Source organism: Nelumbo nucifera, chromosome 2, assembly GCF_055504915.1.
Source record: "Nelumbo nucifera cultivar China Antique chromosome 2, China Antique-T2T, whole genome shotgun sequence".
Taxonomy (NCBI): domain Eukaryota; kingdom Viridiplantae; phylum Streptophyta; class Magnoliopsida; order Proteales; family Nelumbonaceae; genus Nelumbo; species Nelumbo nucifera.
The window spans coordinates 44,918,259-45,042,700 of NC_142650.1; the positions used below are offsets into that span (position 1 = coordinate 44,918,259).

The 124,442-nt window shown below is 38.4% G+C and overlaps 4 protein-coding genes, 1 long non-coding RNA gene and 2 pseudogenes across 8 annotated transcripts; 5 read left to right on the forward strand and 2 right to left on the reverse strand.

The window, feature by feature from the left end:
* The first annotated feature begins 12,402 nt into the window (after positions 1–12,402).
* On the forward strand, positions 12,403–14,600 carry LOC148802158 (GDSL esterase/lipase At4g10955-like; annotated as a pseudogene).
* A 578-nt stretch (positions 14,601–15,178) lies between these two features.
* Positions 15,179–39,277, reverse strand: LOC104602706 (protein ACTIVITY OF BC1 COMPLEX KINASE 3, chloroplastic-like; annotated as a pseudogene).
* A 1,803-nt stretch (positions 39,278–41,080) lies between these two features.
* On the forward strand, positions 41,081–42,545 carry LOC104602638 (chlorophyll a-b binding protein 6A, chloroplastic-like). The gene is made up of 4 exons (XM_010266404.3): positions 41,081–41,388; positions 41,498–41,600; positions 41,897–42,185; positions 42,312–42,545. Exons 1-4 carry the CDS (start codon positions 41,195–41,197, stop codon positions 42,461–42,463), a joined length of 738 nt encoding a protein of 245 aa, XP_010264706.1. The 5' UTR covers positions 41,081–41,194; the 3' UTR covers positions 42,464–42,545.
* A 10,948-nt stretch (positions 42,546–53,493) lies between these two features.
* Positions 53,494–56,123, forward strand: LOC104602637 (Galactose oxidase/kelch repeat superfamily protein). Of its 4 annotated transcripts, none has more exons than XM_010266402.3 (2): positions 53,494–53,649; positions 53,790–56,123. In XM_010266402.3, exon 2 carries the CDS (start codon positions 54,598–54,600, stop codon positions 55,708–55,710), a length of 1,113 nt encoding a protein of 370 aa, XP_010264704.1. In that variant the 5' UTR covers positions 53,494–53,649; positions 53,790–54,597; the 3' UTR covers positions 55,711–56,123. The 4 variants fall into 4 exon arrangements, with proteins under 4 accessions (XP_010264704.1, XP_010264703.1, XP_010264705.1 ...); XM_010266401.3 differs by having other exon boundaries at positions 53,513–53,649; positions 53,767–56,123; XM_010266403.3 differs by lacking the exon at positions 53,494–53,649 and having other exon boundaries at positions 53,656–55,741; positions 55,887–56,123.
* Positions 56,124–71,386: 15,263 nt separating this feature from the next.
* On the forward strand, positions 71,387–73,553 carry LOC104602636 (uncharacterized). Its single transcript, XR_736105.2, has 2 exons — positions 71,387–72,716; positions 72,974–73,553. It is a non-coding gene; the product is annotated as an uncharacterized LOC104602636 (long non-coding RNA).
* Positions 73,554–82,646: 9,093 nt separating this feature from the next.
* Positions 82,647–85,992, reverse strand: LOC104602635 (putative serine/threonine-protein kinase). The gene is made up of 6 exons (XM_010266399.3): positions 85,653–85,992; positions 85,231–85,340; positions 84,879–85,089; positions 84,355–84,592; positions 84,099–84,249; positions 82,647–83,277 (listed from the first exon to the last, which is right to left on the reverse strand). The coding sequence occupies exons 1-6, from the start codon at positions 85,729–85,731 to the stop codon at positions 82,951–82,953; spliced, it is 1,116 nt and encodes a 371-aa protein (XP_010264701.1). The 5' UTR covers positions 85,732–85,992; the 3' UTR covers positions 82,647–82,950.
* Positions 85,993–111,670: 25,678 nt separating this feature from the next.
* Positions 111,671–119,941, forward strand: LOC104602634 (putative E3 ubiquitin-protein ligase LUL2). The gene is made up of 3 exons (XM_010266398.3): positions 111,671–112,940; positions 117,984–118,482; positions 119,549–119,941. Exons 1-3 carry the CDS (start codon positions 112,438–112,440, stop codon positions 119,684–119,686), a joined length of 1,140 nt encoding a protein of 379 aa, XP_010264700.1. The 5' UTR covers positions 111,671–112,437; the 3' UTR covers positions 119,687–119,941.
* The last annotated feature ends 4,501 nt before the right edge of the window (positions 119,942–124,442 follow it).

Below are 124,442 nucleotides of genomic sequence, written 5' to 3' on the forward strand. Positions count from 1 at the left end.
ATTCACAAGTAAATCCCGTAATACGCCAGGTTTGTTAGGAAATGCATAACTTGAAGAAATAAATACTCCTTATGCATGCTATTTTGCTTCATTAGTCTAAAGTTGTTCATGGACTTCCTTGTTGCACGCTTCATTGACTGCTGATTTAATGATTTTGCAGCAGTTAAGGTTTTTGTTTTTTGACATGAAGTGCAAGTTGAAGCTGCCATCATCTTAAGGTACCCTTTGTTTATTCTTTTGCAAGTTGGTTTAACTGCTGGAATAATTGCTTCACTAATACCCACTTCTCATAGAGCTCTGGGTATTGAATTCAACACACAGCTGAATGCTTTGCTTGGGGTAGGGTGCTTTTTAAGCATGACACAGTTTTATTTTAGACTTGAGATCTATAATTTCTAGCCTTCTTTAGCCTGAAGTTATGGGATGTATAGATAAACTAAGTTCCTCTAATATGATTAAACTTGCCAACCCAAAACATAGTTTCTGGGCAACCCATTGAACCCACAGACAAAACAAAATCACATCCTTATAGTGAATCTGTGCAAGCAAAAGGTGGCTAGTGATTCTCACATCTATTTTAGACACAACGTTATGGATAATATCTTCTAATTTATAAGATTATTAATTGTAAGAGATTCCTTTTGTGTTGCAATTTGAATGAAGAATGCTCCTTTTGAAGTTATTGAATATTATTAATTACTTTAGAGATCAGCAGGGAACCAGCCGTTGCTGTGAAGAATGTAAATACTGAAAAAGATCTTTTAGCTATCACGGGTTTCCTGTGTACACATCTATGACGCTTTCTATGAAGAGTGCAAATCCATTACCTGAACACTTATTATTCTCACAAGCTATCGTTTTGGTATTTTATAGGTACTAGTTGACGGAGCATATATGGCGAAATTTTGCAGGAAAAAAAGCTTCTTGCTAACATCAAGAAGCTTGATAGTCTATGGTCAATATGCATGATTCTGCTTGAATAACTCAACTTCTAAAATTGTAAATTGTAACTATTTGACAGGCAAAGTATCTCCACCTGTAGTTATGAAAATCTATGTTTAGATCCTTGATATATTCATTTGTATTAAAACAAGTTACAGTTACAAGGTTGTTGATGTGTAGAAACTAGAAAGAATGGATTTAAGGAAACATTTTTTGAAGAAGTTTTGATTCCAAGGTTTCAGAGTTTCTTCATTTTAATTATTTTTGTGAAGTTTTTAATACTTTTGTAAATTTTTATATTTTCTGGGGTTTTATATAAATTTTGATATTTCATTCAGTTGGGATTGGATTGGATCCAACCCTGTCCATTTACATTTAAATGGATTGGATTTGTATTGTATCGGATCCAATTGGCAGCCCTAGGCCCAAGGCCAAAGCAGTGTATAAAATGCTAATTGGACAAACCCGAGTTGCACCCCTACCTAATTTAATAGAATAAAAAATTTTCTTTACATAACAAAGCATTGGTCATGATGTCATTGTAACCAGAGACTTTTCACTAAAATTAATTCCAATCGTGCCTATCAGGATTGACGGAAATAAATAGAGTCAAAAAAGTTCTGAGTTGAATGAATTAGTCTAAGCGCTTTCAGAGAGATAAAGAGAATCAAAAGCTGCAAGAAAACGGAATCTTAAAATTACTTGAGGAAAAGCAAACTTGTTATTGGACAAAGTATGTTGGAGCAAAACAAAACCAGCTAGTTTGAAAACAACTTGATTATTAAAGCAAAACATTTGTTCTTAGTTGTATGTGTTTTATGCTTCCAAAGCTAAAAAAAAAAAAATGTATTATTGAATTTCTAATTTAGATAGCATGTTTTATATTTGGCTATTTAATATCATATTTCATAAATTATATATACCATAAAATTTGCTTTTGTTTTAAAACCACTATTTTGATAGTTTCAAACACATGTACTGTTCTTTGAAACAAAGCCATCTTGTTTTTGCTTTGAAAAGCAAAAACACCATTCAAAAGAATGTTTTCGTTTTCTTACATACTGATGTGATAATTTCAAGAACAAATGAAGACAAAAGCAATCATACTGTAGAACATCCACCCCTAAATAATTATATAATATAATATTTCAAGATATTAACATATATAGCAATCAACCCAATTTCAGCTTGTGTAAGTGCTTACAACCGCCTTAATAACTTATTCATTAAAAAAACAATAAGTCAATAAGTCATGTTTTGTTTGGGCCCCATAGTTTTCGATCCGGAGATATATTTAGGGAATCAGGATCAGTATAAAATGGGTCTAATTTAACCTAAAACCAGAAAGAGGCAGATATTTCTTTTTTCTTTTTTTTTTTCTTCTTACTTCTCAGTTTGAACATCTACCAGGGATCATCAGTGTCTTTTGTTTTCAAAAAAGAATCAATTCATATATTTGAAATCATCAAAATGATGGTTTTTAAAATGAAAACAAATTTTTGAGTACAGATATTAAATGATTTATGAAAGGTGATGAGAGATCATTATATGGAAAGATGATTCTTAAACCAGAAATTCTAGATTACATTTTTATCTCAGTTTTGGTACCAATTTGTCATCAAAATAGATGGTTTAATTTGTTTTTGTAACCGCAACGAGAAAAACAATTCACATGGAAGAACACCCCCTTGATTTTTTAAAATTTTGGTAGGTGTCAAACTATGCCTTGAAAATGATGTACCATTATTTACTATTTATTTTTTAAAATGCAATGTCTTACCCATTTATAAAAATGAAAAAGGGATGAATCGTCAACACACCCTGATTTTCGATTTTCAGGATTACCCTTTTAAAACACCCCTAATTCCTTTTTAACATGTCCTCATTATTTCTCTGTTCCTTTTAAACAGACATTCCAGCAAAGAAAAGATCTGAACTGCATAAACATGTTAGCACTTTTTTGACACTTGGCAAAGATGAAATGCAAAATGTTCTTGAATTCGATTGTAGTGAGCATGGGAGAGGGCAAGCCATGAAAAGAGGAGTCGAACAATTTTGGTTTTTTACATCTTAGTCTTGTTTTGTACTCCATTGGTGGTCGATTAACACAAATCAATAGCCATTAACATTGTCACAACACACTTCAACAATTGTTGGTTGGGTAGGACGAATCAAACCCATTGGCTTCAAGCATTACCTGGTAAATTCATGTTTTATTTATCATGTATGTTCTTGTAAAGCTTCTCAAACATTGCTACAAATCTATTATAAGAGTATCATCCAATGATTTATTTGATCAAATGCAGGGCCCAATCAACCAATACAGGCAATATATATGTAAAATACAGAAAGGAACAAGCATGATATGTTTATCGATCTTGAACTTCTATTGTTGCAATACATGCACTAGGTGGAAAGTCTGAAAAATCAGCAAACCAACCTACTTGGAAAAGCTTAGCTCTTCAGAGAAATTGAACCCTTTCTCTCATCCCCCAATAACTAAAATTCATTGATGATATGACAGAATAAAACTGTTGAATCCCCAAGACATATTGAACCTAAACAGCCCAATTATGTATTTACCTAAATCTAATACAAAACCCACAGATCTAAGATATTAAGTATGGTACAAATATACAATATGAAGATAAATCCTAAAATGTTAAGGACTTGTTATTTGACAGAAAACATGGCTCTTGATGGAGCACGATGGCATGATAGGATTTGTGTAGCTAACCCCCAATAGTTGTGATTAAGATTGAGTCAAGTTGTCTGCGTGACCTAGGAATCTTGAACCAGTTAAAGTTCTGGACAAAGTTGTGAAACATAATTTTCTTGAAAAGATTATAACGAGGTCACATGACTTGAACTCAATTAGAGTTATCAAACCTTGTTCCTATAAATCACTAAACCATTTCTTAGTCATGGAATTTAGCCTAAAAGTTGAGTTGAAGTGCCCAATTTCTCATTCTTCTTCTTTTTCTTCTTTATTTTTTGGTAGTAGCCCGAAATGGATATGGAGTAAATATAAGGTATACATGATTAACCAAGGTTGTGCTTTTCAAGTTACAACCATTGGATTGAAACTTATGACTTCGGGGATTGATACAAGACAATAAGTTGAATATTTATAATATAGAAAAAAATCTTCTATTGAACCTTGTATCTTGGTTTAGCATGGGATTAAAGATCCTTTCTCTGAAGGCTCCGTTTGCTTTTCAGTAAGTTACTCGAGTAAATGTATTTACCCAAGTGTTTTCTAGGAAAGACTTACCCGAGTAAGTGCATTTACCCATATTCTTTTATTTCCCATGTAAATAAAGCAATGACCATTTTAGTCATAAAAATCCTATATTAAAAAGGGTAATTTTGTCCCATTCAAGTTTTGGCAACTTTTCCCCCAAGTGGGAAAGTTATTTATTCACCTAGGAGATGGGTGTCAATTACCCGGGTAAGTGATACCTAGGAAAATAAACTTTCTCTAGCCCCCACATAAATCTGAAAAAAGAACATGGGTTTTTTGGTCAATAGGAATCAAAATCCCATTGACCAATTTTCTCCCCACTCAAATCCAGAAAAAGAAGTATCATCCAATGGTATGGTTTTAAGCTAAAAGGTAAGCATAGAATGTGTTCCATTCCCAGAGAGAATGCTATAATGCCCCTAGAGACGTTTTTCCATGTTAACATCAAAAGTGTTGAACTTGTTCAAAATATTAGATAACACCAAAGATGCTCTATTTATCTAATCAAGACCTCGGGTATCATGAAGATATTATCTTTTTACTCTTTGTTCATTTCGGTTGGCATCACAATTAATTACACTTTTCTTCTATTTATCTTTTCAATACCTAAACTACATAGTTCCATTTATCAAATCTTCCGTTATGTTGATAATTTTACTTCCATTCCTTGGATTTTTTTCCTTTTTTTTTTCTAATGTCATGGTCCAATCCCTGGCTTCCATTTTGTATGGCATCTTATAATTCTTTTCAACCTTTAGGTACATAATTATATCTTTATGATTTTTATGACACATCTTCATTTTAATGGTAAGCATCTTCTGATTATTTTATGGTATTTGTGGGACAACATTGTTTTCTGTGTACAGATTGGTTTTCAAGACATAGTAGAAACTCTTGGATTGGCAGCTGCTAAGGCAATTATTGTTATCATTGCCATAATTGATAGTGGGCGCTTCTTAATTTTTTGCATTAAGATATTACCTCTGCATGAGTAAGGTTCATGGTTTTTTTTTCTTATTTTGTACTTTTTTCGTTATAACATGTTAGAACTGTTGTTTGTATCCTTTCAATTTGAACGAACTAAAATATCATAAAAACTGAATTTTGAAAGTTAAGCTTAGAACTGTGCCAAATGCTTTGAATAAACATACACATGGTTCATTTTCTTTTTCTTTTGCATATACAATCTGAACATTCACATGGTTCACAAAAGTTCTTCTACAAGGATTTTGCTTATTGGAATTACCTACAAATATAGCAGCCTTGGTCCTTTCATGCACATGGTAGTTTGTTGAGATTTTCTTAATTTATTTGAGTCTGGGTTCAAATATCCGGTGCATCGCACGGGCCATTCTACTAGTGCTTGATAAACAAGATTTGAATTGCATAAATCAGGCCAATTGGTCAACAAGGAGAAATCATGCTTCATTGTTATAGTAAAATACCCACCACCAAAATTAACATGATAAAAAATGTTACAGGGTTTTCTCATAAACAGTTGCCATTCACTCATCTTCGTGTGCCTATGGGAAGGAAAAACTTGAGGATTGTTGCTTTGAGCCTATCATTCAAAAGATCAAAGCTAGAATTGAAGGTTTGAAAGCTAAACTTTGAGTTTTGACAATTGGAGATTTGGAGGTAAGGTTACTCTAATCAAGCATGTCCTTTAGAGCTTAGTTATTCATAATTGTATATGTTGAGTGTGACTGCTCCTTAAGTGGGTTAGCTGGCAAAAAATTTGCAATCCCACTTAAGGAGGCTCACATAAGATCTCTTTTTCTATATCAAGAGAGCTTTCAGATTTAAAGCCTGTTAAAGTTGATCAATTCAAAGACTTTTCAAACAAAAGTGATGTTGCTCGATCTGAGGTAGTGTAGGAACCGAGGTTACAGTCAAATAGTCATTGCCAATTGGACAGAGTCTGGGTGGAAGGACGGAACCGCGCAATGAGATCTAAAACCAAGAAAATGTCAGAGGCCCGAAGAGTTGTCCCCGGGTGGACACTTTGATGCTCAAGTTAGTAAAGGGCAATAGAGAATCAGGCCAAGCAATTGGAGAACAATGTTGGCCCGAGCAATAAAACAATATGAGGGCTAGAAGTTGGAATCATCTACCTTGAGTGGGAGGTACCCTTTTATAGCCAAAGATCCGTGTCCTTACTGGATGAGGCTTTCGGGGTCATCGGGGTGAGGTTAGCCACCGAGGTTTTCGGGATAAGTTTGGATCCCCAACGGGGTTGTTCCCATCCGCTCTCCTATCTTGGTCATGCTTATTTGCATGACGTGAAGTCGTCGTGACTAGAGGGATAAAGTGGGGGCCACGGAGGTAGCACGGCGCTGACATGGTCGTGAATCGAGATAGGCCGCAGAGGCGGTGTGGTGCTAACGTGGCCAAGGTGATTGGGCAACCACATGGCGTTTGGAGCCAACTCGACCATGACCCGAACAAAAAACATTTGGGACAAGTTGATGAACTCAAAGTATATTAGATCCACTTTGGACAAACCTAAATCTAGTTTTAGATTATGGAAAAATTACTTGAGGAAAAGCAAATTTCTATATGTAGTATTTGTTTTCAGGTTTGGAATTTCAGTTAATAGAAAAAAACTGAATTAACCAAACTTTATTATTTATATAGTATAGTACATATATTAAAATATATAATTTATTATATATGTATGTATTGATATATTAATGAAACTCGATTTTAACCTAGAAATTCAGTGAGAGTAGTCCCTTAATGGAAAGCATAAGGTTGAAGTTGTATTTATTTAGAGTAGGAATATGATACGCTCAAGTTGTCTAACAAGAGGGAGAAGGATCTAGAATAAGGAGAAGAGAGAGAGAGAGAGAGAGAGTTTGTTTGTAGAAAAGCCAATGCCAACTCCATTCATTCAGGCTATATTTATAGCCTTATGGTGCTACAAACTGGGAGTAGAAATAGGAACTACTGCGCCTTAATCTTAGGAGCTTATCAACAAAAAAAACAGAATGCACTTATCTAGGAAACAGAATGCACTTATCTAGGAACATAATTGAAGACTTATCTAATGCACTTATCTAGGAAACAGAATGCACTTATCTAGGAACAGAATTGAAGACTTATCTATTCTAACAGAATTAAAACTGAATGGATAAGGCTTATCCCAACTGAGCTAACATGACCGGGTCTTCTGCTGCTATCCACTTTGACTGGGTCTTCGGCTGCTGCATGCATGCACGTATCATTTTCCTCCCCCCCTGAAGGACCCTTGTCCGCAAGGAAGTCGGGATAAGATTTTCTGAAGAGCCATTCATTCTCCCAGGTTGCATCCTCAGCTGGCGCCCCAATCCATTTGACCAAGACTTCGGATTTTGGGCGGTATTTGCCCTTGTGAATAATACGACGATCCAGGATTGCTTCCGGTTGGGGTAGGATGGTCGAAGTATCCGAGATTGGAGGAAGCTGAGTGGAAGTAGGGGTGATGGGTCCCAAGTGTTTCCGCAGCAAACTGACATGAAACACATTGTGGATTTGAGAGCCGGGGGGCAAGGCTAAGCGGTAGGCTACTGGACCAATCTTCTCAATGATTGGGTACGGCCCAAAATAACGTGGGGCGAGCTTCATGGAACGCCGAAACGCCACCGAGGTATGCCGGTAAGGCTGTAGCTTCACATACACGAAGTCACCTGCTACGAACGAGACTTCTCGTCGGTGCTGGTCCGCTTGACATTTCATCCGGTTCCGGGCTACCTGGAGGTTATGTTGTAGCTTGCGTAGGATGATGTCCCGGTCACACAAGTACTCGTCAACTGCCCCTACTCGAGCTGTACCCGGTACATAGGTCAGGAGACTAGGGGGTGGGATTCCGTAGGCTGCTTCGAAGGGTGTCATCTTGGTGGAAGAGTGAGTGGAGGTGTTGTAGCTGTATTCTGCCCAAGGAACCCACTCTAACCATTTTCGCGGCTGGTCACCTGCAAAGCACTGTAGATATTGCTCCAACGTCCGGTTAACAACTTCGGTTTGCCCATCGGTTTGGGGGTGGTAACTTGAGCTCATACACAATTTCGTCCCATGCATCTGAAAAAGTGTATGCCAGAATGAGCTGATGAATACCTTGTCACGGTCGCTAACAATGGATGTTGGTACTCCGTGTAGGCGGACAACGTTGGCAACAAATGCCTTCGCGACTGTAGTGGTAGTGAATGGGTGTTTTAAGGGAATGAAGTGGGCATATTTTGTCAACTGATCCACAATTACCATGATAATCGTGTACCCATTGGAGGGAGGCAATCCTTCGATGAAGTCCATGGAGATGTCTGTCCACATTTGAGTAGGAATTGGTAATGGCTGAAGCAATCCCGTTGGTCTCATGCAATCTGTTTTGAAGCGCTGACATACGTCACATTGTTGCAAGAACTCCTTTACCGTCCGACGCATGTGGGGCCAAAGGAAGCTGTGCTTGATGCGAGAGAGGGTCTTATGAAACCCAAAGTGTCCCCCTACAGGGGATGAGTGGCAGTCCGCCACCACCTTTGAAATCAAGGTGGAGGCGGGGCTCAAATAAATCTTGTCCCCCTTGAACCATACCCCATCCCATTGAAGCAACTTGTGGGAGGGTCGCCTTTTCATCAATTCCCCATAAAAGGTGTCTTGTTTGACCTCTTCTTGTAGCGTCGGCCACCAGTCTGCGTGTGGTATAGAGATGGAAAGAAACTGAAATTCAGCCATACGTGACAAGGAATCCGCACCTTGGTTCTCAGCCCCTTTTTTATACTCGATCTCATAGTTGTAGCTCAGTATCTTTGGCAGCCACCGCGTTTGTGCCGGTGTGGTTATCCTCTGCTCGAGTAAATATTTAAGACTTTTTTGGTCGGTGCGGACTGTGAATGGTTTCCCAAGCAGATATGGGTGCCATTTCTTAACGGCTTTGACAATAGCTAACATCTCCTTCTCATAGGTGGATAATGCCAAGGCTGAACCTTTCAATGCTTCACTGAAGTAGGCCACCGATTGGTTTTGCTGGATGAGGATGGTGCCAATCCCGGTTTCACTCGCATCGCATTCAATCACAAACCGTTGGGAGAAATCTGGTAGACGTAGGATTGGCGGTGAAGTGAGTGCCTTCTTCAATTGCTGAAAGGCCAGCTCTGCTGCCTCGTTCCATTGAAATCCCCCTTTGGTCAACAATTGGGTTAAGGGAGCTGCAATGCTTCCGAAGTCGCGGATGAACTTCCGGTAATATCCTGCTAACCCGAGGAAGCCATGGACCCCCTTTGCTGATGTCGGTGTAGGCCATGCGAGAACAGCTTGTATTTTGGTTGGATCAACGGACACACCTTGTTCTGAAATCACATGACCCAAGTACTCAACCTGCGAAACCCCAAATTGACATTTTGACATTTTTGCAAATAATTTGTTAGAGGATAATACAGTTAGAACAACTCTCAAATGAGATAGGTGGTCTTCCCATGATTTAGAATAAACTAGAATGTCGTCGAAGAAGACCAAAATAAATTTCCGGAGGTATGGGCGGAAGAGGTCGTTCATGAGGCTTTGAAAAGTTGCAGGTGCATTCGTCAAGCCGAACGGCATCACTAAGAACTCGTAATGCCCTTCATGTGTTCGGAAAGCCGTTTTAGGAACGTCTTCTTCTTGCACTCGAATCTGATGGTATCTCGACCGTAGATCTAGTTTGGAGTAAAATTTGGTGCCGTAGAGCTCATCTAATAATTCATCAATCACGAGAATGAGATACTTGTTTTTAATAGTGATTTCGTTCAGTGCTCGGTAATCCACGCAAAACCGCCAAGCTCCATCAGCCTTCTTCACTAGCAAAACCGGCGATGAGAATGGGCTATTGCTTGGTCTTATCAGCCCTGTCTGCAAAAGCTCATTCACCATCTTCTCTATTTCGGTCTTCTGGTAATACGGGTATCGATATGGCCTCACACTCACCGGTCCTTTGTCGGGAAGCAGTGCAATTCGGTGGTCATGTGGTCGTTTAGGAGGCAGGCTTGTGGGCGGCTCAAACACATGGGAAAATTCGGTGAGAAGGTGGTCCATCTCGGGTGGAAGAAAACCTGGTTGGCCGCTACTATGTGAAGGAACTATTTGAAAAAAAAATCCCGTACCTTGTAACCCATTGCATTCCTTGTTGGTTAAGGCTTCGATGCTGGCTCGTCCCAATCCTTGGAAGGTGCAAGAGAGTCCCTCCTTTTTGAACGTCAAGGTTAGTTGTTTGTAATCCATCTCGACGGGTCCAAGCGTCTCTAGCCACTGTACTCCCAACACCAACTGGCATGCTGCGACGGGAAGAACATAATAGTCAGCGGTAACGGGGTGTCCTTGAATGGCAAGGGTGAGAGATCGGCACTGCCCCATGCACTCGATCTTTTCACGGTTGGCCACCATAACTTGAAATTTCTTGTCTCGGTTCACTGGCAACCCGAGCTTGGAGACGATGGCTTGGTCAATGAAGTTGTGGGTGCTGCCGTCGTCAATTAATACGGTCACGTTCTTGTTTTTCAGTTTTCCAAGAACACGTATGGTTTGCGGGTGCTCAGCTCCTGCAATAGCGTGGAAGGAGATTTCAGGGATGGCTTCTTGGTTTTCCTCCTCTAATTCGACAGTCTCCGCGTCCGCCGGTTCCGGATCCTCAATCATGAACAGTTGTGGACGTGCACAACGGTGGCTGGAGGTGAACTTCTCATCATAGTAGTAACACAGCCCCTTCTCACGATGTTCTCGCGCCTCCTGGTTGGTGAGTCGCCGGAATGTTGGGGAAGGAGCACTAGAAACCTGGTTCGTGTGCGAGCTTGGTGGAGGCCCAAGTACACCAGCCATGGGGTTGGGCAACGCCTTCTGGGTTGTCATGGCTGATGGGGATCGAATCGGTTGGTTAGCTCTCCGCTGTAAGTGATTTCGTTCCTCAATTAACCAGGCCACTCCAATCGCCTCTATCAAAGTTCGAGGTTGCTTGATCTTCACATCTAAACGAACGTCATCACGAAGTCCTGCAATGAAATAGCCAATGAGAAAGCTCTCGGGCAGGCCGTCAACTTGGTGAGAGAGCCTCTCGAAGGCTTCTTGATAAGCCGTCACAGTGGTGGTTTGCTTTAGGCGGGTTAATGCCTCTGATGGGTCCTCGTAGTCAGTGGGGCCAAACCGTTGTAACACTGCTTTGGAGAGTTCTTCCCATGTGAGCGGTTTGCGATGCTTGGTCAACCACCTGTGCCACTGTAAGGCGATGCCTTCCAAGTGGAAGGAAGCTAGCTGCACCTGTTGGTCCGGAATAATATTTTGAAATTCAAAATACTGCTCTGCCTTGTAAATCCAACCGCTCGGATCATCCCCATTAAATTTTGGGAATGACAGCTTGACGTGTTGATGAGGGTGGTCATGGGTGGAGCTTGAACGGGAAGTATGGGGGTGTGAGGATTCTTCATGGGCGAAGGGGTTGGTCTCGGGAGTGGTATTGGGAGTGGTTCGTGAGGCTCGAAGGGCTTGGAGTTCAGTTAACACTGCTTGTAAGACAGTGTTCATTTGGTCGAAGCTCGACTCATGTCGTGCTAAGGTTTCATTGACCTCATTGCGGAACTCCGCGTTAGTCTTTCCACGGGTGTCCATGGTCGAACCTGGTTCTGATACCAATGATACGCTCAAGTTGTCTAACAAGAAGGAGAAGGATCTAGAATAAGGAGAAGAGAGAGAGAGAGAGAGTTTGTTTGTAGAAAAGCCAATGCCAACTCCATTCATTCAGGCTATATTTATAGCCTTATGGTGCTACAAACTGGGAGTAGAAATAGGAACTACTGCCCCTTAATCTTAGGAGCTTATCAACAAAAAAAACAGAATGCACTTATCTAGGAACAGAATTGAAGACTTATCTAATGCACTTATCTAGGAAACAGAATGCACTTATCTAGGAACAGAATTGAAGACTTATCTATTCTAACAGAATTAAAACTGAATGGATAAGGCTTATCCCAACTAAGAGCTAACATGACCGGGTCTTCTGTTGCTATCCACTTTGACCGAGTCTTCGGCTGCTGCATACATGCACGTATCAGAATAAAGCACAAGAGGCATCAAATGCCTTTCACAACAAATTGGTCATTGAGTCCGTGTCTAATTCTGTTTTCATACTTGCAATTAATGTTAATAGAAATTTGTATGCTCATTTTCTTGATGTTATTCAAGATTTATTAAAGGTGATATCCAGATGCATAACTAAAATGTTGGATGTTATAACTATTGGAGATTTGGAGCCTACGGATGATCTCTGTATTGACATTATTAATTCTGGGTTGATAGTTGCAAATATAACTAATGACTGTACTGCTGGTGATGGGTCAACAACAACATCAGTTCTTGCATGTGGAACTATCAGGCTGATTGAGTGTTACTTTGGTGCAAACCCTATGTCAATCAAGAGATGGATTGATAAGACAGTCCAAGGCTTGGTGGATGAGTTGGAGAAGAAAGCTAGGCCTGTTAAGGGGCCTGATGATATTAAAGGTAATGGCTATTTTTATTTCTTCAAGTTATTTTACATTTTCTAATGTTATCTGGTACATTCTTATACCAAATATTTATTTTTATTTCTTTAGTTGTTGCTTCCATCTCTGCTGGCAATGATGATATCCATTGAATCTTCATCATCCTTTGAGACAATTGTAGTAGGGGTGAGCATTATTCGGTTCGGTTAAAACCGAATAATCAAACCGAAATTTTTAGGTTAAATCGGTTTGGTTTTTTTAGTTTTTATTATTTTGGTTTTCGATTTCGATTTTTGGATTTAAAATTTCGGTTAATCGAATTAACCAAATTTTTTATTATTATATATAATATATAAATATAATATGTAAGATATAATATATAATATGTAATATATAATATATTATATATTTATATATTAATATATAATATATTGAAATTTGATTTCATAATATATATTATATATTATATTATATAATAGAGTATATATTATTAAAATTCAGTTTTAACTGAAATAACCGAAAATCAAATCTGTTTCGGTTCGATTTTTAAAATTTTAATTTATTCAATTCGGTTTTTAACCGAATAAACCGAATGGTCACCCCTGTAGAGGTCGAAGGAATGGAGGTTCCAAGCTCCATTTGTCTCTGTTAATTAAATGATGTATGTGGGGTTTTCCGTTGATGTTGCTTGTTAGACTTGTCTGCACATTGACCTTGGTTACATTTCACCACAGTTTGTCTCAAAGCCTGAGAAAAATGATTATTGGATTTGATTATGCAAAGGTCTTGGTAATTGATCCGAAGATTTCAATAATAAAGGACATAAATTCCTCTGTTGGAGAAGACCACACAGCTAAAAGCTCCTCTACTCATTATAGCTGAAGATGTCACATAATTCCTCTATTTTTTGTCTTGGTTCTTGGGAGAGGAACAAGAGGTCTAAATATTCACCGACTGTTTTTATGGCCTGGATTTTTAATTGGGAAGAGGCCACACTGTTGATTTTTCTTGGAGCACAAACCCTCATGGCTTGCAACTAACTATACATAAAAAAAAAACAAGAGAGAGAGAGAGGGAGAGAGTGAAACATTCCTAGTAATAACCACAATTAACCAAGTCTTGCATTGATGTGAACAAGATTTGCATGCATGCTTGAGAATGTAGTGCTTTGACAGGTACAAAATTACATATGGTAAATTTGTTAAAAACTGATTCAGTTGAAGCTCTTGCCTTTCATTTCCAGTTGATTTGTCCACTTGTGGACAATGTAGATTTCTGCATCTTTTGCGTTATATATGAATTCAAACCCCAGTTCTGCTACTATGGCCACTCAACCCAGGGTTCTCCAAGATATGTTGTTGCTTTCCGTGATACCATTAGCAAGCCTGAATCCTTCCTACAGGATCTCAGTTTGGACCTCCACTTCATCCAGAATGAACTTCACTCTACCTCTCGATTTTAGATTGCAATGAAAGCAGTCCAAGACACAGTTACTGTCGTCGGCACTTTTCTTAAATCATTTCTAATCAATCCACTATTCTTCAAAAAAGTGAAGCATGGGATCCCCATCGCAAGCAGCTTGATCACTGCAGGACTTTCTAGGGCTGTGAGCCTGTGAAGGGTTACAACCAAAAATCTCCATCAGAAGATCCATTTCTTGCCTTGTCTGCATTGAGAAACTGGTCACTCAAAACTCTATTGGGGGCCTATTCATGCATGTAATTGGGAAGTAAGCAGAGCCACTGTACCTTCTTCCATCAGCCAATCCGACCATTAACTGGAGTCCATCATCAGATTTTAAACGTGCTCAAGGGATTCACTAATGGTGGAGGCCGAATTTGCATTTGAAATGTAAAACTGTGGCACATGCTTTATTCCAGAATTGGGTTATTTATGAAACAGAAATCAGGAGAAACCATCAAAACCACCACTAGCTTATTTCATGAAGATGGGAAACGTGCCTCTCATATAAGATACCAATTTAGAGCACGGGCAATTAAAAACAACATTCTCCAATTTGTTTGGCATTTTTTTAACTAATCGGCATTGTTTACAAGAAAACGTGCATTGTTGACATGTAACAAAGCGTGTCCAGAGGATTGAGGACGTAATTAAGCATAAAACAAGTAGGAGGTAGATGTACCCGTGGAAAAATACTTCTGATGAACCTCATGAGCTCGATACTTAGGCTGCATTTGGCATTCCTTATTTTAAGGACTTATCTCGTGTTAAAATGTCCCTATAAACATTGAGTTTTTAACTGCAAAAAGGAGATTAATCCTTAAAATAAGGAATGCCAAATGCAGTCTTAATTATTTTGTAATGTCCAAACAGATGGAGCAAGTATCAATTCATGGAAATATGTTCAAGTAAAAGTGTAAAACCATGTTACGAAGACCGTTCTTCACTGGCATAGACTCACTCTGACCTTCGTTACTTCAAATACTTACTTTACAGAAGAAGCAAGCAGCCAAAGATTTCGTGCAACATGTACGTACTAGAGGCTCTAACACTACCTGCTCATGGCTAATTGCCTTGGAGTGAATGACACGGATTCCATTAAGGTTTCCAACCAGGAAACTAAAATCCGATGACAAGACAAGACTGAAGCCGATATAATATCACAAAAGAATCCCAGCAGAGCCTGAGCATAACATGGCATCAGTTCTTACAGACTGGAGTTGTTTGTAAAAGATCACTTTCAGCCGACAATCTCTGATTAAAGATTGATAATCGCAGATAGGCATGGATAGTACAGAAGATTCCCCAACTTGTCTGTGGGGTCCACCTGATGATCTAACGCAAGACCCATATTTGCTTCGGAGTTCATCTTGTCCAAGAGCTTTAACCATCCATTGATAGAGAAGATCTGCAAGAGCCCTACTGACCTGCTGGCGGAAGAAAACTGCCTCCTTGGAAACCATAACTCGGACTAATGAACCTCCATCCTGGTTTTTGATAGGATAGTTAGAAAGTTTTAAGCATCCACTGTGGCAATGTATGGAAATTTATATGGTTGTTCTAGAGGAGAAGCAACATCAATAGATTTCATTCATGCTCACCCACCCTCGCTACATAGTATAAAGGAGACAGCCCAGACCATGCAAATGGTTGGCTCATCCGAGAAATCCAATGAGCCCCAGATATCCCAAATTGAAATAAATTTATTAGGAAAAGAAAAAGGAAAAAAAAAAAAAAACAAAGAGACGAACCACAGTCATCAGAAGTCTTCTCAAAACAACTCCATCTTTAGAAGGTAAAAGCTTCAGAACTACGTTTACAACATCAAACACACCATTGTGTCCATTTGGGGCATATGCAAGGGAATTAGTAGCATTTGATGCTGTGACCCTATGCAGGCATCTCCTGGACCCATACAGCAAAGAGAAGTTTAGAAAGGAAAAATGCAAAAACTTACCTATTGGAAGAACACGATCAAAAGTATCACATTCAATAGTTAATAATACAAACAAATCAGCCACTAATTTGTCAGGACATTTTGATAGCAAATTATGCCTAATATATAGTTCCCTCTTGTTTTATTGAAGGAAACACGGGAGCTCTTTATCTAACCAAAGTCTTATTTGTCCACCAATACAGTGATGTTTCAATAGATGGAGAGCATCATTATTGGAACCTTTGAGAGGAAGACATGAAATTACCTCCATACAATAATTTTATTAAGCAATATAAAGGCACAATTCACTAGAAATATAGCATTAGTAATAATCAAGAAAAAAAAAATCATGGGACCAAACAGGAACTTTAAGCAATTAAAATGCATGTTCTTCTTTATGCAATGGTAATGGCTACAGAAAGAGAACCACAAAATATTGAGACATACCATTTTCTGGAAAGGAAGTAGGACAGTGGTGTAATATGCAAAATTGATTAATGTTTATCTCCTTGATCAAATTATACTCAGTAAATACATCAGTTCTTCAGTTTCAAATTCAAATGAACTGACTATAAATAAATTAGCCCTATTAAGTTGTTTTTTGTCTAACACAGCAATCTTTTTGAAAATAAGTTGTCCTTGTTAGTTGTTACAAGACATACAAATGGACATTACAGAAACACCACCAAACCAAAAAAGGTAGGTGAGGAAAAGTATTGCAAGAAAAAATCTCAAGTAGAAGGATTTCTTTTTCTTCTTTCCTCTTCTTTTATTTTTGATACATACTCCACTAGAAGGAAACACCAACAAATACAACCACATAAACTTCAGGATGAATATAGAAATATGGGTAGCATCCCTACTGAAAAATGATAATCAGTAGATAGCTTACCTAGTCGAACCCACTCTTAAGAAAAGTGCCAGCTTTTTCCATTGGAATTCCTTCCTTAAAGTTAAAGAAATCTATTGATTTAAGAACAACCGTAACTGGCCCAGTATTTTACAAATATATTAAATCTATCATCATTAGTGAATGATAAACATGTAAATATAATGCAAATTCAGGGTTCAAGTCTCATCTGATAGGCTGAGACTAAAGCCACATGACATAGATACCTTATTCATCATTCAGAAAATGATTTCATCCAGCCCTAAAGAACATGATACATCAGACACTTAAAGTTGTCCCAAAAAAAATTGTACTGAAATAGATCTCCTGGGTGAGAGCCATAACATGCTCAGTCCTCTCTCTACAGAGTTCAGATCTCCTGCCCATGATAACTCTGTGACGCAGCGGCGTGGGAGCACTAAACCGGGCTGACAATGCATGCACCGGACGAATATGAGGCTTCGTTTGTGAAGCCTGACGTGAGACTAGGCGTAAGCCTTGGAAGAAAGAGAAAAGGTGGCGAAAATAATATTCTTGAGTGTATTCTCTATGAATTCAGAACAGCAATATTTATAATACATCTGGTAGACTTGTAGAATAACTAGGAAAGTTAAAATTGTAAAAGAACTAAAACATCTGGTCTTCTAGCCACTGTCGAAATCCTCAATCCTTCTTAGGCTGCCATTGATATTCACCGTCCGATAGCCACCATCTTCCAGTGTTATCCAATGCATGGAGTTGTCATCATTATCCTGTGCATGATTTTTGCTAGATAATGCATGATCCTCCCTAGCTGTGAGTTGTCGCTGGTTGGTGAGCCGACCCTGTCGCTACGTGGTGAGCTGGCCCTCTATCATTCTCCCCCACTTGAAAAGAAATCGATCTCAAGCCATGACTGGGATATGCAAGTGTTGTCTCCGGTAAGTAACGATGAAGATCAGCAACATTAAAAGTTTTGGAGATACCCATGTGATCTGGCAAGTCCACTATGTAAGTATTGTCGTTGATCTTCTTAATGATCTTGTATGGACTGTACTTCCGAGGCTGTAGCTTGTTATGCTTTCCCACTGGTATGCGTTCCTTCCTTAAGAACACCATGACTTCATCACCGACATCAAACACTTAGTGTCTGCGATGCCTATCAGCTGCAGTCTTATACTTTGCATTGGTCCTTTCTAGTCTCTGCTGCACTTCTTCCTGTACTGATTGGAAGGCGAATTCTACCTGTGCTATGGAAAAATCCCACTGCTTCGGTCTCTCCCTACAGATACTGCGGATCAAGTTACCTAGAGTTCGATTCACCACCTCTGTTTGTCCATCTGTCTGTGGATGAGCTGTACTACTGAAATTCAATGATGAGTCAAATAGTCTCCACAAGGTCATCCAGAAGTGACTTAAGAACCTCGTATCTCGGTCCGACGTGATGGTCTTAGGTACCCCATGTAAACAGACAATCTCTCTGAAAAATAGCTTGGCTGTCGCTGTTGCATCTGCGGTCTTCTTGCATGGGAAGAAGTGAGCAATCTTGGAAAACCGGTCAACCACTACAAAGACGGAGTCCATATTTCTTGGAGCCTTCGGTAAGCCTAACACGAAATCCATGGACAAGTCTTCCCAAATCATAGTAGGAACAGGTAGAGGCATGTAGAGGCCAGTATTCAGGGTTTGTCCCTTAGCTGTCTGACATATATAGAACCTACTCACAATAGTGCTCACATGTCTCCTTAATTTAGGCCAGTAGTAACGCCCCTTGACAGCCCCAGTCGTCTTCTCCCTCCCGAGGTGTCCTGCTAAGCCACCCCCATGTAGATCCCTGATGATCTTCTTGCGTAAGGAGATGCAAGGAATGCACAGTTGGTCCCCCTTCATAAGGAACCCATCATGTATGTAGAAATCACCTGCTGGCTGTCGATTCATGCACTTTTCCCAGACCTGTTTGAAGTCCTCATCCTGGGCGTACAGATCTTTCAAGTATTCAAAACCCACAATTTCAATACTGAGAGTCTTGATAGGGCTACATGCCTACTTAAAGCATCGGCCATTGTGTTCTGTTGTCCAGCCTTATACACAATTTTGTATGGGAATTTATCAACAAAAGCAGACCACCTTGCATGCAGATCGCTCATCAACTGCTTTTTGCTTGCTTAAATACTTAAAAGCTTGATGGTCGGTGTAAATGACAAATTCTTTAGCAATTAAATAATGTTCACAGGTTTTTAATGCTCTAACAATAGCATAGAATTCTTTATCATAAGTGGACCACTTCTTCCTGGCTTCGCACAACTTTTCACTAAAGAAGGCAATTGGTCTCTTCTCTTGGGACAACACGGCCCCTATGCCGACTCCACTGGCATCACACTCAACCTCAAATAGTTTGTCAAAACTTGGTAGTGCTAGGATAGGAGCGGTACATAAATTTTCTTTTATGAGGGCGAAACTTTGCTCTTGTTCCTCTCCCCATTGAAACTTTCCCTTTTTCAAACACTCGGTGATAGGTACTACAATACTACTAAAGTGTTTGATAAATCGCCTGTAGAAAGTTGTTAACTCATGGAAACGTCTTATGTTCGTGACCTTTGTTGGGGTCAGCCACTCCCTAATGGATCTCACCTTTTCCTCATCCACTTTAACTCCGTCTTTACTTATAATGAACCCCAAGAACAACAAATTGTCGCTCATAAAAGTGCAATTCCTTAAATTAGCATATAGTTTGTTATCCCTTAATGCACTCAATACCTCTCTGATATGTCCTATGTGCTCAATGGTAGATTTGCTGTAAATCAAGATATCATCAAAATATACCACAACAAATTTACCAATAAAAGGGCGTAGTACCTGATTCATTAGCCTCATGAAAGTGCTGGGTGCGTTAGTTAGCCCAAAAGGCATGACTAACCATTCGAACAGTCCATCTTTGGTCTTGAAAGTTATTTTCCATTCGTCTCCGTGATGGATCCTGATCTGATGGTAACCACTCCTGAGATCGATTTTGGAAAAAACCACAGCCCCGTCAAGTTGATCAAGCATGTCATCCAACCTGGGAATGAGAAACTTGTAGCCAATAGTGATCTTGTTAATTGCTCTGCTGTCGACACACATCCTCCAACTCCCATATTTCTTGAGTGTTAGTAATGTTGGCACTGCACAAGGACTCATGCTGACTTGGATATGCCCTTTCTCAATAATTCTTCTACCTTCTCCCGTAAGATCTCGTTCTCTTTAGGACTCATCCTGTAGTGTGTTAGATTAGGTAGGCTAGCATCAGGGACAAAATCAATATGATGCTGGATATCTCGCATGGGTGGGAACTCGTTAGGTAACTCATCAGGAACTACATCATGAAACTCATCGAGTAGACCCTGCACTTCCACTGGAATTTTGTTCTCCTCCAGTGACTCATTCAGGCTCTCTCCCTTTACCACTAGCAAGTGGACCTCGTGGGTATCCTTACATTCTTTTACAAACTCAGAATGGTGATGCATTATGGTAAGAAAATTTCTCTCTTCTGCCTTTGGAGCCTTGTGTTGGTTCTTTTCTGCCATGGGTAATAAGGTATAGCATACACCCTCTTTCTCGAGCCTGTATGTATTCTTCCTACCCAGGTGTTTAGCATCTGCATCAAACTGTCAAGGCCTACCAAGCAAAATATGGCAAGCATCCATGTCCACAATATCACAATATACCTCATCAGTGTACTTACCAATTGAAAATGGAACCTTGCAGCGTTCCTCCACACGTACGCCCCTGACTTCCTTGATCCACCCAATTGTGTACGGGTTCAGGTGTTTCTCAGGAAGTAGTTGCAGTTTCTGTACCACATCCCTGTAGATAATATTTTCCTGACTGCCGCTATCAATAATTAAATCAAATAATTTACCCTGTATAGTACACCTAGTGCGAAACAGCCGGTGTCGTTGTGTGGTATCTTCGCTTCTCTGAGATAGCATTAGCTTCCTCACAACGCACGTGTACCCTTCATGATCATAGGTACCTTCTTCGTCTTCTACACAGGGTTCACAATATACTCCATCGTGACCCTCTTCTTCCTCCTCTCTCTCCACCATGTTAACTGTCTTTCTTCCGGGACAGTCACTAGACCTATGCCCAACTTCATTGCACTTGAAGCATTTAAAAGGAGCAGGTTTTGCATAGGGATTACTGGCTTTAGGAGGGTTTGAAGTGTTACCTCGAGTGTTTCCTCCCGTGGTGGCCTTACTGGCGTTAGCTGTACTTGGCGGGTGGGAGGGTTGTACTCCTGGGGCTGGCTTGCCCTTGTCGACTACTGCCGGCTTGTTGTCGTTCCCACTGTACCGTCGATAGTTATCGGCTCGGGTCCTTTCTTGGAACATTAACTCAGCCTTCAAAGCTAAGTTCCTTGCTTCCTGCACACTCAAAACCATCTGGACACCAATCTTGTCTCTGATAGCAGGTCTCAACCCACTCAGGTAATGAGCTGCCTGCTGGTTGTCACTTTCAGATAGCTGGTTCCGTTCAGCCAATCTCAGAAACTCTGATGTTCGTTGACACTTCTCGTTCCCTGCGCACACCGTTGATACGATTCAAACATATACTGCTCGTAGTCAGAGGGTAAAAACCTACTTCTGATTAACTACTTCATACGCCTCCATGTTCGAACCAGACCTCTTCCTTCTCTGATCCGAGTCTCCCTTATTCGTTCCCACCAGACAGATGCTCCTCCCTTCAATCGAAAAGCTACTAATTTCACCCTCCTTTCTTTTGGGATCTCCATGTACTCGAAGAAACGGTCGACCTCAGTGATCTAATCCAGAAGGCCCTCTATATCCAAATCCCGACTAAAAGCAGGAATATCTACCTTGAGTTTAAACTCATCATTGTTCCGACGATGATTCTCGGGGTTGCGCCAATTCCTATCGTTTCTGTCATCATCGGGAATGACTGGAGCAACACTGAGTTCCAGTTCGTCGTCGCTATCATCATCAAGAATAGGGTACCTGGGTATAGGATCGATGATTGGTCTACCGTGGTCGTCTCCTCCAGCTTGGTACAATGTGTTATCCCTATTCCTTGGAACATCCTCCCGTAACAAAGTCTATAGTTGTCCAGCGATCTCTGCCAACTACTGCTCAATGTTATGCGTGGCTGTGCGCTGCTCTTCGATTGCTCTCCAAACAGCTTGTAACCCCTGATCTCCGTCACGGGGTTGGTTGTGACTGCTACCATCTTGGTTGGCCATCTGACTGGGCGAACTCCCGCTCTGATACCACCTGACGCAACGTGGAAGAAAGAGACTAGGCGTAAGCCTTGGAAGAAAGGGAAAAAGTGGTGAAAATAATATTCTTGAGTGTATTCTCTATGAACTCAGAACAACAATATTTATAATACATCTAGTAGACTTGTAGAATAACTAGGAAAGTTAAAATTGTAAAAGAACTAAAACATCTGGTCTTCTAGCCACTGTCGAAATCCTCAATCCTTCTTAGGCTGCCTTTGATATTCACCGTCCGATAGCCACCATCTTCCAGTGTTATCCAATGCATGGAGTTGTCATCGTTATCCTGTGTATGATTTTCGCTAGATAATGCATGATCCTCCCTAGCTATGAGCTGTCGCTGGTTGGTGAGCCGACCCTGTCGCTGGGTGGTGAGCTGGCCCTCCATCACTCTGCCCACATTTATCGCTATCACACATGGAGAACATCTTATCCTCTGCATAGTATTATGCAGGGGGAGATGTTCTTAATTCATGGGGGTAATGTACTGTGGGTAGGCGTGGACAGAGTTCTCGTGGGCAGGAGATCTGGAGTCCTCTCTACATGTCAACCACCTGAACTGATATTCAGTTCACAGATTGGCAATTACCATTTAAAATATCAAGACCGCACAATCACCCTTATCAATGTTACTAAAAGTAAGGACTATATCTCTGAAAATGTGCGAGAGAAAACATCATCCAATAATTATTAGCAAAACATTAATTAATATATGATCTGCACTCGGCCAATACCGAAAGTAATATTTTCCTCATTTCAGCTGAATTATCAGTGAGAAGCTTGTGGACAACATAGGGGTATGCAGCTTCAAATGTCTTGAAATCTTTGTCTGCAGTTACAGCCAATCCTGAAGAGAGAGCATTAACTGAAGGGTTTAGTGATTGGAAAGCCAAATACAAGAACAAGAGTGGCATCAAATTAAACTAAGTAAAAAAAGTATATCAGAGAAAATTACGCAAACGTATTGAACAAAAAGTGTACTGATGAAACTAATTATCCAACCTACCTACCAGGACATTGTATGTTTGCCCTGTAGGTATGAATCTAACCACCTATACAATCCTGCAGTGCCTACTAAACTCACAAGAAATATGGATTCGATATCTTATTTCCTTACCATCTTATAGACCTTTTATTTGTTTAGTATGGTACCGAACCTTCTTTATAATCTACACAGTCAAAAGTTCACACTACAACAGACTGCAAAACATATATGTTCTATTTTTACAAGACTAAAATAGATGAATTCCTAAAAAATGAATTCTTGCAAACTAAACAGGCTATGAAACAAACAGGAGAATTCCAGAAAAATATGATATTCAGCACCATACCTTCAAAGGATGCTAAAGAGCGCAGAACAAGTCTATAATATGGTGGCATACGAAAATGATATTTGAGTGCTATTGACCAGATTTTACTGAGAACCTTCAAAAGTAATTTTAAGCAAATTAGGTTAAGGAACGAGAGGAAGCACATACATAAGACTAGAACAAATAAACAGAAGTTGAGGAATGGTGCATGAAAAATAAATCACAAGAAAACGAAGAATGAAGTACAAATCCTACAGTCAGTAAGACTGTTCTTTGTATTTAAATTATAAATATGGTATACTTCAAGTGGTCTTCAGAATACATAAATTCCTACCTTCTACTACATATGTGGTTAACAAACACACATGCATGAGGACTGGAAGCGAACATTCAATTGGTACAAGATCTTCTAGGTCAAAACTTCATCCAGCAAGATGATAACAACCTCCGACATAATTATCTTGACATGTTTCCAATTTCTTTTGCACCACCCAAAGAAACACAACTGACATCAAGAGCATTTGATCAGAGACCCCAGCTCTCCAGAATTGGTGCCAGATGTACATACAGGTAAAAAACAGTAAAAGAGGAAGTACGATAATGACTTCCAATACACTTCTGCTTTGATCACAAATATTATCACTTAGGGGAAAAGGAACACAGTTTTCTTAATGTAACATTCAGTGGATATGAACTCCTAATAAAAATGTTAAGCAGTTTGGACCTCCCAGAAAAAAAAAAAAGGAAACACAAAAACTATGGCATTGAAGCATTGGTAAAAGACAGAAAAATGCGTGCTAAAAGTGTTGTGAAGATACAATACTCACTCTGCTGAATTTGACATCAGGAATTCCATCTTTAAATTCTACTTCTCCCAAGGCATCTTGTAGATCCTGAATCATAATTTTATCTCAGAATTTTCAGTCACAGCTGACAACCTCATGAAAAGAAAATTCCACAAATGGAAATTAGTAAGAAGACACTACATTCTAAACCATCAGAAGCAGATAAAGATAATACTCTACACATCATAGTTTCCTTTTAACCAGCTATTGAATATCTACATCAGGCTAGAAAGGAATTATTAACGAAGTAGTAGAAGAGAAACTAAATGCCGTAGAAAAAGTACCATGGCAACACGTCGTAGATTAGTCCCTGACCTTGTAACATCCATCTTTGTCAGATCATTGACAAGTTCAGACCAGTCCCCATTTACAATGTGTACAATAGATGCAAGCATGGCAAACTGGTGTTTCTTTTTCACCCGACAAAGGAAACCAAAATCCAAAAACCTATCAGAGAAATAACACCAAAAAAATAACACTAAGTAAAAAGTAAAACTTCTGGTTTTGTACAAGAACTGTTACCTAGCGCTATCAAAATCAAAAACAACTCAAAAAAAAAAAAAAGTTAAGGTTTTATCTTTCTGATAGAAAGATAGGTGGCGAGCATACGCAGTTTTCCCTGTAGCCATGTAGCGCAAGTTCCCAGGATGTGGATCAGCATGCAATAAGCCTGTTTCAAGAAGTTGAACAAGTGTCGCTTCCACTGCTTTGTCAACCTTGAATCATGAAAATGGTGTAGTTTGCTTGTTAAATTTTGCAACTATAAAAAGAATCTAAGAATGTTTGAGGTTTGGCCAGGCCAGATCAAACCACTGGACACTTACAAGACTAGAGTCAATCAATTTGAAATACTCTTCTTAGCCAAAATATCCCAATTTCAACCAAAACAAATTGCTTTCGTTATAAATTAACAACACAACATCTTTAAACATGCAACTTTTCCCTTAAATAACCAGAGCATTAGAGAAGAAATTGAAAATGTCCCTATCTAGTTTAGGTCCCTTTCTTTCTTGTTGGCTACAGTTGCAATATTCTAGGAAAGAAAAGAGCCTCAAAAATAAGAACGAACAGAATTTTTCTATGGAATGTCCCAACAAAGAAAAGAATTTTCCCTTTAAACTTTGAAGGAAAAGGTAGGAAAGCCTATACATTTCCCTTCCTTTCCTTACCTTTTCCTTCAAATCAAAAACAGCCACAGTAAAACAAGGTCAGGTTTGCTCTTTTTGTAAAGGGCCTCTCTACTCGACCTTTCTTTTTTTTTTTTTTTTTTTTATCTTTTTACTTTATCATGCAAGAAAGGGAAAAAATAAAACTTTTCACAATGTCAAATCACAACCTGGTGTTCTTGACTCTCATCTAGCCTACCACAGTACCACCCACCCTATCTACTTAAAATGTGTTCATTAATTAGTATTGTTTTTGGTTTTCTATGTCAATTAATAACATTTGTGGGTTTAGATTTGTGAATTTGTAACTTAATTGGGATTGTCGAGAAGTAGTTTAATTTGGATTATTCCAACACTTAACTAGGTTCTGTTTACATTGATAATTGAGAGAGAGAGAGAGAAAGACTATATGAGTCTCCTTAATTAATTACTGATGTTAATTCTTGATGTTTCAACAAGTAACACTTTTTGGTAATTAAATATAATTTTTGATTATTTATAGCTTAAATTATAATTACTATTAATTATGTTTTAGAAATAATTATTGTTAATTATATTACTGATGAGGGCGGATTTGGCCCTCCAGTGAAATTGTGACACCTGGTACCTCATGCAAACCAAGTGCAGCCTCTTGACAACTGGGCAGCTCGGCATAACTCGGGGAGCTCGGTATAGCTAGGGGCAGCTCGGTATAGGAAGCTCGCCACATGCAACTGGCCACTCCGCAGGTAGCCTGGTGTCTTACGAAGAGCTCACCACTTAGGGGCAGCTCGGCACTTACAGGTAGCTCGGCATAGGTAGCTCGCCAGTTAGGGGCAGCTCGGCGTATCGCAGGAAGATCTCCTGCCTAACAACCGTACCTGATAGATCCGGAGACCTGCACCCACGTCTCTCGCCAGGCAGTGCCGTGCCTGCCAGCCCTGAGAGCTATCCCTTGATTGGCAGAGCCGTACTCTGCAACAGCCGCCTGCACCTGCCACCTCAACTCTGGCAGTAACGACTGCAGCAGAGAGACAGAAGCGGTTACGCCTGACTTGACAGAGGCTGCTACGCCTGATTTGACAGGACACCACTATATAAGGACTCCAACCCCCAAAGAGGAGGGGGGGGGGGAGAGAATGAAAAAATGGGGGTAATCCCTGCTCTCGAGCTCTCTCATTTCTCTCCAAGCTCCCTACAATCAGAATGCTGACTTAGGCATCGGAGAGTCCCCGCCGAAAAAATACCCCCGGGTCCTATGGTTCAGTTCTCGCAGGTTCCTCAGCTCCCGCCGCCTACAAAGAGGAGGAAAAGATGGAATTCTCGCAGGTCCCTCAGCTCCCGCCGCCTACAAAGGAGAGGAGATCACCTCATGCAGAGGGCAGTCGGGTTGCGCTACACCAGGGAACTCCACCATCCCCTGAGTTACAAGCCGCCTAGGAGCAGGTCAAATGACGAGTCCACCAAGGTAGCTCACCACCAGGGAACTCATCACCAGGTAGCTCCCCGCTAGGGAGATCGTCACCAAGTAGCTCACCACCAGGGAGCTCGTCACCAGGTAGCTCACTGCCAGGGAGCTCGTCACCAAGTAGCTCACCCCCAGGGAGCTCGTCACCAAGTAGCTCACCGCCAAGGAGCTCGTCACCAAGTAGCTCACCACCAGGGAGCTTGTCACCAAGTAGCTCACCACCAGGGAGCTCGTCACCAAGTAGCTCACCATCAGGGAGCTCGTCACCAGGTAGCTCACTGCTAGGGAGTTTGCCACCAAGTAGCTCACCCCTAGGGAGCTCGTCACCAAGTAGCTCACCACCAGGGAGCTCATCACCAGGTAGCTCACTGCTAGGGAGCTCGTCACCAGGTAGCTCACTGCCAAGGAGCTCGTCACCAAGTAGCTCACCACTAGGGAGCTCCACCATCCTCTCTTGGGAGCAAGTCAAATGGCGAGGCACTTAGCAAAAAAGAAAAAAAAATTGATACATCCGATAAAATTGGTACGTGACCAGAAATGGTTACATCAATTGGCGCCGTCTGTGGGAACACGCTACAAAAAGCTAATTCTCATCCTACGAAAGCTAAGTCCTCTTCTCCTAGAAAGCTAAGTCCTCACTTTTTAGAAATTGAAGCTCTCGCTTTATAGTTTACATTTTTTATGAACTCAAAGACTACGTAGGGAGCTAACAGACTAAGTTTACTTTCAATGCAGATAAAGCCTCATCAGTCCTCTTCGCAAGGTCCCCCCTACAAAGATGAGCTCTTCGTGGCTTCCGCGGGAGTTGGGCAAAGTCAAAGAAGAGTGGACTACGAGTCGCTCCCAAAGCCTACGGGCCACATTACTGCTTAAGATCCAGTCGCCTCTTTGGCATGGGCAAAGTCAAAAAAGAGTGGACTACGAGTCACTTCCAAAAGGCTACGAGCCACATTACTACTTAAGACCCAGTCGCCTCTTCGGCACGGGCAAAGTCAAAGAAGAGTGGACTACGAGTCGCTCCCAAAGCCTACGGGCCACATTACTGCTTAAGACCCAGTCGCCTTTTCGACATTGGCAAAGTCAAGAAAAGTGAACTATAAGTTGCCCCTAGAGCCTAAGGGCTACACTACTGAACTGGCGGAGACCTCCTCACCTTACAGGCAGCTCGCCACATACAGGCAACTCCCGAAGCCTAAGGAATTGGATCAGCACTTACTAGCTCGTCGACTTACAGGCTAAAAGAAGAAATCTACTCCCTTCGCTGAGTTACTCTCAGCTCGGGAGTGGGGGGGGGCAAATGATGAGGGCGGATTTGGCCCTCCAATGAAATTGTGACACCTGGCACCTCATGCAAACCAAGTGCAGCCTCTTGACAACTGGGCAGCTCGGACAGTTCGGGTAGCTCGGCATAGCTCGGGGAGCTCGGTATAGCTAAGGGCAGCTCGACATAGGCAGCTCGCCACAGGCAACTGGCCACTCCGCAGGTAGCCTGGCGTCTTACGAAGAGCTCGCCACTTAGGGGCAGCTCGGCACTTACAGGTAGCTCGCCAGTTAGGGGCAGTTCGGCGTATCGCAGGAAGATCTCCTGCCTGACAACCGTACCTGACAGATCCGGAGACCTGCGCCCACGTCTCTTGCCAGGCGGCGCCGTGCCTGCCAGCCCTGAGAGCTGTCCCTTGACTGGCAGAGCCGTACTCTACAACAGCCGCCTGCACCCGCCACCTCAGCTCTGGCAGTAACGGCTGCGGCAGAGAGACAGAGGCAGTTACATCTGACTTGACAGAGGCTGCTACGTCTGATTTGACAGGACACCACTATATAAGGACTCCAACCCCCAAAGAGGAGGGGGGGAGAGAATGAAAAAATGGGGGTAATCCATGCTCTCTAGCTCTCTCATTTCTCTCCAAGCTCCCTACAATCAGAATGCTAACTTAGGCATCAGAGAGTCCCCGCCGGGAAAATACCCCCGGGTCCTCTGATTTAGTTCTCGCAGGTTCCTCACCTCCCGCCGCCTACAAAGAGGAGGAAAAGATGGAGTTCTCGCAGGTCCCTCAGCTCCCGCCGCCTACAAAGGAGAGGAGATCACCTCATGTAGAGGGCAGTCGGGTTGCGCTACACCAGGGAGCTCCACCATCCCCTGAGTTACAGGCCGCCTAGGAGCAGGTCAAATGACGAGTCCACCAAGGTAGCTCACCACCAGGGAGCTCATCACCAGGTAGTTCACTACCAGGGAGCTCGTCACCAAGTAGTTCACCGCTAGGGAGCTCGTCACCAGGTAGCTCACTGCCAGGGAGCTCGTCACTAGGTAGCTCACTGCCAGGGAGCTCGTCACCAAGTAGCTCACCCCCAGGGAGCTCGTCACCAAGTAGCTCACCGCCAGGGATCTCGTCACCAAGTAGCTCACCACCATGGAGCTTGTCACCAAGTAGCTCACCACCAGGTAGCTCACTGCCAGGGAGCTCGTCACCAAGTAGCTCACCCCCAGGGAGCTCGTCACTAAGTAGCTCACCACCAAGGAGCTCGTCACCAAGTAGCTCACTTCTAGGGATCTTGTCACCAGGTAGCTCACCGCTAGGGAGCTCGTCACCAAGTAGCTCACCGCCAGGGTGCTCGTCACCAAGTAGCTCACTGCCAGGGAGCTCGTCACCAAGTTGCTCACCGCCAGGGAGCTCGTCACCAAGTTGCTCACCGCCAGGGAGCTCGTCACCAAGTAGCTCACCACCAAAGAGCTCGTTACCAAGTAGCTCACCACTAGGGAGCTCGTCACCAAGTAGCTCACCACTAGGGAGCTCCACCATCTTCTCCTGGGAGCAGGTCAAATGGCGAGGCACTTAGCCAAAATAAATTGATACATCCGATAAAATTGGTACGTGACTAGAAACGGTTACATCAATTACTATCAATAATTAAAATATATTATTATTTTCATTATTATTCAGTATTTGTTGCAATAAAATATAATTAATTTAATTTTTTTAAATATTTTTAGTATTTTAATTAAGCTTTAGATTTTTCAGAATTTTCGAATTTTTAATTAATTTTTGGTGTTTTTTCATTATTATTAATTAATTATTGCATATGAGTATTTTTCAATAATTTTCAGTATTTTCATCATTTAAATTACTAAATAAATACCATAATTAATAAAAATATAGCTAATTTTCATCATTTTTCAATAATTTATGGCTTGGGTATTTTTTTAATAAGTTTTGGTACTTTTTAATAATAAATAATATTAATTGTAATTTTTAATTATTTTCAATAAATACCCTTATTAATATACAATGTCGTTATTTTTCAATAGTTTTTAATTATTTTTAGTATTTTAATTATGTTTAGATTTTCAGTTTTTTTTTTAATTAATTGTTGGTATTTTAAACTACCAATTAATATTTTTATTAGCATTTATTAAAACTATCAATTAATATTTTTATATTTAAAATTCTTATTTTTATTATCGTTTTTTAAGTTGGATTTTTAAGTGAAATTGAAACACATTTTTAATATTTACTAAGTTTTGTTAATATTTATTTTTAGTGAAAGTTTAGTGGGTTTTTAAATTAATAATTTTTTGATTGTTTAACCTCAACCTATTTATATTATTTGTTTATATCATGGTTTTCAAAACCAGACCGGACTAGAAAAAGCTAGGAACCAGTTAGGTGACCGGTTTCATTTTACCCTAGAACCATTGTTTCACCAAAAACTGTTGATTTGGACACCAAACCACTGACTCGAGCGGTCAAACCGTTTGAACCGTCCAATGGTTTTGGCCATTTTTTTTTGTTAGAAGAAATCGGGGCAATATATCTGGAACCAGAGTGAACTCATTGGTTCCGATTCCTAGAACCATAACCAACCTAATCAGTTCATGAACATTGGGTTCGTTGGGTCGAACTTGACCCATTGAATGTCCTATTTCTATGTAATATAAAATAACATATATATTATCTATAATATACCTATAGTTAAATATATGTGGCTCAAGTTAAGCCCAAGGCGGGTTTAAAGTATTAGGCCTATGCCCAACCCTAAAATTTGGGGCTCTAATGAGGGCTCGAGCGGGCTCGAGCCTCGGCCAGGGCTTAAACACAAAATCTAGGTCCAAGAGCGAAATTTTCCAACTCGCTAAAATGATCACCCTTGTTTTATGGAAAAAATATCAAGGTAAGGTGCCTTCAATACTTTAAAACACATAGGTAGCAAAAAAGATACCCAAGACCAATTCATTGGTTCTTGGGTTAGATCAGTTTGGTGGATGGTTTTGACTTCTTTTTTTTTTTGAGTAAATAGGGCTAGGTGTATGGTCAAATTGGTTAAGGGTTGGGTCATGGTTTAACAATGATCTGACTAGCTAGTCTCATCAAACTTTCTAAACATTGGTTACTGTTCTATGTTTTATTATATATAGAATAAATAATGTATATATATTATTTTAGTTGTTCATCTTTCATAAATAAAAAAGTTAAAAATTACACTTTAAGGCAAAAAAAATTGGTAAAGTCGTTGAAATAATTTATTAAATAAATTATTAGTTATTATTTAATTAATAAATTAATAATTAATAATTATTTGTCTATATTTTATAAATATTACTTTAATAATAATTTATTTATGAATTTAAATAATTTAGTTTAATTGTCAATATTATTTTCATTTATAGGTAATTAATTAATTTACTATTAGTGGTTTTCATATTTAGTTTATTATTTTCTATTAATTATTAACTTACTTAAATAATTAAATTAATTTGTGATGATTAGTTTTAATTAATAAAATAATAATTACTACTTTTATTTCTATTTTAGAAATTATTTTCCTTTTATTAATGTACTTATGAAATTATTAATAATTTATTTTCTAGTTTAATTATTATTAAATAGAAATCATTAATTATTATTGTTATGGAATAGTAATGAGCTAATAATTTGTTAATTATTAGTTATTAATTATATTAATTTACTTTAATAAATTCTTAATTATTAATTTACTATAAAAAAGTAATTAATAAGTAATAAATATTTTAAATGATTATTATTTATGATCTAAGAATAAAATGATTGTAGCTAAAGATGATTACCGTAATTATAGCCACCGAATTTCAGTTATCCATGGCTATAGTGTAAATAGCTCTTTAGCCACGGATTGAATAACTTTTTAACCACGGACAAATTTTCCGTAGCTAAATATCAACTTCTGCTTTTGTAACTTATAACCACGGATAAATTATAACCGTGGCTATAAATATCTTTTAGCTACGGACAGAATAACTTTTAACCACGGACAAATTGTTCGTTCAATTTCTGCTTTTGTAACTTGTAATCACGGATACATTATAACTGTGGTTATAAATACCTTTTAGGTACGGATAGAATAACTTTTAACCACGGACAAATAGTCCGTAGCTAAAGCTCAACTTCTGCTTTTGTAACATATAGCCACGCATACATTATAACCGTGATTATAAATATCTTTTAGCTACGGACAGAATAGCTTTTAACCACGGACAAATTGTTCGTAGCTTAAACTCGACATTTTGCCACGGACAGAATAGTCGTCTATTCAAGCATCTCTGTTGCAAATGGTTTAGGGAACCGTTTGGGGCGGGAGTTTAACTTCAAATATATGAAACTGCTTAAATTAATTCAACTACTTTGAAGAAGCTCGTCAACTTGAGCTGTTTGGGAATTACAGCCAACTTCTTTGAGAGCTTCCTCTATAGCACATGTTATCCCACTCCCGTGGTAACTTGTCATTCGTAGGAAGTTCAGAAACAGTTTGGGCCGTTTTCTCTTCCGGAACATAGAGACGCATAAATAACTGTATCAACAATAAATTTCGTTTTTCAATTTTTCTTTTTTAATTTACCAAACATTTCTTTTATGCTTTCTAAGTAGGCCTTACCTCTCAAAGCCAATTAATTAACCGAGGAGCCCAGCCTGATCTTAATAAGTCAATCTTAACACTAAACTTTCTGAAGAAATGAGAACGTGCTTATCGAAAAGAAGTGAATAAATTGGGCCAACTTGAACCCAACCCACATATTGGCTCAATCCAACCCAAAGCTATTAGGATTGGTAAGAGCTAGGGTTGGTGGGTTGTTCAACAACTCAGGTTGGGTAAAGGTTGAATTAACTTCAACTTGGTCTGATTTGGTTCAACCTGCATTGTCTAATACTCAACCTTATTGGGTTTCAGATTATCAGCTCGTTGACTAGGGGTGCTCGCAGTTCGGTTTTGCATATTTTTTAAACCAAACCAGGGTTTCCGGTTTATGAAAAACTGATAATTGAAACTGAATTGAAGTCAATTGGTTAATTGATTATTTGGTTCGATTCATTGATTTATTCGGTTTTTTATATTTACAATATATTATAAAAAATATATAAATATATAATAAAAAACTAGAAATATATATAAAATATTATATTTTAAATAATAAATAATAAAGTCGCAACTTGCAATTTTTGCAATTTTGCAAATACCATAACTTGTGATTTGTGATGTGTGACTTGCAATTTTTAAAAAAATTGTAATATGCAATTTGTGATTTCACAAAGTCCACAGCCTATGATCTATGATTTCGCAAACTCTAAAGCACCTCTTTGCACACATGCGTGCATGTGTTGCAAGGTAGCAAATCTTTAAGTTCCTACTTAAAATTTCAAGTTAAATTCAATAATTTTCTAGTATGGGACAAGGCTTAAAAGAGGACAAAATAAATTAAAACAAAGAGTTTTATTAGGAACTTTAAAACCAATTTTCAAAGTACAAGTATGGATATGTCCTTTATTATGTAATTAATCAATCAAATACCTGATGGATTTAATCTCTAATGAGATTAAAGTCCAACAAAAGATAAGATCTTCAGCCTCATATATGATGTAAGTGCAAACTATATTAACCAAATCAGTAGCCTACACAATACCCATTTACCAAATGAGAGTGTCATCCTACCCAATAAGATTCTGCCTACTGCAATATCAAAAAATTGCAACACTTTGCTGGAAGGCCTCAAAATAAGAAAATTCACTAAAAAAATGGGGCCTTTATGACGTATAATTCATGACGTTGATACAAAAATTTGTAAAAAATAGTTGACTTTGTAAACTTTTGGCAACGATAAAAAAAAAACTGTTGTTAGCATTCTCTTTTTTGTAACAATTTTTTTTTTTTTTTTTTGCCTTTAGCAATGTTTACCCTCGTTAAAAATTTTTTCCCGCCACTCGTGCCAAATGATTTGCAGCTGCAAATGTCATGCAAACATCAATATATGCACCACAAAAAAATCCTTTCTCACCACAAGAAATTGGTGGGAAAGGGCCTTCTTTGATGTTAATCTAAATGTTGTAAAAATGTTAAAAAATTGTCAATGTAGAAGAGTAATTAGTTATTAATTAGAAATTATAAATATTTTATTAATTAAATTCTTGGTTGATTAATGTTAATAATAGTTATTTAATTATTGATTAATTGAATATTAGATATCATTTTAATTAAATTTGATTAACAATGAATTAATTAGTAAGTAATGTTTTGTATTACTTTATATTTTATTATTGTTTATTAATTAGTAATACCTTTTTATTAGTAAAATCTACATGATAATGCGATGTTCAAGTTTTGCAACTATCAAGAGATGTTAATACAGTTAGTAGTAAATAAACTATAGAAAAATTGAAGCAAGATAAAGAAAGATAAAGCGAATAAGGCACACACACATACACATAAGACAAACAAGATTTATAGAGATTCAATATTAGTTGCTACCTACATCCTTTACCTCATTCCACCCTTGAGGATTTTCACTAGCCAGCTAGGCTTTCATTGGTGTCAATAAAGCCTTGACATCTAGCCAAACATCTAGGTGCCTGTAATACCTTTTCTAGCAGGGTGCGTATTCACAATACCTTGTAGTTGAGTTTTAGGGTGCCAACAAGACTTTAATGGCGTTTAAACTTGAACACTTACTTGCACACAAGATAATACAAGCATAGCACAATACAGGTCATAACACAAGAGACCTTTATGTAGGAAGATATAGCAACATAAAGCTCAAACTACTCAGTTGCAAAAGTTTTCTCAAGATGTTCTACCTAATGCAGTGATCTACAATAGATAGGTGAGATTGTACAAACTCAAGAATCTCTTCAACAAAAATGACTCTTGCTAACTTGTTCTTATGTACAAGGATAACATGATTTTTTCCTCTCAATTCCTCATGCTTTCTTTGAATCAAGCTAAACACCTCTATTTGTAGAGGATTTAAGAGAAAATGATCATTTTCTAGCCGTTAGAGGGATTTTTCCTTTCTTCAAAATAATTGAAATTTTCACCAACATGATGGAAGGCTTTCCAAAGATTGTAATAAGCATTTGAGCCTTTAAATGCTCACTTTTCGAAGTAGTGGACTCCTAATGCAATACAAAGGAATGACTCTCTCTAATTGACTAGTTCCTTTAATCATTTGACTAATATCCATTTGAACTTAGTCTGTCTAGGTTAGTCTATTGTGCAGTTTTGGGTAATCGACTCTCTCTCTTAGAAAAGTCATTTTTATGTCTTGACTATCGCAACAAGTTGACTATACCTTTTAGGGTAGTCAATCATGTCTCAATCTTAACAAGATATGCATTGGTTGTCACAGTTATTTACCTATTCCTTTTGGGGTAATCAGCTATGTTTCATAGACTTGGCAAGACATGTCTTTTAGATAACTTAACACTTAAAAACCTTGTAAATTTTATCCAAAGGTTTGGAACTTTTCCCTTTAGCTTTCAAATAGAATTTTAAGATTGTAATTTCTTATATAAGTTCAAGAAATCCTAGGAACCAAATCCATTCTAACCATTGATTTTAAGGTTGCTGAATATGAGACCAGTCTTGTTGAGAATCATAAAGAGTGTATCTTAAATAAGTGATTACATCAAGACCATAAATGACTAACACATTTGAACATATCTTAAACAATTGATTACATCAAGATCATTACAAGAAAAATGATTTTTAGTAGCAGTCAAAATTGCTTCTAAAGGTCCCTAAAATTGCCCTTAAAGACTTTACTGGAAGCCAACAAACTACTGCTAAAAGAACTGTTGCTAGACGTTCTAGCAACAATTTTCTCAATTGTCGGTATAAACATAAAACTACCGCTAAAAATACTTTTAGTGGTAGTCGTGACTGCCGCTAATACTGAATCGACTGCCACTATAAGTTTGGCATACTTTGTTTTAGCGACAGTCGTGGGCAGTCGCGACTGCTGCTAAATCTTTTTTCTTTTTTTAATACAATCCATGATTTCTTTTTAAATTATTCCTGCTTTCCTTCAAATAATCTATTTTGTCTACATTCATCTAAATTATAATGAAATACAAATGTAATTTAAAAGCCTTCAAGTACAAGCAAATTCATTTCCAAGATGCTACAAAGCCTTGGGTGAGAAACTCTAGTTGGGAAAGTTGAAGATTGACAAGAGTGATTTTTAGTGAGAATTGATCGAAAACTTGTGTGTTAATCAACTTGAGTGTTGACCGTTGACTGCTGCAGGCACTTGATGGAGTGTATGCTATGTTAGTTAATCTTTGAGAGACAACCCAAATTAATTATATATATTGTGGTCCAAAACTCTTGCTTTTTTGGCATACTTATTACTGGCAGATTATGAGGAAGGTCAATGGCCTAGGCTCAAACTGCCAAGAGAGTGCAGACTGATCTTACTTAATTTTTGGCATACTTATTACTTATTACTTTGAGAGACTCTCATACTATGATTTATTTATTGTTTAAGTAGAAAACTAGAAATTACTGTATGTACTATGACTTTATATTTGCTTTATCTTACTTAATTAATGGGAAACAAATCAATACCATTTAGATTGGATCGGACTAGTCAAATTTGGTCCAGGTTGGAAAGTCCAATAATACAGTGGGTTGGATTTGGATTGAAGTTCTCTTAATCTTTTTTTTTTTCCTTGTGACATGCTCTTTCTGTTCTGAGTTTGAGAATCCTGGTGATATTTCCAATTTTCTCATATGAAATTTCGTTTCAGTTTGAAAATGCATCAATTTATTTAGTGGGCCAAGCATTTACTTTTTACATGAAATTTGTATTGTAGTCTTGTTATGAGTGGTGGAGCTTACAAATCTTGATTCTCTTGTTAAATTTTCTATGCATATTATCTGAAATAAGGTGACAAAACTGCATGAGCTAAAGTAATATAACAGATATGCTTCTGTGTACCTTGTCTTAAATGTTTAAAGTTTTAGTTTTCTGTATGTCAAGTGGCTTCTGTATGCAAAGTATTAGTTACTTTGCTACTGGTCCAAACAACCAGCACCATTGGCATGCCTGAGAGGCTGAGAGTGGGTTTATGGGACCAATCAAAAGGTTTTTGACTCCAAACACTGGATGGTGTGGGAGTTAAATGTGCTACATCTTTGTCTCCTGTATCATTAAATGTTTTGTCTTCCATTTCTCATACATGGTAGCTGTTCACAATTTAATGTCTCTCCGAGCATAGCTTGACAAAATTTATATTGGATCTCATGAGAAAATTCTGATCAATATCCACCCTTTCTTCCCCTGTGATTGGTATTCGTGCTTCTAGCCTTGTTGTGTAGCCCTAAGTCGAACAATGATTTTTTGTTCTTTCTGTCTTTACCCTTGCTATGGTGCAAATTCCATTTCATTGCCTTCCAAAGTTCTGTACTGAATAACCATTAGGAATTCTGTTCTCAATATTTCCTTATACACAACTCTACAAACAGTGAATTGTTTCTACCCTTTTCTGATGTGTCTAATTAAAGGAAAGTTAGTGAATCAACACCTTTTTTATTTTTCTGCTTTCTGGAGCAGCTAGATGCTACAATTTTATCATATTTAAGGGGCTGGACAATTACAGCCCAAAGGTGAAAACTTCTTACCTACCTCACTACCTAGGCCAAGTAAGAGAAAGCAAAAGACCATTTATCAGAACCGGATCAGAAGTCAAGTAAAATCAATCAGAAAGCTCACTAGATCACACTCTTGTTTTAACTTTGAAAGCTACATTAATTTGTTCTGTAATGCATGTTTGTAACCTAACAAATCTGCTATTCTCAGGTATTTGCTCAACATCTATTCAGGTTTGTGGAAAACCGGTGCATCACCCACTGGCTGTCAAATGGATCCATAACATCGGAACATGCCGTAAGAATTCCTTTATATGGAAAATACTACATCAACTTCTTTCGGGTGGTTTGGAGAATGGTTTATGTGATTTCAGAACTTTTATTCTTTGGTTGTAGCTGTTCATCCATCCTCTTGATGGTACTTGATCAAATGGCTAAGTTGGTGAAGTCCACCAAGTGTTGCACTAGGAATATGGTCCTGCTAATATGAACAATTTCTTTAGGAAATGATATTTTTTTTGTGTTTGATTGCAGATGGAGATGGAAACAATTTTGTTTATTTTCTAAGGAATTAGGGAAATAATTAATTCCTTATTGAGTATTATTTTCGGAGGAAAACATTTTGTTTCCCTTCATCATTTTAGTTGCAACCAAAACTGGAATATTGTAACTCATTGTTTGCTGATTCGGAAAGGAGAATTTTCTCAGTGAAGTAATTCACAATCATCCTCTACTCGTTGAAATTGATTCTGAATCAGCATATGTATCTATTTAAGTGTTTTTTTAATTACCACTAGTTACTATCAAATTCTAGTTTTTATCATCTTTTTGAATGATAGTGTGTAGTGTCCACCAAAACTACATTCACATAACCATACATCAATTATTCATATGCATGTATCATGCATTCTTATGATTCAGAACTTACCAAATGTATGGCCCTTGGTAAAGTAGAATAGAAAAATAGGATTCATGTGGTGGATGGCATTTATCTGGGATAATGTTTAGTTTTAATTGTTTGAACATTTTCATTATATTATGATTTATAGTTTTTCATTTAGTGTTTTCGAATATCATTCTACACCTGGAGTCAATAAATTGATCAGTCATTCTCCGGAGCAGATTATTGGCCCTTGCTTCATGCTTGCCACTGACAACATTTTGGATCTTTTTGTTCCTTCCTATAAGAAGCTTGCTTTCCATTAAAGGCTTCTCCTCATCATATCATTCATTAACAAATTTCATTTTACTTGTTTTTGGATCTATAATGTGGCTTTGGCCCCCATTGGGGATATTGCTAGACCTGTAACTAACAGGTTAGTGTTAGTAGGAACTCAGGTGGGGATATTGCAGGGTGCACATCAGGTCCACTGGCCATACCATGGAGAGCCTGCAATTCTGCAAGGTCAATCCCATGTTTCCATTTGGGGAGTGATGCCCAGTGACCACCTCAAAAGGAATTGTTTTTCAATCTTTAATATGCTAGAAGACCTTTCATTCAATCTTTAATATGCCCAGTGACCACCTCAAAATGTTGGAAAAGGATAAGAAAATGAGGGCATTTGAGTGAAGTTGTAATGTCAGGAGAAGAAAATTCGTGTTTCATTTAATTTAGATTGGATTGGGTCAATTCAGTCCATTTGCATTTCAATTAGACTGGATTAGATCCGGTTTGTATGGGGTTTGGACCGGAATCGGTCCAATCCATTTACAAATGGACCAATGGTAAACCGGATCGGATTGGACCAAATCTAGTCCAATTGACAGCCCTAGTGGCATGTCCTATTGAATGCTGTATCCTGATTCATCATACATGAGATAAAGACATGACAAGTTTAATCTTGTTTGTTTGTTTTTTTTTTTTTTTTTCTCTTTTCACTACTACTAATCAACAATCTTGATCCATTCAGAATTATAAGCGTAGTTATAGATAGCACTGTCATCTTTCATTGCACCATTTCAGTACTTCAATAGAGACATGGTAAGCTATTAAGGTCCAAATCCATCCATGGGTCCTCTGTTGCCAGACTCAATGCTCCCTAAAATCATTAAATAAATGTTAATCCTCTTTTGGCAAGACATCTAGTGGATGTCACTTGGTCAGATTAAATAGTAAACCCCCAATATTTACCTGATCCTATCAGGTAAGGGTCAGCCCAGCCTTAATTGGGGCTTGGTTTAACCCCTTTGATTTTTTTGGTAGAATACCAGATCCAACCCTATAAAATTTGATAAATACCAGCAGCTAATTGGTTATCACTTTTATATACTGATTAATTGGTTGCAAATATTTTCAGTATCATAGTCGAATCGTTTTATATAAATTGTTAATTATACCATGACCAAAATTCCCCATGTTAAAAGACAAACATCTTTGACTTGGATACTGGTAAAAACAATAGAAAGATAGTGATAATGTATTTCTAATCTTTTTTTTTTTTTTTGCGTTATTACTCATTTTATTAGGATTAGCATTAGAATCCATCAAATTACTATATTGGGTTACATTATTTCTAATCGTATTTTAGAAATATTGTTAATTAAGGGTGTTGTGGTCCTTGGAAAACAAAGGGATGTGCCAAAATTATTCCGTTTAAAATTTAAGCATCAAAGAATGCTAGCATGGCATTATCTGATTTGATGTATAAAAATATCTTGAGAAAGGATTATTCAAGAGATCTGAACTCTTCATGGGCTGCCTAATAGATGCCCTTAGTCAAAATAGAAACTTAAATAAGGCAACCTGGATATATGAATTTAATTAGGAGATAAGAAGGGTTGTCTAAAGTTTTAATGGAGAAGTAGGGGTGTAAATTGGCATCAATTCCGAACTGATACCTACCCCAACTGTACTTTATGCTTATAAATTCTGAGCCTGTGCTGAACTGTCATTCTCTCAAGTTTTAATTGTAATAATCTTTTCATCAATTTTGAGTCCTTTCGTAGAGATTGTAGGCGAATTGGTTTCCCTTACGGTAGTAAAGAAGTGAGAATCAGACTTGAGAGAGAGATGAGCCCCCATGCTTTTAGGTCGCCATCTCCTTGGCCACATAAAAATGATAAAATGAAACATAAACTAGTGGATATTCCACGTGGAAAATCAAGAGGATTGAGAGATGACATTTGGCCCATTTACACAAGAGAAATCAAATTCCATTGGCGAATGGGAATCAATATCCGGATTCGCCTATATCCTTGCCGCTTCTTCCCTTCTACTACTACAAACTGCTCACTGGTGGTTTCACTTCACATCCCTCTCAGCTCAGTAGCTCAGTAGCTCACTGCCCATCACACATTCAAACCTCACCTCCACAAGCAGTTCCAATTCCGGCAATGGCGTCGTCCGCGTTGAGGAGCTGCGGTGTTGCAGCCGTTTTCCCGTCCGCCCTCTCTTCTTCGAGATCCAAGTTCGCCACTGCAATTGCCCTCCCTGGTGTCTCCTCTAATGCCTCCTCACGCTTCACCATGTCCGCCGAGTGGATGCCTGGTCAGCCTCGCCCACCTTACCTCGATGGCTCCGCACCAGGGTAAACTAACTTATATATGATCATTAATTTCTTCTCTTATACGTAATTTATTTAGGCTTAGCATCTCAATGACGATCTATATGTTTTTTGCCCGTTCGATCCGTTTCAGTGACTATGGGTTCGATCCTCTTCGGCTAGGTGAGGTCCCAGAAAACCTGGAGAGATTCAAGGAATCTGAACTCATTCACTGCAGATGGGCAATGCTTGCAGTGGTAAGTTTGTAGTTGCTAATTAACTACATGCATTTATGCGTTAGATATCCAAGGAAAAAAAGGGATATATACAGAAAGAATTGTAATTGAAGTTTTTCATCCCCAAAAGGCCAAACTTAATTTCCTTTCTGAAAAAACAAACCTTGAGAAATTCATTTGGAATGTGTAAACTTGTCAGAATGTCTAATTATGTCAGTTTGATCTGTTAATTGCTGTTTAATTATGTTCTTCTTTCCATTTTTTAAGAAAGAAATTGTTGATCTGATTAAGCTGTTGGCCCTGCCTTGTGATTGCAGCCAGGGATGTTGGTGCCAGAGGCGCTAGGATTAGGAAACTGGGTGAAGGCACAGGAGTGGGCTGCAGTGCCGGGAGGGCAAGCAACCTACCTGGGCAACCCAGTGCCATGGGGAACCCTCCCAACCATCCTGGTCATAGAATTCCTTGGCATAGCCTTCGTGGAGCACCAACGCAGCATGGAGAAAGACCCAGAGAAGAAGAAATACCCAGGTGGTGCCTTTGACCCGCTCGGCTTCTCCAAGGACCCCGTCAAATTCAAGGAATACAAAATCAAGGAAATTAAGAATGGTTTCTACTCCCTCCCCCTCCACTCCTCCTTCAATAATTAATTAGTGCTGCTACCCTCATTCCCTTATATTTACTCTTTATTTTGTAATAACTAACCATTCTTTTTTAATCTGCCTACTTTCTCAGGTCGTCTTGCTTTGTTGGCCTTTGTAGGCTTCTGTGTCCAACAGTCGGCTTATCCAGGAACAGGCCCATTGGAGAATCTGGCAACCCACTTGGCTGACCCATGGCACAACAACATTGGGGATGTCCTGATCCCCAGATCAATTTTTCCTTGATCACACCATGCATATTGTTAATTCCAACTGTACAATTATCCATTCATTTTTCTATGATGATGAATTAGAATTATATTCCATATCTTGAACTGTCCCATTTATTTATTTTTCGACCTATTTATACATCCTCACCCAAACACAATATGCGTTCTCAGTTCTCTCATGCCTACTTAAACCTTTTCAATTCCCCTCAAATCATCAAAAGGTTAAAATGGAAACTACATGAAATGGAATATTAATTCTTCTCATTTTCATTCGCCACGGGAAAAACAAAATCGTATACTCGTAATCTGAAAACTAATCTTATGAGCAACGTCTTACAAATCAATTGTGTATTTGTTAAATCAACAGTCAACACGTTGAAGCAACGGCACGAATTAAATGCGGTAATATCCAAAGCATTGGAACAAGTGCTATTATCTAAACTCATCTGCTTTCTTGTTTTCTAGTTAGTAGATCAACCCATTAATTTAAGATTGTGCTTGGTATCATTGCCATAAAGTTGTAACGTTTTAGTTTGATCAATACTTCAATACAAATTTTATGTGAATATTTATTCTTTTATCGCAAATGTTTTAAGTTATCAATGCAACAACATGTGATAATATTGTATTTAGGAAACATTAAATTTAGTATTTATATTATAAATGCTAATCTCTAATCTAATGCCTATATTTTTTTAGTAGAAATGGTTATCTGATTTAGTGTAATAAGCCTGGGAACCATTATGGGGTCTGGTTTTTGGGTTGAACAGTCCGACCATCTGGTCTGAATGGACAGCCTTCTCTAACAAACAAATGAAAAACTTAAATAAAAAAAAAAAAAACAAAAATGGCCAAAAAATTGTTGTTCGGGTTGGCAGTTTGATGGTCTGACCGCCCGGGTCAGTGGTTCACTGACCAAAACAATGATTTTTTGTCAAAAATCGGTTTTGAGGTAAAACGGAACCGATTAAATGACTGATTCCCATTTTTCCAGTCCGACCGTCCAATCTAGTCCGGTTTTAAAAACACTGGTGGCAATGGTACCAAACACAACATAGTTAGTATTGCAATAAGTTCATGTCTTCATAAAATTGTGTCAAAAATGTGTTTTGAGCACGCGTTTGGCAAGAATAGTTGCTTTGAAAACATTATAGCCCGAACCCAAATCACTTTTATATCACAAAGCAAAAGCATAAAGCCTAGAATTGAGATTTTGCACTTTTCGCTTTAGAAGCACAGATCCTGAAACTTGTCTAAACACAATACAATTCACAATATGTGATACTTCGGCCATTCAATATTGAAATCTTTGAAAGGGAAATTGTGGAATCTACAACCCCAAGCACTCTGGCCTACCCTTTTCTTTGGCGGTTTGGCCAAACTCCTTGCATTTGTTGTTTTATTCAAGCATCTAATTAACATTTATTAATTACTTCTCCCGTGACTCCTGGTTTTACTGCAACTGTGGTGCTGTTTAGGTGAAAATCTGCCTCTTAGCTCAAGGACACATGAAAGAAATATGCTTTGGTGATACTGGCACTTTTCCACGAAAATTTCGTGTAATGAACTGGTCTAACTTACTGTGGTAAAGCTGCAGTCTGCAGATGTATGGGCCCTATGTTTCTTTGTATTATATATATGGTGTTGGTGGCTGGTCATTACCCATTTCTTGCTGAGAAAACTACAGGGGACACATGATAAGGAGTCTTATGTTGTTGTTTCTGTGATAAACGGATAATCATTCATTTATTTATTTTCGTGAGCATTTCATGTGGTAATAATTGAAGAGATATTTCTTATATACAATCTTGTTTAGATGAAGATCAACTTGTTAGAAGGGCTTCTCTGGTGAATTTCTTTGACAAGTATGATTCCAATAACCAATCAAATGAAAAGAGGAAAAACATCCAGAGCTTATTATCAGTTCTCCATTTCCAGTATATCTTTTCTACCTCTTGTTTTTTGTTTTTACATTTTCAAAAATTTCCCCGGAAATGGTATGTATTGTGCGGACCCAAAAGAAAGGTCGACATTGGAGCAGGCTCAGCAGAGGGACTGATCCCTCAGTAATCAGTATAGCTGCCGGTGCAAGCATACAAACCTGCTATCTTTATTAGGTTGTTTTTGTATAGTAGAAAAAAGCTATGGATTTTACTCTGGAGTTTGCCTCCTTGGTTTCGTAAAAAGAGGGGGAAAGATTTTGGGGTTTGTTATTTATTATTTAAATTTAGGAGGGTCTTGACCCTCAGTGGGGACCGGGGAGGAGAGAATTCGGCTTCAGTCAGTGCAAGGCCTGTTCGAACATTCTATGGCCTTGCATATTGGGGAGTTATCTCCCCATAAAATAAGGTACGTGAGATATTCCCGGTGCAAGGCTAAAATCTAAAAAGGCTGTTCGAACACGGGCCTTGCACTGACTGAAGGCGAGATGGTTTCATAAGGGAAGTAAGACGATGCTTTTTTTTACCATTTTGGCTTTTTATGAAAAACTTTCTCCGCACGTTGTCTTTGATTTGGTAGAAACTTAAGAGAGAAACAGAAAGTCAGGGAAAGTTCTTATTTTTTTAATGCCTGATTTTTTTGCAATGTAATTTCATTTGCCCTGAAGTAAAAATATAGAATGCAAAATTATTTGACTGCAAATTTGATTTACTTTTGCTTTAATTTTCCTTACTTTTTTTTTTTTTTGCAGTGCAGATGAAGTAAAATAAAACATGAAACCAAGTGAAATAAAAAATAGAAGCAAAAATGGACCAAATTGGGCCCTATTTTGCATTGTTGTTATGCATTTGTAGACCTGTAGTTTGTACTAGTACAAATATACTGCAAAGTGGGCCTAAATTATTGGCCGCAGGCCAGGCCCATAAATTCCCGGACCTGGGCCGAGTTAGAAATGATCACGTCCAGACGAATGGAGTAATATATCATTCATTCATTCTGTAGAGTGTACAAGCAGATTTATTTGGGGCCCATTTGATGATGGGTTTTGTTGATGCTCCAAAAAATGAGGCAATCAAGAAGTTATGGGGCCCCAAAATCCATATACGTGTCCCGTGTCTGACTAAAAACTAGCCGCCATCGTGCGCTAGTCCTTACTTGGCGAAAAAGTAAAAAATAAAGTGGTAGATCATAGAAGATTTGGCAGAGTGACCAAGTCACTATCGTGTTTGAGTTTTAGGCCAAAGGACAACCCAACTCGAGTGGAGGGCTTCAGGCTCGCTTGTGCGTAGGTTGTGTCATCATTTATGTAAAGGGACGAAGGGCGCCCACTCGGATTCACACACGCACATCCTACAATGCATTCCCGTACTTATTAGTTATTATTTACGGGATATATTCTCAATACACGGTGGATGTGATTGTGAGGCGCTCATTTGTGAGGACTATGGTTTTTAAAATCGAACCAGTGACCGAAGTGGTCAAGGGTCCGGTTATTGGTTCGAATGGTCAGTCAGCCCATTTTGATAAAAAAATAAAAAATTAAAAAACAATTAAAACCATTTGAACGATTAACCGGCCGGGTCAGTGGTTTGCTGACCAAAATCAACGGTTTTGGGAAAAAAAGTAGTTATGGGGGAAACCATGGTGAGGATTCTGTTCTGACCGTCTGGTCTGGTTCGGTTTTGAAAACCATGGTGAGGATCTGATCTCGGCTCATATACCACCGAGTCTGGAGTCTGAATCTGCTACAAATAAGATAAATAAGAGTTCACAATGTCCCATAACGCATCCCCACTGTGTATTGGGAACATCTCCCGATGATAATACCAAACCCGATGATGTCATCATCAGGAGATGTTCCTAATACAAGGTGGGGATGCATTGTGGGACATTGTGGGGCGCCCCGTTGTGGGATGCAAATTTGAACTCAATAAATAAGATAGGAGCCAACTTCAGATCTACTCCCGACAAATGTTCTCAACACTGTCCTAAGTCCTAACAAGTCATTATAGTCGCACATCGGGAATATCTCCCCGTGAACGATAATGGAGAGATGTTCCGATTTCCGGATCTCCTGCCCACACAAACTCTGTCCACGTTTATCACAACCACACATGGAGAACACCTCAACCTCTACATAGTATTATGCAGGGGGAGATGTTCCCAATTCATAGGGGTAGTGTGTTGTGGGCCGGAGATCCGGAGTTAGATATTCTTGGCTGCAGTGGCATGTTGGGAGAGTATGAGTAGTAGATCCCAATTCACATTGAGATGTGGGGTGGGGTGTTTGTGGGGCACAGGTGTGAACTCAGCAGATCCTTGTACATCTGCCAATAAAATAAGTTTCAACATTCTCTCAATGAACTGCGATCTACAATTTGTGAGTTGTTCTCACATTTACAAGTAATTACAGCTGTACATCGGGAATATCTTCTTTTATCATTTATAGAAAGATATCACTAAGCCAAATTTGAACAACTCATAAAAAGCTCAACTTGTTTCACCCCTGACTATACATCTCACCAAGCCACCATAAGACTGAGGCCCATTATGACCTATCATATTCGATTTGGAAGGGTGTTGTAATGTATTTTATTGGCAGCCCAACTTGATCCCGACTTCCGAGTCGATATGCAACGTAACGCCATGACTTGTCATCGATCTCACATACTTGTCCTGCCCCCACTCCTCGTACCACCCAGCTTTATCCTTCTTCACAAGAGTCTCATGTCATTGATCACATACCGGTCTGGGTCGGGTAGATAATAATAATAATAATAGAGTTTATAATTTGAGTATAATATATGGTAAGTAATTGTACTAGTGATGGCAAATAGAAATGATATTAAGACTATATCTAGACAAACCCAGCTTAGATCTACTATGCTGATTGAGTTAAAATGAACTGCATTAAAGTTAGCTCATGAATTTAATGGTCCGGCTCTACTTCTAAGTAAATGAAAGTTTTCAAAATTTTAGAAAATTGGATCAAATTTTAAATATTTTATATTACTTTGTATTTTAGTATTACATCCAAAATTTTGGCTGAAATAAGCTCTGCTTGAAACTCAAAAGTTCAAAATTTTGGTCGAAATTATCCTACCCACTAGCATTTTTCATTGATGCTTTAGGTTAGTGCATTCTCAAATCGAAGTTTAATGAAATTTCACTAACACTTAAAACCATAATCATATTAAGCTTTCTAATAACGAGACTTTATTAATCTTATCATGCATGCATTTACATTTTCAATACCTAGACAAATAGGGAGAGTCTAAGGAGAGAATAAGGAAGTAGCTATAGCACAAGTCGATTGTAGAAGAAGATGGAAACTACAAATAAATAAAGTGATGCATAATTGAGAATGGAATAAGTTGATGCATGGCAGCTCATACCAACTTTAACAAGGGATAAGAGGTTGGAAGAGATGCCCAAATGGGACAATGGTGTAGTTGGTAGGGAAGGGAGAATCTATGAAAGCTTGTCTCTCTCAAGCAAAAAGCAATAAGGCTATGTTTGGTTTGAAGGAAAAGGTAGAGAAACCCATACTTTCCCTACCTTTTCTTTCAAACCAAACAAAGCCTAAGGGTGCATTAGATAGGCAGACATGACTCTTCAACTTGTTTTATTCTTCTATAATTTTTTTGGGTGTATTTTATAATTTTAATCTTTTAGAAAAGAAAGGCTGCTAAAATGTTCCTTTTAGGCAAAGAACCACCAAATATGCCATTCTCCAAAATTCCTCTACTTTAAATATTCTTTAACATTTTAACATCAAAGGACTCCATGACAGACAAGCCCGTGATCCTCAACTTAAATCAAAAGCGTTTTCCATGCTGATGTTGCAAGTATATAAGTTGTTTTCTTCATTTGCTTTTTTTTTTCCTTTTCACATTAATTTTGTTATAAGTATTCATTGAAATTTATGAATATGATATTTTGGTTTGTTTAAGTTGATGAATAAAATTGATGACACCGCATTTTGGCCAAAGTTTTTTGTCTTTTCCTCCAAAAATTTCGGCAAATTTCAGGCAGAAATTTTGATAAAAATATATAAAATCATTATAGAAAAGATGTATACAAAATTTATTGAAAGAGTTTCCTGCAACATCATCCTTAGTTCGCACGAGGAATTAAAAGTATAAAGCGATGTTTGATGTCATTGCCATTTTCTCAAACAATGGTCATCCCTTAGAATTTTATAAAGTAATTCTGGATTTGTGCATACTTTAGAGTTATTTGATGCCAGCTTGGTGCCATATAGGCAAAGAGATGAAACCTTATTCTCATTGCAAGAAATAATAAAATGGTATTTTCTCCTAAATTTGCTCTCACATAATTCAAGGTATTCACTGTTGCTGAAAACAACTTGAAAACACTCAACCAAACAAGACAAATGAGACAGAGAGAGCAAAATGACAGAAACAACTTGGAGAAAATGACTCCGGTACCGAATATATATTAAGGCTATGTTTGGTTTAATTCTCAATTTTAGCGAGATGAAATTCTAAAATGAAAAAGAATTGATAAAAATAGACATAATGAGAAAATATTACTATGAATCAAACAGTTTATTCCTAAAAATAAATTCTTTCCACACCGACAAATGCCCTATATGTTGCTCAATTTCATTCTTCAAAAAAAAAATTATGTCGGTATTCACAAACCACCAGCCTAGGTCTCCAACCATCAATGTTTACCACTTGGAATAGATGTTTTGTAAAGCTACTTTTGCAAAAGTGCTTTAATAAAAGTACTTTCTTTAAAGTATTTTCCTAAAAGTGTTTTTGTAAAAGTCCTTTTATAAAAGTGATTTCATAAAAGTGCTTTCGCAAAAGTACTTTCGTAAAAGTGCTTTTGTAAAAATACTTTTGTAAAAGTCTTTTTATAAAAGTGCTTTCATAAAAGTACTTTCCTAAAAGTGCTTTTATAAAAGTACTTTCCTAAAAGTGCTTTTGTAAAAGTACTTCCCTAAAAGTGCTTCTATAAAAGTGTTTTTGTAAAAGTACTTCCATAAAAGCATTTCGTAAAAGTGTTTTTGTAAAAGTGCTTTCATAAAAGTTTTATAAAAGTACTTCCGCAAAAGTGTTTTCGTAAAAGTGCTTTTATAAAAAGTACTACTATAAAAGTGCTTTTATAAAAGTATTTTCATAAAAGTGCTTTTATAAAAGTGCTTTTGTAAAAGTATTTTTGTAACAATGATTTGATAAATGTACTTTCGTAAAAGTGATTTTGTAAAGTACTTCCGTAAAAGTGCTTTTATATAAGTACTTTTGTAAAAGTACTTCCAAAAAAGTGATTTCATAAAAGTACTTTCTTAAAAGTGCTTTCATGTAAGAGTACTTTAATAAAAATGCTTTCGTAAAAGTGGATTCATAAAAGTGCTTTCATGTAAAAGTAATTTTATAAAAGTGCTTTCGCAAAAGTCAACATTTATGACAATAGTTTTGTAGGCAGAATTTCCTCAAAAAATGAAATAAACAAGATGGGGCATGATTATTTTTAATGCTACAAGCTACTCAATTGTGCTATGAAAAATTGATTTTTCATTATAAAAAAAATGTAACTCTTGACAAGAATTTTGTAACCAATCACTCTAATATTATTTATTATTACCCATTTTTACCTAAAACAGTAAACCAAACATGGCCTAACATTATATACTGCAAGTATCATCTATTTTTTTTTTTTTTTCTTTCATACAATAGAAGAATAAAAACTGATTGATAAATAAACTACAATACTCTTAGCTTTCCATCCTTTTAAATAACCCAACTAATAAGTTGAATTGGGTTCGGTTTGCGAAGCCCACGACGGATGCCCTATGCCATTTAAACTTTTTAACCTAACTCAATTGTTTTGAAAATGGTGTAGGCTTATCCGGTCCAATCGTCCAAGTTGCACCAAATAAACAAGTGGCAACAAAGAATACGAGTGAAGCGTCGTTTTCAAAACCGTTGGATTGGGGTGGGAGAGGTGTTGTAGTGTAGCAATACAAGGTGATGGCGTGGGCAAACCGGAACTGTAAGTTGATCGGCCCACCGCCCACGGGCCCAGTCCATTGATTTAGAAAGAGAGTTTAACACATCCAAAAGGAATATATACAATATCTATCAGTTTGACCGAATGTCCTCCACACTGCAAGTTGCAACCCATAGAGAATTAGAGATTGGAGATAGGTTACGTGTTTATGTTAGACAGTTACGTGTTTATGTTAGACAGTACTTCGTCGTGGTCCTCCTGGATAAACCATTATGATGGAATATTTAGTAATCCACATGGCTAAATATACTATATTTTAGGTTTAGAACTACTTTTAAGGGGGTTATAAGTATCACCTATCTCCATAATTCATCAAGTTTTGGCAAAGGTAGAATTAGCCACATGGCCAAATATGTTGCAAGGCCATCTTGAGCTGTCAATGGGTCGGGTCGGGTTTATCTAATGGAATTCAACCGACTGAAATTGGTTATGGTGATCCTAATCCTTTTGTTTGTGTCCCAATTAATAATTGGGTTAGGGAGTCAGGATCGGTTCTTTGTATTTCAAATCAATTAAGACCTGAATTGATTAGTTTTGATAAATATATAAATAATTTATTATTTAGTATAATTTTGATTAAAGTTATGTATCGAAAATAAGGTTTCAAATTATTATTATCACAGGTAATTATAGATATAAAAAGTATAATTGGGTTCAATGAGACCCGGTTATCCACTTGATAGTTAATTCGGTTCTGGGTTCTATCATAGAGCACATTAATTATTGGTTCGGTTTGGGACTGATTCACCACCCAACCTATTGACAACTAAGGCTATCAATCAATAAAAGACCACCCATCTGTCTGATAATGATATTGGATCCCAAATCCCTGCACATCCATTTGCTACACGTCTGCATTAATTAAACTCCTCAGCTGTCTGGACTAATCAACTGATCGAAGGAGATGGAAACTTGGGCTCAGTTTGGAAAGAGTACAAATACAAATTGTACAATATAAATATATATAAAATAATATAAAATACAACGTCTTATATTGTGCATATTTGTATTTGCATTTCTTCCAAATTGAGCTTTGAGAAAAAATACAAATTAATACGGGCGGATCTGATTAAAGACAAGAACACAGCTCTTTAGATTATCCACTATCATATGCAAGAAATATTTCTATTGAGGCACAGAAATGTTGTCATTTCTCATGTTTATAGGAAAGATAATAGAATAGCAGACTCACTAGCTAATTGGGGAATTGATTTAGGCAGCAAGGTGATTTTTACTGAATTTCCCCAATTACCTAGTAAAACAAAATTCCTCTTCCGTGATGATTTTTTGGGTATCCCTATTCCTAGAATTGTGTAATTTTGTCATTTTTTTTCTGGGTGAGCTTGAGAGTTTCAGTCTTCAGAGAGTGTTTCCACTGTTGTGGGTAGGGGCAAGGCGGGCTATGTCCTCCCCTTTGTTCTTGAACTATATTGGATCTTTATTTTAATAAAAGTATAGCCGGCCTTCCTTCCGCCTGGAGTAAAGTTAGGGGACAAAAGAAAAGAAAAAAAAAAAATACAAACTAATATTAGCATCATGGCCTTGGCTGTGTAGTTGTGTTTGGTTACAGCTTAATTTGGAAAGAGTACGAATATAAATACATATAAAATAATATAATACAGAAGGTTTTGCATCCTATATATATTTGTATTTGTACTTATTCTAAATTAAACTCAGTTTGGAAGGAATGCAAAATATAAATATAAATATATACTGTCTAAAACATATAGAATAATACACGATATAAGATTTTTCACTCTTTGTATTTGTATTTATATTTCATTATGCTTAGTTTGGAAAGATAACAAGTGTATTTGGTTTTGTTTATATTTATTGAATAAGCGTTTTGTCTTTGTGTGACTGCAAAACCGAGAAAAGGTATTGATGTGGGTATTTATGATACATAGGCACTATTAGCCACCACATTAGCAAAGTGCTAATAAATGTCTATTCGAAGCTCAAAAAATGGGATACACATAAATACGTACAGAAATAATTAATGAGGCTTTTGCTGATAAGACACCTATGTAGCACCATTTACTCAATTTGAAAGAAGTATAAATATGCAAAATCTTATATTTTGTATTCTTTTATATGTATTTATACTACATATTTGCATTTATACTTTTCCAAACATTGTTCCAACCTTTTCCTTCATTTTTCATATTTTCTTTCAAATCAAACTAGACCTTAAATCAAGTTCCTATTGCTAATGTGACAAAAAATAAATAAATAAAGAAAATTATCAGACCAAATCAGGCTTTAACCAATCAAAAACTCCTTGAATCTTGATGAATACCGCTATTATGATGCCGGTTGAATGGTCATAATTTTTTGGGTATCAAGATCGAACTCAATTATCGTAGTAAAAAATCATTTTTACATACCCGGCAGGTATGATACGGAAGGAAGAACTTTGTCCACAGACCCCGTGAATTTTGAAAAATTCCAGCCGATTGGTTTGCATTTTTATTTTATGCCGGTTGATTGGTCATTGGTATTTTTTGTATCATGCCCCTTTTGGTTTTCGGTAATAGTCGGATTAGAACATCAAATGACGATGGGTGATGGCCTAGTTGACTCGGAGAAGCGCGTCAACTGGATCAGTGTCCCGTCCATCCTCCATCCCCGGCCCCCCGAAAATCCGGGTTAGAGACTATAGTGTACAATTCACACACATACTCAGAACTCTCTAGATAAACTAATGTCCGACGCTTCTGTGCCAGGGATCTCACATTCGGTTGGGTGGGCCACATTGGCCCCCATCACACACAAGTACCGCCATCCCATCTGATTGTCAACGGTTAAGATTAACTGTTTTTCAAGTTTTTGTTCCACAAATCAAGGTCATAATACTTCATTCTGGATTAGATTAATAACGTGGCTTTATCATATCAGATATGGCCCACCATCCGTATTGTTCATTCCGATTGACATACAAATTTGACTTTTCGTCTGATTGACTAAGAGATTAGATCCACGGCCAGATGGTCCTAACTCCCTGTGTTTCTCTCTACGGTGAGATCGTACATAAATTCACCCACAGGGTTAACTCGTTCACAGTATTTTCAACGAACCACCAGGTGAAATGAAGTAACAAACTAACAACGAGGGAAGAGGCCAGCCAGAGGGAGAAAAATTAAAGAAAAAAAAAAAAGAAAAGAAAAGAAAAAGAAAAAGAAAAGGAAGAAACAAAATCCACAGGTTCAATTGATTTGAGTGAGTAAACGAAGTTTATCCTTTTTCTCTCTTTCCTTCGAGACCTTTTTCTCTTTTTTTTTTGTATTTTATTTTATCTTTCATTTCTTTTTCTAATTCCATTTGTTCCTGAATCAGTCAAATTCTTTGTTCTTAAGCAGTCATATTGCCTGCCGAACACCATATGCCGATTGCCGCCGGAATCCGGTGACAATTTCACCAGAAGAACCAAAAAGCTGTATCCTCTAGTCTTAACCACGCGATCTACTCAGATTTCCGGCTGACAGGCATCCTTCCCTGCGGTATTTTCTTTTGTCTAGTCTTGATAATTCCATCGCTATTTAATTCAATTTATTCATCTGTCTATTGCTTGCCAATTCGTTTTCTCAAGAACGTCATAGCTCTCTCCTTCTTTTCGCTATCTGTGTTTCTCTTTATCCGTTGCCGAAATCTCTGCACCTTGCCTGAATCCGATATTCCTCTGGGCAAGCGTCTTGTTTATTACCCGATTTGGATATCTTTCGCAACCTTTTAATTTTTTTTTTCGACCTATACATTTCTCCGGTTATCAATGGATTCGGCTTAGATCCAACTATGGATCGGTTTATCTATTCTAGTATGTACTGAGCAAGAATTGATGAACGATTCAATTATGGGGCCAAAGCTTTAATCAGATAGACAACTACAGAGATAAACATGGTGAGCCAAGGCCGCGCTTAATTTTCTTGTTCTTGGGATTGCAATGAAGTGGAGTCGCAGTGCTGTGGCAAAATGGGAGATGAGGAGGAGTCGGCCGTGTGATCATTCGGTTTTATGGTTGAGATGAGAATCTTCACCAGGAAAGGTTCTATAGATTGGTTAACATGCTTCTAGAAACTGATAGTTCGAAGAAACAGTTCAATCTTCCGCATTTGGTCGAGTCTGCCTCGGATAATTTTCGAAGAAAGAAGAAAACAAGAAGAAACCGTTATGAAGACGAGATCCAGCGGAGAAGATGGTTATGATGATTCCAAACGCTTCACCCGTGAGAGATCATATGATTCCCTTCTCCCTGGTCTACATGTTGACATTGCTCTGACCTGCCTTGCTCGAGTTCGCCGATCAGACCATGCTTCTCTAGCTTGCCTTAACAGGAAATTTAATTCTTTGATATCAAGCGGCGACTTGTTTGGATTACGAAAGCAATTAGGTATCATTGAGCACCAGGTATACCTCGTCTGTGACCCAAGAGGATGGGAAGCTTTCGATCCCGTGAGAAAGAAATGGAGGAGGTTACCCAAGATCCCCTGCGATGAATGTTTCAATCATGCCGATAAGGAATCGTTAGCTGTGGGCAGTGAGTTGCTTGTTTTTGGCCGAGAATTATTGGATTTTGCTACTTGGAGGTACAGTTTAGTTCATGGGAATTGGGTCAAGTGCCAGGGACTGAACCTCCCAAGATGCTTGTTCGGTTCAAGTAGCTCTGGTTCAATTGCCATTGTTGCAGGGGGCAGTGATAAGAATGGGACGGTCTTGAAATCTGCAGAACTTTATGATTCGAAGTTAGGTAGATGGGAGCTGTTGCCTAATATGAACTCTCCCCGTAAGCTGTGCTCTGGCTTTTTCATGGATGGAAAGTTTTACGTGATTGGTGGGATATCAAGTCCCAATGTATCACTCACTTGTGGAGAGGAGTATAATCTTCAAACAAGGAAATGGAGGAAGATTGAGGGTATGTACCCTAATGTCAATAATGCATCTCAGGCACCTCCACTTGTCGCAGTAGTGGATAACCAACTCTATGCAGTCGAGCACTCAACCAACATGGTGAAGAAATATGACAAGGAGAAGAACACTTGGTCTGTGTTGGGACGACTCCCCCTCAGAGCTGACTCTTCTAATGGCTGGGGCCTAGCTTTCAAGGCCTATGGGGAGGAACTGCTAGTTGTAGGAGGGCAGAGAAGCCGAGAAGGAGAAGGAATTGTGTTAAGCTCTTGGTGTCCAAGGTCGGGTGTCAAAAATGGGTTACTGGATTGGAAGATGCTTGATATAAAGGAGCATGTTGGTCTGTTTGTCTACAACTGTGCTGTCATGGGTTGTTGAAACTCACATCTGCAACCTAGCAGGCGTAATGGTGTTGCTCTGTCATCTTTTATCTCATTGACCAGAATTACTGACTGTTTTGACAGTCTATTTGTTCTTTTTTTTTTTTCCTTTTAACAATTTCTGTATTTGGATATGGTTCTCAATGACTGATTTGGCATTCTCGTGCCTTTCAGGAGATCACTACCAGGCAAGGATGCTCTGATAACATCCAAGCTTCTGCCTTGTCTCTGAGACTTTGTTTCTGATCCACATACATTCTCTTTGCCAAAAACATGAAAAGCACTATTGTTTTAGTGTTGTGGTGTTTGTCACTAAAAATGCATGGTCATCCATGAAAAGAAAAGAAAAGTAAAAACAATGCACGGTTGTGATTCAAAGAGCATCTGATTTTGTTACAGTTTTATCATTTATAATTTGGTCTGCTGGCTTATAATCTTGCATTCTTTCCTTGTAAGCATAGTTTCTTGTAACTGCTATATTTTAGAATTGAACTCAATATTCTGAACTGAATCTAAATCATAATCCCAAGGCATCTGCAAGACAGCTATTTTGGGAGGCTGCAGTATTCAACAATCTCTTGAGCATCTATACAATTTAACAATTGTTTGAGCACAAACCTGAATTCAACTCAATCACTATAAGCTCTGGTATGTTCAAAATTCATCTTAGTACTTGCTCAAGGTTCTGAATATGAAATAATTATGTTCTGTTTGTTGACTTTCCTCAGTATGAATTGAGTTTAGTTTTGTTTGGGAACTGAGTTATCTCTCTTCCTTGGCTGAAACTCTCAAGTACATTAGCCAAGCTTTTCAATACCATTCAATGATCAATTTCCAATTTTCCATTAGTACTGTTGCTTTCTCTTTCAAAAGTCTACCCTTTGGCAGCCCACCACCACTCCTCTGAACCTGTCAAGTTTCTGTTTCTTTCCCCCCCCCCATTACTGATCATTCTGAACAGTCAGTGGCTGAGATTCAGATGGTTGATATGCTGCACAGCATCCTTGAAATCCCAATTTTCAGTTTTATTTACAATTCTAGTCTCATGCAACGAATACTGCCTTCAAATAGGATGCTTATAATCACAAGAAAAGATATCAGAAGGCATATTATTTGGTATTGGTCCATTAAAGTTTATATTTGATTCCACTTTTAGCAAGTTTACTGGTCAAGCCTCTCTATCGATGTGGTAGATTCTTTTTCAATTCCAAACAATGACAATGAAAGAAACTCATTGGAGAATATATTCTACTGGGGCAGGGAATTATTCACTGCCAACATCCATCAAAACATTGATGGTGACCAAATCAGCCTAGGTTCATACAGCATAACATAGTTGCATTATCGGTTTGATCATGTTTTAGTATTAGGCTGGATTGTCATCCATGTTGCTTAGACCCAGAACTGCAGCCAAAGTTGTTCTCAGATGCCAGGTTCTAGAAATGTTGGCACAGCTAAAGTTCTCCCAAATACATGTCTTAATAGTTGCTATACTTATAACATTCATTACTTTAAGTTTATTTTAATATAAAATTGGTTCAAAAGATAATAGGGAATCATTTATTATTTTGTTATAATCTCCTATTTTTCCTTTGAGTGAGCTGAGCTGTCATTCAACATCCAGTTGAAATTTGGTAATACTGGTTGTGATTAAGAAATGTAGGTCTTCTGCCCTTGTTATCCTTAGTGGAATTAGGTTCCTGTAATCTGGCTTCGCCCATTGCGGAAAATTCCCCACTGCTGCCTCCCGTAGGAGTCTGGGCCGTGTCTCAGTCCCAGTGTGGCTGATCATCCTCTCGGACCAGCTACTGATCATCGCCTTGGTAAGCTATTGCCTCACCAACTAGCTAATCAGACGCGAGCCCCTCCTCGGGCGGATTCCTCCTTTTGCTCCTCAGCCTACGGGGTATTAGCAGCCGTTTCCAGCTGTTGTTCCCCTCCCAAGGGCAGGTTCTTACGCGTTACTCACCCGTCCGCCACTGGAAACACCACTTCCCGTCCGACTTGCATGTGTTAAGCATCAGAAAGAGATTAAAAGTTTCTTTAAGTTTGCAATATAGGGTAGTGAAATAACTGCATGAGTACTGGATAGACGAATTAGGGGAATGCAGAGAAAGCTTAAATGGGCTAACCCACCACTGCATTTAATTTCCATGATACTTCTTTTGCACCACAGTCACCAGTTGTGGTTTCACAGAATTGAATTCCAGGCTCAGTTTGGAAAGAGTACAAATACAAATATGTACAGTACAAATGCAAACAAAATAATACAAAATACAAGGCTTTGCACTCTACATATTTGTATTTGTACTCCTTCCAGACTGAGCCCTAAAAATTGAGGGGAAACAAATGGAAAGGTTCAGTTGTCACTTTTATTTCAATATTGATTCTGCACACACTGCCAGAAAACATTTTATGAGTCCCTATTGTAGGGAGAGTAATTAATCCCAGAAAATGGACCTTTAAAAAGAGCCCACTTTGTACACACTGCCAGAGTGGGCAGTGATCCTTTAAAAAGAGCCCACTTTGTTCTCATCATCAAAGCACAGGTGATTCTTATTACTACAGAGGGGATTTTAAGCACCTTTGAAACGATGCTGCCTGGCTGCTTGCATTGTTTATTTTTTTCTCTTTTTTCTTTGTTTCCAACTACAGCATATTAGCCTAATGGAACTTTTCATTCCTGACCCAATAAAAAGTTGGGGCATGGTCATCTACATTCCAGATCCAAATCTTTCCCATTTAAGTTTCCTGGGATTTGTGGATGTGTTACAACTTTTAGGTCAGTGCTCTTTGGGGTTGAGGCGCCTAAGGTTATTGTTGGGTTATAGAAAATTTACAGTTTATTGATGAACAATCGTTATGATTTCAATTAAAGAGTTAGTTTAGGTATTAGAAAATTTTCTTGTGGGATACTAGAGAGACTAAACATGCATTTTAACTAGAAAAATGAATTTCTAGCTTTGGGCTATAATATCATAAGCTGTTTAACAAAGCCTTCTTTTCTATTCTGTCTAAAAAAAGAACTTAGGCCCTGTTTGGTTCACGGGAATAGGGGTCTGGAAGCGGAATCGGAATCGGAATGGGCTAGTCCAATTCCAACTGTTTGGTTGGGCGGAATTGGAATCCCACTCCCATTCCTGCTGAAATGGCATTCCCCCATTTGAGGGAATGGCCATTCCCTGTCCCTCCCTTGGGAATGAAATCCCATTCCTGCTGATTTTAATTCTCATTCCCATTCATGTCTAAACCAAACAGAATATGGGAATGAACCATTCCGATTCTGATTCCAGAGGATTTTGATTCCGATTCCAATTCCGACTACGAACCAAATGGACCCTTAGTTCAGGCTTATTCTCCTTATTTTGTGGGAAAAAACAGTGACGATTGAAGGGTTGCATTCCTGCATCAAATTTGGAGTTAAGTGCAATGCTCTATGATTTAATCGAGATGAAATTTCCTGAAAGCAGAAAACGTGCAAACACCCTGAGAGCACAGCATCCAGCTGCACATTTGGAACATTTCCCCATGAATTTAACATTAAGTACTCTTGTGGGGAATTTAACATTTCCCCACATTAAGGAAATGTTCTTGATGTGTGGCTGGGTGCTCATGCTCTCAAAGTGTTTGCACGGTTTCTGCTTTCAGGAGATCTGGGCTTCATTTAATCCAGCTATATCTATATATATATAAAACTTTTTCTTATTGTGATAGTTCAATTTCAAATCAGCGTCTCTTTCCCCTTGGCTATCTTTACAAATTTAGGTGCTATATTAATGAAACCAAAAGAATGTTGAACTTTCCACCATCAAGAGTCAACATGGTTTGGAGTTCTTAACATTTTATGCTCTGTTTACTTAATATTGTCGTCATGGATCATGACCCACATACTAAAGAATTATCTGATCTCGTTTTTTGAAGATCATGAAAGATTAGTTCATGCTTTCATGGACATGAGAGTCGATTTGGAATAGGTATCCCCTTTTTATTTTTGTCTGTCTTAATTGCATTTTTTGCCTTTCTTACCTTTGTAAGGCTATTTGTATTGACATATTTTATACATCGGGCTCATTCTCATTTCTCAACAATCCAAATGGTTTGAATTATCTGATTTAAGTTGATTGCTTGATCCAGAGGAGCATGGCATGAATACCATCTGTTGTAGATTTCACTCTGACATTTATACACTATTGGCTTCTCATAGTAGTTACTACTACCTGGTTCTTCCTATGAAATTTACAAAGTGATAGAAACATACATGACTAAAGCACCCACAGATCACTTGGCAGACTTACTCAGTATTTGATTGCAAAAAAGTGGAAGAAAGGGAAAGAAATCTGTGAAAGAGTACTGGCATCCCTTATTTCAGAGGCAAAAGTATAGACAAAGTAGGAAGATGAATTTTCTCTTTTCCTTATTTTCTATCCGAAAAGGTAGGGAAAGCCAGAGGAAAGCAGTAGGTAATGAGGAAATAACCGAGTGCAATGGATGGCCCTGTCTGCTTTAGTCCTTACTCATAGCGTGTGAGAAGGCTGCAGAAAGAAAATGATCAAGAAAAGAAAAAATAAATTTTATTGCTGATTGATGCTTGATTCATTAAAATTTAGAAATGCGGTAATCCTTGTTAACCCCATGAATCAGATTCATCAAAAGTATGGTAATCTCTGTTATTCTGGACCAACCAATCAAAGCACAGCCAAGTGGCCGTTTGTTGAGAGAATCTTAAACCTCACGTGAAAACATGGGCTCTGGACCTACTCTGCATCTCTAACAACGTTTGGATCAAAAGTGAACTCAAATGAGACAACAAATAAACCTGAACGCAGTGATTGTACTAGGGAGTCTGGACTCATTACTATCTAGAGTCCTGGATCTGGATGCCTAGGACCCATGTAGGTTGATAGTTCCTTGTTTGAGACGCCGGGAGCAATCCGTGGACGGCTGTGCTCACTGTTGAGCAGGAGAAAGATACATGAATTGGGCTCGCACTCTCACCTGGAAGTACTGGGCAAAAAAATCAGAATCCATGGAAGATTACAATAACCCTGTGATTTTATTGTTTAATATACGACGTGGAAAAATACAAGTTTCTTGTTAAGACAAGAAAGAAGAAATTCCACCTACAATGCCCATCATCCGTAGCCGTAGGGCTAGTTTTTTCAGTGAGACCCATCTATTGGTGGGCCCCGATCCCTGAGTGATGTAACCCATGACGAGTTATGGGGAGCCCTATACCTGTCCGCAGGTGTCCTGTGCCAAAATCAAGGACACTTAGAGGGAATCTTGAGCCTAACATCTTAGCAGAGGGTTTTTTAAGTGATCTTCTCAAAGGCCAGATCGAAGATGCTCTAGCCTCTCTTTGCAGGATGTGTTGAGGGGTGACCGTGTACTGATCATCAATAGGTTTTCCAGCAAAACTGTAATAATTATAAGGTGCAGAAGCCTAAAAGCTGGAGAAAAGAGAAGAGGGATTAATTAAGCTGTGTTGTGCATATCAGCAGGGGCGGTTCATGCTTGATCTCTAACTTGAACAGAGGCAGGAGAGAGAGCACATTGAGACCTTTTTGGCACGGCCCCAGCTACATTGCCACCTCCAAAATCACTGTGACTATTTCCAGAGCAATACATGTACAATCAAGTGATGAGTCGGTCATAGTGCCAGTGCCGCTTTGGAGTTGCGACACAGACACAGTCAGTGGCACCTCGATATGCCATCGATGGTACTGCATGTTGTACGTTTTCCACCCACTTTGGATTTGACTCTTTCTCGACGAGGCAAGGCAACAACCATCTTTCAAATGGATAAACGACCCAGACGAGAGAGATGTATAGATTAGATTAGAATGTATGACATTGGTCAAAGGTGATCCTCAGTTGTGCTAGCTAGCTGCAAACCGGGGATTATTGGGTCGTGTATGAGTATAATTCTGTCTGCTTGGTTGAACAGTAAAGCTCCCAACTGGTTATAAGGTCAAGTCATTGAAGCAGTGGCATAATATTACCAATGGGCAATGGTGAGAAAGGAGCAGCAGCCCATCATGAACCCTAGCCGGACCCATTAAATGGTGTCCCCCAACTCGGACTGCACACGTCATCCATACCTGCAGGTTACAGTCAGAATTCAGAAGGTATCCATTACTTTTCTAAAGATGGATGTAGCTCCAGTTTGCAGATACCCCAGCCAACTCTTCTGTTTAGACTTTAGACTGTCGATCAAACTCCCGACGTGTACCATCAATTACAAAACAGAACAAGCATTGCATCAAACATCTTGTTGCATGTAATATTTAATGGTTTTATCTTCATCAACAATAAGTTTGAATTCGGGAAAAGTACAAATTAATACAAATATTTACAGTGCAAATACATACAAAATACAAAATAATACATTCTACGTATTCGTATTTGTACTTGTACTGATGTAATACTCCTGTAAACTCCCTTCCAAACTGAGTCTAACAGTCGTTTATGTATATAGCATACAACACAAGAAAAGGGGACCGGAAAAGGAAGGAAACCAACATGTTGAGCTCTTCTCGACCAAAAGAAAGAAAAGTCTGGGCCGTAAAAAACATTTTCTGAAACTCAAATTGAGACAGAAAGAACAAGAGAAAAGAAAGACAATAAAAGCACCAAAAACTAACTGCATGGGCTTCTATATATAGATTAGCTAAGACATTGTGCTATGTGTAAGAGACAGGGGTAGGTACAATTAGGAGAAAGGACACTCAAGTATAGCTGTCGTCTATTAATAAATTTCTCATATATATCAACGACTACACCAGGCTGGCTGGGCAGTGGGCACCCCTCGACAACTTGACCTCAATGACAAGAAGAGTGAGCTCCATCTTTGTGTTGTCTAATTAATCCACAGAATGCTGTCACCCGGGGAGATTGAACGACTGTTGGAGAATTCATCCTAACAGATAGCTAGAGAAGAATTATTTATCTAACCAACCTGCCTTTATTGAATATGCATCGCATATCGTTAATGCCAGCACCAATGAGGGAAAGGCTAGTTTAAGATATAATAATTCAGTACTTTTAAAATGTAATAGTGCAGTACTTATTGTTAATTAGTCTTTTAATCAGTCGTTAAGTGACACTTGAAAAGTAAAAAATGTCCTAAAAGTATCATCTAATTCTCTTTATCAATCATTTAAACATTGACAATAAAATGAACAGTACCAAATTTTAGATTCTTTTATACAGTCACTAACTTTAAAGTTTAGGGACCAAATTATCACTCGAGCCAAAGTACAAGATATTGATCGAGAATTTTCTCATAAATAAATGATGTAGGAATTGGTGATTTGATGAAGAAGAATATTATGCTCTGGATAGAATGATGAATTGGTGAAACGGCCGGGATTCATGTAGGTGATCCAATCTGGTTTCCAGGGACATTGGTTATATAGGAATAGGAGCCCAATTTGCCGACAAATGTACAGATTTGTTTCCTTCCCTTACAGAGAGTTAAATAGAGTATGAGATTATGAATGATCTCTCAACATTCTTTTCAACAAGCATCTTATCTGAGCCGCTCAAAACTCAAAAGAATGTTAAATTATATAGTCTATAACCGACTTACTCTAAGGAAAAAGTGTATGGCAGGCAACTTTATGGAGTCCTCCATTTGGATTCTGGGACTTCATTGATTCTTTGCGCCATGCTTGCTTGCTTGCTTTACGACGATCTGTGCAGTAGCCCCCAAACAATAAACGAATCTCGTAAAGCATCAGAGTCGCCTTCAGCCACTTGCTCACACCTTGGGGGACCAGGTGACTGTTGAAATCATGTCCCACCCAAAATTACAAAATACAAAATACAACAACTCATCATAACCCCCGGCCCCTGTATTTGTAGTGTTGTCCATAGGTAAGAATTAGGATCCGGTCCGGGTGAGGGTAGACCTGGTCCTGAACCCATAGATCTGGGTCTATATTCTATAATGACAGACCCAGTCAGTAATTGGGATTTGGGACTATCGGGTGGGTCTGGCCGGGTAAAACTCGACTATAATGAACAGTTATACCATACAAGCGCCCAACCAAGGTACCCACCCACCCACATCATCCAAATTTTGAAGAGAAGCAACCAACAACAAATAAGGAGCACAACGTTAACAACCAGCATAAACACTACGAGTACGTACGACATAGATTTTCTAATTGATAGCCGATTAACTCGTCTTTCATTCAAAGTCATTTGGGTTTCTGATTAGTTAAAGTTTCAGAGGTGCCATGCCTTTGCACCATATACATTTGCCTGTAATTTGATGGTGAAACCGAACTATTCATTTATTAAATTGATATAACTAGTCAGGACTAGACCTGTTCATGGGCCGGGCTGGGCCGGGCTTTCACTTGTCACTAATGAAAATATACTAGGCCCGAACCCGAGCCCGGCCTGACCAACGGGTCTATAACTTAGGCCCGAGTCCGGCCCTGGTAAAAACCCCGAAACCTGAGCCCGAGCCCAAAGCTCGACCTAATTGAAAAAAAAAACAAACAAATTTCCCTATTCAAATTAGAATTAAAATTTTAGATAGTATTTTTTTTCTATTTAAATGAACAACGGGCCTACAAGATGGTATTTTTCCCTTTCTTTTATATTTTAAAACACAATTTTACATTCTTAAATCAAAAAATTTATTCAAATGGACATAATCATATAACTAATTTTAAGTTTAATATTAGGTCGGATCGGGCTATTTTGAGAAAATCCAAACCCGGCTCGAATTTATTGCAGACTGGGCTTTTTAACCCGAATTTAAACCCACGGGCCTATAAGCATGTTCAAACCCGTACAGGGGCCGGGCTGGCCCATGAACAGGTCTAGTCAGGACCCATCTGTGCCTTATAACAAAAATGGATACTAGGGTGCAGCTTGGGTCAGGTTGGGCTGAAAAATTCTTAAATTTTTAAGGGGCCCAAACCCTAACCCAAATCCAATGTAGTTGAGATTCTTCAAATATTGAACAACCCGATTGGCAATCCTATTACTAAATTAGGGTATGGAATGGAAGTGCTAGTTCAGCCTTTTGTCCTTTTAACAACTAAGAAGTAACCATTGATTTATTTCACTTGCCTATCAAAAACTTTCTAAATTTGTTTCAAGGACAGGGATCGGCTTAGGAAGGGGACATGACATCACTAGTGCCTCTTTATTATGAGCGGTCTTTGTTCTACCAAAATTCTTTGTCCAAAAGAGATGGAAAACCTCATTTGTCCAGCGATTAATGATTCGGGCAACCAATAAAATGGATCAATTCTCCTAGAGGTCACAATAAAGGAGAAAAGAGAGGAAAAATTTATATGCTTGCAAGAGGAAAAATTTACAAAAGAAAAACAAAATCTTGATGCTAACTAAATGACCCTGATTGTACAACTAAATTTTTTTTTTTTTTTTTTGAGTTCCATGCATAGAGAGATGTGATGGTCTCAGACAGTTGAGGTTGCCTTTTGATTAGGGTGGAAAAGGAAGCTGGGGTAAGAGAGTGAGGAGACAATCCTTTCAAGTCCTTTCACCTGACTGTCTGGGTCCAATTTCCATTGTGGACGTAAGAATCTTTGCAATTTTGGAAAGAGTACTACAAATACAATACAAGTATGTACATACAAAATATAAGGTTTTGCATTTTACGTGTTTATATTTAAAAACCGAGCCTAAATGCCATGTCATTTCTTGCCGGGGATCGGGCTGCCTTAAGATATAAATTCACAAAATTTATTAGATTTTACAGTTTTTCATTATAGGCCCTTCTATGGAGCGCGTTGCATTAGAATTTTCTGTCTTGGATCATTGGGCTACAATTCCCACATATAAAATCTAAAATTCTGAATGCATCAGAGAGACTGTAAATTCTAATCGAATTGTTTTTAGTTAAGAAGAGCAGATTCTGTCCTAACTCCTAAGAGTACATTCAATATCCTTCTTTTAAGTAATCTTACATTGGTAAAGTATGTTTACATGCTATATTGTAAGTGTTCGTTGCCCACCTCATTTCTATCCTAAAAGTTAGCAAAAGAAAGCTCATATATCAAATGGTATACAAAATTGTTCATTATACTCATCTAATAATTATTAGAGCTGTCAATGGGTCGGATCTACCTGATAGGCCCCAACCATCTATAAGGGCTCTGGTTCTGTGATTCATTCTGATGGATTGGTTTTGGTTTTATTTTTGTGTTTCGATTAATATCGCTTCGAGACCCATTTTGACTGTCCTGAACCAATTATATATACATGTTTTAGAGTTATAGGTACATGCTTAAAATTGTAATTTTACTTTAAAACATATTTAAAGCCCTCGGGTTCAAAACCCTTTACCCCTTTGTTTTGCCGCTTTCATTGATCTCAGCTCGCCATTTCTCTGTCCGAAAAGGTGAAATTTTGGTCTTTGGCTTCTAATTTTTGTTTTATTTTCTCTTATTCTTTTTTTATTTTTTGGTAAAGAATAGATGGGTGTATTTCAATATTTGGAACTCAACATTTTTCCCATATCCAGATTTCTTTGGGACTTATGTTTCTTTTTTCTTGCTTTTGTGGACTTCTAAAATCAGCAACAAATTTTGTTTTTATTCCTTCTGTTCATTTTTATATTTTATTGTGTTTTGTGTTCATGATAATTTATTTACACAATAAATATACAATTAGTGGTGGTGGATGTTGGGATTGATGATGTTGTAGCCTGTGGATGGGTCAGGATAGTCCGAGAGGAGGAGATGTTGTTACTAATGGGTTTTGTGATGCTACTGTTGTTGCCTTGACCCATTTCTGTGTTTCTGCATCATAGTGTAGATGAAAATGAAAAAAAAAAAAAAAAACTAAAATATAAAGCCAAAGTGAATCAGTCATTTGGTTTTTGTTTCATTTATCTTATTCAGTTACTTTTCTATAAATTACAAGTTAATAATTTGTTGTATTTATTTTGCGGGCTATAAATTTTTATTTACACATATTTGATCAACTCTTCAGCCTAATTAACTAGTTGGTGATCATTCGTACATCAGTTTCTTGCATCAATACTTGATAAATTCTTTTTCTTGATTTTCTAGCTTTATTTTTTAGAATAATTTAATATTAGTTAATAGATATATAACAGATAATTTCATGCATTTACAAAAGTTTTTTCTAGTTATAAGCATATCTCAAGTTGAAACAAGTAGATATACAACAGATAATCGGGTTGGACCCTATTGTTCTGATTGGTCCATCAGTTCAGTACCGGTTGTGAAATAATAGAATCAATTGGATCTGATTCAGTTCTGGTACTATCGGTTTTAACAATCAGTTCGGAATAGTTCTACCCTGTCTCAAACCAAACCCAGACCATTGACAGCCCTAATAATTACACCCAAAAAAAAATGGGGAAAAAACACAAGAAGAAAAAAAGAAAAGCAGTAAACACAAACGTCTCCTGATTTGATTATCCTAAGTACCACCCTTGAAGAAGAAATACATCAAACGGAGAAGCATCGATAAGAATGAATAAATAAATTGGGTGGTGGTCGATTTTGAGCAAATCCCTGATTATTATTATTATTATTATTAATGGAAAACATAATTTCAAAACATAAAATCTCTATCTCTCTGTTTCTCTCTATGGTAAAATATCAGATTCAAATCTACCTCTTGTACCGCCAAAATCTCTCTCATAGAAATTTTTGTCATTGCAACATCGAAACAAATATATCTTTTGTATTTCACTTTGGATCTGCCTTCTTGGTAAAAGGATGTGATGTTCCTATTCACTAGACAAGGATGGGAGAATGTTTTGTCGTAAATTAGCAATTACGTATGACAAAGTGAGTGTGCCCTGTGCCCCTAACTCTTGTTATTTAACAAGGTGTTTGCCAATCAGTCCAGATCACATAGAGTGAACACACTCAGTAAATTTTCTGACACCTGTCTCTTAATATCCTACGCACGCTTGAAAAGATTAAAAGCAACTTTTCATACAATTGTCAAAATATTTATTAAATGCTCATTAAACCTGCTTTCTTACATGTATGGCCTTGTTTTTTAAAGCAAAAACGACTGCCACATCGGCAAAAACAATATGATTTTGCTGATGTGGCAATAATTTATCTTGTTTTGAAAAACAAATAACATTGCCAACACCCCCATTAGTAATTAGCCAGTTAATGTGATAAAATCAATATCAAAATAAATTTGTACTGCCAAAGCATGATTTTACTAATGCCACGGAATTTACATAAACACCCATTTAATTACTTTCCACACATATATATATATATATATATATATATATATATATAACATTGAGAGGCAATTAATTCTGAACACAACTTGGCCCATCCAAACCAATAATGTAACTATATTTGTTCATTTCTATATTTGCACCAAGTAAATGCAACTTTAATTATCACCACACTATTGTTATTATAGTAATTAATTCTCTTCATATATAATTTTGTATTTTATAATAATATTATCCTCATGTAAAATAGCACATTAATGCTATTTTTGTGGCTATCTTCTTATCTCTTGTCTCTAGATTCTGAAACTCCATTCTTTTGTTTCTCTTTTCAATACAAAAATGGTTGTGAGACCCACTGCTTGCCCTGTTGCATGTGAAGGGTTTAACTATTTGTTGTACGGATTTCTCAAGGACTATTTTGCCCGCTTTATGTTCCATTCCCCTTCTAAACATGGCATTTCAATTTTTCCCAAGTAAATAGTACATCCAAACTACGTACTACCATGCTATTACATAATATATTTTACATATTTTTGTTACAACTTTACCATCAAAGTGAATAGTTCATTCTAAGGTTATGTTTGGTTTGGTAAATTGAGATTTTTTTTTATCGAAACAAACACAGCCTAAACTCTCTTGTTTATAACATATATGTTAAAATTTGGTATTCCTCCTTGATGCTTCACCCTCTATTGGTGATATATATAACAACAAGCTTCACTAGTTATCTTTGTTTTTCTGGCTTGCCGGTAAAATGCATGACTTTTACACTTCTACCCCTGTTATACAATGATTTGCCAAAATTCTATTAAATGTTTTGTCATTTCTTTTTCTTTTTGGATGATAGAATAGGACCTATTGAACTAACTATCATTAGGGCTGATACAAAATACTAAGTTTTACAGTCTATACATTTGTATTTATACTTTTTCCAAGGTTCAGTTTGAAAAGATTATAAATATAAATTTGTAGAGTGCAAAATCTGATATTTTGTATTATTTTATATGTATTTTGATTTTTTTTGAAGATGTATACAATGGGGGTAACCCATCCCCAAACCCTGGTGTAGGCGGAATTTAATCCCAAGTCTCCGCTATTGTAAGTATTTGTATCTGTACTTTTTCCAAACTGAGCCTTAGAAAACAAGGAAAATGAATTTCTCATGTAGTAATGTAGATATTATTACTGGGCTACACAAAACCGACCTCCAGTCTCCAGACCACACCACTACCCCTTCCTTTTAGCAAATGCCAACGCTGACAAAGCCCAGGCTGTCCAGCTGGTCCTCTACATTTGGCATTTGTACAAACTGCTTCACTGTACATCAACCCTACAGGCTCCTCTAGCATATGGGTCAGAGAAGCTAAGCGAAATGGTTGGTTGTGAATTGGAATTAGCAAGCATTTTGGACGAAAATACTCGAACTGGTTTGCTTTAAACATTACTTTTAACCTAATCCAATAGGGATGTGTCTGACCACCGACAACTTGGACTGATGGGCTTGAGAGAAAGTATAAATTTAAGGGGGCAGTGTGAGCATGTATACATAAGATATAATATTGCACTTTTGGTAAAGCAGAGATGGACAACAATTAGTCAATTACACTAATTAAATACATCTCATTGCCAGCTGATGTACGATGTCCAGTAATTAATTAAGTGCTTAAATCAGGTGCAATACAGAAACCTCCATTATGGTTTTATTTAAATGAATTGCATGGAATTTGATGAGGACCATATGGTTTAATTATATTAGTTGCCTAAATGATGATTGGCTCCAACCAATTAGACCAAACTAATTAGCATTTTAAATATCATCGTCCCTGTATAAATTATAAATCCTTTTTTTTTTTTTTGCAAGGAAAATAATATACATTGAATTTGAGGGGAAATGCATGTATTAGCTTTAGCCAGGGTGATGAACCAAACCAAACATAGAACACCTCGATGACTATCATCATGTTTGCCCCCACAAACACGCAAAGAGAGGAGAGAGAGTACAGCAGGTGCATCTGCATCTGCAAGCAGCAGAAGCAGGTGATGGAGAGAGCAATGGAGAGGGAGAGGTATTGGTAATGGTACTGAGAGTGGGCCGTATTGGTTTGGGAAGGGATGCTATGATATATATTATGACCTTATGGAATTAGGAAATCGAGGAAGAGGGAGAGGGGAGGGAGGAATAGAATCTAACCGCGAGACTCCCATCCAAACACCAAGGCGTAGCTCAGCTCTGACACCACGATTCCCACACTTGTTCCTTCCAACCCTATAAACGATAAAAAATAAAAGTTACCATTTTTAATCCTCCCTACTTTTCACTTTATTTTTACCATTTTCTACAACTAAGGAAAGGAGAAACCATGCAGCTTTTTCTAGACATGGAAGATCGATCGGCTCCTATCACTGCCTCTGTCTCTTTTTTCACTACCTTCTCCAGTCTCCACACTCCCCACCCTTCATGTTCTCCCTCTCCCTCTCCATTGTTATCGTTCATTCTTTTCTTTGTGTGCTTTAATATAAATTAATTAATTCTTCACACTGCAAATGCACCTGTTTTTATCTTAAATTAATTACTCTTTCAGTCTTTCTTCTTTTTGGGTTTCACTAATTTAACTCTTCTTTTCACTTTATATATATACTTGACCAATATCTACGATTCTACGCTTCCCAAGTTTAATTAATATTTTTTAATTTTTTTTGTTCATCTCTTCCACCTTGGTCATTCGCTCCCCCTCATAGACAGATCTCTGACAGTCAAAGATTCCATGAACGTTAAGAGCATTACGAAACTTCAAGTGATCTGATGATTAGGCAATCCTATCTGTTAGATTTCAAATGTATGGCTCTCCTCCTCTGCCCTGACTCAGCATCGTCGCGCTTAATTGCCAGCCCCTACACCTCTATGTCTATACATTGCTGCTTGTGTTGTGCAATTGGAAATGGTTTACATATAAACTGCCAAATGACAATAGACATACCCACAAATTAAAATAATCTTCTCTTCATAACTTTATTATTATTATTATCAGTATTTGGGATATAATAAAGTTGAACAATTTACCAGCAGAAAAAGGAAATTTAGTATTCAACAAATGTGTGCTGCATGAATGGACGCAAAGGAAAGCACAGCACAGGTGATTTCGAGGATAAAGTTGGTGCAGATTATATGAATATTTTAAGGTTTTAATTAATGAAAACAGTGAGTTGAATATGTCCCTCACGTTTTCACATGCAATAGGAATATATAATAGTATATATATTAGAGAAAACAAAAAAAAAAAAGAAAAGAAAAAGAAGATAAGTTGTGTTTTCAATGGAGTAAAGAGAAGAGGAATCCAAATCTTCCAAGCACTCCCAGACAAATTAGTTTCAGAGGAGAAAAGAACCTTTGCTTTAAGACCAGAAAAGGAGATTTCAAAAAATAAATAAATAAAAAACCTAGGGAAGGCTTAGGAAATTGCGTGGGTAGTAGCCCAACCAAACCAACATCTCTCTCTCTCTCCACCTCACCCCTCTATCCCTGGCCTCTATATTTAGCAGCAGTTGGAGCGTGCAACTCAAACCCTACACCTTCTTCTTTCCGTCTCAAAACCCCCACTAATTCAGCAGATCTTCGCCAAGTTTAGCGACGATTTCCCACCCAGAAGTGGGAAAAAAAATAAAAGAGGTAGCTGTTGTGGTGGAGTAGTTTTTTCAGCTGTGTTTGTTTTTATGCCAACTCAAAAAGTGGTTGTTGGGTTGCTGAGAGAAAAAAAAAATAAGGGGTGTGGGGCATAGAGATCAATTTGAAGAGGACTGGATTGATCTAGTAAAGATCAACTCCTCTTCTCCTAAATAAGTACTGCTCCATTCTTCCTCCTCTTCATTCAATTCCTGACACAGTTATCCAACTGCAACAAGCAGTGTTTCCAGCACTGGAAGTCCGTCGGCATTGCAACGATGGTTTACGTCCGGCACCGGCACCGGCACCCGGCAATGACCATCACGACCACCCCACCGCCGTTTTGCATGCACCCAACCGGATGATGTAGAGAATTAAAATCAGAATTAGCATGATATATAGTTAGCTTGCCCTTATTATATTATCATACAATATATACATGCATAGGCGTTGGTGCATATACACGCTTGATGACTGCATCCATTCATGTACGCATATATGCCATGTGATAGCATACGTATTCACGTATGTGCCTGGCTCCCTGTATGCCATTTGCAGAGCCCATCGGCACATCGATGGTCTTCGTGGATGGCGTGCGAGGAGCCATGCATATTGCATGCTGTATGCAGCATCTATATACGTTACTGCATCTGCTTTTAATTGCTGTTAATTTTCTTCTTCTTCTTCTTCTTCTCTCTCTCTAGAACATTCTGTACTCTTTGTTCATTTCTATTAGAAGATTATATATAGTAGATCCATAAAGCAGCAGCATCGTCGTTGTTCTGAAAGTGCAGGTCATCTCATGAACCACCATCAGGTATTGTCATTCTTCACCAATTAAAGTAAATTAGGGTTTCTCCTCATCGCATGATATAATCGATGCACTCATCACCACCACTTCTACATGACTGAGGGTTCTGCTTCACACCTTGTCTATGTATAATTTGTAATACACTTGGTTTTAATTATTACCAATTAGTTTAACTTGTCCAACGCATGGGCCGTAAAACTCACAAGTTGAATCAACAGCATTATCAAATCTGTGTAGATCTAGAGCGTGGGATCAATGCGAGATGCAATCCATCAACTGCGTCCGGCCGGTCTGGCTTATGCAAGAGTAGGTGATTCTTTTCTTAGGTGGCTTAGATCAGTAGACACTGAGTTTACCATATCTCTCTCTCTCTCTCGATGCTTTCATAAAGGAAATTAAATCTAAGGAAAGCTTCTGGGTAAGTTAATATGAAACTATGTATGATATAGAAATCACATATACGGCAGGCAGTAGAACTAGAACCTGCCAAGTTTAGTACTGTGAACTTCTTGACTGGTAGGTGTTCAGTACAATAACTTACGCTAATATCACTACCGTTTCAGGTCATCAGACTAAAGTTAGCCCATGATGGGCGAATGGCCAGTCATGTAAAATAGGGGGAGATCCAGCATCAAGTGGGACCCATTGGATATCTGATGAAAATAATCGGATCGGATTGGGTTTTGGTTTAACTCCACCTATCTATCAAACATTCCTTTTGGATGATCAGAGGAAAGTACTCAGAAAGGATGGATTCCACTCCTTGCCTGTAGAGTGTAGATAGAGGACTAAGATATGCCACAGCGGAAATGGAATTTCTGTGTTTCTAATCCAAGTCTTATAGCTAGCATGGGCAGGGCCTCCATTTTATAATATAATGTGATGTATGTTCCATAATTCATAGACATTGATTGATTGATTGATTGATTAGCGAAGCTTATATCTACTGGCAACAAAGGAAGCAATTAAATGCCATTGGTATGATGATAAGCCATGCTTCAGTTTCTGAATCCTTTCATTGGTGTTTCATTGCCTGGAGATCATGAAGCGTCCAACTCAAGTAGTTCAATCTTCCCTCCTTACTGCATGTAAATTGGAACAATTTGAATCTTTTCTCTTTAAGATATAGAGGTTTATGAGATACTTCTTGGTGTTTCTTGGGTTTGACAACAGACTAGATTTTTTTTATTTCTTTTTTAATTTCATTTCAATGCCGATGATGCTGTGGTAACTGGCTGGTAAGAGTTTTTCTTTTTACAAAGATCAAGATGCAGAACGAACATGAATGTTTCTTTTTTTTTTATGGATGAACGAACATGAATCCGAGAAAGCATATTCTCCAATTGCACCCAGGAGAAAATTTTCAAAATGATTACCTCCAGAGGTATTAATTTTTAAATCTACCACACCTAAGGCCTTCAAACCGGCTATAGCCCCTTCAAAGGATATCAAATCTACTGAAATCCTAAACTCAGTAATTTAGCGCAAGTCCACGAATCCTACCGTACCTTTCTACACTCTATAATCGGCATTCGGCAAGTTAACTTCTGAACCTCTCTTAACTTGTGTCCACTTCTTCCGATGCACATAATGGAAAAGAAAAACAAAAACAAAATACCGTTTTGAATTTTTTTAAGTTCCCAATAAGAATTTAGGTGGCTAAACCTGCAGAGTTTTGGTAAAAAGAAAACAATGTGCTTAGATGTTATATATTTTTATGGTAAATTCATTTCCTGCTGTCGAAAACCCACCTGCAGGTACCCAAACAATTAATTAATATTTGAACTGGTTCAATTCAAACCACCAACCAGGCCAGTAGCAGTAAGCAGAACTAGAGATTGGGTCGATTAATTGTTAATATATAACTATTAACTAGTTCTTCAGTACTGTACAAGTAGCCAAATGAGATTTCATATTCTATACTCACGAGTAATCCAACAACTACTCCTGTTGCCTAAAGAATATCTTCTTCTGCTGATTCAAATTCGATATTTATAAATAAGTATCAGATATGTTGAAGATTTTCTTGCAAAAGAAACTGAATTTTGTTTGAGAAAATTAACAGGGAAGACAACCAAATTTCTTGCTGAAACAAAGGTACAATGTCAACTTCGCATCCAACTCCGAAACCTTTAAAATCATATAGCTCGCAACACAAGATTATAGCGGTTCGGGCCCAGTTTCATAGTGTCAACCAGGAAATTAACCATTAATATTAAACCAGTATAATCTTACCTTTGGACCGTGTATGGCTTTGAAACTGCTTCATTAATTGTTCTATTCCATGTTGACCAAGCCAGCACGATCACAAACAAATATCTCTCACAAATTGCCAGGCCAGAGACCCAAACTTTAATTTGGGGGTTTCAATGATGTTGACGATCCTACTGACCTTCTGGATATTCGAAAATAACCCTATGTTTGGGTTATGATCAAGTTGAAAAAGCTAGCGAGGATTGGGTAGAAATTAACGTCATCAACGCTTGTCACGCACTTTAGTTACGTACTCTTATTACTTCCTCTTTAACTTGAATACTTGTTCTGAGGATATATATTCAAAGATGGTTTTGATTGATTATTCAAACTCTAGAAAAATGGATGTACTTGAGAGTATCACATATGCCAAGGGTAGAGATAAACCCAGCCGTGAAGCCAATACTAAGGTGAGCCGAGGAGGAATTTGTTGAGGGCTCGTGAGTAGGATCTAGTAAAGGGGCGATCCATGGGAAAACCTTCTTGTTTTCCCTTGTCTCTTCCCTTGCGTGAGGTATCTATCTTGCTCTTCTTGGGCGGAGGTGATTTGTTCAAGAGATCACCCATTCTCCTACTTTCTTGGGACTGAATATTCGATGCCTTCATTCCTCACTAGGGTCTTCTTAAATAGGAGAAGATTACAATAGTCCCACTCCTAGGTGGACGTGGAGACCTTCTCCTAATCTAACAAAAGTAAGTCACTCCTTATTCTGATCTAACAAGTAAGTCCTAATCTAATGAGGTAACAAGATAAGATAGGTAGGTAACAAGATAAGATAGATGATGTCGAAGTAGGTGGGCTGGGGCCCACTGCTGCTGCCGAAGTAACACCACTGCTGCTGTCGAAGAAGATGGGCTGAGTTGCGCCGAAGTAGATGGGCTGGGCTGGGCTTACTATTGCCGCTGGCGACGCTAGTGAGTCTTCTCAGTAAACGTGTCCATAACATTACACCCCTCCTGGACTAAGAGCTTGTTCGCAAGCTCGAAGTCAGGAAAAGTCTCTTGAAGTTCGGCCAAGGGAACCCAAGTGGCTTCGGTAAGGGGTAGGTTGGCCCATTCGACCAAAACTTCGGGAGTGCCTCCAGTGATGCGGGAGCGGAGCAGGGCCTTTGGTTCCAGGACAAGTTTGCCTTCTTGTAGGGGCGGTAGGTTGGGAACCTGGTCCGGAGGGATGCCCGTAAACGGTTTCAGCAGGGAAACGTGGAAGACATCGTGAAGCCAACTGTTTGCTGGTAACTCGAGCTGGTATGCAACCGAGCCAATCCGCCGTAAGACCTTGAAGGGCCCAAAAAATTTAGGGCCTAGTTTAGATGTGGCCTTGTGGCATAAGGAGCGTTGCCTATAGGGCTGCAGTTTCAACCAAACGTATTGCCCTGGTTCAAGTGTTAGCTCTCGGTGGCGCTGGTCATAATTTTGCTTCATGCAGAACTGAGCTTGTTGTAGGCGAAGGTGGACGTCGGTGAGAAGGGCGTCGCGTTCCTGCAAGGAGTGGTCAATAGCCTCCAAACGGGTAGAGCCAGGTTCATAGGTCAGTAAGCGAGGGGGGTCTCGGCCATAGACGACGCGAAAAGGGGTCATGCCGAGGGAAGAATGGTAGGCAGTGTTGTAGCAATACTCGGCCCAAGGCAGCCAGTCCACCCACCGTCGCGGTTGGTCACCCACGAAACATCGAAGATACATTTCTATTGTGCAGTTGACCACTTCCGTCTGACCATCGGTCTGTGGATGATATGCAGAAGAGAAGGCCAAGGTGGTGCCAGGAAGACGGAATAACTCCCTCCAAGACGGAATAACAATGTGTGTGAAGAAGGCGAGAGCGACGGAAGCGGCATTGTATGGGTGTGAGAGGGGAATGAAGTGGGCGTATTTGGAAAAGCGGTCTACCACCATGAACAGGACTGATTTGCCACCTACCTTGGGTTGTCCTTCGATGAAATCCATGGATATGTCGGCCCATATCTGAGTGGGGATCGAAAGGGGCTGAAGGAGGCCTACCGGATGCAAGTTCTCCCATTTATGCTGCTGGCATGTGGAGCAATTTTGGACAAAATCCCGGATAGAAGCTTTCATACCGGCCCAATGGAAATCAGACCGGACACGATGCAGTGTCTTCTGAACACCCTCGTGGGTGGAGTTGTGGATGCTCGAAATGATGGAGGAGATTAAGGGGAACCCGGGTGGGAGGTAGACCCGTCCCTTATATAGGACCAGGCTATCATGAAGGGACCAGTTGGAATTGGCAGTTCCAGACTGTATTTTCTGTACAAGAGGGGTCCATTCGGGTGATTGTGGTAGGGCCTTCTTGATGTCGTCCAAGAGGGAGAGTCGTGGTTGGGATAGCCCGTACAAGGACATTCCATCCTCATCGCGTCTGGAAAGGGCATCGGCTGCGCGGTTTGAGGTGCCCGCCTTATATTCTACTCGGAAATTGAACCCAAGCAGCTTGCGAACCCAGTGCTGCTGAGGGGACGTGGTGAGCTGCTGTTCCAACAAGTACTTGAGACTGTAGTGATTGGTTTTGACAACGAATGATCGTCCCCACAAATACATCCTCCAATGCTGCACAGCCCTGGCTAGTCCGATTAGCTCACGCTCATAGACTGGTAGCTTCATATGCCAATCAGCCAGCTTGCGATTGAAGAAGGCGATCGGGTGTCCCTGCTATTGTAAGACGGCCCCAATACCCCTACCGGACGCATCACATTCGACAGTAAACTCGAGACCAAAGTTTGGTAGTTGTAGAACTGGAGTGGAGGTCAGGGCGTCTCTTAATGTCACGAAGGCTGCTTCCGCTGCATCGTCCCACCGGAAGGAATTCTTCTTGAGCAGATTAGTTAATGGGGCGGCTAGCAGACCATAATTTTGTACAAATTTGCGGTAGTAGCCGATCAGCCCGAGGAACCCGCGCAAAGCCTTGACGTTTTGGGGTCATGACCACTCCTTGATAGCCTGAATCTTGGAGTTGTCTACTGTGACCCCTTGTTCGTGGATGACGTGGCCCAGGTACAGCACTTGCCATTCTCCGAACGAGCATTTAGGACGTTTGAGAAAGAGTCTGTGCAGTCGTAGGAGCTTGAATACGATCCGTAGGTGATGTACATGCTCCACCCATGATTTACTGTACACGAGGATATCATCAAAGAAGACTAAGACAAACTTGCGCAGATGGGGCTGGAATACCTCGTTCATCAGTGACTGGAACGTGGATGGGGCGTTTGTGAGACCAAACGGCATGACTAGGAATTCAAAGTGGCCGTGGTGGGTGCGAAAAGCAGTTTTTTCCACATCTTCGGGAGCCATTCGGACCTGGAAGTATCCGGACCGGAGGTCTAGTTTGGAGAAGTATTGGGCCCCATGTAGTTCATCCAACAGTTCGTCGACCATGGGAATGGGAAATTTATCTTTGATTGTCCGGCTGTTGAGTTCCCTGTAGTCAACGCAAAACCGCCATGATCCATCCTGTTTTGCTACCAAAAGGACTGGTGATGAGAAGGGGGAATGGCTGGTTCGTATGATCCCTTGTTTCAGCATCTCGGAGCACTGTTGTTCAATCTCGTCCTTCTGTAGATGAGGGTAGCGATATGGCCGGACGACGACTGGTTTAGAGCCTGCCACCATAGGGATTCGGTGATCGCAAGCTCGGGGAGGGGGAAGGCCCTTTGGTTCTTGGAATACATCTGAAAACTCAGCAAGGAGTTTTTCCATGGCTGTTGTCTGCATGGTTTCTGCTTGGAGTGCATGAGCCTATGGTATTTTTGCCTTTTCTTTACAACCTTGCCACGAGACTTGCTTTCCATTCAAGTGGAAAGTCATGGTTAGTGTGCTGAAGTCCCATAGAATTGGGCCTAGGGTGATCAGCCATTTGATCCCGAGGACAAGATCAAACCCATCCAAGGACAGTACAAATAAGTCGGCAAAGAAGAGTTCAGACTCCACCTGTATCTGGACATTTTTGCAGATTCCGGGGTTGTGGATTCTTTCGCCATTCGCGATGGCTACCTGGAGCTGTGGACGGGATTCGATTGGTAGATTGAATTGTAGGGCGGTGTGCTCACTCACAAAGTTGTGCGTGCTCCCTGAATCTACGAGTATCCGTACTGGTTTGCCTGCAACTGCATGGTCTGAGAGTTCTTAATGCCGGTAATGGCATGGAGGAAGATCTATGGCTCGCATGCTACGGGTTCTTCGTCGTCCTCCCCTTGCTCATCTACTAGGAGGCAGAAGAGCCTCTTGGACCGATGCCCGGCTGAATAGAGGTCGTCGCAATTGAAGCACTAGCCCTTCGCCTGTCGTTCGGCCATCTCTGCTCTAGACAATCTCTTAATGGGAGGAGCCACTATGCTGCTCCCCACGCTTGTCGCTGTTCTGGCGGTATTACTTGAGTGGGTCTTCTATTCTCTGTTGGCCGAAGGAAGGGGATTTGCTACGGTTGATCTCGGGGGAGCCCATGAGGTCGATGGTCGCCCTTTGCTGATGGTCCCGCGTCTGAGTTGCAACTTGCGTTCGAACGCACGGGCTAGGTTCATGGCTGTTACTAGATTTGGAGGGTTCTGCATCTCTACATCCACCCTCAGGGGTTCTGATAATCCGGCTGTGAACATGTCTACCTGCTGGTCCGGACGCACGAATGATGCTCTGGCGAGGAGGGTTTGGAACTGGCGTTGGTACTCTGCCACTGTTCCCGTTTGTTTGAGATTGATCAGCTCGCCCAAGGGGTTACTTGTCAGCGGAGGCCCGAACCTAAGAAGGCAATATGACTTGAACTGTGCCCAGCCGAGCCCGGGTTCTTCTTGCTCCAATCGGTAGAACCAGAGCTGGGCTTCTTCTGTTAAGTGGAAGGCAGCCAGGCTAACCTTGTCGCGGTCATCAGTTCGTTGGTTGCGAAAGAACTGTTCGCACCTGTGCAACCAACCCAGGGGATCTCCGTTGCCGTTGTAGGATGGGAACTCCAATCTGCTATATTTTGGAATAATGGTGGCTCCCTGACCGGTGGTCTGCTGTTCATTGGATGATTCCGATGGGTCTGGTCGGCGATTGCTGGTGGCTACTGCTCTGTCGGCGTTCCTTTCTCTGTTAGAAAGGAACATCTCCATCAGGCGCCGAAGCTCTCTGATTTCATCCTTGATCTCTCGGACCTCGGAATTGGTTTCTGTGACACGGTGTTCAAGCTCGTGGACCCGAGATGGTAGCTGTTCTGGATCACCCATGACGCCTTGCTCTGATTCCAGATTGTTGAGGGTTCGTGAGTAGGATCTAGTCACGGGGCAATCCACAGGAAAACCTTCCTGTTTTCCCTTGTCTCTTCCCTTGCGTGAGGTACCTATCTTGCTCTTCTTGGGCGGAGGTGATTTGTTCAAAAGATCACCAACTCTCCTACTTTCTTGAGACTGAATATTCAATGCCTTTATTCCTCACTAGGGTCTCCTTAAATAGGAGAAGATTACAATAATCCCACTCTTAGCTGGACGTGGAGACCTTCTCCTAATCTAACAAGAGTAAGTCACTCCTTATTCTAATCTAACAAGTAAGTCCTAATCTAATGAGATAACAAGATAAGATAGATAGGTAACAAGATAAGATAGATGCTGTCGAAGTAGGTGGGCTGGGGCCCACTACTGCTGCCGAAGTAGATGGGCTGGGCTGGGCTTACTATTGCCGCTGGCGACGCTAGTGAGTCCTTCTCAGTAAACGCGTCCATAACAGAATTCCATCTCAAATATACGCATGGTTGAGGAATTTGTCTACACCAAAATTAATTGGAGGGTCTGGAGGCGCTATAAAATTAATCTTGAAATGTACATGCATGGGCTTTGGAGAACCATATATATATATGCAATTTAAGAAAAGCGAGAGCAGTTTCTAAAGGTGACCCACATGAGTCTACGGGATATTAAATTGTTAATAACTTAATATTGCCTGACCTTGCCGATCAATTGTTTCAGTTGCCACCGTACGTGATGAATTTAAGGGATTAATGTTTTGTATGAGATATTAACACAAGGACAAGAAGCCTGAAAATCCCAGATACCAGTAGCTTGTAGTTGCAGCCATACCTCAACCGACCAGTGAATAGACAAGTGCATCAAATTTACCTCTCTCTCTGATAGGTAAACTAAATTTTAAATCAACTAGAACCCAAAGAGAAGAGTTTACTTGAGGAAGCAGCCATGAAGGCAATTTACCTCCTCCTAGGTAATAACATAATTTGATCATCTATTATTGAGCACTTAGTCGCATCCAACCCATCTCTTTCCCAGTTAATTTTTGCCCATCTTTAATAAATCGTAAGTATATTTATTGATTCTCCTCAATACTAGTAAATCATATAATAAGGCCATGGTCATGTTTGGGAGTGCTTAAAAATAAGTGCTTATTTGGGCCATTAAGCACTTATTGGTATTTGGGAAATATGCCTGAAATAAGTGCTTTTAAAATAAGGGCTTATTTTTTTAGCCCAAACTTTTAGCTTTTTTTATAAGTGCTTATACAATAAGCACTTATTCAATTTTTGTCTTCCAAAATTATCCCTAGTTAAATTTTAAAATACCACATATAAAATTATCCTTAGTTGAATTTTATAAAAGCACTTTTATGAAAGCACTTTCACAAAAACACTTTTATAGAAGTACTTTTTACAAAAACACTTTTAAGAAATCACTTTTATGAAAACATTTTTACAAAAACACTTTTAGGAAAGTACCCATACAAAAGCACTTTTGTGAAACTACTTTTATGAAAGTACCTTTACAAAAGTGATTTCATAAAAGTGTTTTTATAAAGATAATTTATTAAAAGTACTTTCAAAGGGTATATTTTTTAAAATTTTGAAAGAAAATGAAGGACAAAATAGTCACAAATCCTTATTTAATAGAGAAAAAGACTACCAAACGCCCAATATAAAATAAGTAATAAGCACTTGAAAAAGTTGGGTGCCAAATGCAAATAAGTGCATATTCGAATAAGCACTTATTCAATAAGCATTTATTTTCAACTTAAGCACTCTCAAAAATGGCTTAAATATCACTTTATCACCTAGTAAATTCTTGGTTCAAAAGACTTGCTCAAATTAAATACACATTTTATGTTAGTAATTATAATCCTTTCCCAATCCCATGCATCTTTAGGCTACAACCCCCCACCATTCAGACACATGACTTCCTCATTTTTCTGGAAATTTAAACACGTGGCATTTTTTGAGAAGTTGTTAAAGCTCACAACCCACTACCACCTTACAAACAAGTGGCCTTCTAATTTTCTGGAAAGCTAGACATGTAGCAATTTCTGAGAAATTCCTGCTAAAGCTCACAGCCCACTACCAGGCTACAGCCCCCACCATATAGACATGTGGCCTTCTCATTTTTCTGGAAAGCTAGACACGTGGCATTTTCTGAAAAGTTGCAGCCCATAGCCCACTACCACCATTGGCATTCTATTAATTCAAGAAATATGATTCAAAAAGTGGGTAGTTTCACTTCTAAACATTCTCAATAGACGATTATTTATTAGTTTAACACATGCTTATCCATAGTCTATTAAATACAAATTATGGGACCCATTAAAAGATTACCACAAACCCATGTTTGTTTTTAAATGATTTTTTTTTCAAAAAGAAAATACTTTATTAATTACAAACTTGATTTAACTTTTAGAAAACAACCTAATTTTAACTTTTAAAAATAAATAACTCAAAATAGATTTATTAGATAAATAGTAAATACCTAATGAAGTGGGTTATTAATTACCAATAAGATCTCATTTAATATCTTAAATCAAAATAAAAAAGAAAAAACATAAATTAATAGTGGGTTTCAAATAAAATAGGTTAGAATAGATTGTCAATTACAAAGATGCAAGACCCATATTAGTTTTTTTTTAATTTAAATTTTGCTAACTAAATTATACACACATTTTAATAAGGGGGTCATTCACTAGTTAGTATATAAAGTTGGGAAAAAACAGTAACATTACGAGTTCCTCCACGTAGGGGTTAAAGGTGGCAAACAATTTTATTATATGACAAAAGGATGACTGTACATGATGGGATGTACTAAACCTCAAACACAATGGAAAAACCAGCTAGCTTTGGCATTTTTTGTTCACATTCAAAAAGTTCATGTACATGACTAGCTTGGGTAACCACAAAGCTGTAACATGTAGCTCATGATCCACACACTGAAAAAACCCACCGAAAAACTTTCACTCTACGACTACCTACAACTAGCCCAGCCAATCCAAACATTCTGGACTTTGTGGGGAAAAAATGTGTTATATGACTAATTTTTCCTAGTCAGATTAGGGTGGCACTGCGGAATCCCCACGAACTGCTGCTTGTTGAGCCCTTGGTGGCACTGCTAGTCGAAGTATTTTTGCTTCCTACCTTGACATTGACAAGATCCATGATGATCCCTGGCGGCATTATCTGGACCTCCTTGATATCGATCTCATTGCACAACATCTTAACGGCCTTGGGCATATGTGGTCGGAGCCTGGGATCCTCTTGCACGCAGAGTAGACCCACCTTTAAGAATTGGATTGCTTCTTCCTGGGGAAACTCCCCCCTCAGTGTTGGATCCATTAACTCCAAAAGCTCCTTGCCTTTGTACATATTCCATGCCTACATACACAATGTTTCACATCTAACTCATGGACATGGGCAACATATATATTTACATGGAAATTAGCATAAACCCCCCTACAGCTTTTAAGTTAACATGCTAGCGTAGCCATTTCTGATTTCTTTTCTTCAGACAACTCAAAATAATGCAATACATCAAACAGTTCAGTTTCAGTGAATCCAAAATCAACAACATAGTACATACTTAGATCTTAATTTTGGTATGACATATAGAACTAATTAAGGATCTTACATCATGGGATGTACCCACCAATACCATGTTTAGGGGTGCAACTTGGGCGGGCCCTGGGTCCTTAAACCCGGCCCTGCCCGCCTGAATTGCACCCCTGGCCCTAACCATGTCTACTTTATGATATCGATGTGGTGTGGGTAATAAATAAAAACCATCGTCACAGCCTTAAGGCTTGGTATGAAAATTTTCTATGCAGGTATATATATGACTGAGAGGTTCTTGAAAATCCGATAGTCTGATTATTCCAAATAGACAAAATATTGAAAAACATGATTTCCTGGTGCAAATGCATAGGACCCACATAATACAATGCATTGTTCCACAAGTTCTATAGAGGAAAGCTTTGAAAAGTCAACCTGATTGGGTATCTGTATACATCTTTCTCAATGGCAAAATTAATGCAAAACCAATCATATAAACGTCTATGGGTTGAACGTCATTAACAAGAAAGCTCCCACATATAGAATAAGCTATGGGCTATGGCACAGAGTGATACAACAGCAATAGTGTGATACTGAATAATTCATGTCATTAATTGTTACTGAAGATATAACACTAACAACATTACCTTCTCCACAAGATTGTGTTCCCCAAGTTCTAAGTTGAAGTCCACAACCGGTCTACCACTGAGGATCTCCATTACCAATGCTCCAAAACTGTAGACATCAGATTTCCGGGTTAAACGCCCACTAATGGCATATTCCGGAGCTAGATAGCCTCTGCACATGTGTAAATGAAAGAGATAGAAAGCCCATAACGCTGTTAGCAATGTTATAGAAACAAAGGAAAGAAGGACTCATTAATAAGGTAGTAGCTGAACTTACAGTGTCCCAGCAACTCGAGTACTAATATGAGTCATGTTATCGGTAAATAGCTTGGAGAGACCAAAATCTGAAACTTTTGGGGTAAATTCTCCATCAAGAAGTATATTCCTGGCTTTAATATCTCGATGTAGAATGTGAGGCTTGACCTCATCATGAAGATAGGCAAGACCCCGAGCAACTCCCAAACAGATCTTTCGTCGCAAGTCCCAAGTAAACTTCGCTTTGTTATGCTCTCCGCCTATTAACCAAGAAAACAAAAAAGGCAACATGATATTCCGAATCATGGTTGGATTAATTTGGTTCCTGAAATTGTTTGACAAAAGAAAGAGAAATAAAGAAAAGAAAGTGATTGCAAATACCCAGTGAGAAGGGTGGATAAGAAGAATTAAAACTGCATTAGTTTTCACAAAACTGTTGATTCACTAATTGTTTTTTGGGAAGAAAACATGGTCTACAGTAAAGTATTGTATGCTATAAACCAAATATGGAGCAGGGATTCTAAGGAAGTAGAGGCTTATAATTACCAAGCAAAATTTGGACGACGCTGTTATTTTCCATATACTCGTAAACCAAAATTCTGTTATTTCCGTCGACGCAGCCACCAAGAAGCCTAACAAGGTTTTCATGTCTGACATTCGACATTGCAGCTATTTCAGCCATGAACTCTCTCTCTCCTTGATTTGATTCCGCTGAAAGCACTTTTACAGCTACGTGAGTTCCATTTTGAAGTCGTCCCTTTAATGGTCCAGCCAAAAAGATGTATCAGTAAAGGTCTAGATGATTTTTTTTTTTTTTTTTTTACATATCCCGTGTATAACACGGTTGAAGATGAGGAGATAAAGAAGTGGAAAAGAATATATACACAATTAAATTTACCTTGTAGACAGAACCAAAACCCCCTTCGCCGACCTTGTTTCGGAAGCCCTGAGTCGCATCTTTCAATTCTTTGTAGGAATAAAAGTGAACATTTGGGAAAGATTGTGGAGCTGGATTCACCATTTATGTTAATATAATAAGCAACTTAATTTCCAAATTTCGCTAAAATGGGAAGAACGATAATATGAAAACTACCAAGACCCTTGTCCTCTTTATCTGTTCACTTAGGAAATAGAAACTAGACAAAATTTCTGGTGGATTTGTGCTCACGCGACCCAGGTCGATTTATCAAAGCACTTAACACACAGCATCACCACCTCTTCGAGAGACTAACCCCGAAGAAAATCAACCTAGCAGGAAGATTCTAATTGACCCAAATTCAGAAATTGATGTATCTTTGTCTGAACCCAGAAAATACATACCGTGAATGCTGTGGTCAACGTGTTCTTCCGGAGCAGGAGCAGGAGCGAAGCATACTGAGAATGAAAGAGAGAACTTCATCTCATAATTCCTTGGGCCGGCTGTCTTGAGTATTGGCTTGCTTCGAGCTCTCTGTTTGATCTCGATATGCTTTGCAATCGCAGATTGTGTAGACTAATAGAAACCTTTTTTTTCCAAATTTATATGCGTGTTGGTGTTTGAATCGGTAAGCAGCTTTGGAGTTGGGAGGAGGATAAAGACGTCAGAGAAAGATTATCCCACACTTTTCATCTCTTTCTATTTTTCTATATTTTATAAGGATTTTCGTTTCTTGGTAAAGGTGGAAGACCAGAGAGGGAGAGGCTGCTAAATAGATAGACGGAACGGGGGGAGCTAGGAAATTTCCACAATCAATGGTGCCTTTGACTGACTACTCGTTTGAGTCTGACCACCGAGTTAAAGTTTCTGAGTCATCCGTCAAACTCAAGTCGGGTGGAGTTTTAACGTCGGAGTAAGGGAAAATTGAATATTAGTAGCCTGTATTTTGGGACTTTGGATTCTGAACTTCGTGTTAAGTTAGTATTTAAATTTTTAAAATGTATTAATTTAATATAAAATCGTTAATCAATATTAAGTTGATATAAAAAATTGCAAATATCCTTTGCGTGTTATTTAATTTTCTTTATTAATCATCTAAATGTCTAATTTTTTTACAAGTCAATAGAAAAAAAAGTAATTTGTCAAAAACTGATTTATTGCTTTGGTTCAATATTGATTCTTTAGGAAGAGATGATGAACAGTGTTTCAAGGACAATTTTAATATTTTCAAAAATTTTAAGTTGCACATGTCATCATGTGATAGAAATAAATGATGGATTGCTAATGGTAGAGAGTTAACCGGCACATTTTAAAAGTTTTGACATTGGATTGGCACATTTTGAAATTCAAGAACAAAACATGAGACTAGGCCCAAATTACAAGATATATACTAATATGCAATTTTTGAAATGGTGCAGAGCCAAACAAACGAATTGGTCCTTGGACTCAATTTGGAAAGAGTACAAATACAAATGTGTACACTGTAAAACTTTGCATTTTACATTATTTTATATGTATTTATATTTATACTCTTTCCAAACTGAGCCTTAATCACAGAGGGTCTCAAATGGCCCATGTGAGGACCAGCACCTCATAATGGATGGATCTTGGGTAACAGGGAGGAGAGACCGGATCTGCTCTTCACATCTGACGCCTCACAGGTGCCTCACACGCAGTAGATGTGCACATGAGGCGCCCATTTGTGAGGAATAGATCCCGCTTCCAGGGAAGAGGGGCCAGAGCCCTGCATCTTCCGTTCCGGAGGCTCCTTTCAGCTGGAAAATTTGGAACCACCGAACCAGCACGGTTCATCTGTTGGTCCAAGGCATGAGGCCGAGTTAACTTGGCGAAATCAAACAAGTTCAATTAGTCAGTCGACTCGACTGAAAGCAGAATTCCTCCGTACATTAATATTATTGAGTATTGATAGGACCACGTCAAGGACAAGGACACCCACACGGCCACACCCGCAACCCAAGAAATAGGCATTAACATTGCAAAGTTGAATCCGGTCAAGTTCCCAGTTCCAACCGCGTTACCGAATTTTGTATATTGTTTTTTGCCTTTAATTTTACATTAATATTAGAATATATTATAGCCATGTTGTTGAAGACTTGAAGTTGGAAGAATTATGGGTCTATCGGTTTGTAAACACTGTTGAAGAAGCATTGTAGTACAACTGTTGGTTTCTAACCGCGTTAGTCGTTACAGAGTTTTGTATTTGTTTTTTTTTCCTAATTTTAAATTAATTATTGTACAACTACTGGGCGATATTTAAAAATCAATTCCAAAAAATAGAACCGCTTTTTCTTTCGGGTTGCAGTTCAACCGCAGGCCAGTCTTTGCTCCCATCAATTATCTTTCTTTTCCTGCAAAAAATTTTGTCGATTAAGTACTTCTATGAGATCATTTTGCCCTCTCGTTTGTTGCATATCCAAAACCCAAGTTTTGAATTTCATTTTGCCCTCTCTTTCTGTTTTCATTTATTTAAAAGAGAGGCAAAGGAGAGTTGAAAGAGGTAAAGTGTTGGCCATTGTTTGTTTTAACCAACTCAAACTGATATTCTATGTAGTTCCATAGTAATGGATCCACAAGCAAGTACTGATCACTGCATACTTACTCAACAATGGCAGACACTCTACCTTTTTCAATTCTCCTTCATCTCTCTCTTAAAGAAATGAAAAAAAAAAAACATCAAAACTGGGGTTTTGAGGGTTAAATGATGTGGTAAAAATTTCTATTGTCAATAATAGAGTAATAGAATATAGTACAAGGTACTCCCATTATTTTATGCCTTATCGTATATATTGATACTTTAAAGTTTAAATGTTGGGCTTCAAACCTTGAGATTTTGATAGACACCAGGTTGATAAGCGAGAAGGCTGGTGAATGGTAGAGAAATAATATATGATGCATTATTGGGCATACCTGCCATGTATTATTCGAGGTTCCTATATTATTTTAATATATTAATTGAAGTATTAACATATAAAATACAATGTTATTCTTCTTCTGTTTTGGTTGTTCAGACTGTTTTCTATTATAAGAAAGTAACGGTTGATATGTTTTACTTCATTTGATGGTCCTGTATAATTTTCTGTACAACCCATAGGCCATTGCCTGTCGGAGATTGAAAAGGATATATATATATATAGTCTATAGTCTATACCACCCATGCCTAACGGCGTATGAAAATTGAAACGAGACAAAAAAAATATTAATTATCATGGGGTGTGGTGTTGTTAAATGTTAATTAATTATAATAGTCCAGCCTTCAATTCTCAATCATCTATCTATTCGACCAATCTCCTGACTGGACGGCCTTATTTCATTTGTTCACCTAGAGAGGACTTATCCATGACCAAAATGGTGGCACTGGCAGTCTGCTGGAACCAACTTAGACCGGAGCCATTAAATTCGAATATCCATTTTTCATTTTGATCACTTGAAGAAAGTCTATGGGCTATGTGGCACCCCGTGGTCGTGACGCTTCTACCATCGCTCAGTGTCTTTTATAATTAAAATTTCAGATCAAAAGTCATCGTTGAGTCTCTTCTTGTTATGTACGTCATCAACATTAAAAGAACCAGTCATCTGTGAATTATATCTATCTATGGCTGGAGGATGGAATAAAAATTCAGATAACATACACACGTGACACGCCTAGTTTCACGAGAATCTACGTGCCAAATTACCTAATAGCAACTCATTTGGCTTTTATGTTTTTTTTTTTTTTTCATGAGTATCTTATATCTATGCTAAAAGAAATCAAGAGGATATATATGTCCTGAAATTTAAGACCAGATGTGTTTCCATATCATCAACAAGTAAGTACAAGCAAAAAGAAATCAAGAGGATTCGAGCAAGTAAAGGTCGTTGAGAGATTACAAGCAAAATTTGCGATCAAATGTGCTGCTCTATTGCCTGTACGAGGCCTAAAGGAAATAACTGAACACTGAAATTCTTTCAAAAGGTCCCTGCAATCAGTGATAATGGGAAATAACCGCCAAGGGAAACCCAACAGAGCTTTGGACTACCTTTTAAGCGTCACCTTCAATCCAAACATGAGAGATTTGTAACACTCCTTGGCCATTTGAATTCCTTCTCTGAAAGCGCTGGCCTCTGAGATATCTGGATCCGATAAGGGGATGTTCACCGCTCTTCCAAATAAGAATTTACCTTTGTGGTCAAACCCGATTGAGAGTGATTATTATGAGCTCCATCAACGTTGATTTTGATGAAGGGTTGTGTAGGGGGACGCCAAGTGACATTTGGGGAGGAGGGCAAAGACTGAAATCGAAGTCAATGAGATGTGCAACTTTTTCATTTGATTCTATTTAGAGTGAAGTTTGGAATCCAAGGATCATTGAAGATGTTTGAGATCAGCATTCGTGTTCCCTTTCTTAAATCCTCCCTTGAGTTAAAGTAGACACTTCCAGATGTGGGATGATGAACTTTTACTCCAGAAAGATTCTCTAGAGAACAAATACTTTAGTTTCAATTGTTTGGCCCACAGCCTGTCTTGTTCAAACAAAAATGGCCAAGCAAGTTTCATGGCAGCCACACGTTTTTTTTTTTTTTTGATTTGAGAACATATTGAGTGAGGGAGGAGGGGGTTTGAAGCCATGAAGTAAGATGGAATACAAGTGATTATTGATTTAATAAGCACCTCTCTTCCTGCACGTGATAAACAATCAGTCTTCCACTTACTTCATGCTAAACTATATATTGGACTCATTAATCTGGTCCGGTTTTGGAAACCATGGTTTAAACCTATTTCATTTCATGTTAAACTATAATTCCCTCATTAATCTGGTTGTTTCTGAAGTATTAATTATTTGACCAAGTCAATTTTTTTGGAGAACCGACCGTTTCAAACCAAAACCAAAATATATATTGGACTGGACCATCACTTAGCAGGTCTGGTTTTTAAAACATCCATCGGTCCGGAAAATGGTTCCAAATGGAGAGGTAAGATTGTCCATTAATGTAGTAGCTTAATTATGAGAATCAATTTCATGATATATTAACTTCTAGAGGGTGACTCTTTAATTTATTGACGATCGAACGAAGCCTGCAAGGGAAGATTGTTGTATTCAACCAATAATATATAGAATACAAGACGAACGTTAGGGAACAAACAAGCTAAAAGTAAAGGAATCTCTAGTCATGAATTTAGGCTATGTTTGGTGTTTGAAGGGAAAGGAAGGGAGACGTAGGTGTAAGGTTTCCCTACTACACTTTTCCTTCCTTTTCCTACTTGTTCCTTTCAAACCAAACACAGCCTTCGCCCTTGAGAGAAATTAAATAACAAGTTGAAGAAACACTGATGCAAATAAATGTAGAGAAACCATAGGTGTCATAATTGATGGTCAATGAAACTATTTGGGTATTTGTGGAGTTGGCGCTTTCTTCCTTGTATTACCTACCAAAAACAATGTGTTTCCATGGAATGCGTATAGAATTCTCAATTCTAAGTCATAGATATGTGAAAGACTTGGTTTGATGAAGAATCTAGTTTCATATTGTCATCACTCATGCGCGTGTAAATACTTTGATGGTACCTGATTTGAATAATTTACACTGAATTGGAAATCTATGTTTATTCAAATTTGAAAAACAAAAAAAGAAATGAAATTTCTCAACCTGAGTCCGCCCAATTTGCAGCCTTAATCATGATTGGACTCATAAAGCATTGACCTGGCCGGCCAAGTTGAATTAGGAGTGCAAGTCAGGTACTTGATTTGAGGAATTTAAACAATTATAAGTTGAGTGGTGACTCAACTCGTTTGTCAGTTATTTTACATATTAAAATATATTTTTAATATGATAAATCAAGAAAAATAAGAAATAGCAAATCTTTGTTTTCCAAATTTTCAATTTGCAACTTTTAAAGCTTAGTTTAGAAGGAGTACAAATACAAATATATTGTATTTTGTATTATTTTATACACATTTGTATTTATATTCTTCCAAACTGAGCCATTACACAATGCAATATTGGTCCCATCTATATGAGGTCTTGGGTGAGTACAACTTTTTTTTTTTTTTTTTGCATTGCCGACCCAAGATTTTACCACATTCTGGAACTCATATTATTAGTAAATTATAATCAATAATAACGTCGCATGGTCAAACTTGGTCAATTAATTTAATATGAATCATTTTTTACCCTCCTATACTAGTTAACCATGAATCCTTACGAGGTGGACTTTTTTTTGACTCATTGAGTCTCCCGAATCAAAACTTGGTTTTCCAATTATGGTTCAGTTGTGGATTTAACTAAGAAAAATATCAGGGGGTGATCATGGGCTGGGTTGGGCTGGGCTTTTGGCTTATATTACTTAATAAATTATATTTAATATATATATATATAATGATTATGATATAAAAAAGATATGATATCTGATAAATTTTCCATCAATCGACTAGAATCATAAACGTGGTAGTCAATCAGATGTTATTTATCAAAATTCGTGCATGGGTTTTGATAGGTCAAAACTCTTCTGATACCATATCATTCCTGCATCATAGATTTTTCCTATTATATGACATATAATATATGTTATAAGTTATATAAATATATAAATCAACCATGAAAGGGAATGTGTAAATTAAATAGATGAATTATTTTATCAAGTAAACAAGTTTATAACCATGAAACAAAGTAAAAAATAAAATAAAATTTTAAATATATGCCAACTAACTATAAAAATTTCTATAAAATGAATAAATTGTATCCTTCAATGCATAAAACATCACAAATAATTTTAAATATGTATGTATAGATTATTTAATTTAAATAAAGAATTAAGAATATTATAAACATAAAACAAAATACAAATTCAAAATTCAAAGACATATGGTTAATATTAAAAAGGAATATATATATATGTAATAAAAAGAATATAAATAAATTGGCTACCAAAAAAAATTAAAAGTTGTTAATATCTTGTGTATTATATCTATATGTACTTTGAATCATATGCCTCAAACCATCTTATGGCTTACACCTCACGTCATTGACACCTAACCGCCTACCTCCACCTTTTAGCCTTTTAAAACTTTTGAAAACAACAAAAATTAGTATTGGATAGGAATGGCAATGGGTGGGATCAAGGAGGGTTTTGTAAATTCTAGGCCTGGCCTATCTGTTTCCCTAGACCTCTCAACCCATATCTTCCCCAAAAACTCTTAGTGGGTTGGATTATTAGAATCCAAACCTTCCTTACACATGAAAATGCAAAACCCTCTCTAGCCCTATTCTCCTTGCATTTTAAGGGTGGGGTGGGTCCGATTGTCAAGTTGGGTTCAAAATCCATTTCTAATTTTTTGTTATTTCCTATTGTATATAAGCAATAAATAAGTAAAATAACATGAACGAACATCAACTTTCTAATTATTTGATTAAAAAATATAAATGACAAATAAACTATCAATTATCTTTCACATAAAATTGAGCATACTATTAAACTCAACAACTAATATATAAGTTCATATATCTTTGGTTTAGCCTAATATACTCTACCCATACTCATACAAATTGTAAAATCTCAATATGCATTTTTCAAGTTAAAAAAAAAAAGAAGAAGAAGAAGAAGAAAACACCATTACAAATTCTCAAATGTGAGATGTCATTCTTTTTTCTGCTAAATCTCAAGGCTTAACATTATACATTAGATTACATATTCTCCTCCCTTTGCTTCTACTAACAGTGAAGAATCGGTCCAAGATGTGCACAAGTAGTTGAGTTAATTACATATATAAACCAAAATTATTTTTCTTTTGACCAAAAAATAAAAAATAAAAAAAAGTTTGTAGTTAATGATTAAGCACAGCGTCCTACAATTTTGACCAATTTTAAATTAATAAAGAAGTCAAGATGGATGCACGTTGTTTTTTTCTGTGGGCAAGCCAGATTCGACCACTTGATCTCACCACGAAGAATGCCTACCTAGTGGGCTAGTACCTAGGGCAAGAGAATCATCTACTCATCTTTCTTCCTGACCTCTCGTTTGTCAATTAAAGTTTGTGAATTTTTTAATTCCATATTTTATTTTTTTTGGCTAACTGAATTCCGTATTTTTTTTGTGAGATTTAGTGGTAAGCCCAAAGTTCGGCCCAGCCCATGATCACCCATATGTATGCAATCAAGGTCTTAATTTGAAAGGATTAAAGGCGTGCAAGGCAGTTGGGTGTGAAAAGGGGCGAGGCCTACGCCTCAAGACGTGTTGAGGCAATAAGCCTAAAAAACTATATATTTTCTAAAAAATAATTATTTATTGAAAAATGAATCATAACTCATCATTTTCTTTCTGTTCTATTTTTTTTCTCTTATCCCTTTTATTCTCATTGTGGTCTAAAAGCATTGAGCTTTTTTTTTTTTCTCTAATCTGTACAGCTCCATTAATTATTGATCAAAATATGCTTAGCAGTTGTATTAATTTGTTTTAGACTTACAGTTTTAATTACATCATCACTCCAGAGGATCAACTCCTCTGATTCTCGCGAACCTCCACATGAGAATGACAGTTGGTTGCATCTTTTCTCTGAAACAGATTTCATTCTGCATGGAAAGACAAGGCCAGTGGACGGAGTCTAGCTAAATTCAAAACCTTGTGGATATTTGCAATGCAAAACTAACTAGTTATTAATTATTCCTGCTAGTAAAGATTGTGGAATATAGAAAAAAGAAGAGTTTTAATTTATCGCAGCCTTACGAAAATGAAAATGACACGTTACTGTCTGTTTTAATTTTCAAACTTCGAACATAACTTCCAACTGCACTGTTCTAAGCTTTTGCAGTTTGCAATAAATAAAAGATTAACCAAAATAGAAAGAAGTTATCAAGGTAAGAAGAGGCAACGAGGCGGCTGGTGCTAATTCTTTCCATGGTTTTCAAGTCTATTTGAATTTTGAAGGTGACTTTCTTTCATTTCTAAAACTGGAATAGCGTGTCTGCCTCGTTATCATCAGTCAGGAATATTTTCTTCTGTCTTTTTCCCTTTCCTGTAGGCAAAACACAAGCAACTAGAATTTGGGTGCCTTGATGAGCAGAGCAGATACCAGTAGAACGAAGACAGAATGAGGACTGCAGCGTACACAAAAAAGCAATAAGGTGGATTAAGTCCACCAAACATGGGCAACCTCTTTCAAAGTTACTGCCCTCCATAGATATAGATAACAAATAAATTTGGAGCAATTAAGTTATTATTGAAACTCCAAATACGAATTCAAACCTAGTCTCATAATTTTGATTTAATTCAACTCCACTCTATAAAGAAAAAAAAAATTAATTATTTTTAGCTTCTTGATATATAGAAAATGTATGTAAGTATAAAGCATTATACTTATTATAACATCTATTTGTGCATTACCATATTACATATAATTGGATTCAGACTTTTATTGGATCGGATGGATCAATTATGCTTCCAATCCAATTATTTTAACATCTAAATCCAAGTAATGAGATTGAATATTGGATCGGGTATTGGATATTTGGAGTCCATTAATAGACCTAAACATAGGGGATGTTTAGTTTCATTGTCATTTACTAAATAAATATTTTGCACGACATTTTTTTAAATGAAAAGAAATTTGTTTTTTTTAGCATTTTTAACAGTTAAGAATGCTACTAGATGTCATTAAGCGTCACATAAGCTCAATACCCAAATGTTGAGAGAGTCATATATAAAAAAAAAAAAAAAAAAAAAAACAGTTTCTCCGGATAGGTAACTTTCACACAATCCAAAAAAAATACTTATTTAATTTAAGTAAACAACATTTACTCCATTAAGAGAAATGCCTATATAACGCAGAACTAGTGTCGCTTTTCAGATAAATAGCAATGAAACGGAACGCCATCATAATCAAGACTAATATATGAGATGAAAAAATTCTTATCTGATGATCAGTACTGATCAAAATTATGATTTATGAGGACTCGACTCTACAAACGACTTTGTTTCATTTGAGAAGTCATTGTCGTGGAAGCATGGACTGATGGACATGTTGTGCTTTTTGAAGGAGGTTGATTGATTCCCATACCAAATGAATTGTTTGTATTGGTGAGGTCTTTTTCCCACTAAAGTCATTTCACGTCCAGTGCCAGCGACTACTGAATCGCCCGAATTCCCAAACAAAAAGAAGCACTCGTTTTCAGAACTCTCAAGCTCCCTTTTGTCCTCATAAGGAGGATAATCTGTGGCAGGACGCGAGAATCGTGAATACGAATCTGAATTTCTCTGGGTTTCTTTTCTTACATGGACGAAATATCGAAGCTGTGTTTGGTTTGGTTTGATTTGAAGAAAAAAAAAAGTAAAAAAAGAAGAAAAAGATAGAAAAAACTCTACAAATCATGAATGAGTTCACTATATATCCCTTTCTTTTTTCTACTTTTTCCTTCAAACCAAACATGGCCTGAAAGTATTTACCTCCTGGGGATGCAAAGGTAAAAAGATATCCGTTTGGTCAGATTGAATCCCTTTAGGTTAAATTTAAGGGTGATTATATCAGTAATTTACCTCCAAATTACATAGTTAATAACTATATGTAATTTACCCTAAATACAATATGTACATGGGGCCGTGTTCTTAAGAAACTACCGAAACACTGGTCAATACTCAGTACCACATTAATACAAAGGCAGCTGTGATTCACTGCAAAGAGTAGCTAGGACGGTGTTCAGTTCTGTGTGGAAAAAAAAAAAAAAAAATTGATACTTGATACAAGTGGACAAAACAATTCAGATTTCAGAAATCAGATGTCTGTCATGGGCCTTGATCCTCTAAATAAACATATGATGTGACAAATTGTCTGGGCCCAAGACGAGCCTGTGTTGTGTCGTCATCCGTGGTTCACTTCTGAGGTTCTCCTTGTTCCACCAGTAGCCTTGCTAATTTGCTATTGCTATGCTAGCTACTTGGAATTTAGAAATGGTGGAGGAGGAAGTGAGCATGTGTTTTCAAAATTCAAATCACCTATACCGAAAATAAATCACACTTTGGTTTGGTAGTGTGCCAAGTGCCAACAACAAAACAAAATGTTGGGATTTGAATAATTTGATCGTTTGAGGGGGAGCAAATGTGATAGTGGTGTGGTGTGTGGTGTGGAGTGTGGTCCAGAATCCAGATAGTTGTTCTCCTCTCCGTGACTCCGTCTCCACTCAACATGGGACATGGATCGGTGGCCGTGGCTCCGGTCGTTGGCGTTGCGTGGTCATCGTCATCGACAACCGATTGTGATTTCTGATTGGTGTGGTGTGTGAATTGGAGGCATTTCCGTGTATGGTGCGGACTGTGGACACGTGGACACCAATGCACGTATGAATGCAGATAGTGGACTATGGACACTAACAAATAAGCTGCCACGTATTCTAAAAGGTTTCCATCATCAGATCAGATCAGCCACAGGGCCCACAGCCAATATATGAGACTACCCTCGGTAGCAGAATATTACGACCCTCTGATTTTAGTTTTAATACGGTGTTGTTTGGCAAATCTTCTCAGAAGATATATATTCTAAACGCCTAGTAGATCATAAGAATTATATAGCATTGGGCTTTTGAAAATTGGTCTTTGTAGATCACACAATAACTGTTTTGATAGCTTAGTCACTTCTTTGGTCAATCTTGTCAAAGATGGAAATAGCAAAATATGGTTTGGTAGGCATGGCTTTCACTTCACATGTGCTAATGGATTGTGGCATGAGAGTACATATGTACCTTTTCAAATTTCAATAGCATATGTACACTTAAACTGATGCAAGAGAGTGAATTCACCATCGCACCCCGTCCCTCATTATATAATATTATTTATATTAAAATATTTAAAAAATCTTTATTTTAAATAAATTTATTTTCCAAAAATATTTTTAATTTAAAAAAAAAAATTAGGAGTTCAGGTCCCCAATATGGAACCCGTTTCCAAGGGGGAATCAGGGATCAGGGATGGAATCCTTTTTATCCCCAACAAGGATTGGGGTCATGGATAAGAATTTCTTCTAAAGTCGGGGTTCGGGACAGGATTGGGGTCATGGACAAGGATAAAACCTTATGGAGTTTCAGGGAGGAGTCCGGATCTCTTGTCCATATTTATCACAGTCACACATGGAGAATATCTCATCCTCTACATAGTATTATATAAGGGGATATATTTTCAATTCAAGGGAATGATGTATGGTAGGTAGGCATAAACAGGATTCTCGTGGGCATGGGCAGAAGATCCGGAGTCTTTAGCGAGAAGCTGCCCATGGAGGTCAAAGGGCTCTGGTTTCCCTGATTGGAGCACTAATCCATAATGGCTTACGCTTCATCTGAGAATCTCGATTACAGGGTTATCCACTAACCTTTGTACTTACGTGGCATGATAATCTACCAACGTGGTCTGAAAAGGTCGATTGGACCCGAGACACGGTAGCATCAACGTGGCGATTTCAACCGTCTAAAGCACGACTCTAACAAAACCATAATACCATAATAGTATAATGCAACCGACACTTTTTCATTCCTTCATGTGGCAATAGAAAAATTCCATGTAATCGAGTCATAATATCAAGTCACCAACCCATTGAGAAATGCCCTAAAACACAAAACATAATTGAAGGATAAATACTTATGCGGCAAAATTCTGATTCTCTCATTCAATTAGGGTGCAAATGGATCCGGCCATGATGCGATCTGATTCTATTTGATTAAATTTGGAATACTGTTATTCGGATCTTCGGATTGGATTGAATAATATGATCTCATCAGAAATTGGATTGGATTCGGATCACATCCTATTTGTTATAAGAAAACCCGATCCAATGTATATTATATATTTATAAATATATATGTTATTTATTTATTTATAAATTTGTTATATTACTTATTTTTTATAAATATATATATATATGATGAAAATAATTAAAAAATACTTATATTTTTTTTTTATTTTACTTTATTTAAATCAGTACATTTTATTTTTCTTTTAATAACTTATTAATTCTTAAAAAAAATAAATCGGATCAGATCAAATCTGAAGATCCAACTTATCAATAAAATTCAAATTCAAATCAAATCCGATTGGATCAGATCTGAGATCAATATTAATATTGAATTAGATTCGAATATCCCTAATTCGAATAGGATACGATCCGTTTGCATCCCTACTTCCTACATTGAATCATAATAGTATAATGCAACCAGCACTTTTCCATTCCTTCCATGTAATCGAGTCACAATATCAAGTCACCGACCCCATTGAAAAATGCCCTAAAATGCAGAAACATAATTGAGGGATAAATAGTTATGCGGCAAAGCTCTGATTCTCTCATTCTGGTGTTGTCATGATTAACCTATCATGTCAATTATCGTTGGAGTATATGTGGCATTAATACGTTAATGCATTTATTATAAAATAATGTGCAAGAAAATAAACTAAAAAATTGAACGAAATTAAAACAAAAAATATTAAAAAGAAAACAATAATACTACAACATATGTATGAACGAAATTAATAAGCTTAATGCATAACTACTATACTTATTCCACTCCACCATGCAATTGAATACAAACATGGAGAAGAAAAAATGTGAATTAAATTAAATTAGGAAAAAATAATAGCCAGTGACCTAAACTGATCATCATAAATTGTCATTTCAAATTTGTAGAGTTTAGGCAGGTGACACATGTATGTTCCAGCAAGCGGCACCACCCTCTAGCCTCTACCCAAGACAGTCGATCCAGTTGTTCAAATCGTCGTCAATTTCGCACTAGTACCTAAACAACCCATATCCCTTCCCGTGTCTGGTCGTATCCCCGATTGCATCCAACGTGTTTACATCTATAACGGCGCCAATCCTTTGTTCAGGCTAGTTGCCAGCCACCATTTCTTCGATGGAGACAGTAGGGTTCACATTGTTCGCAACGAAGATGGCTCAACAAGCTATGCTTGCCGCTTCACTGAAACCCAGCCCTTGGCCACCCTGTCTTCCCCAAAGCTATTGTTGAACTTCCTTGTCTCCTCCTTTTCTACACCAGAGGATTCTTTGGGCTTGTCGATCATACTCATGGCACTGGAGTCGCCAACGCTGGCCTAGTCTACTTCAACGGCCACCTTCTTGCCATGTTCGAGGATGACTTGCCTTACCATGTGTGTGTGACTGCCTCTGGCGACCTTGAGATAATTGCCCATTACAACTTCAATGCCCAGCTTTGCTCTGCAATGATTGCTCACCCAAAACTCAACCCAGTTTCAGGGAAGCTATTCACTCTCAGCTATGATGTTAGCTTCTCCCCAGATGGTCAGACTCTCTCTCATCTTCTTCTTCTTCCCTTCCCCTGTTTTGTTATAGTGGTAGTTCCTCTCCCTCCTTCTCTCTCTCTCTCTCCCCGCCACTCTTTCTCTCTATTTTTTTTTTCTTCCCTTCCTCCATTTCGCCATTGCAGTCTCTCTCTCTCTCTCTCTCTTCTTCTTCTTCTTCTTCCCTTCCCTTGTTTCGTTGCAGTTCCTCCCCGCCACTCTCTCTTGTTCCGCCACCACCACTGTAACGATTCCTCTCCCACATACACTCTCTCTTCCTCTTCTTCCTCTTCTTCTTCTTCTTCCTCGGTTCCTCCCAAGATATTCTCGATCTCAGTTAGTCAGGGTACCCCCGCCACTGCAACCGCTCCTCTCTCCCACTCTCCCTCCCTCTCGCTCCCACACTCTCTCTTCTTCTTATTCTGCTCGATCTACTCTATCTCAGTCAGTCTCTCTCCCATCTTAAGGGGTGTTTTATAGTGTGGACAAGAACCCTGTGGTAGGGACCAATCCACACCACACCACAGTCCACAGTTGTTCTGAATTATGAACAGACTGTGTGGATTAAACCAATCAATACCCACAAATGGCATTCTGTAGGCATGGTATGGACTGATCCACACCACACTTTTTGATTCCAAGTACCTCACATACAATTTAGAAGTAATCTATACAATCAATCATAAATGTTTAATTTTTTTAATTTATATGATACATATAAATTGAAAAAAAAAGGCTTTGATCATTGAATATTAGTTTCAACAAAAAGTGTAATAAATTAATTTAAAAAATAAAAATTAATATTTTATTGATAAAAATATTAAAAATAATATTTTAGCATTGCAAGATAAGCATAACATCAAACTATTCATGTAAACTATTAATCCATTGGTTGTCATACTAGTTGTAAGGCAAGCATATATAACATCAAAATATTGGCCAATTGGTTTCCTAGAATGGTGTATGGATAAACCACCAATATTACAATTAGTGTTTAAACAAAAATAATAGAACAACAATTATAAGAAAGAAAATAAGAATAGTGCAAAGTATGTCGCATCCACAACATGCAAGCAACATAATATCCGACTTGTAGAATTTGATATGCCTTCATACTGCATAAAGTCTTACGTGTTGATGATGGGTCGTATAATTTCTATGTGGGACTACTTGAGCATCATGTTCAACTAATTCATCTACCCACTGAAATAAATTTGTGTGATTCTCCCATTTTGGGAAACAGAAGAACCACAATCCATAATTGGCATTGGTTTTTGTCATGACTACTTCCATTTGTCCCTTGCCACATGAGCACATTGGTGTGTATATATGTCCAGCCATCATTGCATCAATTTATCAATACAAATACAATAATGACATAGGATTATTTCACACAAACAAAGAAAATAAATCCAATGTACCACATATAAGTTCAAAATGTTTCAAACATATCCAATATGTTAACCATGTTGTCTAAAATTCGAATTAAAACTAAAATTAAAACGGTTCAATTTCATGTTGTGCCCACATCATATCTGTTATATTGTCCCTAATATTGGTTTTTGCTTGTTCATTCTCTTCATTAGAATCACTCTCATTGGCTTTGTTTGAATCTTCATTAGTCATGTCTTCCATTGCCCATCGATCGATGTATTTATCATGAATGGATTCTTGCTTAATAAAATTATAGGTGATGAAGCATGCCGTTACAATGTATCGTTGCATTCGTAAGCTGAAAAATGGCATATTTTGCATAATAGGAAATTTTTCTTTCAATATCCCAAAGCACCTCTCTATAACATTTCTTAGTGATGATTGTCTGTAATTAAATAATTCCTTCTTTGACCGAAATCTTCTTCTTTGCCCTCTAAAGTCATTTAAATGATATTGTTCACTAGAATAAGGAGTTAAGTATCTAGGCCCACCTGGAAATCCAGAATCAACAAAATAATATTTTCCTACAAAAGCTATATGCAATCAAATGCATTAGACATGGGTAAATAGACTTGTACTAACTAAAAATGTTGAAATAAATTACCTACGGGAAGATGTGAGAATTCTAAATGTTGTTGAGAAATAGCTTCTGCAAATACCCTAGAGTCATGGACAGATCCTTCCCAACCCACGTAAATAAATGTAAATTTCATGTCAAATGAGCATACAACCCACATTTGTGGTGCAACGCGACTTCCTCCCCTTATATGGGATTTGTTGGTCTAAAGGAACCAACACACTTATATGGGTACCATCAATTGCCCTAATACTATCCTAAGTGGCCATATACATAGTCAATATATAAATAATACATGGCATATATAGACATATATGACATCAATAAAATACCTGAAACCACGGGTAATATTTCTCCGAATGTCTGATATATGGTTGCACTAATAGTACTTTTGGAGTGTTTGAACCTACTTGCAATCAACCGATATCTTTTATTGTGACTGTCATAAGAAAAATAGTAAGTGATTCCTCCACTATAATATTCCGACTATTAGATAAAAGGCCATAGTCTTTCAAGAGATTAACAAAATTTTTAAATACATGTCTCTCCATCCTAAACGTGTTATACACTTTGTCATAATGCTCTAAATCATCCAAACATTCCATGACAAATGCATGGCCACTCATCCTTGATGTGCAATATGATTATTTAACAAAGTATGAATTGTAGTATTTTACTACTTCACCAACAAAAATAAGCTCAAAGAACTCATCATCATCTTCATCCCATTCATTGAAAGGGATGTCATCTATTTCATTGATGTCCATATAATTCCTAGGAACATACACACATTGTTATACTAATTAAGATATGAAGTATGATAGAATGTAATGAAACATAATGAACATATAAAAAAATTAACATAATCTGTGTTTATGTTAAAAAAATTAACATAATAAAAAAAAGTTATCATAATAAAAAATCAAACATAAGCAAAAATCCATACTGATAAGATATCCAAGCATTTAAAAAAGTGAAACATAAGCAATAGAAAAATAACCTAAAGAGTTTAAGCTCATATTTGGGAGCATAGACAGTTTAGGCTCATATCTAGGAGTATAGATAGTTTAGACTCATATCCAGGAGCGTACTTTAAGTTAATTTGATTCATTTTCTTTCTGCGTAACATGTGACAGTATGCACATCTACACATCCTCTAGAGAAGAATCTCATTTGTATGTACTCTTATATAGTAATTGGAAGTCGAGGGACTTGTTTCAAAATTTCATTAGTTACCACTTGCGATGGTTGGCCAACAATGTTCTTGCCTTGTTTTTTCTTGCTTTTAGGGAGTCTTTGTGATCAAACATTCCTTTTAATTTTCTTTGATTGTCCACAAGGTGGAGTGGATTGGTGTGTCGCATGACGCTTCCGACGTGTAATGACAATCTAATCATCTTTTGAGAGTGACGTGGTGGACCAGGGTAAAGGAGTTTCCTTGGGACTTAAGGTCTATGCTTGTGCTCGATTTAGTACTGCCCCCCGCGTATGGCCACGAGTAGAAGGGTTAGTAGGGATTTTGGTTTGTTTTAGGGATGCCCCCGGTTTAAATTCATGAATGACGAGATGATGAGGACATTGGAGAGCTTTAGGCTCAAAGGATCTGAATGCAACAGTTGTCATGTTGATGGTGGCTATGTCCTCACTTGGATCTAGTTCGATCACTCTTAACTCAGCCAACTGCATTATCTTATCTTCGAGGACAAAACATTTCTCAACTGTGTGGCTAATTACCCAATGGTAAAGACAATACTTCGGATGATCAATTTTTCCTTCCTCTTCTCGTCGTTTACTATCAGGAAGCTTTATAAGCTTTTCAGCTAGAAGGGCATCCAACATTTATGGGACATCTGAGTCAGGGAATGGATACACCTTTGCTTCCAATTCCTTAAGAGTGAGTTTTGGATTTTCTTTTTCTTGTTGAGTATTTGATTTTATTTCTTTTTTGCTTTTCTTCTTCCCAGTAACCTTGAGAGGGGCTATTGAGGTTGCTAGAATTTGCATCGACCTAGATGATTTTGTCTCATTTTCACCATCTTTCTTTTCCCTTTGGAAACCGTTCAAGCGATATTCTCCAAAGGTAGCCAAGCTAAGTTCCATGTCATGGGCGTGGGTAGACAATTTCTCAAATGTTCAGAGTTTTATACTCTTGAGGATGTAATGCAAACTCCAATGCTTGCCTTGAATACAAGTATCAATAGCTGAAGCTTCTGAGAGCTTGTCTCGACAGTTAAGGTAGAGATTTCTCCACCTGTCGGTGTAGTCAACAATTGGTTCATCCTTCTTTTGTTTTGTGGTGATGAGTTCATACATGCTTATAATACGTCGAGTACTATAGAAGCGATCCAAGAACTCTCTTTCTAATTGATCCCAACTATCGATTGATCCAAAAGGGAAGTCAGTGTACCAGTCAAAAGCATTTCCTCGTAGAGATCGTACAAATTGCTTTACCATCAAATCACCATAGGTCCCGGCATTGTTGCACGTCTCAACAAAGTGTGCAATATGTTGCTTGGGGTTACCTTTCCCGTCAAATGGTTGAAACTTTAGGGGCTGGTACCCTAATGACATAGACATATGATCAATGCATTTAGTGTATGGCTTAGTATACACCGAGGGTGACTGTGGAACACCCCCATACTAAGCATGTATTGTGTCAGCTATCATGTTTTGGAGTTGTTGTACTGAGAGGGAGGCAACCAAAGCATGTTGGGCGTCTCGTATGTTAGTACGTTCCGGCAACTCCTCTCGAGGAGGGTCTAATTGTGGGGTGAACCTTGGTGGGTGTGAAGGCCCCTGATTGGATGTCGTTGTTTGCATTTGTTCCATCCGATTCATGAGAGAAGCAATCTGAATGTCCTTCTCTTCCACTGTCTTTGTCAACTTAGCGATGGTCGCAGCCATCTCAGCGAGTTGTTCTTCCACCATAGTAGCTCCCACCATAATGACGGGTGCTACCGAGGTGTAGGAGCGAGTCTGCATGTAATCAGACCCTTCGGTTGGGACGGGATCCAGACCTTGACCCGATGCTTGATTCCGGGTCTGACATGGGTATTCAAGTGGATTTGTTATGATGGACTCTTTCATTGGGGCTACCTCCTTCATACCAACATCCCTTGCCGTTGGCAACCTTGAAGGTCCCCTTTTGGCATTTTGAGCTTTTGAAGGGACCCCTTGAGTTCCATAGAAGGCGAGAGGTGCAACCAATTGGGAATCCCCGGACCTTGTCATAAGGCAGGTGGTTGGCCTCTCGTAGTTGAAGGCTACAAATGCACTTGATCTGGATGAGCTTGAGCTATATGTGGTGTTTTTCTTGTTCTTGACAACACTTGAAACGGTTTTCTTTGGAGCCATGCATCCAAACCGTTTGTGAAAAATAATTAAACTTGATTTGTTGACTTGAGAGATGAAAGGAAAGAGAGGTCCCACTGGGCGTGCCAGAAATTTGTCAACACAAATTTCATGCTGAATTTGGAGCACAAAAAGTTAATGCGAACAAATTCAAAGGAATTTAATTTTTTTTTTTTTTGCAAAAATGTAAGTGGGATATAAACTCTCTTTTTCTTGGCAAAGCAAACCCTCTGATTCTCTTGTCTTGGACGAAGGCCGAAATCGTGACTAGAACTTGCAATTATGAGAAGCAAGTAACGCCCAACCTTGTATTAACAAAGATTTACTCACACTCAATCAATGATTAGAGTGTGAACAGTTGAAAGCAACGTCCTTGATTGTAGAATTGACGGAAGTCTTTTGGATCATGGGAATTTAAAGATCGGAACTTCATGGATTGATGTTGTAGCAATTTCGATTCCTCGACAATTGAAGAATTAGAGCCTTTCTTCTTTCTTCTTTTATCTTAATGCAGCCCGTTTCTTCTCCTTTTTTTGAATTCAAAACCAAAGGAAGCAGTCAAAAACGGTCGAAGACAAACGGAAGTGGTGGTTGAAAGGGGGGAGCCGAATGGGAGAAAAACCATCCCCTTTTATAATGAAAAGTACGCCCAATTCAGATCTGAATCAAGCAATTAATTGGGGGGGACTCACAAGATTGGCTTTAAATGATTGTTGGCAAGATTTCCTCCATTAATTTTGGTGTAATCCAATCAAGATTGATTGGTGAAACTTGCTAAAATGGTTAATTAGGAAGAGTTTGACCCCAAGCTTTTATTAGTTCGGTTAAGATATCCCTCTTGATATCCATTAGCCAGCCATCTTACCTTTTTTCTATAGATTTTCATTTAAGTTTGATTTCCATATAATTGGGCCTTACTGAGCTTTTAATTCATTTGATCAAAAGTAATCTCCAAATTTGGTTGATCAATCAGGCCTCCTAATGTGCTCATTTCCTTTTAGATGGGATTCTCTGTAATCCCAATCCAAGATTTTGCCAATCTGTCTACCGTATGACATATTTAAATTTAGGGTTTTTTTCGTTGTTTTGATATCATTCCACCGAATGTTTACAATTAAGCCCATGACCCATTAAAGGGCAAATGTATTGGATTCCACCTTAACTCTTTCTTAGTGGGCCCATTTTCTAATTAGATTTTACATCGGGTCCCATCCAACATCTTTCTTGGACCCAAATTCTGTTATTCTTTTCTTAGTGGGCCAATAGTTTCTTTGGGCCTTATTTACTTCACTTCTTAGGCCAAAAATTTACATATCGACAGCAACAAAAGAGGGAAGGAAATAAGAAGAGTTTGGCAGTTCTTTGAACATATATGGTTGATTGCAATCAAATCCAAGCTGATAGCCATCTGGCAGTAGTACAAACAAGAAAAAAGAATGGTGGATGGACGATTGTCTGTTTTGAACCAATTTTTAGAATATTGATAATGGGGCATGCTGGGTCTTGTTTCACACTATTTTACTTCTATCAAGGAATAACATTCTCATTTATAGCTCATTACTTCCAATTACCCTTTCGAATCTCTCTCTAGTGTTCCAACAAAGCCTCTGTACTTCACTGAGAGGTACCTGGATGTGAAGAAAGTATTGTTCAGCATATTCTTTTGTCCTACAAAAGAGGGAGTATACAGCCCATCCGTTCAAAGAACCCTTTATGACATGGCTAGGACTGTTCTCAACAAGTCTCTCCCCCACCCCACCCCCATGCACACACACATAAGCATGAATAAATGTATACACAGTTTCATGTAAGATTCTTTAGGGTTTGAATGTTATGGTCATTTTTTATTGATTATTGATTATCTTGCTTTCAGGTTTCCAGACATACCATCAATCAAACTAAGAATGCCAAATCTTCATTTCTTACCAGTTAATATATCAAGAAGGGATAATCCAACCGTTGTTAAGGTACAACTTTATCTGTTTAAGACCTGACTTGTAAAAACTAACAGAAACCTAAAATGAACTAAATGATTTAATGAAATGATCTATTAATAAGCAAATGTATATGTATTTGGATCCTACAGACTGTTGACCAGAGTAACATACTCTAGCTCATCCTTGTAAAGTAGACAGTTGCACTTTTGATGGGCATTCCTTTGTAATTTCACAACAGTAATCCGCAATTTGTGCATTCAGATATATCTCTACTTGACAAGGGTAGACCAAAGTATGGTACCCTAGTCAATGGTCCCGGGGATCCATTCTCAATGTAAATGGCACCACATTGATTTCATGATGGACACAAGTAGGTAGAGAAAATAAAAATCCTGGAAGATCTGATGGGAATTTACCAATTTTCTATCATTATTTTTCCCAGATGCTTCAAATTGGATAACTTTATTGTTTCCAATACTTCGGTTTAAAGTGTCAATGCTGGATCATTATGTATTCATTCCATTGGGCAAAATGCACAGACAACACAATTGTAAGGACAAAAATATGAATAAAGAATCTGGCTAGAAATATAGTAACAGAAATGGGTATTAATTAATGAAGATAACTGTCATAAAATATACCTAATCATGGGGATAATTTTGGATATATAAATTAGAAAACCATGCTTAGGAAATATTGAAAGGTGTAGCTATTCCAATCTAAGAAATCCAGATTTGGGGAAATTTAGGAAGGGGAGAAAAAAATTCCTTTATGTTGGATTTTCCTTAGATTACCATTGGTATTGATAATTTTTGTTTTTGTTGCAGATTGAAGATGATGTTTATATACACACAGATGAACCGCATGGAACAATTGAAGCAAGTTTGAGCCGCTCCTGGTCCAGTATGTAGAAGCTAGTATGAGTAGTATCAGTGGCTTGTGCCATAACAAGCCTGATACCTTCTCATTTCTGTGTATTTGCTTCAGTTACAAAACCCACCACCCCTTCTCTTTAGTTAATTCTGTTTCCGTCTTTTCAACTAGGACTTCATTTATTCTTACACTACAAATATGACTTTGTATAAAGACTCTAGAAGATGAGGGTACTCAATAAAGGTGGAGCTTTTATGTGAATGTGGGAGGGTTATGCTTTTGTTCTGATTAAATTTCTCTTAATTTACTTAATGTGATTAAAAATCAAGTAACCCATTAGATAGCAATTAGCTGGTCAATCAACATTAAGGATTTGCATTTCAGTAAGCTCTTTTCACTACCATAGCCTACATATCTCTTGCGTGACCATATTGATTGGGATTGAGGACTTGAAGATTTTCTTTCTAGGGACCTTTGGGAGTTTGATGGCAACAAAATTGTTCTTGGTTTGGGCTCTTTGATGCATCTTTTGTTAAACAAGTGGTCAGATCAGATAAGATTAGGCACCAATAATTTAGCAGGTTGAGACTGATTCTCTCATGTGGAGACTGGAGATATTGTTTGAGAAATCACTAAGAGTGAACCACCATCTCCAAGGGTTAGAGATCTGCTTGGTTTCCGGGGAAAAAAATTATGTGGCATGTATCTCAGGATAGTCAATCAGGACCAGCATTTGGTATGCCCTTTTACTCCCATGTTCAAAGATACTCATGCAAACAACTTTTGTGTCAAGTAGTCAAAAAATGCTAATGAACACATTGCATGTATGAAAAACAGACTATCTATGTGTGCTTGTGTATACTCCATATGAAAAAAAAAATGTTTGATTCTCATTAAAAAACATATTTTCCAGATGAATAAGCTCTCCGCTCAAGCATATTACAAGATAAAGAGGGGCTATTTTATATAAGAAAAAGATATAAAGAAATGTAGGATTATGCAAATGTTCAATCTTGGGGTCGGGCTTTGGGCTTTGCATAGGCACTCTGTACGACAAATAGAATACCCATCGGTAAGAATGAATTTAGATGAACACTCTGTTTTTTTTTTCAATAATTAAGGACAAAACATAGATTAGAAATAAAAGACTAAAGAAACAAGCATATGCAAAGCTAAATCATTATGAATGAATTAGCTTTGCATGCAAACTAAATTTTCCCTCCACCCCGATGCCAGAGAGAACTTCACGCGATCATCCACCTATGCCATTCCAGTTTCTTCTGGATGGCTTCCCCATCTTCTCTTGCAAAAAATCAGTAGTTTCTCCACAGAGGTTTATGTGGTTGGTTTCTTGTTATCCTCTATACATTCTTGTAAAGTATGAAACTGATATAAAGAAATATAGGATTATGCAAATGTTCAGAAAGTAGAAATCTTATAGTGGATTGGCTCCAAGGTTCAAAGAATGCCCATACCAAACAACTTTTGCAAATGAGTCTACATCCTAACAAGCACATCAACATATATGATGGGCAAGTTACACTATAGTAGCATAAATGAATGTAAAACCAATCCCATGACAGCAAGAACCTTTCCCCCAAATTTGTGTCAAAATGGGTTTGCCAATAACAATAATAACAAGTAAATAATTCAGCCAAGTAACAAAAAAACAGATAACAATCACCACACAATAGCACACCAGATTTTTTACGTGAAAAACCCCAAAATCGGGGAAAAACCACGGGGCCTATGGTCCGTAAAAGTCTTCCACTAACTTAGAAATTAATGGGTACAAAAGTATTTTCTAGTTGCAACTAGAGGTTTACAAACATCAAGGAAATAATCCTCGACTCACAAGAACAACATTAACATCACCAAATGCATGGTGGATACAATACAAACAGAAGCTTAGATCTCACCAAGTTGTTGTAAATCTGAACTAATAAGTAGAGATAGGAAGAATAATCACCAAATCTGAATTGGAGTGAGATTCTTAACTCTAGCACTTAATATCATCAAGAACAGGCTTGGAAGGCACCTCCGAACTTGATCTTGAATGGAATAAGAGTCAGCTTTTTCTTTTTCACAAAACTCAAAAGAACCAGGAAAAAACCTTTCGGTTCTGAGTTTTTTTTTCTTCGTTTTTCTCAATCAGGTGGTTACGAACTTGATGTCAAAAACTGAAAGGTGGAAGCCTTTTTTTCCTTCCACTATCCGACTCCTTTTTGGGAGCAAATGAAGGTGGGGTGGGCCCCTCCATATGGGCTGGACCCACACCCAACAATATATGAGAAAGCAAAACATCATGATCCTCCAGATAAATCAGATATGGAGGAATATCATGCAAACTAGACTCCAAAGCCATATGCATTAGGAACCCATTGTTGGTTATGCATTGCAAGACTATGGAAGGAAAAGTATTTCTAACAAATATGTGTTCGAGTTTCACATACCAGCGGTGAAGAACTAGGACGAAGGAGAGCTTCGGTGGAGCACAACAAAGGTCTTTGGCTATGGAGACCTTCGGCGGAGCACAACAGAGGTCTTTGATGGTGGAGACCTTTGACGGAGCACAACAGATATCTTTGGTGGTGGAGACCTTCGATAGAGCACAATGGGGATATTCGGCAGTGAAGACGTTCAACCATAAAAAGATGTAGGGTTTGGAGAATGTGCGTGAAGCATCATATCAAAAACAAATCGTGAACCGACTCCATCCATGATAAAATGCCGTCGAAGCTAAATTGGGGTATGAATAGGGCTGGTCCACAAGATAGTATGGACCTGTCCTGTTCATAGCAAACCGAACAATGAATTCATCCCATGGCATGGATCAAAACGGCCCATCCACGAGATAAACACACTACCGAATATTCTCTTAGTCGGTCCTTATGTCAGGCCCTCAGCTCGAGACACCTTCACTGTCTTAACCCCTCGATCAGCGAATGGTTAGAAGGGAGAAGCATGTTGTCCAATGGTTAAAAGCGTAAAAAGGAAACCATCGTCCAGTGGTTGAAAAACATGTTGTAATCCAATGGTTATAAACATATTGTCCAATGATTAAAAGTATGAAAAGGAAGTAATTGTCCAATGATTAAAAAGCATGTTGTGATCTAATGGTTAAAAGGAAGCGATCGCACACTCAAAACCCCGTTGCACGCTCAAGATCCTGCTCGCACAGGTTCATGTAGGTTTCATTTCACGAACGGAGGGTTCATAACCCTTTGCTTTTAGGTTAATATATAGAGAGAGATATTTTATTTTCTCTCCAAGGGCTAACACAACCGGAGTAGTTAATAATTCTACGCAACAACCAACCTTACCGACGCCGGGGTCTCAAATGTAAAAAGATGGTTTTTTTTGGCTACGTTTGTTTGTGATACAAATGCTGAATCGGAGTATTTATATACTCTGTTTACGATTTGTAAGCATTTGTTTGATGTGTAAAAAGGTAATGATTATCAGAGCAAAAATGCATTTTCTAACACTTTTATACTCTGAAAAAAGTATTAATGTATCTATTTTTTTGATACAATTTTGTGTTCTCTTGATAATTAACTTTTTGACTAAAGTTAAGTCATTAAAACAATTTTGTGTTCTTTTGCACCAATTTTAAACAAACAAAATGAATACAAAAATGGTTTAAAATGATTTATATTCATGAATCAAAAAAAGATAAATATATAATGTATATATTTGCATTTGCATTTGCATTGCAACCAAACGCAGCCCAAAGGCCAAATCAGTAGAGAGTAGACCCGCGAGGAAGATTTGCCAACGACGTTACATTGTTGGGAGAAGTACCAATCAGCCCGGATCAGAATTTTTTAGGCAAAGTATAAAGGGGAATGCATACCGTGAATTGATGGATAGGATGTGGTTTATAGGGGGGAGAGGGTTAATTGTAGTTCTCCGTACATTTTTTCACCCAAGTATCAAAAACAAAACAGTCGAGATGGCAAGATTATGGGGCCTCCAGCCGTCCAGGCGTCCACGCATCCTGCGTCAAGAACAACGATGGACTCGGTTTTGGTTTTATAGGCCATTCCTTGAGCGTAACTTCTCTCCCTTTCTACATCTCTTGGTGCTGCGCGTCTGCTTCGCTGCCTGCTGTGTGACAACTTTACACAATCCCGGGGAGGCGGGGACACATCAAAAGGATTCCCCTTTCTTACTTTCTTTCCCCCTCCCACAGTCCCACCTCTTCTTCCACCACCACCATCCCCACTCCACCACTCAACCTTCTTCACATTTTCGAAAACCCTAGTCAGAATCCTTACCAGTCACCGCTAATCGACCCCCCTCAAATTTTCTGCAACGGAAAGGATCAGGGGCAGGCTAGAAGAAAAATAACAACAAGGACAAAAAAGATCTTCGAAATTCTTGTTCATTCTCTCCTCTTAGAGGAAAAAAAAGCAAGGAAAAAGAGATAAGTTTAACTTTTGAGCTTCCTTCTCTCCATTCCTGTTCAATCTATTCGAATTTGATCAGTTTTGGAAACAAGAGCGAACCCTTCAAAATTCGAGTTCCCTAGAATTGTTCTATTCTGTGACCTCTTTAACTTCTGCGCTACTATGTTGTTTTTTATTTCTTTTTTTATGATCATACAGAGATTGCAAATGCCTTCAAAAACTAGGTTTTGAAAATTTTCAAGGACCAGTTTCTTTATTTTTTTCTTTAGTCGTTCAAGGAGAAGGGGGTTTAGTTTAGACAAAAAAAAAATTAAGGGGGAAATGGGAAATATTGGAAGCAGTAGCGGTGGTGGTTATAATAGTAGGCGAAGACATGGGAATCATCACAGCCACCCACCACCCCATCCTCCCCAACCTCCTCAGCCTGAAATCACCGGAAACCGCTACGTTTTCGCCGCAGCAACCCCTTACCCTCCCCAATACCCCAACTACAACCAGCCTCAGTACCATCAGTACCCCGGCTATTACCCTCCGCCACCATCGACGATGCCGATCCCATTGCCCGCTCCGTATGATCACCACCATCGTGACGGTGGCGGTGGCGGTGGTCCCCATGCCGATCCTGTTCATGCAAATTGGGCCGCTGGGCATTATCGCTGTGGGAATGATCTCCATCCCCCCACCCCCTATGTTGAGCACCAGAAGGCCGTTACCATTCGTAACGATGTCAATCTCAAGAAGGAGACGCTGAGGGTTGAGCCAGACGAGCAGAACCCTGGGCGCTTCCTCGTAGCTTTCACCTTTGATGCCACTGTCCCGGGAAGGTATTCTGTTGTCTGAATTTCTTCAATTCCCTTACAATTACATACACTTCATTCCATTTTTCTTTTGTTGATGTATAGAATCTAGAATGTTTATGAGGCACTAGGGCTGCAAGTTACTAGCTCCTGTCCCAATTCTCTAATGAGTTTTTATGCCGTGAATTTAATGGTTGCAATTTGCTTGAAGTACGTAGATTTTGTTGATAAAGATATGTTGGTGACGTTGTGATTGTTGTAGTTTAATTTTATTGTGTGTTGTATATGATTTTTCAACTTTCTGTCTTCCCTTATGTGGGCCTTCTTATTTGGTCTCTGAAGGACTTATACTGAAGTCAGCTATAAATTACCAGTAAGAAAGTTACTGATCAATAGGTGTTCCTCATTGTTGAGAATCTTGAAGCTTCTGTGGAATTGTCTACCAAGTTCTTGACTTTCAAGTCTATGTCATCAGACCTGAGAGGATCGTTTTCTCTTTATTTATTGCATTCCTTTCTTTTTCTCCCCTTTTCCTTTTTTTTCCTTCTTTTATTTTTCCTGTATTTTGTTTATTTTTGCATATGTTGTTTATTTATTTATTTTTTATTTTTTGTGGAATTGCTGAGGATGTTCTTGACTTTCAAGTATCTGTCATCAGAGAGGGTAATTTTCTCTTTATTTCTTGCATTCCTTTCCTTTTCATTTATTATTTTCTTGTATTTTGTTTCTTTTTCTGTAAAAATATTTTTAAAAACTATTTATTTTGACTTGTATATTATGTATGCACCATGACCTGCAACTGCTGCCTGGGACACTTAAATTAAAGTTAATGTGCTCCTATGCATATGCCCTGTTCCATATCCTTCTCTTTCCAGCCAGCCATAGAACTTATTCTATTGAAAAAAAAAAGATTATTCCCCAAGAGGAAACTAAAAGCTGCAAAACCTTAACTCAACTAAGCCTTGTCCTAGCTCTATGCGATCAGCTACATGAATCCTATTTACCACTCCACTTTGTTCAGTGCCATATCCAATTATCCACTGTTAAGTTGTGGGCCCTTAAATTATTTCTTGCTACTTGAATCCATGTCCTTTTATCTTCAACCTGTAACAGATTACTTCTTCTTACTACTGTTGTAGCAAGTCCTATTTGCACGTGACCAAACCATCTTAGTCTGCTTTCCCTCATTTTATCACCTATTGATGCTACTCCTAGGTTCATGTGAATTAGTTCATTTCTTTTGACATGTTGTTTATTGACTGCCCAACATTCAGCTCCATACAATATTACTGGCCTTATAACCCTGTTATAAAATTGTTAATTTAGCCTTAGTGGTATCCTCCTACTATAGAGGACTTTGGATTCACCCCTCCATTTTGCCCATCCTACTCTAATTTTGTGGGTGAGGGTGGGCGGTGGGCCTTGGCGCAATGGTTTGGTTGCTCCATTGCGACCAGGATGGCCAGGGTTCAAATCTTGGAAACAACCTCTCTGTAGATGCAGGGGTAAGGCTGTGTACATCTGTCCCTCCCCAGACCCTGCATTGGTGGGAGCCTCGTGCACTGGGCTGCCCTTTTACTCTAATTTTGTGGGTGACGCCCTCCTCAATACCCATGTTATTGGATTATCAAAAAGATCACATTGAGATACCTCTCAGTCTCCAATACCAAGTATACCCTGATTTGACTCCTGTTATTATTAAATTCACAAATCCTAAATTCGTTTAATAAACAAGTTGTTTTGTGTTTTTCTTCATTGCTTCTATGTTGTTATTTTGAGAACTGGTGTCAGATATTAATATCCAAAGTTACCAATATAATTACATTATTAAAAATTTTTCAAAGTTACATTTTATAAAATAAAACAAAAAGAACCCCCAGAAAAGAGATACAACTATTTAAAGTTACATTTTATAAAAATTGGGATTGTAATTTTACAGAACAACTCCTATTGTATTTTCTGAGGTTAAGTGTCTGAAAACCAACTTGAATTATAAGAAAGCATCTTTAAACCTGGTTGTTTGAATGGCTTTAGGTCCCTCATTAGCTAGTTTAAAAAGGATAGTCATTTATTGATTATTAGCTTCCATTTTTCCAATAGGCATATATGAAAACCTACACGCTTAGTCCTTTTGAGAAAGAGCTATGGCTTTTCATTCTCATTCGGGTGTAGATATTAATGTGCCCTTTTACGGGTTCTCCCAACATCATTGTAAGTGGTCTTTCCTTGTTTTGGGTACTTTGAGCATGTCTGGTATCTAAAGTTACCACTTCTGTTTCTTTAAACCCTCTTTGCCAATTCAAAGAGAAAATTATTGAATTAAGGGAAACCCTGCATGTCTTAAAATGCTTCTGGTGGCTTGGCTAGGACCCAGCTTCTGTACTGCATTATTAACTTCATTTGGTTTAAATCCTGTTTCTAGGATAAGCTGAAGATAGAATTGATCAAACTTCAATTCTTCAATGCATCCGTTTGATTCCATTGGAGCCATCTCTTCTAGTTCCATTTGTTATGGGAATTTTCAATTTTGTGAACTGTTTTTCACAAAGCACCTACTTGCTAGATCTATTTGTGGATTGCTTTAAAGATTTAGGTTATAACCATGGGTTAGCTTATTTAGTTATGGCCTATGAAAATGTATACAGCATGGAGATTTGAAATTTCTTTTGATACTTGTGAGGATATGAAATTTTCACAAATGATAATTGTGCACCCCCTTCTTGTGCCTGTTTGGAGAATGCAAATATCCAATATAGCACTGTACCATCAATTTTGGATCTCTGTGACCAACACTAATTGATTAGCACTGTACCATGGACAAAAAATAATAAAAAAGGGAATTACTGAATTCTCATTCCAGCTATTATTGATCTTGCGAAGTGTGGACTGGTGGACTTGGTATGGACCTAACCTCTGGCATTTCTTGAACAAAGTGGCTTCTCTCAGACTCAAACTTGTGTTTCTCCAATTAATAATTCCTCTTTACAAGAATAGGAACATGGAGAAACAGAGTATACACAAAACTCAAATCTACTGGTTTGTTTGCCTAAGTACAACCTCTTTTACTGAACCCATGATCACCAAATGCCAGTGGTTCACTTGGGTTATCCAACACAATCATAGGAGTAGGGGATGAGAGAGGGAGAGAGGACTCAAAACCCTCATCACTGTTTTGGTCACTCAAATACCACTCTTTTACGGAACTCGTGATTTATATGTTAGTCAGTAGCTTGACAATTGATCAAATAGAACATATAGTATCTAATAAAACTAGATCTAATCTACATATAATACAGATGAGAAAGTAAAAAATTTTGTCCCTTAAAGGCTTAAACCTAAAACTCTCAACCAATTTTACCTTACAAATTCTATGCAGTTGTGTAGATGCATATAAATATAATCAGTTATGTACTTGCAAATTGGGGATGTTAATGGCGCAGGCAGGCTAATCGGGTAACCCCCCCCCCCCACCCTGTCCCCATTGGATAGGATTTTCTTCAGTTACACTTGAATGTTGGTAATTAGTATGGGTAGAGGGTTCGCCTACCTGACTAGCTATGGTAAAGAGTTTATTTTTCAATTACTCTGTTATAGGGTCTGAAGGTAAATGCTAGAGAAATTAGAAACTTTGATGGATGTAGAGCGTTTGATTTTGAATCTTGAAGTAAGTTTCACTCACCAAAATGGGCCACAAATTCTCATCTGCAAAAAACTAAATTAACTTTAATAAGTTATAAAGAGTCACTATCTAAAATTCATATCACAAAATCAAGATAGTTTGGGTTTTATTTATCATTTAAATTTGTTGAATCATCAGTACAGTCTGAACCGGTGTAAACATTTTCTGTTGGGTTCAAATTTTACTTAGCATCTCAAGGCCCTAGTTCCATGACTCAGACTCACCATCTTTCTCCTTTTTGAAACATTGATTTACTTTTAACAGCATCCTTATCATGTTGATATTAGATCTAGTGTTGGTAGCGGTGTGAGGCAGTCCTAGTTATTTTGGCCTTCTTAGGTGATGCAATGGCTAGCCAGTCCTTAGGTGCTGACTGGTTGACCAGAATAAAAGAGATATTGGAAGTTTAAGATACTATTTTTTCAAAAAAAGTTGGAAGTTTAAGATATTGGTGCAATTCAATATCTTTGTTAATAAAAACTAGAAATATACCATGAACGATATGACAATGAACATTTCTTATACAGTCGGTTTTGCAAACACAAAAAGAAAGGTTAGATGGTCTGAGATAGAACTACATTTTTCATTTCCAAACTAAATGTCAATATGCCATCATTAGTGCTTAAAGCATTCCAAATGCAAATATCACATAAAGGCACATGTTATTGCTATTTGTAAGTTTGTAACAGTTGTATTCAAATAACAATTTAGATGCTTAGTCATCTAACATAAAGGCCTAAGATCCAAATTTGGGTTGTCTACTTGTTTATTATGCACAAGAATCAAATGCCCTTTATTGAGTTTCACTGCATTTTTAGGGAGAAGTGATTCAGGACATTTTGGTCATCTGCTGACTTTATTTTTATAAATAATAGGCCTTTTTTTAACCTCAGGATTACCAAAGAAATCAATCTGAAGTCGGATTATAAACACAAAATATGAAATGCACTGGTGATAGATGCAAATATCTTCAATTATAGGAATTTCCCAAAACATTTTCTAACCTAAGGGGTCTTAAACTTTGTCTTGTTCTACATCTCTGGTGCTAGGGTGCCCTGTAAGACCCTTCATTTTTTTATGCATTCTTTGCTTTTTCTAATGTTAACTTGAAATGTATGACATTTTAGCTGTAAAATGATTTGCAAGGGGTGATAGATGTAAATATCTCAAATTAAAGGAGGTTCCCAAGACTTCTTATCTAGCCTGAACTTTAGCCATGTTCTACATCTCAAGTTCCAGGGCCTGCAAAGGCCCTTCATATTTTTATTCATTCTCTGGTTTGTTATGATGTTCACCTTGAAATATATGGCATATTAGCTGTAAAATGATTTCCACCTAATTTCTTTGAAGTTTCACATATTTGATGTTTTTGTTCTTTTTTCTACAAGCAGTATCACTATAATTTTTTTTGCAAAAGAAGGTGCAGACTGTAACCTGTCACCAGTTAAAGAAAACCTGATTCCACCAGTCACAGTATCTTTCCAACAAGGTCTTGGGCAGAAGTTCAGGCAACCTCCGGGAACCGGAATTGACTTCTCAATGTTTAAGGAAGCCGAGTTGATGAAAGAGGATAATATGGAAGTGTATCCCCTTGCTGTGAAGGCAGAGGCATGTCCAGTGGATTCAAGCAGAACGGAGACAGGAAATCAAATGCCAGGATCCGCGAATTCTCAGATAACTCAGGCGGTATTTGAGAAGGAGAAAGGTGAATACCAAGTGAGAGTGGTGAAACAAATTCTATGGGTGAATGGAATGAGGTACGAGCTGCAAGAGATTTATGGGATTGGAAATTCCGTTGATGGTGAGTTTGATGGGAATGACCCGGGAAAAGAATGTGTCATCTGCCTGTCAGAACCTCGTGATACTACTGTGCTTCCCTGCCGCCATATGGTAAATGCATGTGTTAGCCTTTTCAGTTTAGTGTTAGGAAAAAAAAAACTCCTTTTATTGTCCAAAATTGATCACAATTGGATCATCCTATGCTGTTTAGATTGCCATGGGAATTGGGAATCTACAAGCAAATCTCTTCGCACACTGTCAAAGCATGGGATTCTAGCAGCACATTGGGAACATCTCATGAATATAACACATGTATTGGAGATGTTCCCAATATGCGGCTGGATGATATGTGCATTATGACACTAGCTGACCATCTAGGTTGTATTGGGTACCGATGCTGTTTCTACCTGAAACGTTTTGGATTGATCAGGTGAAAAATGTGCTTCAGGGTCAGGGCAATGGATGCCCAGATCTGCTCCTAACGGAAACGCTTCCAACATGATTATATCCACACGTCAATGTGTGTGGATATGGATCATGTTGGAAGTTCTTTTGTCAGGAGCACATCCGTACTCCAGCAATGGTACCAAACACCACCCTAGTTAGTCTGGTGTGAGCACCCATGTGGCCATGTTACAAGTGTGATTTGTGGACAGAACCAGATATTCATTTTGTATGGCACAGCACAAGCAGCCATATCTTTGCTATAATACTACACACACACGAATGAAATATATTAAAATTTAAAAGTTTAAAACGGAATTGACATCTGAATGGTTTTTTAGGTGTTTGGCATCGGTGCTGGGAACATCGCACCGTTTTCGAACCAGTGCTGCCACATAATTGTTTTTTAAGAAAACAGCACTGGTTTTGGCAGTAACATTTTCAACATTAATCTATATTATCCAACATCTAAGACGATGGTACATTATTGCACCTTTGGTCCAGATTACGCTTTCTTGATTTTCAAGGTGTGGTTGGGAGCAACAATTTTTCTAGAAAAACAGTATCAAACAAGAGGGCCTTGTTTGAAGCACTACTTTCTCTTATGTGGCACTTGGCGCCACTCTGAAACATTGCCTTTGTTTTTGTTTTTGGTTATTTTGTCCCTTTTTATCCAAATTCCAAAATATTGTAAATGATTCTAAAATTGTGGCACGGTTGGATTTGTCTGCAGTGCATGTGCAGTGGATGTGCGAAAGTTCTGAGGTTTCAGACAAACCGATGTCCAATTTGCAGGCAACCAGTTGAAAGGCTTTTGGAGATCAAGATCAGTAATAATAATAATAATAATAATAATAGATCCGAAGACTGAAGATTGACATGACAATTGACAGATATAGTGAGTGCACAGCGTTGTAAATCCTTTATTATGTTTTCTGATTCAACTTTCAACCTCTCCCTCCCTCCACCGTTTCATCATCCCTGAGGCCTTGACTGGAATAATCTGAAAAGAAGAGGTGTGAGATATAGTTATATGATACTGTTCCATGTGGAGTGGGGCAGAAGCCGAACAACTCTGTACCTAATTATAAGTATTTTATTAAACAGGTAGTAGCCATGTTGATCACGAATTTGTCACAATCATTTGCAAATATGATCATGGTGGGGAATGCATTCCAGTTATAAATTATAATCTCGACCTACCAAATTATTGTCTAGTAGCTTATACTTGTTCCTCAATGAACTAACACTGGATTTGAAGATGAAAATTATCATAAGGCATAAATATTTGAAGGAAGAATGTATGATGGTGGAAGGACGTGATACCGGAAAAGCTTTGACGAATCAACCCCTAAAGTCTAAAGATTTTACTTGGACGATGCCAGTTGTTTGGTTATTACTTTTAAGCCTGAAATGAGAATGATGCCAAACCAAATACAACCTAAATACTGCTGGTTTAGTCAATGAACCGTTTAACGGTTAACAATTCACCTATTTGCTGATTAGTTTTATGCTATTTTCCTTTTTCAACTTTCTATTTATTATTGACTTGATGTCATGGGGTTAACCTATTAATTTGGATGGTTGAGCCAGTGATTCATTTACCTGGACGAAAAAACAATCGTCTTTTGGGCTGGATTTTAAAACACTATTTATTTTAACATGTGGGCAAATGTAAACCATCATAGATTATGTCAAACACCCACCTAGTGTACATGTTGGGTTTTTTTTTTTCTTTGGGTAAATACAATTATACAAAGACCGCCGATGTGCTATGGGGTCAGTGAAAATTACTCCCTTGGACCTAGGGGTGGATTCGAATCGAGCCGAGCCGAATAGTACCAGGCTCGAGCTCGGCTCGAGATTGTTCTACAAGGCTCAAACTCGAGCTTGGCTTGGCTCGGCTCGAGTTCGATTTTGAGAAAAAATATTTTATAAAAATAAAAAATTATATATAAACTATTTTTTATTTGATATTTAAAAAAGTAAGAATTATAATAATTAATAATTATAATATTTTTATTATATTATATATATATATATATATTCGAGGTCGTTTAATAATCGAGCCAATGAATTGGGCTCGAGCTCGAGCTTGAGCTCGGTTGAAACCGAGTCGAGCCAAGCTCGAGTAGATCGTGAAAAGCTCGGCTCGTTGCCACCCCTACTTGGACCTTCATTTGCGGTAAAAACCCCTCTTGGGTTAATGACAATTATCCCCCTGAATTTTAATTTGCGGCCAAGACCCCCTGAATTTTTTACTTTATGACAAATATCCCCTTTGTTAGAGTTATGTTAACTCCAAAAAAGATTCTCATTCAGTTTAAAATTTTTAAATCCCCAAAACTAGTCTTTTCTTATTTATTTGTATGATGTATGATTCAATTAGTTTTTAAAATATAATATTGAAGTTTCCTTGGTTGCTCTAATAAATCCTTGCAGATTTTTCATTGGATTCAATATTCAAATGAAATGGTAGAGGCTTCTTTGTGATAGATATAAATTTAAGGTTTTATTTGGTTTTTCTTAATTTATTAAAGAAATGAGTGGATAACTTTTATATTTTAAGATGAATAGAGACATACATGTTAATGAAATGAAACTAGAATTTAAAGAAACTTGTGTTTTCTATGTTAATGAAATGACTCTTGATATTTTAGTTGGTTTCATTGGGAGAAAATGGAGGTATTTTTGGGTCAATTAGGATTTAAGAGAGAAGGGGGTTGAAAAAGAAAATAAGGAAAGTTCATATGAATATTTTAGTAATTTAATGCATTATTTGTCTCAAAGTGAAAGTTAAGAAGGGTTTTTTGTCGCTGACCCCATAGTAGAGGCCAGAGGGTAGAGGAGACGGACGTTAGTTAATCCTGTTAGCATCCAATGTGTCTCAATAAAAGCCAAAAAAAAAAAACTGATTTCCCGCTCTCTTCCTCTCTTGACTTTCCGTATCTCTATCTCTCTCATCTCTCTCCCGTAGAAGTAGAAAGCCACTCGAGAGTCGAGAGGGCTGTTTTCTACTTCAACGAGGCCCTGCAACTGCTTCTTACTAGCAACAACACGGCCACCTCCCCTCCTCCAAGGAACTCCACCCACTTTGATATTGTTGTCAAGATTGGCGCCTACAAGGCTACAAGCTAGGCCTTCTCCGAGAATTCACCCTTCTACACTTGCAACCAAGCCCTTCTTGAAGCGCTTGCAAGCTTTGATCAAACCTGATGTAACCGTTTCTGGTCACGTACCAATTTTTTGTGATGTATAAATTTTTTTGGCTAAGTACCTTGTTATTTGACCCGATGGTGACGTGCCTTGGTGATGAGCTACTTGGTGGCGAATTCCCTGGTGGAGAACTACCTGGTGGCGAGCTCCTTGGTGGAGAGCTACTTGGTGACGAACTGCTTGGTGGCAAACTCCCTGGTGGTGAGCTCCCTGGTGGCGAACTGCTTGGTGGCGAGCTCCCTGGTGGTGAACTGCCTGGTGGCGAGCTCCTTGGTGGAGAAACTACTTGGTGGCGAACTCCCTGGTGGTGAACTGCCTGGGGGAGAACTGCCTGGTGGCGAACTCCCTGATGATGAACTGCCTGGTGACGGATTGCCTGGTGGCGAACTCCCTGGGGGAGAACTGCCTAGTGGCGAACTCCCTGGTGGCGAACTGCTTGGTGGCGAACTACCTGGTGGAGAACTACCTGGGGGAGAACTGCCTGGTGGACTCGTCATTTGACCTGCTCCTAGGCGGCCTGCAACTCAGAGGATGGTGGAGCTCCCTGGTGCAGCGCAACCCGACTGCCCTCTGCATGAGGTGATTTCCTCTCCTTTGTAGGCAGCAGGAGCTGGGACCTGCGAGAACTGAATCAGAGGACCCGGGGGTATTTTCCCGGTGGGGACTCTCCGATGCCTAAGTTAGCATTCTGATTACAGAGAGCTTGGAGAGAAATGAGAGAGATAGAGAGCAAGGGTTACCATCCTTTTTTCCCCCCTCTTGGCTTTGGGGGTCGGAGTCCTTATATAGTGGTGTCCTCGCGGGTTAGGTGGGTGAAAAGCCTTCAAACGGTAAGACTCGTCATATCCTGTCAGAACCAGGGTACGGTGGTGAACTCCTCGAGGTTGTCATGCTGGCGCTTGTGTCAGGCGGCCAGGTCGGCGCCTGGGCCAGGTTGTCAGGTCGGCGCCTGTGTCAGTCGGCGGGTCGGTGTCGGCCAGGTTGTCAGGCAGGAGATCTTCCTGCGATACGCCAAACTACTCTTCTGTACTGAGCTACCCTACAAGTGGCGAGCTGCCCTAGGGAGCTACGTCGAGCTCCTTGGGCTATGCCGAGCTGCCTGACTCCTTGGTGGCGAGCTCCTTGTAGAGCTGCCTAGCTCCTTGGCGAGCTCTTTGGTGAGCTACCGAGCTCCTTGGCGAGCTCCTTGGTGAGCTATCGAACTCGCGAGGTATGCCGTTATGGTTCATCGGTGGGCGTCTTATGGGTTGCCAGGTCGGATCATGTGCCAGGCTGATCCGGCCAGGTCGCGCAGGCCGCGCCAAGCCGCGTGCAGGCCGCGTGCAGGTCGCGCCAGGCCAGCCAGACCAGTGCCCAAGTGGGACACCAACTTGGTAAGTTGTTGCTCGGGTGTTTGCCTAGTTGTCACGAGGTGCCACATGTCACAATTTCATTGGAGGGCCAAATCTGCCCTCATCAGAACCCATGTAGTAGACTTTGATATTGGGATTGGCGCACAATGGTCTTCCTTCATGCAGGAGCTTGCAGTCAGGATTAATGGCGGTGCTCCCTCAGCTCGATGAGGATTACTGCCTTTGCTTCCCAACCGTCCCACGAGTCCACGACGCATGGAGCTTGTCCTCACTACGGAGAACCTGACCCATTTTGCCAATGACCTCGGCATCGCATTCGAACTTGCACATCATGAACCTCGACTCATCTGACCCAGCTTCCTGGTCGTTGGCTCAACTTCATGTATCGGATAACGATTAACGTGGCAGTTGCAATGAACCTTCCCGTCGGGTCCTCATCGGCACACCGATCCTCTGTGTCGTCCCTCCTCCGCTTTGCGAACTCTGTGGACCGAGGCTGGGACGCAGTGACCTTCCCTTCTCGCACCATTTCCTTCATGCTCTTCAATCATTCTCGGTCCTGCTGGATTCTCTTGATGCTGTAAATGTGAACTCGGATGCTGTGCACAACATTGAGAAGTTCCTGCTCAGCCAAGAACTGAGATCATTGTACTGGGACGGCAATGAGCACCTGAGAAGATGCCACCTTGGAGGAACCTTTTCTGCTTCCGCTGGGTTATCGTCCTTAACATTCAGTAATTTCACGTCACCGAGACCCAAGCTGAATACCTGGTGAGGGATTCCACGTGGAAAAAGCGCCAGGCTTCGCTCATCCTCTTCTGTGATGTCATCGTGCATTTTCTTGCCTGTAATTCTCTACTTCCCCTTGTCTATGTGGTTTAGACAGATTGTTTACGAGTAAAGCAAAGCATTTGAGAAACCGGAAGGTCTAGTACAGGTTTTTTTGGGTACATTACAAAGACCCCCTTGTATTATGGGGTCAGTGACAAAGTCCCCCTGTACTTTTTTTGCGATAAAGACCTCCTGAACTTTAGCCGTTAGATAAAGACCCCCTTTCAT

Coding starts and splice junctions, on each gene's coding strand:
- LOC104602638 (XM_010266404.3), top strand. CDS start 41,195: ATGGCGTCGTCCGCGTTGAGGAGCTGCGGTGTTGCAGCCGTTTTCCCG. Junction 41,389..41,497: donor CTCGATGGCTCCGCACCAGG/GTAAACTAACTT, acceptor GATCCGTTTCAG/TGACTATGGGTTCGATCCTC. Junction 42,186..42,311: donor AATCAAGGAAATTAAGAATG/GTTTCTACTCCC, acceptor CTACTTTCTCAG/GTCGTCTTGCTTTGTTGGCC.
- LOC104602637 (XM_088898243.1), top strand. CDS start 54,492: ATGCTTCTAGAAACTGATAGTTCGAAGAAACAGTTCAATCTTCCGCAT. Junction 54,548..54,578: donor AATCTTCCGCATTTGGTCGA/GTCTGCCTCGGA, acceptor CGAAGAAAGAAG/AAAACAAGAAGAAACCGTTA.
- LOC104602635 (XM_010266399.3), bottom strand. CDS start 85,731: ATGAAGTTCTCTCTTTCATTCTCAGTATGCTTCGCTCCTGCTCCTGCT. Junction 84,593..84,878: donor CGTCGTCCAAATTTTGCTTG/GTAATTATAAGC, acceptor CTTGGTTAATAG/GCGGAGAGCATAACAAAGCG. Junction 83,278..84,098: donor AACACAATCTTGTGGAGAAG/GTAATGTTGTTA, acceptor TTGTGTATGTAG/GCATGGAATATGTACAAAGG.
- LOC104602634 (XM_010266398.3), top strand. CDS start 112,438: ATGGGAAATATTGGAAGCAGTAGCGGTGGTGGTTATAATAGTAGGCGA. Junction 112,941..117,983: donor GATGCCACTGTCCCGGGAAG/GTATTCTGTTGT, acceptor TTCTACAAGCAG/TATCACTATAATTTTTTTTG. Junction 118,483..119,548: donor TGCTTCCCTGCCGCCATATG/GTAAATGCATGT, acceptor ATTTGTCTGCAG/TGCATGTGCAGTGGATGTGC.